This window comes from Indicator indicator, chromosome 12 (genome assembly GCF_027791375.1).
Source record: "Indicator indicator isolate 239-I01 chromosome 12, UM_Iind_1.1, whole genome shotgun sequence".
Classification (NCBI taxonomy): Eukaryota; Metazoa; Chordata; class Aves; order Piciformes; family Indicatoridae; genus Indicator; species Indicator indicator.
The window spans coordinates 4,110,289-4,251,224 of NC_072021.1; the positions used below are offsets into that span (position 1 = coordinate 4,110,289).

The 140,936-nt window shown below is 48.0% G+C and overlaps 4 protein-coding genes across 4 annotated transcripts; 3 read left to right on the forward strand and 1 right to left on the reverse strand.

Moving 5' to 3' along the window:
- Positions 1-15,594: 15,594 nt before the first annotated feature.
- PTDSS1 (phosphatidylserine synthase 1) lies at positions 15,595-50,989 on the reverse strand. Its single transcript, XM_054385399.1, has 13 exons — positions 50,811-50,989; positions 41,511-41,602; positions 39,943-39,987; positions 36,548-36,672; positions 32,180-32,338; positions 27,865-28,016; positions 25,769-25,910; positions 24,269-24,381; positions 21,463-21,528; positions 20,196-20,295; positions 17,662-17,730; positions 17,098-17,167; positions 15,595-15,790 (listed from the first exon to the last, which is right to left on the reverse strand). The coding sequence occupies exons 1-13, from the start codon at positions 50,987-50,989 to the stop codon at positions 15,681-15,683; spliced, it is 1,422 nt and encodes a 473-aa protein (XP_054241374.1). The 3' UTR covers positions 15,595-15,680.
- Positions 50,990-51,937: 948 nt separating this feature from the next.
- MTERF3 (mitochondrial transcription termination factor 3) lies at positions 51,938-68,609 on the forward strand. Its single transcript, XM_054385466.1, has 7 exons — positions 51,938-52,268; positions 54,626-54,778; positions 56,269-56,458; positions 59,846-59,993; positions 61,730-61,801; positions 65,008-65,169; positions 68,397-68,609. The coding sequence occupies exons 1-7, from the start codon at positions 51,938-51,940 to the stop codon at positions 68,589-68,591; spliced, it is 1,251 nt and encodes a 416-aa protein (XP_054241441.1). The 3' UTR covers positions 68,592-68,609.
- A 1,667-nt stretch (positions 68,610-70,276) lies between these two features.
- LOC128970171 (cytochrome b-c1 complex subunit 7) lies at positions 70,277-77,024 on the forward strand. The gene is made up of 5 exons (XM_054385265.1): positions 70,277-70,362; positions 70,404-70,630; positions 72,422-72,493; positions 73,588-73,754; positions 76,800-77,024. The coding sequence occupies exons 1-5, from the start codon at positions 70,277-70,279 to the stop codon at positions 76,875-76,877; spliced, it is 630 nt and encodes a 209-aa protein (XP_054241240.1). The 3' UTR covers positions 76,878-77,024.
- Positions 77,025-121,415: 44,391 nt separating this feature from the next.
- Positions 121,416-131,995, forward strand: GDF6 (growth differentiation factor 6). The gene is made up of 2 exons (XM_054385508.1): positions 121,416-121,737; positions 131,133-131,995. The coding sequence occupies exons 1-2, from the start codon at positions 121,416-121,418 to the stop codon at positions 131,993-131,995; spliced, it is 1,185 nt and encodes a 394-aa protein (XP_054241483.1).
- The last annotated feature ends 8,941 nt before the right edge of the window (positions 131,996-140,936 follow it).

Sequence of the window (140,936 nt, forward strand, 5' to 3'; positions counted from 1 at the left end):
AGCACCTGCAGGTGGCTTAACAAAAAGGACCTGAAGTGCCCTGTGTTAGCATGGATGCTGGCCAGCAAATTACCTTTTTACTGCTTTTCATAGGATCACAGAATGGCTCAGATTGGAAGGGAGCTCAGAGCTCATCTACTCCAACCTCCCCACCATGGGCAGGGACACCTCTCAACTAGACTCAGCTGCTCAAGGCCTCATTCAACACCCCCAGGGAGGAGGCAGCCACAGCCTCCCTGGGCAGCCTGTTCCAGAGTCTCACCACCCTCATACTGAAGAACCTCTTCCTAAGAAGTCTTTTCTCTCTCTTTGGTCCCTGCTTATCCACTGCCTTTCCTTATGCAACAGCCAAAGGTTTTCTAAACCAAGCTCCAAGCCCTAAGACCTCACCCTGGGTAAATTAGGTGAAGCACCCAAGCAAGCAAGCAGCTAACTGGAGCTAATTCTATCTGCCAGCAGCCTTGCTTGTAAGCATCTTACAGGTGAACACTTTAATTCCTTAATGTGCTCTATTGTTCTCCAATTAGATATGAAAAAAAAAACAAACCACCCAAACCATTGATCCAATCCTGATTTTATTTTTACCCAGTGGAGTCGGAAGGGAAGTGGTTTTGTAAGGGGATTACACATGGGGTAATCCTCCTCAGCTACTGTCAAGTTCTCTGCTTCCTAGGGAGATGGGCTGACCCCCTTCTAACAGCTGACTCCCAAAGACAGAAGCTGAGTTCCACCTTGGGAGAGTTCATAGAAGCACAGCATTAGCATGTGGGGCAAGCTGTGGATGTAGTCTATCTATCAGCAAGGCCTTTGACACTATCCCCCACAGCAAACTCCTGGCCAAATTGGCAGCCTGTGGCTTGGACAGCAGCACTCTGCCCTGGGTTAGGAACTGGAGGGCTGTGCCCAGAGAGTGGTGGTGAATGATGCCACTGCCAGCTGGGTGAAGAGCCTCCTGAAGTTCAATAAGGACAAGTGCAGAGTCCTGCGTCTGGGGAGGAACACCACCAGGCACCAGCACAGACTAGGGGTTGGTCTGCTGGAGAGCAGCTCCATGGAGAGAGACCTTGGAGTGCTGGTGGGCAGCAAGTTCTGCATGGGACAGGAAAGTGCCCTTGTGACCAAGAGGGCCAAGGGCATCCTGGGGTGCAGCAAGAAAAGTGTGTCCAGCAGGGCTAGGGAGGCTCTCTTCCCCTTCTACTCTGCCCTGGTGAGACCACACCTGGAATACTGTGTCGAGTTCTGGGCTCCCCAATTGAAGAGAGACAGGGATCTGCTGGAGAGAGTCTAATGGAAAGCTATGAGGATGACTGGGGGACTTGAACATCTCTGCTGTGAAGAAAGGCTGAGAGCCCTGGGGCTGTTCAGTCTGAAGAGAAGGCTGAGAGGGGACTTTATCAGTGTCTATAAATATCTGAGGGGTGGGTGTTAGGATGAAGGGCAGGGCCTTTAACACCATCCCCCATAGCAAACTCCTGGCCAAGCTGTCAGCCTGTGGCTTGGACAGCAGCACTGTGTGCTGGGTTAGGAACTGGCTGGAGGGCTGGGCCCAGAGAGTGGTGGTGAATGGTGCCACATCCAGCTGGCAGCCAGGCACTAGTGGTGCCCCCCAGGGATCAGTGCTGGGCCCCATCCTGTTCAACATCTTTATTGATGGTCTGGATGAGGAGATAGAGTCCACCATTAGTAAGTCTGCAGATGACACCAAGCTGGGAGCAGGAGTTGATCTGTTGGAGTGTAGGAGGGCTCTGCAGAGGGACCTTGCCAGGCTGGACAGATGGGCAGAGTCCAACAGGATGGCATTCAACAAGTCCCAGTGCCAGGTGCTGCACTTTGGCCACAACAACCCCATGCAGCACTACAGGGTGGGGACAGAGTGGCTGGAGAGCAGCCAGGTGGAAAGGGACCTGGGGGTGCTGGGTGACAGCAGCTGAACAGGAGCCAGCAGTGTGCCCAGGTGGCCAGGAGAGCCAATGGCATCCTGGCCTGCATCAGCAATAGTGTGGCCAGCAGGAGCAGGGAAGTCATCCTGCACTGTGCTCAGCACTGGTTAGACCACACCTTGAGTGCTGTGTCCAGTTCTGGGCTCCTCAATTCAGGAAAGATGTTGAGATGCTGGAACATGTCCAGAGTAGGGCAACAAAGCTGGGGAGGGGTCTGGAGCAGAGCCCTGTGAGGAGAGGCTGAGGGAGCTGGGGGTGTTTAGCCTGGAGAAGAGGAGGCTCATTGCTGTCTACAACTACCTGAAGGGAGGTTGTAGCCAGGTGGGGGTTGGTCTCTTCTCCCAGGCAACCAGCACCAGAACAAGAGGACACAGTCTCAAGCTGTGCCAGGGGAGGTTTAGGCTGGAGGTGAGGAGAAAGTTCTTCCCAGAAAGAGGAATTGGCCATGGAATGAGCTGCCCAGGAAGATGGTGGAGTCACCACCCCTGCAGGTGTTCAAAAAAGGATTGGACATGGCACTTGGAGCCATGGTTTAGTTGTCGTGAGGTGCAAGGTGATAGGTTGGACTTGATGATCTCTCAGGTCTTTTCCAACTTTGTTGATTCTGTGATTCTATGAATTGCTATGATTGAAAAAGACCTTTAGGGCCATCAAGTCCAACCATTTGTTAACATTACCAGGGCTACTACATAGCAGCAAGTTGAGAGAAGAAATGGTTTGTCTCTTATCTTGTCCCATGCTGGATATCTCTCATCATTCTTCTAGGAAAGCAGCCTCCAGTGTAGCAGGTCCTGTGAAAAGGCAGGGGAAGGACACCTTGGTTTCAGCAGAGGTCCTTTCATTTTGTTCTTGACACTGCAATGGAGCAAGTGTGTCAGAGATTTGTGGAACGGGTTGGGTTGGAAGGGATCTTGAAGACTGGAACCATCTAGTTCCAACCTCCCTGCTGTGAGCACCTCCCACCAGCCCAGGTTGCTCACAGCCACATCCAGCCTGGCCTTGAACACCTCCAGGGAGGGGCATCCACAGCCTCCCTGAGCAACCTGTTCTAGAGTCTCACCACCCTCACTGGAAAGGATTTTTCCCTAATCTCCAGTCTCAATCTGCCCTCCTCAAGCTTCAATCCATTCCCTCTCATCCTGTCACTCCCAGCCCTTACAAAGAGTCCCTTTCCAGCTTTCCTGTAGCCTCCTTCAGGCACTGGAAGGCTGCTCTAAGGTCTCCCTGCAGCTGCCTTGTCTCCAGGCTGAACAGCCTCAACTCTCACAGCTTGTCCTCATATGGGAGGCTTTCCAGTTCTGGTACCCTCAGCATGAGAAGGACATCAAGCTGCTGGAGCAGGTCCAGAGGAGGCCACCAAGATGACCTGAGGAATGCAGCCTGTGCCCCTCTGCTATGGGGACAGGCTGAAAGAATTGGGGCTGTGCAGCCTGGAGAGGAGAAGGCTCTGGGCAGACCTTAGAGCTGCATTTCAGGATCTGAAGGGGACCTACAGGAAGGCTGGGGAGGGACTGTTCAGAAGGGTCTGTGGGGACAGGATGAGAGGCAAGGGTTTGAAACTGGAGCAGGGCAGATTCAGGTTGGACATCAGGAGGAAGTTCTGCACAGTGAGAGTGGTGAAATACTGAACAGGCTGCCCAGGGAGGTGGTTGAGGCTCCATCCCTGGACACACTCAAGATCAGACTGGATGTGTCCCTGTGCAGCCTGCTCTAGTTGGAGGTGTCCCTGCTGAGTGCAGGGGGTTGGATAAGATGCCCTCTGAGGGTCCTCTCCAGCCCAATGCAAGCTGTCAGTCTGTGTTTCATCCCTAGGCAAGTCAGATAATGAGTGGTAAGAAGAATAGCAGAGAGCCATTATTTTGGTTCAAAAGCATAGAATCACAGAATTGTCAGGGTTGGAAGGGACCTCAAGGATCATCCAGGTCCAACCCCCTGCCATGGGCAGGGACACCTCACACTACAGCAGGTTGCTCACAGCCACATCCAGCCTGGCTGCAAAAACCTCCAGGCATGAGGCTTCCACTACCTCAAATGGTGCTCAGCATGCCTTGGAGATCCAAAGATCTTCTCCTTTGTCCTACATGGGTTGACATACCTTTAGCAAACCCTCATTTGGAATCAGCAGCTGAGGTCTTGGCCATGGGATCTCATTGGAAGAGCCAGGGAGATGGAAGTGAGCCAGGGAGATGGAAGTGAGCCAGCAAAGCCAAATGAAGACTAGAATAGATGGATGGAAAAGGGGCTGTCACTTTGCTCCTGTCCCTTGTCTAACAGGGGGCATGTCTTCATTTTCAGGGATGACATTCTTGGACTTACTACAGAAGCCCCTTTTTAGCAATTCCCAAGATAATTTGCTGGTAACAGCACGGGAACTGAAGGGCTGGGATCTTACTCTTCTCTTTGTCTTCAGCTTCCTGAGGAAAGGCAGACAAGTCACTTACCCTTTGTCCTCATTTCTAATCTTCAACCTGAACATGCTGGCCATGCCCCCACCAAGTTTGCAACGTCCTAGGCATTGTTTCCAAGGAATTCCTTCAGCATGGAAGTGGGGTGAGAAGAAAAATCTACAGCGTGAAAGATCATTACTGGTAATCGTGTTACCACCCCTGGGAGAAGCATCAGGAGTGAATGCAGAGAGTGTGCTGTGAAGCCTGAAGTCAACAAGTGGAACACTTCACCCTGAGAGATATTTTGGGATGTTTAGAGAACACCAGGAAATTGCAGTTCAGCTCTATCTGCTTTCTCCACCCCAACCTCTCTCCTGCCCTTCCAAACGCATTTGAAATGTGGGCAGAGAGAATGTGCAGGTTTGGAACTGGGATCCAAAGAAGGCAAAGTCAGCAAAAAGGCAGAAATGAGAATGTTTTATGAGCTGTAAGCATCATTTAGAATCAGCTACAGCTTTTACAGCACACACAGAAAGGGAAAAAAAAAACCCAAACAAATCTAAATGTCTCAGCTAATTTAATAAAAGTTCTTGGGTGTCTCTGAGCCTATTTGTCACATAACCATATTTATTGAATGGAAATCTGAGTCCTTTGGTGAAAGAAAAGGCCTTGGGGGTGCTGGGGGATGAGAAGCTCACCAGGAGCCAGCAGTGAGCACTTGCAGCCCAGAGAGCCAAGCAGAGCCTGGGCTGCAGCAAGAGAAGTGTGGCCAGCAGGGCCAGGGAGGGGATTCTCCCCCTCTGCTCCACTCTGGGGAGACCACACCTGGAGCTCTGTGTCCAGTTCTGGAGCCCCTGGTACAGGAAAGATCTGGAGGTGCTGGAAGGTGTCCAGAGAAGGGCCAGGAGGATGAGCAGAGGGCTGGAGCTGCTCTGCTCTGGAGACAGCCTGAGAGAGTTGGGGTTGTTCAGTCTGGAGAAGAGAAGGCTCTGAGGAGACCTTCTGGTGGCCTTCCAGGATCTGAAGGGGGCTCCAAGAAAGCTGGGGAGGGACTTTGGAGGGTGTCAGGGAGTGATAGGACTGGGGGGAATGAAGCAAAACTAGAAATGGGGAGATTCAGATTGGATGTTAGGAAGAAATTCTTCCCCATGAGGGTAGTGAGACACTGGCAGAGGTTGCCCAGGGAGGTGGTGGAAGCCTCATCCCTGGAGGTTTTTGCAGCCAGGCTGGATGTGGCTGTGAGCAACCTGCTGTAGTGTGAGGTGTCCCTGGCCATGGCAGGGGGGTTGGAAGTGGATGAGCCTTGAGGTCCCTTCCAACCCTGACAATTCTATGATTCTATGAAAATCCTCTTAGTCATAAACCTCACCAGGGCACCCAAGTTGTACCAATTGCTATCATTTCTATCTCCTCACTCTAAGATGTTCCTACTGGCTTAGGAAAAAAACACTTAACTTGTGTGTGGTCATCTGAGAGACAAAATCAAAATCTTCATTCCTTGTAGATCTAACTTGGATCCATTCCCCCCAGTCCTATCACTCCCTGACACCCTCAAAAGTCCCTCCCCAGCTTTCTTGGAGCCCCCTGCAGATACTGGAAGGCCACAAGAAGGTCTCCTCAGAGCCTTCTCTTCTCCAGACTGCACAACCCCAACTCTCTCAGGCTGTCTCCAGAGCAGAGCAGCTCCAGCCCTCTGCTCATCCTCCTGGCCCTTCTCTGGACACCTTCCAGCACCTCCAGATCTTTCCTGTACCAGGGGCTCCAGAACTGGACACAGAGCTCCAGGTGTGGTCTCTCCAGAGTGGAGCAGAGGGGGAGAATCCCCTCCCTGGCCCTGCTGGCCACACTTCTCTTGCTGCAGCCCAGGCTCTGCTTGGCTCTCTGGGCTGCAAGTGCTCACTGCTGGCTCCTCTTGAGCTTCTCATCCCCCAGCACCCCCAAGGCCTTTTCTTCAGGGCTGCTCTCCAGCCAGTCCCTGCCCAGCCTATAGCAGTGCCTGGGATTGCCCAGATGCAGGACTTGGTCTTGCACTGGGTCTTGTGGAACTTCCAAATCTTTAGGGAAAAAAATTGCTCAGATGCTCTTAATGGAAGAATTTGAACTGTCTGCAGATGGTGGGAAGTGTGGAATGTTTGCAGAACTATCCTGAGCCAGCCCAGACTCTGAGGCACACAAAGACATAATAAACCACACACACAGTGCCAGCCCCTTCCCAAGAGGGCAGCAGGGACGAGGGACAGGCTCAGCTGAGCCAAGCAGATCAAATATAAATATCAACTCCAGCACAGGAGGTTCCACCTCACCATGAGCAGGAACTTCTTCACTGTGAGGGTCCCAGAGGCCTGGAGCAGGCTGCCCAGAGAGGTTGTGGAGTCTCCTTCTCTGGAGACTTTCAAGCCCCATCTGGATGTGTTCCTGTGTGACCTGTGTTGGATTCTATGGTCCTGCTCTGGCAGGGGGGTTGGACTGGATGATCTTTGAAGGTCCCTTCCAACCCCTAACATCCTATTATGTTGGGGTCATAATAGGATCATTGCTACAGCCTGAATCTCAGCTGAGCAGGCAGCACTGTGGCTTGGTCCAGCTGTGTTCCTGGGAGCAAAACCCAAGCAACCTTCCCCACCCTGATGGCCTGCACAAAGGGTAGTGGGAACAGAAGGAGAGGCTGCCCAGGGAGGCTGTGGTTGCCTCCTCCCTGCAGGTGTTCAGGACCAGGATGAATGAGGCTTTGAGCAGCTGAGTCTAGCTGAGAGGTGTCCCTGCCCATGGTGGGGAGGTTGGGACAGATGAGCTCTGAGGTCCCTTCCAACCTGAGCCATTCTGTGATTTCTATGAAAGGCAGAATAATCCTGCCCAGAGCTTCATCCCAAAGATCCTCTGGAGAGAAAAGTTCCCTTCAGCCAGGGAAGGGTAGTTAGACAACAAATTAGTAGTCTGTGTTTGGTAGAAACCAAAACAGAAGTCTCTTGCTCTCTCTGTCCAAAGACTACAGAGCTACCATTTAGCATGTTAATTAAAAGCCTCCTCACAACCAGCCAGATGATTTTATTTTGCTTTGGTTGCTGTGCAGCTCGTTTGACAACACAGGGCACATTGCAGGGCTGTGTGCACAGCACGTGGAATTACAGCCAACAGGAGGCATGGAGCCCTTAGAATGAAGCCAGGGAGAGAATAAAGCCAGCAGCCCCAAACGAGAAGCAACACGTGAAAAATCCAGGTCGTGTCCTGCCTCTTTGTGTTACAGCAGCACCTAGGGGCTGCAGCTGAGATCAGTGCCTGCTGGCCTGGACCTTCCAGAGGTGCATACAGACTGCAGCCTTTCCTCACAGAATCACACAATGTTAGCGACTGGAAGGGACTTTGAAAGCTCATCCAGGCCAACCCCCCTGCCAGAGCAGCATCACCCAGGGCAGGTCACACAGGAACACATCCAGCTGGGTTCTGAATGTCGCCAGAGAAGGAGACTCCACAACCTCTCTGGGCAGCCTGCTCCAGGGCTCTGCCACCCTCACAGGGACAAAGTTTTCCCTTCTGTTCCTGTGGCACCTCCTCTGCTCCAGCTTGCCCCCAGTGCCCCTTGTGCTGTCCTTGGACATCCCTGAGCAGAGCCTGGCTCCATCCTCCCCACACTGCCCTGCACATCTTTATCCCCAGCAATGAGGGCAGCCCTCAGGCTCCTCTGCTCCAAGCTCCAGGCCCCAGCTCCCTCAGCCTGGCCTCACAGGGAGATGTTCCACTGCCTGCAGCAGCTTTGTGGCTCTGCAAGCAGTTCCTTGAGTTCCTTCTTGAACTGAGGGGCCCAGAACTGGACACAATATTCCAGATGTGGCCTCACCAGGGCAGAGTAGAGGAGCAGGAGATCCTCTCTGGATCTCCTAACCACAGCCCTTCTGATCCCCCCCAGGATGCCCTTGGCCTTCTTGGCCACCAGAGCACATTGCTGGCTCATGGTCACCCTCCCATCCACCAGGACCCCCAGGGCCTTTTCCCCTTCACTGCTCTCCAACAGCTCAGTCCCCAACTTATAGTTCCCTATGGGGTTGTTCTTTCCCAGGTGCCAGACTCTCCCCTTGCCCTTGGTGAATTTCCTTCCATTTCTCCCTGCCCAGCTCTCAGCCTGTCCAGGTCAGGCTGAATGGCAGCACAACCCTCCTGTGTCAGACACTGCTCCCAGTTTGGTGCCAGCAGCAACCTTGCTGCCAGTGCTCTCTGTGCCCTCATCCAGGTCATTGATGAATATATTGAACAGTCCTGGTCCCAGCACTGACCCGTGGGGGACTCCTCTAGGCACAGGTCTCCAACATGCCAGTGCACAGCAGTCTTTGTCACAGAGACTCAGGCAGGGCTGTGACAAGCAAGCTGATCTGGTAGGTTGCTGTGTGTGCATCCACACCAGAGACACAAACACGAGGGTCTTATGCACATTGTAAGCCAGAACTCCAGCAAGACTGAACTGGGTGGGGGGAGGACACAGCAGTTGTAGAAAATACTTTGGACCCCAGCCATAAGAATGCTGCTGCTGCTGTAAATTCCCCTACTCTAAAAAAAAAAAAACCACCACCCAATAAGCCATGCAGTTATTTCATGATCATCTGGAAACTGAGAGCCATGAAAACCAGAAAAATTAAAGCCATGTGTCTGCTGAGTGCAGTCTGGCACTCAGGTTGTTGTTGGTTATAGGAATTCAATGTTTACCATTTGCATTCTTTCCCAGACTTGCCTTTTTATTTTTCTCCTTCCCCTCTCTGATTTGAAGTCAAAACTCACTTGGTCTCACCCTCATATAATTTAGACTGCTGAGGGCAGGGCTGCTTCTTTGAGAGAGAAGCAAATTCCAGCATGAGAAACTAATTCTGGTCTTTTAATCAGAGAATCATAGAATGGTCTGGGTTGGAAGGGACCTCCAAAGGGCATCCAGTCCAACCTCCCCCTGCAGTCAGCAGGGACATCCTCCACTAGATCAGGTTGCCCACAGCCCTGTTGAACCGCACCTTGAATAGCTCCATGGATGGGGCCTCAACCACCTCCCTGGGCAACCTGTTCCAGTGTTCAGGGGGTTGGAGCAGCTCTGCTACAAGGACAGGCTGAGGGAGCTGGGGTTGTTCAGCCTGGAGAAGAGAAGGCTCCAAGGAGACCTAAGAGCAACCTGCCAGTACCTGAAGGGGGCCAGAGGAAGGCTGCAGAGGGACTGTTTGCAAAGGCCTGCAGGGACAGGATGAGGGACAATGGCTTCAAACTAGAGCAGAGCAGATTGAGATTGGATGTTAGGAACAAGTTCTGCACCACGAGGGTGTGGAACACTGCAACAGGTTGCTGAGGGAGGTGGTTGAGGCCCCATCCCTGGAGATATTCAAGGTGAGGCTCAACAGGGCTCTGGGCAACCTGAGCTAGTGGAGGATGTCCCTGCTGAGTGCAGGGGGCTGGAGCACCTCTGCAGGGAGGATAGGCTGAGGGAGTTGACCTTAGAGCTGCCTTCCAATAGCTGAAGGGATCCTCCAGGAAGGCTGCAGAGGGACTTTTCCTGAGGGTGTCTAGAGACAGGACAAGGGGGAATGGTTTGAAGCTGAGGGAGAGCAGGGTTAGACTGGAGCTGAGGAAGAAGTTCTTCATTCTGAGGGTGGTGAGACTCTGGAACAGGCTGCCCAGGGAGGTTGTGGCTGCCTCCTCCCTGGGGGTGTTCAAGGCCAGGCTGGATGAGGCCTTGAGCAGCTGAATTTCACTGAGGGGTATCTCTGCCCACGGTGGGGAGGTTGGAGAAGATGATCTCTGAGGTCCTTTCCAACCTAAGCCATTCTATGATTCTTCTTTGAAGGTCTGTCATGAGACCAGCCTGCAGCTCGGCTCTCCCATCCAACAGCAAAGCCAAGCCCAAAAGAACAATTACCATTAAGCCTTATCCTGTACACTACAAAATCAGATGGTTATTTATTTATTTATTTTCCCCTGTTGTAGATTGTTGGTTTTTGTTCAACCAAGTAGTTTTGGTGCATGTCCTTTTCCTTCAAAGAAGGTGATTTGGCAGTGCTGGCTTAATGGTTGGACTTGATGACCTTAAAGGTCTCTTCCAACCAAAATGATTAGGGAGAAGGCCAGGTAGGGCCTTCAAGGAGGGGAGATTTAGAGTGGAGATTAGGAAGAAATTCTTTCCAGTGAGGGTGGTGAGACACTGGACCAGGTTGTCTAGGGAGGTCGTGGCTTCCCCCTCCCTGGAGGTGTTCAAGGCCAGGTTGGATGAGGTCTTGAGCAAGTTGCTTCTAATGGAAGGTGTCCCTGCCCATGGCAGGGGGCTTGGAACTAGATGATCTTTGAGGTCCCTTCCAACCCAAACCATTCTGTGATTCTGTGACACCACTGCTCATATTATCAGATCTGCTGTTCTAAAATGACAGGGGACATGAGGCAAAACCTCAGTGTGTGCTGCAGGATTACAGCTCTTAAAGGCAGCATGCAATCATCTCCTGTGCCTTGCAGGTCCAGACCAACACACACATTGGTGACACAGGTTGATTTACTGAGTCATTGCAAAATACAGGACTTTGCAACCAATACACAGCAACTCCATTCCAAACCCATCAAATACATGGTCACATCTGTGTCCTCTTGTGATAACAGAGTAAAAAATATCCAAGTTTTAACAGCTGGAACATCCAATTATGATCTTCACAGAAGAGTAACAAAAGCCCAGGTCGAAATCACACCCCAAAGACTTCATTAGATGCAGTAACTTTAATACTGGAATCCAGCTCTGAAGGCTAGCTCTGCTTCACTCTGTACCTGCATTTGAAAACTTTCCATTTTTCTTTAATCCACTACTTGGAGTTCTTGCCACTACCCTCTGCTTACATCATGCTGTCCCAAATGAGCCTCCCTTCAACGACTGCCATCGGAGGTGGACAGCCTCCAGAGGGCCGATTCAGATCTCTCCATAGCAGCAGGGGAGATCACCAGAAGACAGAGAAAGACCACCAGAAGCTGGAAAGCAGGAATGAAGCTCTGACAGAACAAGCAGTTAGAAGCAGGACAGTGCATCCCTGCTCCAGCAGTGGGGCTCCTCCAAGGAGCTTTGCAGCTGGAAGCTGTGTGATGTGTCAGTGTAGCTGTTTTACACACACACAGAGCTCAGCAACAGCAAATGGTAACACTGAGACCACCAATTTTACAGCAGGGATCAAAAGCACCTTCCCAGAGCCTGCCAGAGCAAAGCTCATGCCCAAAGGGATGGGCTGAAGAGACACTTGTCAGGCAGTGGAGCACTTCAGAGAGCACATCAGAATTCCAGCCAGCTGCTGACAGAGGACACAAAGTGCCACCTTCCAAGCAGCACTTGAGTAGTTTACTGAAGTTTCCCTTCTCCCTGGGTAGTCCTCTTTTAAAGTAGTAAAAAGGAAAGGAAAGGGGGGGGGAAGGTAAGAGGGGTAAAAAAAGAAAAAGAAAAAGGGGGGAAGGGAAGGAAAGGGGGCAAAAAGGGAAAAGGGAGAAAAAGGGGAAAAGGGGAGAAAAAGGGGGAAAGGGGAGAAAAAGGGGGAAAGGGGAGAAAAATGGAAAATGGGGAGAAAAAGGGGGAAAGGGGAGAAAAATGGGAAATGGGGAGAAAAGGGGGGAAAGGGGACAAAAATGGGAACAGGGGAGAAAAGGGGGGAAAGGGGACAAAAAGGAAAGAAAAACAACAAGAAACTAAAACCAAACCAATAAACCCACAAACCCCAAACTCTCCCCAAAACAACTCCCAACCAAACACAAAAGGTTAAAGCCTTCCTGGGCTGTACTTCTACAGGTGTTGTAAACCAGCTGTTGTAGCAGGACCCAGAAGCCAGCCCTCCCTGTTAGCCACTCCAGTGTGTTTAGGGAGTGTTTAGGGAGCAGTCCAGCAGCAAGAGCAGCACTTCCAGAAGGTGTGCTTGTCCCCCAGGCAAGCAGATGTTGTCCTTCAGCATCTGCTTACAGCTGCAAGCTGTGGATATGTGCTTGGCACATGTGCACCTTGCAAGCACAAAACAGGCTCTCACTTGGGGAAACCACAGGACTGGGAACACCTAAGCCATCAGACTTCTTCCACTCTCTGCCTTTGGTATTGAATCAACAGGAAATGGACAATGCCATTCTTCAGTCTTACCCAGACTGAGCTATTGGCCAAGGAAAGCAACAAGCAAGGAGTCTCAGGATCCAATCCACAAATACATTCATCAAGATGTAGCACATTACAAGTAAGGAGGCAAAACTTGGGATTGTTGGAGCAGGAATGAAATCCAAAGAGTTGTAGGAAAGCCTGAAAGCCTTCCTAACATTTTTTTTTAATTATTCCTCCTGTAGCATTGAATGCCAGTGTAGCAATGATGATACAGCAGCCCCTGCTGTGTCGCTGCCCAAGCTGTACACTGATTAAAATGGGAGTGGGGGGAAATTAAGGGCATCTGAGGAGCTCAGCAGCAACACTTAGGTGCATTGAAAACATTGATCAGCTGTGGCACAGAGGAATTAAGGGATTACAGGAGATACTTTTCTTTGCTATTCACAGTATCATACACGTGCAGAAAGTCTCTGTTGCATCTTTTGCAGTACTTAGCCTGTGGCAAATCACACTAACATGACTCAGAGGCCAAAGGAAATCCCATTTTCTCATGGAGACTAAATGTCTCATGGGTGTTACTTACCCTCACTTATCTGCCCCTGTGAACCCCAGGAATCTCCAAATCTAATTGGCACAAGATTTTGGGAATTTAATACAGGAACTGATTATTCTTGATTGTTTATCTCTTGACTTAATCATCACACTGGCACAGGTTGCCCAGGGAGGTGGTGGAAGCCTCATGCCTGGAGGTTTTTGCAGCCAGGCTGGATGTGGCTGTGAGCAACCTGCTGTAGTGTGAGGTGTCCCTGGCCATGGCAGGGGGGTTGGAACTGGATGATCCTTGAGGTCCCTTCCAACCCTGACAATTCTATGATTCAATGATTCACTGCTGAAGAATTCCCTACTTTGCTAGGTGTCAGAATAAATAAACTTAACCCCACACAAAACAACAAAAACCCAACAAAGCAAACAAACAAACAAAATACAAAAGAAAAGAAAACAAAACAAAGCAAAACTAAACCATAAACCTGCAAGAAAGAGTGACTTTGGGTGTCTGACTGCATGATTGGATATGATGTATCCAGCTCTGCAGTCCTCAGCACAGGAAGGACATGGACCCGCTGGAGCAGGTCCAGAGGAGGCCCATGAAAATGATCAGGGGGTTGGAGCACCTCTATTGTGAGGACAGGCTGAGGGAGCTGGGGGTGTTCAGCCTGGAGAAGAGAAGGCTCCAGGGAGACCTAATAAGGACCTCCCAGTACCTGAGGGGGGCTACAAGAAGGCTGCAGAGGGACTGTTTGCAAAGGCCTGCAGGGACAGGAGGAGGGCAATGGTTTCAAATGAGATCAGAGCAGATTGAGATTGGATGTGAGGAACAGGTTCTGCACCATGAGGGTGGTGGAACACTGCAACAGGTTGCTCAGGAAGGCAGCTGAGGCCCCAGCCGTAGAGATATTCAAGATCAGGCTCAACATGGCTCTGAGCAACCTGCTCTAGCGGAGGATGTCCCTGCTGACTGCAGGGAGCTGGACTGGATGACCTTTGGAAGTCCCTTCCAACCCAGACCATACAATGATACACCAAAGCACTGCATTACAGTAGTATCACACTGCCCCTCAGACACCAAAACCTACAGCAAGCCTTCACAAATCATTATGTTTATGACAGTAGTCAATAGCTCAGCTTCAGCAAAAACCTGCCTTACCAGCAGGCTATGTAGGGGATCAGAGCCTTCAAAGCAGTGTCTGCTACCAGTCTGAAGACACTGGGATCTCTGGTTCCAGCTGGGGTCAAGGCAAATTAGAAGGAAGGGACATTGCTGAAAAGATCACCTATTTGCACAGGAAGATGCAGAACATACTGCAGTGAAGGAGGAAAACCAACTGAATGGCATTGGTCCAGGTTCTTCCAGCTTCTTAGGGAATTAGTCCAGGGTGAAAGAATTGGGGCTGTTCAGCCTGGAGAGGAGAAGGCTCCAGGGAGACCTTAGAGCTACATGTCAATAACTGCAGGAGACCTACAGGAAGGCTGGGGAGGGACTGTTCAGAAGGGTCTGTGGGCAATAGTTTAAAACTGGAGCAGGGGAGATTTAGTTTGGACATCAGGAGGAAGTTCTGCACAGTGAGAACGATTCTATGACTCTAAAATACTGGAACAAGCTGCCCAGGGATATGGTTGAGGCCCCATCCCTGGAAACATTCAAGATCAGACTGGATGTGGCCCTGGGCCTGCTCTAGTTGGAGGTGTCCCTGCTGGACAAGATAGCCTCTGAGGATCCCTTCCAACGCAGTGCAATCTGTGAATCTGTACAAACCTGGCCTTGTTTCTTTGCTGCTTCAACCCCAGTCAGCAGGGCTAAGGAGCCTTTACACCAAAGCAACCATCTGGAAACAGTGGGGAAATTTTAAACATTTACTAAATGTTGTAGAAAAAGGCTGAGGAAGAAGGGCAGAGCTGCTTTTAGTCAAAGGATTGCATGCTTGTTCTTAAAGACAACACAGTAAACCACAACAAACCCAACCCAACCAGCTGTGCCAACTGATTATCAGTTTGCTAACTTTTGTCTTTAAGTCCTCAGCTAAGATCTTCAAAATGCACTTGCACCACCTGGGCACAAAACAGGGCGTAGCTGCTATGACAAAATTGGGTTTCTTTCCAGCATCTCTTCATTAGCTTTAGGTGCCACAGGCTGAAGAAATTAGATTTACATCAGTGAATGGCAAGTGCCTTCCAGTACCTGAAGGGATCCTGCAGGAAGGCTGCAGAGGGACTTTTCCTGAGGGTGTCTAGAGACAGGACAAGGGGGAATGGTTTGAAGCTGAGGGAGAGCAGGGTGAGACTGGAGCTGAGGAAGAAGTTCTTCAGTCTAAGGGTGGTGAGACTCTGGAACAGGCTGCCCAGGGAGGCTGTGGATACCTCTTCCCTGGAGGTGTTGAAGGCCAGGCTGGATGAGGCCTTGAGCAGCTGAGTCTAGCTGAGAGGTGTCCCTGCCCATGGTGGGGAGGTTGGAGTAGATGAGCTCTGAGGTCCTTTCCAACCTGAGCCATTCTGTGATTCTATGAAGTGTCAGCAGGCAGTGATTTGCACCACACTGGTTGCTCCATCCTTCTCCTTCTTTTCTTCAACACCATCTCTTTTTTTATTTTTTCTTTTTCTTTTTCTTTTTTTTTTTCTTTTCCAACTTTTAATTTAAAAATCAATCTTCCACTTGGAAATTCAGAACCAGGCCTGACTTTCTTTAAGAATCACCTCTGGTCACACTGTAAGGTATCCTCAGAGACATTCTTATTTCTTGCCAATTCCATTGGTGACTTTTGATTTGGAGTGTCTGTTCCTCCTCCTAGATGAATGGCTTTCACTGTTGGCTGAATGTTTTGGAGGACTGTTGTCAGCACCTGCTGAGAAAGGAATATATTTTTGGACATAGAAATATATATATTTCACATTGTCAAGCTCTTGCCTAAAAGACTCTAAGAGCTCCTGGAGCTCTCACCTTTCATGGTGATTTCAGGATTATTTCAGGAAGACACAAGCTGGTTGATACTTTTACTCCATCTAGTGGCCTATGTCTTTAAAAAAAAAAATCAACCAGTTCTTACTAAATCTGTAAAATGCTTCCTCCAAACAAGGAGAATATGACAGTGAAACATCCTCCTTTTTAAATGACTTCAAGTATTAAACTCCCAAGTTTCTCTTAACACCTGGTACCACTATCAAAAAGGAAAAGCTATGGAAGTGAGGTCACAAACCCCTGGGAGAGTGCACTTCTTGGTTTTAATCTTTCAAATCTCAAAAAGCAAAAGGGACTGAAACAAAAATTCAAGTGGAAAGCCTGAGAAATGATGAAGCAGGTAATTAATGAAGTCATAGAAATATTTGCTTGGCCAGATTTCTCCAGTATATAAAAATGGGAAAAAAACCAAAATAAAACAAAAAGAAAAACATTTTGAGTGTGAGCAGCTTTTCTCCAAAGATACATAAAAATCTATTTATTTACTAACCTGAGAATAAAATAATATCAGCATTCAGAAAAATAATCTATGGGATATAAAGGTGGTCAGCTGCAGGTGCTTTTCAAGCATATGGACTAAAAATAAGGCCTATTTTTAATGATACAGACACCTGGAGTGTAAATTCTGATAGAGAGAGCTTCCAAGTGTGACTCCTGACACCTGTTCAATAAGATCACACTAAAAGAGTGAATGGAGAGGGCAGGTAACTGAACTGTCCTCTGGAAAAAGAAGACAGAGAAGGAAGCTGCCTCTGCTTAGGACAGAAAATGCTGTTTATGACCACCAGCAAGTGTCAGTAAGAGCATAAGCCCCAGGGCACATTCTTGACTGTTTCTTACCAAGCACAATTCACACTCACATGTTTCCAATCAAACATGCAAGGTTCAGAGACAAAACCTGTCCAGAAGAGTTATGAAAGGTTTAATGCCCTAAATCTACAAAGAATGGTCTGGAATAAAGACAGACAAAAAATCAGTGTCTTCATTAAAAAGTAAATGCATTTCCCAGACTTGGAAGGCAAAAGGCTTAAACCTTTCAGAACTCTGCAGATGATTTATCTGGATATCTCCTGCAGGGATGTTTAAGTAACTCCAGTTGTGTCCAAGGTGAGTTTCTCAAGCCTCACTCATTTCCTAGTGCTGAGGCTTAATGCTACCACTTCAAGGGTATAGGTGCAAAAGTGCCAATACCTCTGCTGAATTTAGAATGAAGCCAGGAAGCATCTGGACTGTATGGGCTGTCTTCACTTTCTGATAAGGTCTGCAAAAGCAAGAAGGACACATGTCACTGGGGTGCTGCTTCTTGGGAGCAGCACCTCCCCTGCTGCCAATCAGAAGTCCTCATAAAACACACAAGCCAGTCCTCAGGACATTTGCCTTCCTGGTTAGAAAGTGCAACACGCATACAGTAAGCACTCAGAACCTGCCACCTGATCAGCTGTTGTGTAACCAAGTAGTCTTAATATTCCCCTAGCATCCCACCTGTACCATGGGAACATTAGCTAACCACTCAGCCCTGAATGCTCTGCTAGAATTACAGCCTCATTCTGAGCAACTAAGAGGGCAGCACTCTTTACAAACCACCCTGTAACTTGGGATCTGTCCAAGGCCTGCTGAATTCACAGTTCTTTCTATTGACTTCAGTTAGACTCTAGACCCTCCCCCTCCCACCCCCATTTATACAGGCAACTAGTCAAGAATTCTAATCTCTAGGAGCAGTGCAGTTTTAACTCTGGAATAAAACAAATCCAGCACCTTTTCTCGGTGGCCATAGTGTTCTGCATACCAAACCATCCCATATAAGCACAGGAAAGTGGTGAAGGCCTAAAGAGGGGAGGAGAAGAAAAAGAAAATTAATCACAGGATGTTAAGGGCTGGAAGGGACCCCAGAAGATCATCCAGTCCAACCCCCCTGCCAGAGCAGCATCACCCAGGGCAGGTCACACAGGAACACATCCAGCTGGGTTCTGAAAGTCTCCAGAGCAGGAGATTCCACAACCTCTCTGGGTAGCCTGTTCCAGTGTTCCATAATCTGTAAAGGTTTTTCCCAATTCCTTGCTGGGTTAAGGTCTCAGCATCCCTGGAGAATCTGCATTCAGAGACTTTCACACTCTGTTTCCCTGCATCTTTGGTCAAGATGAGTGAGACTCCTGCTTCAATTCCAAGTGCCACCATGGGCATGCAGACCAATCCTCCATGGGAGCAAGAGGATACACACAGATCACCTCCATACATGCAGCACACACTGTCAGCATGATTTTTGTCCTCAGACAAAGACAGCTGCCAGGCACCTGAAGGTGTATTACCAGAAACAACCAGTCTGGGAGAAAAATGAATTCTCCTTCTCTCTACCCCATGCTACAGCCTGGGTTCCATGTTTGGTTGGGTGGTGCTCTGCTCAGGGAAGCAATTCACTACTTTTCCCTATTGAAGTTTCAGGAATCAAATCATTGCACTAAATAAGAGGACAATAAATTCTGTGCTCTCAGCTAGAAGGGAAGAAGCATTTACTGCCAGCCCATTAATAAATGCCTTATTTTTCACTGTCTGGCATGGGGGTTTGTCCTGAAGGGTCAAACCCCCAAACATGCCCTAGCACAGACAATGCTAAGCACCTGTGAATGTGCTAACCTGGACAGTTCCAGGGGTCCAGATGGCCAAGGCAAATGTCTGGCATGTGTGATTAACATTGTAAGCACCCCTGAGTGTGCAAACCTGGACGCTTCCTGGGGTCCAGATAAACATGGACCACCTCTGATTAACTTTGTGACACAGCTGTGCACTGTGTGTGCCCCAGGCCATGTTTGGATATGCCCCAGGCCATGTTTGGATATGCCCCATCCCATAGGTCCAGTTATCAGGGTTCTGTGTTACCAAAGGGCATTAATTGTCTTGGGACAGTACTTAAACCAGCCAAGAAGTCAGGCAACTTGCCTTGTGCTCCCCCAGACAGTAACAAGAGCCAAATGCTGCTGGAGTAGCAGCTGAGGGTTGCTTACCACAAAGAGACAAGAGCCAAATGCTGCCTGAGTAGCAGCTGAAGGGTTTGTCCTAACAGGCAACAACTACACCCAGGCCTTGCACCTGGACCAAGGCAGAAAGGGGAAAAGGTCCAAGAGAATTGAACCCCAGAAGAGGCTGCAGTCCAGCAACTGGGCACAACAAGAGAGAGGCCTCCTAGCCCTCTCTGAGCCAAGGACTGCTCCAACTAGAGCCACAGCATCTGGGAAGATATCAGACAGAGGAGCAAGTGGTGAGTCCCCAATCTGCCACAGAATCCCATTGGTGGGAAAGCCACAGATGACAGCACCTGTGTGTCCAGTCTGAATTGCTGTATTGGAAAGGCTGGATCTGTGCTTAAATCCTTGGACTGACTTTAGGTGTGCAGTGTAAAAGCCTAGATCTGTGCTTAAATCATTGGACTGACTTTAGGTGTGCAGTGTAAAAACCTAGATCTGTGCTTAAATCATTGGACTGACTTTAGGTGTGCAGTGTAAAAGCCTAGATCTGTGCTTAAATCATTGGACTGACTTTAGGTGTGCAGTGTAAAAGCCTAGATCTGTGCTTAAATCATTGGACTGACTTTAGGTGTGCAGTGTAAAACCCACAACCGAATAATTGAACCTGTGAATACTTCTTTTTGTCAGTAAGTTACGGCGGTGTTTGAAGATACCACAGCCCAAGATATGAATTATAAAATATATAAAATTATAAAAATATCCATTTTTATTACTGAGTTCCAAGCCTGGCAAAACAAACCTCCATTTACTGTCACAAAAATGAACATTTGATGTGGCATTTGCAGTGACCTCACTGAAGTGTAGGACCCTGCAGGCCAAGTGAGGCTGATCTGCCTGCTGAAGCAGGGCTGTTTGTGTGGTTGTAAGGCTTCAGTGTGAAACAACATGCACTGCTTGTTTGTTCTACTCATTAACACCTCTGCCTTTCAGGGAGCACTACAGCAAGCACCAAGGTTAGCCTCAGTGGAACTGACATTCTCTCATGGAGTACCCTACAATTGGTGTTTGCTAAGCACTGGTTAAATGGCTGTGTCCTGCTATGTCAAGATATAAGAAGTTGTTCTAGTCTCTTCCAAGTAATCCAGAGTTTGCTTTTCCTAGGATGTGCACAAAGCTCTTTACCAGCATTTCCCCCCCACAATGAGTCCCTGCTGCCAATGTTCCAGAGAGGAAGCTATTTAGATGCTTTAATCTAAATAGCATCTAAATAGCTATTTAGATATTTAGATGAGAGATCTCTAAAATATCTAAATGAGAGATCTCACTTACCACACAGAGAAGCCAAAATATAACATAGAGGATCTGTGTTTTGGAAAAAAGATCCTGTCCAAACTTTATGCACACAATAGCTTCAAGGAAAGCAATAACCCTGCAGGTAAATGAAAAGAGGAGAGGTTGGTTACAAACACTATGGATTTAACTTACATGTTCACAACCCAGGCCCCATGCTGCCAGATCTACTCCCTAGCTAGCAGACACCTCTCCAACTCCACCACTGACTGGCATTCTTTGGGAAATTTAGTTGTCCTTCTGTGTTTTCAGCATAAACAGCATACAGAGAGTGATCAACCAGCAGTTCCCAATTCCATAAGCCTCTGCTGGGCCAGAGAACAAACAGGAACATGTGCCAATGGCAGAGATTTTCTGCTTACACCTTCAGCCCCCTCCAGATTCCATTTGTATAAGGTTGAACTGCAGGAGGTTCAACAAGTCACAAAGTGTAATGTCCTGCAGCTGGGTCAGGCTAACCCCAGGCACAGATCCAGGCTGGGTGCAGAGTGGGTTGAGAGCAGCTCTGAAGAGAGAGGCTTGGGGGTGTTGGTTGCTGAGCAGCTCCCCAGGAGCCAGCAGTGCCCTCCTGCAGCCCAGCAGGCAGCTGTGTGCTGGGCTGCAGCCAGAGGAGTGTGGGCAGCAGGGCAGGAGAGGGGATTTTGCCCCTTGGCTCTGCTCTGCTGAGACCTCACCTCCAATCTTGCCTCCAGCTCTGGTGTCCCCAGCAGAAGAAGGACACAGAGCTGCTGGAGTGAGTCCAGAGGAGGCCACAAGGATGACCCAAGGGCTGGAGCAGCTCTGCTGTGAGGACAGGCTGAGGGAGCTGTGAAGCACTGTTCAGTGTTATTTCTTCTCCTTTGAAGACAGAATAGTAGTTGTTGCTAACAGGGTTTGTTTCACTGTCTGTCAGAGATTCATAGAATGGTTTGGGCTGGAAGGGACCTTAGAGCTCATCCAGTTCCATCCCCCCTGCCACAGGCAGGGACACCTTCCACTAGCCCAGGCTACTCAAGGCCTCATCCAACCTGGCCTTGAACACCTGCAGGGAGGGGACATCCACAACCTCCCTGGGCAACCTGTTCCAGTGTCTATCCTGAACTTAAAATAAAAATAAAACAAATGCTAAAATGCAAACCTCTCCACACTGTTCTCTATACTGAAAACAACAGCAGGCAAAGACTGGCTTCATGCAAAGCTTGCTCATGTGCTGGACTCATACTTCACACTTGTCCAAGTGCTTCAAGAATGCAGCAAGAACACTTACCCAAACACCCAGCACTGAGTTCCCACTCTCTTGCACTGTGTATCTGTGAGGTATGCATAGTATTGCCTGAGAAGGGAAACAAGAAAACTCTTCAGTCAAGCTGAAAGTCCCCAGAGTGTTTACATTTAGAAAACAAGTTTATGTTACAAATGCATCTCTACTGCAGTGCTGATGGATAAAATCCCATGCAATCACACTGGATGGCTCCCAGATGGTTTCAATTCTAGCAGGACATAGTATCACATAGATTGGAGAGCTTGAGACAACACAGAAAACAACCCTGAGAGCAAAGACTGGGAAAGTACCCAAACTAGTAAGCTAACAAACCCCAGATTTGCCTCCTGTCTCTCCACTGAATCTCTAATTGCTGTAAGCAGAGTGCAACAGCTTCCAAAGAATGTGAGAATCCCCCCACTTCCCCCCCCCCTCAGTCTGTCTTACATTTATTCACAGTGTCAGTTTCTTGAGGTGTGGGTTTGAATCTTGAAAGAAACTGGATATGACTATTCCAAATCCCAGGTAAGTGCTCTAACCACTGGCATGTTTTCCTCTCCAGAACAGAACAGGATTTCTCACTCTTCTGAAAACAGCCTGGAGACTACTCTGCTCTGGTCTTTATGCTCCTAAGTTTTAAAGAGCTTAGAGAGGGGAATTCTAAAGTTCCTTTTCTCAGTTTGTGTCTCTGATTTCCACTGACAAATGTTATGAATCCAACAGTACAAAGATTGTTTAAGAAGGTAGATTTCTAATGGTTGACAAGTGCCATAAAAATACTTGAAAGCTAACTTATGGAGGAGCTTACAGGATTCACAGATTGCATTGGGTTGGAAGGGACCCTCAAAGGGTATCTTGGACAACACCCCTGCAGGCAGGACCTCCAATTAGAGCAGGCTGCACAGGAACACATCCAGTCTGATCTTGAATGTCTCCAGGGACAGGGTCTCAACCACCTCCCTGGGCAGCCTGTTCAGTATTTCACCACTCTCACTGTGTAGAACTTCCTCCTGATGTCCAATCTGAATCTGCCCTGCTCCAGTTTCAAACCCTTGCCTCTCATCCTGTCCCCACAGACCCTTCTGAACAGTCCCTCCCCAGCCTTCCTGTAGGTCTCCTGCAGTTATTGACATGTAGCTCTAAGGTCTCCCTGGAGCCTTCTCCTCTCCAGGCTAAACAGCCCCAATTCTTTCAGCCTGGACTAATTCCCTAAGAAGCTGGAAGTTTGCTTTCATAAAATTGAAGAGTCCTGACTGCTACTTGCCTGTCCCATATCTCTTAGGACTGCAAGCCCCACCAATGCATGATCACTGCAGCCCAGGCTGCCCCCAGTCTTGACATCACTGATGAGGATGTTTAAGGTGATTTAACTAACACCATGAAATCACTGCACATAATTTGAGATGCTAACAGCTGTATTTTAGGAATAAACCAAGATATGGCTGACATTTAACCACCCAAGGTAACACCACTTTAATCATGAATGGGAAATTCCCTGCCTCTAGCTTTAGAGCTGTGTACAGTCTGTCTACAGAATCACAGAACTAACCAGGTTGGAAAAGACCTTCAAGATCATCTACTCCAACCTATCACCCAACACCTTCTTAATCAACTAACCCATGGCACTGAGTGCCTCATCCAGGCTTGTTTTAAGACACTTCCAGAGATGGTGACTCCACCACCTCCCTCGGCAGCTCATTCCCATGGCCAATCTCTCTGGGAAGAATTTCTTCCTCACATCACCCTAAACCTCCCCTGGCACAGCTTGAGGCTGTCCTCTCCTTCTGTCCCGGGTTGCCAGGGAGAAGAGACCAACCCCCACCTGGCTACAACCTCCCTTCAGGTAGTTGTAGACAGCAATGAGGTCTGCCCTGAGCCTCTTCTCCTCCAGGCTAAACACCCTCAGCTCCCTCAGCCTCTCCTCACAGGGCTCTGCTCCAGACCTCTCCCCAGCTTTGCTGCCCTTCTCTGGACACATTCCAGCATCTCAACATCTCTCAACATCTTTCTTAAACTGAGGGGCCCAGAACTGGACACAGCACTCAATGTGTGGTCTAACCAGTGCTGAGTACCTCCAGCTATGTCACAGGAAAAAGTAATAATAATTAAGGGTACTCTGCCTACCAGTTTCATAGAAGCATAGAATGGCTTAGGTTGGAAGGGACCTCAGAGATCATCTGCTCCAATGTCCCTGCTGTGGGCAGCAATGCCTCTCATCTAAGGCCTCATCCAACCTGGCCTTGAACACCCCCAGGGAAGAGGCATTCATAACCTCCCTAGACAACCTATTCCAGAGTGTGCCTGACTAGAAGCAGGTTCACGTTTCTGCACAACTGTTAACACTCCATCTATACTGCTCTGTTGCTCAGAACATGGTAATGCTCTCTCTTACAACATGTCAATATTTCCTGTAGACAATCAAGAATAAGGGAGCTCAGTTAGAAAACCCAACAGCTCTGCTTTTCCTCAGCTACACTTTTGTGAGCATGACTCATCCATCAGCCTGGATACCTTCAGGTGCAGTCCTGGAGGATAACACATGCAGCTAACTCACACAACAGGGAGATGCTATACAGACTGCTTCTGCATCCCTAAGGAAACACAGATGTTTATATGCATTTTACCTTTTTTCATTTACTTGGCTAAAGAACCACCACTATTGAAAAGTGATGATTGATTTGCTTTCCTTAGTGGCTAAAAGCAGAAAGTTCTCAGAATGAACAAAAATTAACAAACCATATGCAGGTCTGCTGTGCCTAGACCTCAAGCTACTTCAAACTGAAGGAAAAAAACACCATGGAAACAAAATTACCTTACTGTGGGTGCTGTAATGATTCCTATGAAGAGAATTCTCCCCCAGCTTAAAGGGTGGCTTGCTTGGAACACAAAGATATGTTTCAGAAAGAATGTGTTCAACTCAGTCAGCTAGGAAAAGGAAAAAAATAATGAATGTTAGTTAAAAGTGTTCAATTTATGTAACTCTTAATGCCTTACTCCAGAAAATGTGCTAAAATTAATACAGAAACTAAAACATGGAAGGAAAGCTTTTTGTGCTCTACTACAGCCCTGCTGGTTAGATTGAAGACTTCAAAGAATCTAAGATTCCTGCTCTAGGACAAGCAAGGCATATGCAAATCAAAAAAATATCCCAGAGACATGAAATTATTTGTTCTCTTTCCAGAATCCCATTAAGGAACCAGATATTAATTCATACTGCAGAGGTCTTCTTCCCAAATATCCCAAATCAAGTATGAATGAGAGGCAAATTTGGTAGAGGAGTAGAAGAGGAGGAAAAAAAACCCAAACCAAAACAGTTTTAGACAAGTCTGCTAGCATTTTCATGAAGTACCAAAGCAGTTGGGATGTATTATGGAGCTTTGCTGCGTCAAGGCCACAATTCTGAGTATCAGTGGGAAAGAAAAACAACAACAACAAAACTATCTCCACTTCCCCCTCCCACCCCCCCCCCCAAAAAAAAAAATCATCCAACAAGCCCCCAAACAAACACAAAAACCCACCCCAAAGAGTCACTAACTAGCAGTTTTCAAAACTCTATTAATTGCAAAGAGCAATCTGTAACATTTCAGGTTTTCCCATGGAGTCTGTAATTCCACTCCTGAACTATCAACAATGCCCTGACCCATTCTGTATTATAGAATCACAGAACTGTTTGGATTGCAAAAGACCTCCAAGATCATCAAGTCCAACCATCAGCCCAACACTACCATGATCACTAACCTATGACCCCAAGTGCCATGGCCACAGGTTTCTTGAACACCTCCATGGATGGTGACTCCACCACTTCCCTGGGCAGCCTGTTGCAATCCCTGACTGCTCTTGCAGAAAAGAAATTTTTCCCAATCTCCAACCTAAACCTTCCCTGGTGTACCTTGAGGCCATTTCCTCCCCTTCTATCACCTGATATCATAGAATCAGTCAGGGTTGGAAGGGACCACAAGGATCATCTGGTTCCAACTCCCCTGCCATGGGGGGTGATACTAGGGAGAAGAGACCAACCCCCACCTCACTGCAACTTCCTCTCAGGGAGCTGTAGAGAGCAATGAGGTCTCCCCTCAGCCTCCTCTTTTCCAGACTAAACACCCCCAGGTCCCTCAGCTGCCCCTCACCAGCCCTATTCTCCTTCTCCAAGCTTTGCTGTCACCACCACAGGTGGCCTGTAGTAACTTCTTAGGTCCTCTAACTGTGCCCTTCAATGACAGCCACCCACTGCACTAGAATATCTCCTAGCTAAACACAGCCAGTAAGTCACTGAGCTGATGGTAGCTTTGATTTCACAGGAATCATTTCTTACCTGCCAAATGATCATGAAAAGGTAGACTCCAGCCACTCTTTGAAATGAAGACTTAGGGTCAAACCAGCGCACATAGGTCCAGCTGGCTGGGGTGAACTGTAAGACAGCTCTTTTGATTTTCCCTGTGGTTGTGTGAATGTCCCTAGGGGACAAGAAAAAAAAAAAAAAAAGACAATGGCTGGAGTAAATATAAGGAATATGCATAGGCAAAAAAAGAAAAAAAACAAACAAAAAAAGCTCTAGGCATGTTATCGATGTTTCAGATTTTTCCCCTCCCCTGAGATCTTCAGACAAGGCAAGGGTGAATGAAGAAATCTAAATCTATGAAGCACTGCAGTCAGGGTGCAAAATTCAACTAACTGCAAAACACATCCAGCATTCTCTCCAGGCAGGAAAATTTGTAACCCCCTAGAATAATCTAAAGGGTCTTTTCTTCCTGCTGCCACTGCTCTTATCCCAGACTCCTGATCCTACAGCTCACTGGCAGCCATCCTTTAAGAATCTGTCAGATTCATTATTTATTCATGGTACAAGGGGCTGGCTCACACAGGTTTGAAGATACTGCCCTTGGGCACACATCACCCCTGCTGTGTTGGTATCTTCCACAGATGTGATGCCACAGTTAAAAGCCAGAAGGCTCTGAAACTCCCTTGTGGAAGGGGATGTGGATGGAGGCTCATCTGAGAGGTGTGTCACTGGTTCTTGCTTTTGATAATATTACTTTGGTTGAGCAACAGCACCCAAGGGACAGGGAATCTTAGAAAAAACTTAGTCTCCTCTTCTGAATGAAGACTAGTAGGGTTAGGAGTCAGTTTTCACCCTGTTACTATTCAGATTTGATATTTCTGATACCTGTGTGGCTAGTAGGATCTTAGGTTGGGAGAACCTCTTGCTCTTTACCATCTGTGCTTATTCAATGAAGAAAGAAAAAGAAAACAAAGGGGCACTAGCAAAAGCTTCTTATTTTATGCAGCTCCTCTTCAAATATATATAAAAAAAAGTCTATTCATTCACTTAAAAGAACATGAGGAAAAATTATCCCACAGAGACAGGACAGACCAGTCCTGCCATAGATATTCTGCTGTTTAAACTTGCAGTGAACCCTCTCACAACATCAACTATAATAATGCTCATTATTCCTACCAAACTGAAAGGCAGGAAAACTGAACTGAGACCAAAGTTTGGATGGTTCTCAGAGCAATTAAACTTGTGAGGAAGAAAAGAAAGCAACACATATTCATGTAGGGTACAACTTTGGAAGTCAAGATTTGAGCTCAGTTTCTATCACTGTAGTTGATCCTCTTTCATCTATACCAGTGGTAATGTGCTGACAACCATGCTTAGAACCATAGAATTGTCAGGGTTGGAAGGGACCTGAAGGATCATCCAGTTCCAACCCCCCTGCCATGGGCAGGGACACCTCACACTAGATCAGGTTGCCCAGAGCCACAGAGGTTGCTTGCCACCAACTGGCAAGCAGGGAAGGCAGGAAAGGGGCAAAAAATCTATGAAGAAACCATAGCCTGGCCAGCTAGAAAATGACACTAGGCCACAAGCTGTCGCCCTTTTAAGCAGCAAACATTACTTCATTGGGCAATTACTCTCATTTATTTTAGAGGGTGACAATGGAGTAAGGTAATTCACAACAGAGGTACCAATCACAACTAGTGCTGACAGTTGCCACTCTGATGCCTCATCTCAAGGTGAGCCCAAATCTAGTTTGTACAATGAGAAAACAATTACAGATTGGTTTGTTCACTGCCTTCTTCAAAGTTTTACCTGGGGGGAAAAAAAATCAGGTGAAAATGCAAATAGCTTTAGTACTTTATATTTCTATTTGGCATCAATGCTTGGAACTTGAGATTGCAAAGGGAAATTGTAAATACATAATGACACTAACAAACATCTGCTGTCCAGGGAGCAGCACTACAAGGTGGGTTTTGAACATTAAAAATAACCTGCCAGCATCCTTAGCACATGCAGACTGCAGGCTCTTTCCACCCCAAGTGCATTGTACACAGGCAAAGGAGAAAGGTTTCTTTTACCCACGTTACAACATCAAACACAACATTTATCAAGCTGTAATTTAGACCTACTTGAAGCTTGCCCAGTGATAGGTCCTCATCTCCAAGAAACGACAAACTACCATGCCCAACCAGATGCCACCCCCGTTACAAAGCAGGATGTCCAAAATTACTTGATCCCACCAGCATTCAGCAAAATTAGGCAGCAGGTGCATGAAGAAGAGCTACAGAATACAGCAAAAAGATTTTGGGTGAGGAACAACACAGAATTCATTCATTTTTTTTAAGCACACATTCAGAAAAAACATCAGAAAAAAAAAACCCTCAGTTTTTTCCCACATGTTTTACTTTCAGACGTGAAGCACAACCACTAAAATGTGATGGGCATCCCTCCATTCACTTCAGAAGACCCTGGTGAGACCCACACAACACATCAGAGCTTTCCTTCCCCCTTCTTCCTGCTGGGACTATGCTGTATGTGAGTATATCATGAAGTTCTTAGTCTCTCAAAGATAATCACATAATCACAGAATGGTAGGGCTCCCAAAGATCATCCAGTCCAATCCCCCTGCCAGAGCAGGATCACCTAGCGCACAGGAACTCATCCAGGTGGGGTCTGAATATCTCCAGAGAGGGAAACTCCACAACCCTGCTGGGCTACAGAGCCCTCAGCTCCCTCAGGCTCTCCTCATAAGGAAGATGTTCCACTCCTCTAATCATCTTTGTGGCTCTGTGCTGGACTCTTTCAAGCAGTTCTCTGAGGTCCTTCCTGAACTGAGTGGCCCAGAACTGGACACAATATTCCAGATGTGGCCTCACCAGGGCAGAGCAGAGGGGCAGGAGAACCTCTCTGGACCTACTGACCACAGCCCTTCTAATCCCCCCCAGGATGCCCTTGGCCGCCTTGGCCACCAGAGCACATTGCTGGCTCATGGTCACCCTCCCATCCACCAGGACCCCCAGGGCCTTTTCCCCTTCACTGCTCTCCAACAGCTCAGTCCCCAGCCTGCTCCATGAGGTTGTTCTTTCCCAGGTGCCAGACTCTCCCCTTGCCCTTGGTGAATTTCCTTCCCTTTCTCCCTGCCCAACTCTCAGCCTGTCCAGGTCTGGCTGAATGGCAGCACAACCTTCTGATGATAGACAGAACATGCACAAAAATGCATGAAACAAGCAAAACCACTGGAGTTCTTGGGGACAAAAAAAAAGGTGTTAAAAAGTAAATGTCATATATTTTTTGTTTTAGTTTTGCTAAATTGTTTTGAGGAAGAAGTTCTTCAGAATGAGGGCAGTGGCACTCTGGGACAGGTTGCCCATGGAGGTTGTGGATGCCCCCTCTCTGGGAGTGTTCAAGGCCAGCCTCGATGAGCCTTGAGCAGCTGAGTCTAGTTGAGAGGTGGGGAGGGAATGGAGTAAATGATCTCTGAGGTCCCTTCCAACCTGAGCCATTCTGTGATCCTAAGATAGTTCTTGCAGGAGCCTATTAAAGCAACTTGGTTTTCTTTGACAAAGCTATGGGAATTTGAAGCTGTAGAGAAGAAAATCTGAATGTCTCCTCAATACTCAAGCTCTGTCATGTTGCTCATTATACTGCCACAGTATCCTGGTTTAAATTAATTTAACTTGAATGTGGCACTAGGCTAGGAATCTCTGTCTGCAATAATCCAACCAAACCCACCAGAACTTGCAGATAAAAAGCAGCAAACTCCAGAGCAGAGCTGCTATCCAGACATTCTCCAAGGTGGTAACTGTTTATTCAGAAGGAGAGCACCAAAGTCTGCCTGCATCCCAACTTCATTCCAACAGCATGGAGCAGGAGCCAAGTGTCCCATTTCAGAACAGGCAGGCAGCTGAAATCCATTAATGCTAACAGGAGATGCATGGCTAAAGCCCTATGTAACTGCCCTGATAACTTCTGGAGGTTTCTAATGACTCTCCTGAATTAACTAATTCATTAAAAATCCATTTGAGTGATGATAACCTCCATACACATTGAACCTTACCCAATAACCCCAGGGAACACTAGACATCCAGGGTGGTGTCAGATTGAAGATGATGGTTGCGTGATGATCAGCTGAGTGATAAGAGTGTGTGTGAAACAAACCCTAATTTGTTCTTTTCCAGAGGGAATAAAAACCAGCACAAAAACTAGCAAAGCTGGTTTTGAGTGGACAGGGACTTGTGAAATCTCCAATCTGAAGCAGTTTGAAAGTATCCTAGAGGGGGGAAAAAAGCATGTCCTTCAATGAGACAGAACAAAAACAGGTTTTGAGAAGGAGCTCCTGGTATCAGGATTTTCCAACCCAGAGAAGTTTAATTTTAGACAACTAAATCCTTATCTGTGTTTCTGAGCTATGAAAATGCTTTGCCAGATGAGCCAACCAAGCTCAAGGCAGCAAGCTCGACAGAAAACTATGATTTTAAAGGCTACATTCAGCTGTTTAGATCTACACCTAGTATTTTAAGTGTGACAGGTTTGACTATGCTGATCCAAAAGATGATAAAATTTGTTTGTTTTTTTCCCCCCTCCTCTCTGAATTGTCCAATTTAAGAATAAAACTAAATGAAACTCCTTGTTTTAGGAACACATATTTAGATTTTAGGTGACTTATATTCTACTAACCAAGCTGTATAGTACATGCAAATGAGAATATTTAGAGTAGCAATTAATCACAGGATCACAGGATGTTAGGGGTTGGAAGGGACCTCTAGAGATCATTGAGTCCAGCCTCCCCTGCCAGAGCAGGACCATAGAATCCAGTACAGGTCACACAGGAACACATCCAGACAGGGCTGGAAAGGCTCCAGAGAAGGAGACTCCACAGTGGGCAGCCTGTTCCAGTGCTCTGTGACCCTCACAGTGAAGAAGTTCCTCCTCATGTTGAGGTGGAACCTCCTGTGCTATAGCTTACATCCATTGCCCCCTGTCCTATCACAGGGCACAAGCTGAGCAGAGGCCTGAATCTTTTAATCAGTCTGAATTAGATCTAACAATAAGGGCCAGCAGTCAGAGCAACACTCATCAAGCTGCTTGACGATGAATCAAGTATCTGTATTTATTTAAATTTTTTTCTCATCCAAAATAGGATTTGAAATCGCCAACAGTCAGATGACTTAAGCAGCTGCTTGGGAGAACTGTGGCAAAGCTAGATAATAAAAATAAGTTAATGGTCCTTCAAAACACAGTGCAAGGGACTACACTGCACGTGAACTTCCTTATTTCCAGGTCTAGTTAAAAAAAAAGGTAATTAAAAGCACATTTTTAGGTCAGTAAACATAAATAAACCAGGCCCATGGTGTGCAGTTGAATAAAGAAGAGCTTTGCACTCTGGCCTCACACCAGAAGACCACTGAATAGTGTCTTGTCATTCCATGTAGCTCCTCACACCTTCCTTGGGGATCCCTCAGCTCTCCCGTTTCAGTGTACGGGATGCACAGTTGTATGCCATGCTCAATACTGTGGTATTTGGGGTAAGTGGATCGTGACAGTAAACCACAGATACAGCCACCCAGCACCTGAATGGGGCCTACAAGAAAACTGCAGAGGGACTGTTTACAAAGGCCTGCAGTGATGGGATGAGGAGCAATGGCTTGAAATGAGAGAAGATACACATTGGATGTTAGGAACATGTTCTGCACCATGAGGGTGCTGGAACACTGCAACAGGCTGCCCAGGGAGGTGGTTGAGGACCCATCCTTGGAGATTTTCAAGCTGAGGCTTGACAGGGCTCTCCCTGCTGACTGCAGGGGGGTTGGACTAGACGGCCTTTGGAGGTCCCCTCCAACCCAACCCATTCTGTGATTGCCCTGAGTCAGGAAATATTATTCAGTACCCAAAGCAGCATGAGTGTTGATTCCCATTACAGCAGATAAACAAATTAGAGATGTCAGACTTCCTTCCTTCCTCTTCAAGTAGTAGTAACTCATTTATGTAGCTGAACCCCAGCTTGCTGTTACAGTATCACAGCATATTAGAGGTTGGAAAGGGACCTCCAGAGATCACCCAGTCCAACCCCCCTGCCAGAGCAGCATCACCCAGGGGGAATCTGCACAGGAATGCATTCAGATGGGGTTTGAACATGTCCAGAGAAGGAGACTCCACAACCTCTCTGGGCAGCCCATTCCAGGGCTCTGTCACCCTCACTGTACAGAAGTTTCTCCTCATCTTGAGGTGAAATCTTCTGTGTTCAAGTTTGAACCTGTTGTTCCTTGTCTTATTCCTGTGCACCACCCAAAAGAGCCTGGTCCCTCCAGTGTCTGGTTTATGAAGCTAAACATGTAAATCTATACTGAGAACTAGTCAGTCACCATCCTAGTAACATCCACAATTCTCCCAAGCACCATTCCAGTCTTCCACCTTGCTTACAAGAAAGATAAATGGGTGTCCTACCTCAGTGAGCTCCCAGGTGATGCTAATAGTCCAGCACAGCCCATAGCTGCGGATCAGCAGAGCCTTCATAGCCCAGCCCCAGAAATGTCCAAAAGCAAAGATATCAAAATGGCTGAGGATTCTCTCCCAGGTGATAACATGACAGTTTACAGCATACTCCTGTTAATGAAAAAGATAGCAATTAAACCAACAAAAAACCCTCTCAATCAATAGGTAACTTCAGAAAGACTAGAATGAAGAAAGGGCCTTCAGCATGCCTGAAATTATAAGGATGTTCAAATAAGGATTAAAGGATGTTCAAATAAGCATTGTTCCACTTTCCTAGCCTTCTAAACTATGCAGGAAGACTTCCAGTATTAAGACTCAGTGTTAATCACAGCACAGCTCTAATTTAAAGGCAGCTAGAACAGACCTTGGTGCCTGAAGAAGCCTTTTTTTGCTTATATGACAGAGGAACAGCAGGAGCAATGAAATCAATAATAATTCCAAATCAATTATAGTTAAAATTAACAATAACTAAAAGCAATAATAATTTAAAATCAGTATTAAGAATGAATATTAAGAATCAACAATAATCACAACCAATAGGAAAAATAAATGAGAAAAAATCAACAAGAAAAAACCCAAGAAAAAATCAGCAAGAAAAAAACAGCAAGAAAAAAATCAACAAGAAAAAAATCAGCAAGAAAAAAATCAGCAAGAAAAAATCAGCAAGAAAAAAAAAAGGAAAAAAAAAAACCAAGAAAAACACCCCAATGATAAAAGTCAATAACATTAAAAATCAATTATAAAAATGACAAAATAACAAAACCCAATAAAAATCAATTAGTCAATAATAAAAATCAAGGAGAAAAAAATCAACGAGAAAAAACCAACGAGACAAAAATTAACAATAATAACAAAAGTCAATAATAAAAATCAATAATAAAAATCAATACTAATGAAAAATCAATAATAAAATCAATAATATAAATCAATAATAAAAATCAGTCCTAATGAAAAATCAATAATAAAATCAATAATAAAAATCAATAATAATAAAAATCAATACTAATGAAAAATCAATAATAAAAAAAATAATAATCAATACTAATGAAAAAATAATAATAAACATAAATTAAAATCAATGCTAATGAAAAATCAATAATAATAAAAATCAATACTAATAAAAAACAATACTAATAAAAATCAATATTAAAGAAAAAAACAATAATAATACAAAGAATTAATAGTTAAAAATAAAATCAGTAATAATAAACCCAGCAAACAACACTGGAGAAAACAGTTCTTTGCTTTTCTTTGGGGTCTTGATCTGAAACCCTTCCCTGTTTTCATGCTGTCTGCTGTTCTCATGCTGGCTGGTGATCAAATTCAGCTCCTCTGTGGCTAACCCTCCCCAGCTGGATATGTTACTCATCTCTGCGTTCATTTAAGAATCATTTCTGGCTTATTTTCCTCACAGAAGCAATTTCCCAGATCATGTTCATATTGAGAAAGTACAGTTGCAGGGCTGCATTTAAAAAAATCAAGATCAACAAGGCAAAGGGAACTGTTTTGTCACAGATGAGTGGCAGATTCCTTGAGAACAGTTCCAGTCATCAGTAATAAAGGAAATCTCTCCTCTCATCATGTTGTGCAGCAAGTGCTAGCAGTCACTGGCCAGCAACAACAACCGAATCTCATCCGTATGCTATCAGGAGGCTGCATCTGTGGGGTTCTGTCTTCCCACTGGGCACAAACTGGAGTATTCCCAACTGGAAACACATAGAGTTTTAAAAAAAAACCTCTGCTCTCCAACCCTCCCAAACAGACATTGCCATCTGCAGGTGACAACACAGCACTGCTCAGGGCTGCTCCATTAAGAAAAATCTTAGAATGACTTAGGGTGGAAAGGACCTCAGAGCTCATCTACTCCAACCCCCCGGCATGGACAGGGACACTTCTCAGCTAGACTCAGCTGCTCAAGGTCTCATCCAGCCTGGCCTTAAACACCCCCAGGCAGCCACAACCTCCCTAGACAACCTATTCCAGAGTCTCACCACCCTCACACTGAACAACTTCCTCAGCTCCAGTCTCACCCTGCTCTCCCTCAGCTTCAAACCATTCCCCCTTGGCCTGTCTCTACACACCCTCAGGAAAAGTCCCTCTGCAGCTTTCCTGGAGGATCCCTTCAGCTATTGGAAGGCAGCTCTAAGGTCCCCCTGGAGTCTTCTCTTTTCCAGGCTGAACACCCCCAGCTCCCTCAGCCTATCCTCATAGCAGAGGTGCTCCAGCCCTTGGATCACCTTTGTAGCCTCCTCTGGACTCACTCCAACAGCTCTGAGCAAAATAGTCTCTTTTGGGCCAGAACTGCTGCTAATCCTGCAAAACCAAACCATGACCAAGACGAAAAGAAGAAGACTGAGAAAGATTGAAATTTTGATCTCCATGAAGGGAAGAATGCCCAATTCCACACACACTTCTATCAGCAGGCACTGAAATTGTAAGCAACCCTTACTGCTGGTGTTTCCTGAAGCTAAAACATGGTAATGCTTCTCACACACTGCTGGTCATCCAGAGAAAGGTGCACCACGCATCCTAAGGATGGCAAAGCTGCAGCTCCAGTGCACATACCCAAAGAGGTCTGAAACTGGACCATTTGCCAGCATGAGAAGCATGCAATGCACAATGGAAGGTACAGGCTCCTACGTACACCACAATGTCTGGAACTCTATGATGAGTGAACTCTATGATGAGGTCATTCCCAAAGTAAGCTTTTCAAGGTTTGCTTTCATTTTCACTGTGGCTTTTCCCCTCTGTCTCATCTTTCCAGCTGCAGCTGTGCCAGTCACAGTGGAATGTATTGAACTTTCTTTTACACTTTGCCAGCCCTGTGCAAGAGACCAAGCTGCAGCCTTCGTTATACCTGCACTTTAACAATTTACTCCAAGTGACAGTATCAGGGTTTTAAGTTTCCACTGACTGCTAACAGTCAGGGAATCTGCTGCACTGCAGCTCTGTGCCAGCTGTAATGCTAGTCCTCCCCTGACTTTATTTACTTCTCACTTAAATGACAGGAAGGCCTGGTGAATCTGACTTAGCAAAAAGGCTCTTCCTCATCTCAGCTCCCTTTAGTTGCTCAGCAACACCACTAACCCCCATGCTCATACTCCATTTAGCAATGTGTCCTCCCACCACCCTAACAGCAGGCTGCCCACAGCCTCTTACAGAGCAGAAAGCCTCAGCCCTGCTCTGAATGCAGGGGCTGTGAGCATGTCTTGCTGATTCAGCTGAGGTCCAACACTTGAAGCACCCAGAATTTTCCAGGTATGGAGCCTGTATGCAGCCCTCACCATCAATCAACTGATGTAAGGTTACTGCACTGTAAAGATTCCATTCCCCCTTAGGTGCTCCAGGGCAGGAGTTTGCAGGCACTGCCAATCAGGTGCTGTAGTTTGCCAAAGGCAGTGTAGTTCCTTACTGGAGGCAGGAGTCTGATAACAGCACCAGTTCTACAACAGGTAAGCCCAGCGTGCAGCTGTGCAAACCCAAGGATAAGGAAGCCCTGGCCAGGAGGTGGTCAGTAATTTCATGGGATAGTGAATAGGTCAAGACTTCCAGCTTTTACTTCTCCATGCAGTAACTCTCTTCTGCTTGGTGCTCAACTGCTCACACCCTCATCTGCCTGCCTCCCAACACACCTCACACACTCCTCCCAGGCCTCCATTTGCTACCTCAACACCCTGTGCTAGTGTCCTCACCTGGAGGTCAATGTTCTTTCTATTGAAACTCTTTGCATGCTGCTCAACAGGCAGAAGAACAAACCTGGTTTTCCATACAACTCCAAGGCATTTCCCAGTGGTAACCTCACCAATACTTAGTTGGGTGCCTGGAAGGCAGCAAAGCCCTGCAGTTGCTGGATTTCCACATATTCAGTAACATGTCAGCCATGTACCAAGCTGAGAGCAACAAGGCAAAATACAAAATTCTTTGACTGGTGCATTGTGCCATCAAAAAAGAACCCCACCTGATCTGGGGGACACACCATAAAAGCCTCATTTAGATGCTACCTAGCTAAGTCTACTTTCAGTATCCAGGATCGTATCCTGCTATTTAAAACAACCCAAAGCCACCCCACTGCAAGCATCTCCCAGTCCTGACTGCCCACTCATTTGGAGCCCTGCATTAGGAGGACTACAGACAAGATTGTTTTTCCCAACTGATTTCAGTATAAAGAACCAGCAGCAGACACAAAAGGCTTGCTGCCTGTCAAACATAGGAAAGTAACCTGCACTGCTCGCGCCAGCAAATTCATATCTATCCCTCCCCACCCATGTCAAACAGATCTAATGCAGCCAAAATGTCCAATAAAGTACCATGGATACATACCATAATATCTGCTTCCCTTGTTGCATACCGAAGGTTAGGATCCAGCCAGTACATCACTGCTTTGACCTGCTCAAAGTTAAGGAAGAGCACGAACACCAGGAACAGAAAATAGAGCACACTGAGTCCTGCAAAAAGACTCAGCTTTAGAATCAGGTTCAGCCATAAAACTCCTTGGGACAGAGAGTCCAAAAAGCTGCTTTCAAACTGCTGCTCTACACAACCCCAGCTTGCACAAATGAGTTTTCTACATGCAGTGGCTCCATGCAAAAAAGCTCAGGAGCTCATGGTAATACCTGAGCGCTCAGCACTTCAGGTCTCCTCCTGTTTCAAACAAAATCAGTCTGATCAGCTTAGACATGAGCAGTACAAGGTTGTGATCAGAAAGCTCTGTAGTAAGAGATACATTAGGAGCCCAGGGCTGGATTAGCTCTGCCCCTTTGATTTATGCTTTCTCAGATTCACTAATGCAGGTCTCTAAGTCTAGATGCAGATTTCAACAAAGATCACACCTGGCAATTTTGAGCTCTGCTGGCAATAAAGAGCAGTTATAAACTAAGGCATGTTTGAGTCACTTCTGTGAGCTGGAAAATTTGCTATTTGAAGCTTTTGAAGATAAAGATCACTATGGTATGTTTTCACACCATCATAAATTACACCTCTCTACTGCATTTGGAACTGTTGCCTCTCTTCCCAATGTCTGAGTATGGATTTTTTGTTGTTGTTGTTGCTTAAAAAGAACTTTTAAGAAGTTTATAGTCCTAGGTGCACTTCTGTAGGTTGATGAAGCTGCTATTGGGAGCATATCTTTACACTACTCACAAGTTCACAGATCTCTAATACCACATTTGGAAGAGGCACACAAACACTAGTTCCATAATCTAGCATTCAAACTTACTTGTGTCCTGCAGCAATTGTCATGGAAAGGAGAAAGATTAATGTGAAAAAAACCTTGGTATCTGCCAACCAAAATAAACTACAGCAACTCTAAAAGGACATTTTCAACTGAAATCAAAACTCACATGTTCTTAATCCCTGATATATGCTAGAGAACAAGCGCTGTTCAAGGACACACAGGGGCAGAAAGTGCACCTACTGTCCTCTGCAGCACAGCCAGGGCAAGCAGATGCTACACTACTACAAAAAATGGGAAAGGATGCATCCTGAAATGCTGAGAACACTCTGCCCTTGCCTTTCATCTACTGACAGTCTGAGACCTCAAGCGTGGCTAAATAAACTATGCCAGAAGAAACAGAATTATACAGGGGAAAATGTCCTGGTGAGACTGCAGAGGGAAAATTGTGCCCAGCTTTAGGCCCCCCACTTCAAGAAGGACCTCAGGGAACTGCTTGAAAGAGTCCAGCACAGAGCCACAAAGCTGCTGTAGGCAGAGGAACATCTCCCTGTGAGGACAGGCTGAGGGAACTGGGGCTTGGAGCTTGGAGCAGAGGAGCCTGAGGGCTGCCCTCATTGCTGGGGATAAAGATGTGCAGTGTGGGGAGGATGGAGCCAGGCTCTGCTCAGGGATGTCCAAGGACAGCACAAGGGGCACTGGGGGCAAGCTGGAGCAGAGAAAGTGCCACAGAATAGAAGGGAAAACTTTTTCCCTGTGAGGGTGGCAGAGCCCTGGAGCAGGCTGCCCAGAGAGGTTGTGGAGTCTCCTTCTCTGAAGACATTCAAAACCCAGCTGGATGTGTTCCTGTGTGACCTGCCCTGGGTGACTCTGCTCTGGCAGGGGATTTGGACTGGATGGTCTCTGGAGGTCCCTTCCAACCCCCAACATTCTGTGATTCTGTTGCTTTTGATTTGACATGCAGCCTTTTCCCAAAAGTACAGGTGTCAGGGTCTGGCAGTATCAATATTGGGAATGACCTTTTTTTCATTACCATTTGCTGTAATCTGACATGAACAGCAGGCCCTGTGCTTCCTGGACTTCACAAGGAGCTGGATTCTTTAACCAGTGCTATCTAACCAGCAGTATCCCCTCAATGTCAACAGATGAGTAACCAGCTACTTTGGAAAGCTATTTATTTTTAGCTACATAAGGTGGCAAGAGACAGAAACAGTCACCTTAAAAAGAAGCAGATCAGCTTATAAACGTGTCCAATTCTTGGCAAATGTGCTTGAAGTCTGGGATATGCTCTGTGAACCCTGAATTACTTCAAAATAAAATTCCTTATGTTTTTGCCATGTCATTTAGAAGTTCAAGGAGCAGGATTTCACTCAGCAATATTTCTGTTTCTCTAGTTAATAGAATTATTTTCCAAACCATGAATGCAACTAACACTTGAAGGTGTTTTTGCTGAAATTGTGAGCTAAAAATATGAAAATACACAGGTTGAAAATATTAATGAATGTATGCTAGGCTATACCAACCCAAAATTTAATTGACATATCAAGTAATAGCATATTTTGCCAATACTGAAAAGCACCCCCCTACCAAATGTGATTTAGTTAGAAGTCAGACAGCATATGCAGTAGCTATAAAAACCCAAATCTTTTTCAGGTAGGAAAAGATGGCAGTATGGAGGCTGGAAGATTAGGAAGCACAAATACAAAACAGGATTAAAATAGAATATCAAATTGAATGATCCTTTTCTGGTGAGTTAATCACAGAATGCTAGGGGCTGGAAGGGACTTCCAGATATCATCCAGTCCCAACCACCCTGCAAAGCAGATTCACTTAGAGAAGGTCACACACAAATGCACCCAGGTGGGTTTTGAAGATCTCTAGAGGAGACTCCACAACCTCTTTGGGCAGCCTGTTCCAGGGCTCTGGCACCTTCACAGTAAAGAAGTTTTTTCTCATGTTGGGATGGAATTTCCTGTGGTTGAGTTCACATCCATTGCCCCTTGTCCTATCGCTGGGTATCACTGAAAAGAGTCTGACTCCATCCTCCTGCCAGATACCCTTCAGATATTTGCAGACACTCATAAGGTAGCCCAAAGAGAGATGCTCCTCATAAGGGAGATGCTCCAGTCCCTTAACAATCCTCGCAGCTCTCTACTGAACTCTCTCCAGCAGTTCCCTGTCCCTCTTGAACTGTGGAGACCAGAACTGGGTACAACTTTCCATATATGATCTAACTAGGGCTGAGCAGAGGGAGAGAAGAACCTCCCTTGACCTGCTGGATGCACTCCTAATGCACTCAAATATACCATTTGCCTTCTTGTCCACCAGGGCACACTGACACAGAGCAACTACAATAACATTCCCAAACATAATTAAGAACAGATTATAAGCAACAGCTCAGAAGTGGGAGGGAAGCAACATTAACACAAATTTGATGCACAATTATGTTTCCTGACAATTCCATTCACCTGAAAGCTAAAATAGTTGGTCCTGAAGAAGCACACTGAAAAAAAAAAAAAAAGTCAGGAACCCAACTTCAACTTACCAAAAACCATTCTCCAAATTGCAGGGTGGGGACGTGTAAAAGGTCCTGTGGACAGTAACCAAAAGAGAAAAGCCTGTTAGGAGACAGTCAGTATGAACCACATAATCATTTTGTAGTTGTCTCATCTGCAGATTCAGCATGAGCATGGATTAGTCATCCAAAATACACTTAGTACACATAAGTAATACACTTAAAATTTTAGGCTCTGTTAAAAAAAAAAAAAAAAGAAATCACAGGAGCCTACCAATTAGTAGGATGTCACCAATATTTTCCATTATCCCTATGGAGTTGTTTCCAAGATAGTTACATGCTGTTTGCTCAGCAAAGATTGTATCTCAGGTGTCATCTGAGGATCTCTCCATCTGCTTTCTAGTCTGCAACTCCCACATGCCTTGCTCCCAACGAAGTCAACAAATACAAATTTCAGTGTGATAACAAAGAAACGTGGTGCTTAGCCTTCAGATGACCATGGAATGCCAGCAAACAGGCCTCCTAAAACTTCCAAACTGAGTATCATGTATCAGAAAAGGAGGAAGACACCTATCCTCTTTGCCAGTGTCAATATGACTTGCTTCAGAGCCAGTGATAAACTGACTTTATTAGATTAGAAACCTCTCAGGTAAGGTGAAAAGCAGAGAAGATTAAGTCTAGTGAAACAGGAAAGCCTCTAAACATGACTCATACGTGGAGGTAGCATGAAGTGGCTGAACAATATTTTCAGCACACACTGCTCTTTCACCCCTAGATGCATAAAGCTCATTTTTCTTTGGCATTCAGTTTTTCAGGGAGAGCTTTGTGAAAGGTATGGGGTCATGATTTTTGAAATAAGAGAAAAACACTTTGAACTACACAGCTGTCCTGAGCACAATCAATGTGTTTTTTTTTTCCTGAACACTGCCAATCCTGAGATGGTTTAGATGTGACCCAGGAATTGTGCTCTTGCTGACAGCAATATGTAGAAATTAAACAGACAGTAAACTTAAAAAACAAACCAAACACCAGGAAGACAGAATTAAGTGGCACAGAAGCCACTTAAGTTTTACCTTTTTTGCACTTTCTGCTCCTCACACTATTACCAAAACTTTTGTCCACCTTTCATTTCTACTGAGCAACTGTCATTGCACACTGTAATGTGACTTCCACCATTCCCAATTATCACCACTTGTGGTGATTTACATGTAACATCTCTAAGAATTTGTAGGATGACACTCCTGTTAAAACCCACCGGGGCAGACTCCTTTTCAACATTATTTAAGGCTCTAGCAACATCATTACTTAGCAATCTGAGCTGCAGTTGCACACTTACAAATAAAGGTATTGCTTTTGAAAGCCTGACTTCCTTATTAGATACAGAGGAGCCATAAAGAACTTGCATCTTACTGTTATCTCCACTCAGCATGGTTGCAACCCACTTTTCAACTGTTCCTTAACATACAGGAATTCAAAAGAGTCAGGCAAAAGACATTAAATATTACAAGTGGTACATTAGTAAAAATCAAAATAAATATAGTGGCAATAAAGAGAAATTCACATCTTACAAAAAGTATAAACATTATAAACCTACTCACCATTGGGAAAAGCTAGAACACTGATGATTAGAAAGAAGAAAATCACAGAGAGGATACCCCTCCAAATATTATCCTCTGGGACAGAATCATCCCTGAAGAGACAGACAACATCAAAGTGTTAAAGTGCACTGGAAGGATGAAGCTGAAAGGCTCTGAAGGTACCATATTACTTAAATAAAGTGTACATGGAAATAAGTACAAGAAATAGGCACACAGGTCAAGGCAGCAACTGCTCTGAACTTCTGGGTATCTCTTTCTTATAAGAGAGCTAAAGATAAAACCAACACATGGCAGCCACAAGCATTGTTACAAGTCAATGCAGAAACAATGATTAAAGTTAACAAAAGCTGAAAAAATAATTTCCTCCTTCAGTGTTCACAGAAACATTATCAAAAGTACTTTTACACAGCAAACAGAAACCTAACCAAAAAACTCTGGAAGCCTGGACACAATTCCTAGGTTTCCCTCTGCTGTTTGGATGCTGTTCACAATTCCCTTCACTTCCCTTGGTCTGTTCCCAATGCCAAATGCCTGAGGTGAGTGCAGAGACTGCAACCAGCCTTTGGAAATAACTACACAGCTCAGAATCCACCTATAATAGACACAGCTAAAAGGAAAAACATCAACTTGCTTTTACATCTATTATGCCAAAACTATGAGTAAAATACCAGGTGTTGTTTGTGCTGCTGTTGTATGGCCACAAGAGAGACCCAAGAATTGAGTTGGCAGTGCCAAGGCAAACTTGACTGAGCTCTTTTTCTTTTCGGGCAGGTAGAATCTACTGTACAGCAGTGAGATTAACAACAAAGAACGACAAAAACTTCACACCCATGTCTTCTAGCCAGCAGCCAGCTTTTAGAGTACTCCAGTAACAGAAGTCATAGAATCAGAGAATTGTCAGGGTTGGAAGGGACCTCAAGGATCATCCACTTCCAACCCCCCTGACACAGCCAGGGACACCTCACACTACAGCAGGTTGCTCACAGCCACATCCAGCCTGGCTGCAAAAACCTCCAGGGATGAGGCTTCCACCACCTCCCTGGGCAACCTGTGCCAGTGTCTCACCACCCTCATGGGGAAGAATTTCTTCCTAACATCCAATCTGGATCTACCCATTTCTAGTTTTGTTCCACTCCCTGTAGCCCTATCACTCCCTGACACTCTCCAAAGTCCCTCCCCAGCTTTCTTGGAGCGCCCTTCAGATACTGGAAGGCCACAAGAAGGTCTCCTCAGAGCTTTCTCTTCTCCAGACTGAATCAACCCCAACTCTCTCAGTCTGTCCTCATAGCATAGCAGCTCCAGCCCTCTGCTCATCCTCCTGGCCCTTCTCTGGACACCTTCCAAGCACCTCCAGATCCTTCCTGTAATATAGGCTCCAGAACTGGACAGAGAGCTCCAGGTGTGGTCTCCCCAGAGTGGAGCAGAGGGGGAGAATCCCCTCCCTGGCCCTGCTGGCCACACTTCTCTTGCTGCAGCCCAGGCTCTGCTTGGCTCTCTGGGCTGCAAGTGCTCACTGCTGGCTCCTCTTGAGCTTCTCCTCCCCCAGCACCCCCAAGGCCTTTTCTTCAGGGCTGCTCTCCAGCCAGTCCCTGCCCAGCATGAGATTGCCCCAACCCAGATGGCAGGACCCTGCACTCGGTATAGAAATAGAAACAAACCCCAGACCATCAAATTATGCACAACCAGCATTTCATAATGTATCACCCACTACAACTGAAATTCAAGTGTTACTGTGTGGGTCATTTCCAAGTACTTAGGATCAGTTTATCTATTTAAACATATTCCTTTATTTATTCCCAACTCACAATACCAAAACTTCAAAGAGAGCTAAATCTCTTCCTAGCAAAGCCATTTGTCACATTTCTGAATGGTTCAGTAAGGGTTCTGTGACTGCTTAAATCCACTCCGCAGCAGATATTTGCTGCAGTTATAAAATATTTCTCACTTTGCCAAATGACTTCCTTTTCCCTCAAAATTGAACTTTTAACAGCTCCACAGCAGACTTTCATCAGCATGAGACATTTAAGCACTGTGTTAGTTTAACTGTGTGGCAGGAAAACGAACATTAAACATGAATGGTTTCTCTGCAAGCCTTAGGGACTCCCCACAGCAGTTCCTTTAAACCAGCTCAGTCCAGAATTCCCAGTCATTTTCCAGCAGCCAGGCTTGCACAGGGTGACAATTTACACCAGCTATGAACTCCAAGTTCCAGATCTTAATTCCAGCTCCCTTGGCAATTTCAAGAGCCTCATGCCATCCAGCTCACTTTCCAGACAGAGCCTGAGGCTCTGATGGCTCAGCCAGCAAAGCCAGGCTCCTCTTTTAACACATGCAGATAAAGCACAGACACAGAGAGCTGTCAGAGAGGCCACCAAGGTGGGGGAATCCATTCTGTCAAAAAAAGAAGAAACTACCAGTCACATCACAGTGCTATTCAGCATGGCCAAGAAAGAAGCGCAAGATGATGGGATCACATCAATGGCCAATGTGGACAGAATCACAGAATGGCACGGATTGGGAGGGACCTCCAGAGATCATCCAGTCTGTCCTGGTTTGACACAGGGTGGCTTTAAAAAAAAAAACACAGACTTGAGACCTCCAGGAGGTCCAGAGTGTCCGGCCCAGTGGGTGGACACAGGAAATTATGTTATTTAATTCCCAAAAGTTCTGCATCCCTATAAACCCAAGCAATTTCTGCTTGTTCTGTCCTTTTTTCCCTTCCTCTCTGCTCCTGGGAAGACATGCAGGCTGTTCTCTCCTTGCAGGGGAGTGAGGCTTGGTTTGGTCTTGGCAATGATGCCAACTGGGGTCCAGAGCTGCCAAGCTGAATATTTTGCTGCATTACATGGTTTCAGTAATGGGGCATGCAGAGAAGCATGGTAAGCGGGGAGGGACACACATTTGAGGCCTGGGGGAGTGGGGGAGGGTTTCTTAAAGGGTTGTTGGCTTAAAGAGGTTGTTGTAATCCCAGGTTGAAGTACTGGGCTGAGGCTGAATGCAAATCTGGGTATTTTGTACTTTCTGTACATAGTTGTGAATATCACATTTCACTTCCAATTCTTTTCAATCCCATGTGAGAGCATCTTTATTTTACTTTACTTTGGGGGGCAGAATATTATTTCTGTCCACTCTTAAAACGAAGACATGGTCCAATCCCCCTGCCAGAGCAGGATCACCTAGGGCAGGCCACTCAGGAATGCATCCAGGTGGGTTTTGAAGATCCCTAGAGAAGGAGACTCCATAAACTCTCTGAGCAGCCTGTTCCAGGGTTCTGGCATCCTTGCAGTAAAGAATTGTCTCCTCATGTTGAGGTGGAACCTCCTGTGCTCCAGCTTGTACCCGTTGTCCTATCACTGGGCACCACCAAAACGAGTCCATCAGAATCACACAGAATCAACAAGGTTGGAAAAGACCTCAGAGATCACCAAGTCCAACCTATTACCTAATACCTAACGCCTCCTGACAACTAAACCATGGCTCCAAGTGCCACATCCAATCTGGTTTTGAACACCTTCAAGGACAGTGACTCCACCACCTCCCTGGGCAGCTCATTCCAATGGCAAATTACTCTTTCTGGGAAGAACTTTCTCCTCACCTTGAGCCTAAACTTCCCCTGGCACAGCTTGAGACTGTGTCCTCTTGTTCTGCTGCTGGTTGCCTGGGAGAAGAGACCAACCCCCACCTGGCTACAACCTCCCTTCAGGTAGTTGTAGACAGCAATGAGGTCTGCCCTGAGCCTCCTCTTCTCCAGGCTAAACACCCCCAGCTCCCTCAGCCTTTCCTCACAGGGCTCTGCTCCAGACCCCTCCCCAGCTTTGTTGCCCTACTCTGGACACGTTCAAGTATCTCAATGTCCTTCTTAAATTGAGGAGCCCAGAACTGGACACAGCACTCAAGGTGTGGTCTAACCAGTGCTGAGCACAGGGCAGGATGACTTCCCTGCTCCTGCTGGCCACACTATTGCTGATGCAGGCCAGGATGCCATTGGCCTTCTTGGCCCCCTGGGCACACTGCTGGCTCCTGTTCAGCTGCTGTCACCCAGCACCCCCAGGTCCCTTTCCACCTGGCTGCTCTCCAGCCACTCTGTCCCCACCCTGTAGCTCTGCATGGGGTTGTTGTGGCCAAAGTGCAGCACCTGGCACTGGGTCTTGTTGAATGCCATCCTGTTGGACTCTGCCCATCTGTCCAGCCTGGCAAAGTCCCTCTGCAGAGCCCTCCTACACTCCAACAGATCAACTCCTGCTCCCAGCTTGGTGTCATCTGCAGACTTACTAATGGTGGACTCTATCTCCTCATCCAGATCATCAATAAAGATGTTGAACAGGATGGGGCCCAGCACTGATCCCTGGGGGGCACTACTAGTGCCTGGCTGCCAGCTGGATGTGGCACCATTCACCACCACTCTCTGGGCCCAGCCCTCCAGCCAGTTCCTAACCCAGCACAGAGTGCTGCTGTCCAAGCCACAGGCTGACAGCTTGGCCAGGAGTTTGCTATGGGGGATGGTGTTAAAGGCCCTGCCCTTCATCCTAACACCCACCCCTCAGATATTTATAGACATTGATAAAGTCCCCTCTCAGCCTTCTCTCCAGACTGAACAGCCCCAGGGCTCTCAGCCTTTCTTCACAGCAGAGATGTTCAAGTCCCCCAGTCATCCTCATAGCTTTCCATTAGACTCTCTCCAGCAGATCCCTGTCTCTCTTCAACTGGGGAGCCCAGAACTGGACACAGTATTCCAGGTGTGGTCTCACCAGGGCAGAGTAGAAGGGGAAGAGAGCCTCCCTAGCCCTGCTGGACACACTTTCCTTGCTGCACCCCAGGATGCCCTTGGCCCTCTTGGTCACAAGGGCACTTTCCTGTCCCATGCAGAACTTGCTGCCCACCGGCACTCCAAGGTCTCTCTCCATGGAGCTGCTCTCCAGCAGACCAACCCCTAGTCTGTGCTGGTGCCTGGTGGTGTTCCTCCCCAGATGCAGGACTCTGCACTTGTCCTTATTGAACTTCAGGAGGTTCTTCACCCAGCTCTCAGCCTGTCCAGATCTCATTGGATGGCAGCACAGCCCAGGATTGTGAGTACCACTCAGCTCCAGGAAAGCTGCCCTAGTCACAGTGGCACCCCTGTGACCCAAAACCCACAAAGGTGTTGTATGCAGTGTTAAACTGCATTTCACTGCAAGTGAGAGGCAGAGGTACTTCATTTTGGCTTGCAGATACCTTTCAAAAGGGGCAGACATTCTTGCCAGAAGCAGGCAAAAAAGGTGGGAACAAGAGACTTGCTACTGTGCAAGAGACAGGATAAAGAATTACAGTGTTTGCCTGGAAGAACTATTTTGGGAAATGCCAAAAGAAACAGGGAACCAAAATAACCGTTGGGGGAAAGACACAATCACAGCAATCAGGAAAATGTGTTAAATCATCTCCTCAGCCTTTGGAATTGTGATGCTAACTTCAAAATAGAAGTACTCATGCTTCAAAAAGGAGGTTTCTGCTGCTCACATGGGAGAACAGAAGAAAATTCTCTCCATTTGAATCCCCTTTACCAGCATATTTGTCATTGCTGTGGCTTTTTGAAGAAAGAATTAAAAAAACACCAGAGTACAGCCTTTTTCTCTCTCCTGCTCTTCTCTTTGCTCCAGAGCACTACATTATGCTGGAACATTACCAAAAAATGTAAACTGCTAAGTTATTACATCATGAATTTAAAAAAGAGAGGATATTCAACTTAGGAAAAAAAATAGCTAGGACACTACATTTAGAGTGTGCTTGGGAAAAAGAAGTCTTCCATAAACTCCCCAAAACTAATTTAAATGCATGATAATCCAGTTTAATCAACTTCATTAATTAAGGGATGTGAAAGACATCCTGCATCCTTACAGGTCTTACTCCTGCTTCCATAATCCCTTGCAGCCTCACACCAGAAGCTACTAACCTGTCTCCTTCCTCAGTCCTCTTTCTGCTCTCCACAAAATAGCACCTCCTGATGGGTGCTACCTTGGTTGCCCCAGGCTCAGAGAAGGCCACATACCTTTTCCCAGGGAAAAAAAAGAGGATAGGGAAAGGTAGAACCACTCTACACCACCGCTCCAGGGTGTAGCCTGGAAGCAGAGGAGCCTGTCTGGTTCATTAAGCAGGCAATAGCCAAGGCAGCTGCAGCCACTGTCAAAAGCACTAGAAAGAGAAGCTTTAAAAGAAAGAATACCCTCTACTTCCCCTTTTAACCTGGAGAAGTGAAACACACTCACATTTCTTTGTCTGGATAATGGCTATTATTATTGCTACCTGAAGATTACTGTTATCTGAAGTTCAGCTTCACCCTTATCTGCTTGCTCAAAACCAGTACTGGCTGCTCTCAGTGATCCCAAGGGAGACCCCCACATTATCACTTGGTACATCCAAAGGAAAAACATTTTCTAAGTTTGTCTGAACCACTACAAGGATAATGAATGGACTGGAGCACTGTCTGATGAGGAGAGGCTGAGAGCCCTGGGGCTGTTTAGTCTGGAGAGGACAAGACTGAGAGGGGATCTGATCAATATACACAAATATCTGAGGGCTGGGGGTCAGGAAGGAAGGGACAGGGACAGCCTCTGCTCACTTGTGCCCTGTGAAAGGACAAGGGGGAATGGATATAAACTCCAGCACAGGAGGTTCCACCTCAACATGGGGAAGAACTTCTTTCCTGCAAGGGTCACAGAACACTGGAACAGGCTGCGCCGGGAGGTTGTGGAGTCTCCTTCTCTGGAGACTTTCCAGCCCTGTCTGGATGTGTTCCTGTGTGACCTGCCCCAGATTCTATGGTTCTGCTCTGGCAGGGGGGTGGACTCGAAGATCTCCAGAGGTCCCTTCCAACCCCTAACATCCTGTGATCCTGTGATTATAGAAGAGACAAGAAAGATTTTAAGGTAAGCAGAATTCTTTAGTTCCTGGAAAAAAATATTTTTTTACTTAACAACATCAGGATGAATGCATCAGAGAAAATCCCCTGCTTAATAAATTGACCTGGAGAGCTAAGGAACAACTGACAGCACAGGGGAAGCAAAGAATCACTTGTCACACACCTGACTGGGAAGTCTGAAGAGCCTCGTACCCAAGAGGTGGAAACACAAACACAGTCACTGGAAACCCAGTGCAATAAGCTGATAGAAATAGAAAGACCAGAGCTGGGACAACATAGTGTAAGCACCTGGGGAACTACAGCCTTTCCCCCAGTTTCTAAGAGCACGTGTGGTTTGGGTAGTGTCCCAAATAAAGCAACACAGGCAGCATTCTGGTATCACCCAGGAGATTTAGGAAGCTCTTGTGCTAGTCTGAAATAGCTGAGGGAGACAAGGGGGAAGAAAACAGTATCCAAGTAGCTTCTACAACCTAAAAAGAAGAGAAACTGAGAACAGTTAAAGAGAAGTCAATGAGTATTAAACACAGGAAGTGAGGCAGAGCAGGCAGATAGAAGGAAGAAAATGAAACTGAAGAAGTCAGAGTTAGAAATCTAGCAACCCTCTTGGGAAAATACAAAGAGAGATCCCAGATGTGAAGCAATATTATCTGGGCCTAGACCGCAGTTCTAAAACTGCTGCTTGGCTCATCCTCTGCTTCAAAGAACTCATTCCTTTCCTTCCCCAAAGGTAAGCAATCAACTCCATTAATCCTTCAGAACAATGTCTGGATGAGAATCCTTTAGTTACTCACAGATCTGACCTAAATCACCCCTGTTAGTGAGAAAACCGATCAGGCAAGGGGAGACAAGGAGAGGAGCACTTACAGCAAAGGTCTCCAAGCATTGTACCAAAGCACAGAAACATGTCTCTGATTTAAGAATGGACCCCTGGGACATTCTACTTAAGCCTGAGTAACAAGATCTAAGCTTGAGGACAGTAGATTTAGACTAGACATTGGGAAGAGATTTTTTAGTGTGAGAGTGGTAAGACACTGGAGCAGGTTGTCCAGGGAGCCTCCTCCCTGGAAATGTTCAAGCCCAGGTGGAAGAGGCCTTGAGCAGCCTCCTGTAGCGGGAGGTGTCCCTGCACGTGGCAAAGGGGGATCGGAACTAGAAGATCTTTAAGGTCCCTTCCCACCTAAACCATTCCACGAATCCATGAATCTAAATACTACAAGGGATATGTTCACCAAAAATATCTTCCTTGGGGCCATACACAAGTTGAAACAAGAAAAAGCACACTTCGAACCATTTGCAGCTACACCATTTTACTCTTCCTTATGCTCCTTTCTCAGCTCCACCCAGAACTGACCATTATTCCCATGGCTGATAAAAAACAGACATTTGGATTCTTAGAATAAGATAAAAGATTACACACTCTAGGCCTAAGGACAAATAATTATATTCTTCTGTCAAATGCAGTTTAATCAACAAGGCCCATGAAATCTGTGACTGTGTACATAAGATGTCACAGAAGTGTAAATGAGTCGAAAATATGATGTGCAGCTCAGCCAAAACCTCTCAGCAACCACCTTCTGCCCGAAGCCTGCACAATTTAGCCTAACAGAGGATTATGTTATCAGCTTCACAGCTCCATTCAGTAGGAGGCTATAAATAGTGCACACAGCTTAGAAAAACACTGCACGATACTCTTCAGACTGCACTGCTATTCCCTGTCTTTACAAATAGGGCTCCTAAAAATGACTGTGTCCATTCTTAGCTTTATTTCCATGACTGGCAGTAGGGGCAATTTCCATGAATGACAGCCACAGAGCTGTTCCTGTGGTGGGGAAAGGATGTGGCAAAGCGTATCAGTGCCTAAGCCAACACGTGAATGACCTCAGATCAAGCGTGCTGTATAAAAAATTATGACATAAAAACAATCTCTCCCTTCCACTGAACTCATGGTCAATTATCTGCTTTAGTGATGTCATTGCTCGGTTTCTTGAAGCCATTTTTGGCGACTGCTTGAAACGTACACTTAGGCAAAGACTTTCACAGAGAGCCTCAAAAAAGATCAACAAGTCTCCAGGAAAGGTAGCCGAGGAGGATAACGGCTCTGAGAAAAGAGGTCCTCCTAGAAGAGTGCTCTCCGGGCAGCCAGCGATGCAACAGCCCAGCCCGCAGAGCATGCAGCAAGTCACGGCCCGGCACCAGGTCTCCCGTTAACCCGCCCCCAGCAGGAATCACCGCCCGCCGGCGCCGCGCTGCCCGGCCTCGCTGCCGGGGAACCGGCACCAGCACCCTCCCCGCTCCCCGCCCCGAGATTTCCTTTGCCCCAGGACCGGGTACGCGCGGCCGCGGCGCCGCCGGCAGCTAGGGGCGGGGTCGGGGGAATCCCCACGGCGGCGCCGCCGAGGGCCCCGCACCTGGTGAAGGCGAAGGCCATGAGGCTGAGGATGGTGAAGCTGAGGAGGGTGATGGTGTGCGGCCGGTAGAAGAACTCCAGCGTGATATCCTCCACCTGCTGCTCATTGATCATGCGGAAGTGCAGGCGGTAGTTCACGTCGTCCTTGCTCAGGGTCCGGCTCCCCAAGCACGACGCCATCTCGCCCCCTTCCCCTCGCCCCAGCGCAGATCTGGGTTTCGCGGGGCGGCGCGGACGCGGCGTGGCGCGGCCCGAACCGGCCCGAACAAGCCCGGCCACCAGCTCGGTCGCCAGCCTGGTCGCCAGCCTGGTCGCCCGCCCGCGCCGCCTCCCACCCTAGCGCTGCCGCCGCCGCTGAGGGGACAAGCGCCGCGCCCGCCGCGCGAGGGGCGGAGCGGAGCTCGCCGCGCGAGGGGCGGAGCGGAGCTCGCCCCGCCGGTCTCCGTGCCCACGCAAGTGAGGGAGGAAGAAGGAACGGAGCGGCGGGGTAGAGGTGGAGCGGGAGCCGTACCGCCCCTTTCGGGTAAGCTGTGGGAAGCACTCTTTCCTGCCTGCCCCGCGCCGTTACCGAATGGTCTCGCCCGAGTTGGGGCGGGAGGGCAGGCACGTGGGCTGCGCCGCGCGTGGGGCAGGTGAGGCGGTGGCGGGGCCGCATGGCGGCACTGGGGCCGGCAGGGAAGGGGGCGAAGGGGAGCGGAGCGGAGCGGAGTATGCTCTCAGTACAGGCTGGGCGCAGAGGCTGCCGGCCTGCGGAGGCCTGCAAGTGGTGGTGAGCGCGGCCTAGCCTGGCAGCGTTTCCCCCAGCCCCGCGGCGCGGTGTGGAGTGGAAGATCTCGTCCCTTGAGAAGCATTGAGGTCCCGGACGCGCTCCCAACGGAGCGGCTATCGGACAGGGCAGCGAACTGTGGTGTTCAGAGCTGGCTTCTCTCCTCGGTTACTCTTCCTCCGTTAGTCACGCGTTTAAAGCCCGGGAGCGGCTCCTACACGCTTTGTGGAGGGTAATTTCTGCTTTAGCCTTCAGGGAGTTGCCGCTCAGGCTCCCAGCCCTGCGGGCCGGGTGAGGCAGCGCCTGTGTTCCTCCTCAGCCCCTTCTCTCTCAGCAGGATGCGGCGCTGAGGTGGAACCACGATGGCTTTGCGGGCCCCGCAGGTCTCCCGCTGTTGTTGCCTGCTGCGAGCCGTCCGTGCTGCTGAATTTCCTCGGAGGCTGAGCGGCCGGAGCAGCACCACACAGGCATGCCCCGAGGCCACCCGTCTGGCTCTGCTGCCATCCACGAATGCCATTCTTACGTGGAGATGGCAGGCGTGCAGGCACGTATCTGTAGAAAGCTGTTCTCCGACTGGCAGTGCCAAGGATGGATCCTTTTCTTCTCCCCAAAGTAGCTTGCCTTCACCAATAAAACAGGAAGATGCAAAAGTAGAAACATTGCCTGAGTTGAATGCAGAAATACTGTATGAAGGTAAGAGGCTGTAAGGATGCCGTTAGTCCCAAATTTCCAGATCATGCTTTCAGCACTACCCTTGATTCTCCCTTTTCTGAAACATTTAGCTGAAGTCCCTGACTTTTGCTTGGTTTTGATCTCACTGTTAATACAGAATCCCTATGGTCACTCTAGCATGCAAAGAATGCCTTTAGGTAAAGATGAAATGTTTTGGGTCAAAATGTTACTCAGAAGCTGCTGTTTAAAGACTTGTTAATGTGTAAAGCTCCCTGCAACAGCTGAGCGTTTGACTTTCCGTCATAGTTGTACTGGTACAAAATAAAGGGGTGCGTTTATGGCTTTTGGGGAGGTGGGGTTTGAGCAGGAGTGGGGAAGGCCACCCCTGAAGCAGCTCTTATCACAGCCCCTTTGTATGATGAGGGATGAACAGCAGGAGGCTGCAGTAGTGTGAAACCTGCTTACGCACTGCCCTCATGGGAAATGATTTGTCCAGCTGCCTCCCGAGAAAAGGAGATAGATAGGTACATGGTTGCCTTCATGTTGTTGCCCTGAGGAAATTCCCTCCCCTTTGTCTCCTTTTATATCTTAAAAAAAAAAAAAAAAAGCACTCTCTGAAAATAGTTCTCCTATGCTGAGGAAACTTGTTCTTGATTACTGAGCAGTCTTGTATGTTCAGATTCTGCTATGAGCCCAGCCAACTTGGATGCTATATAGTTTATTTTTGAGGTGGCTCAGAGGTGCAACTGAGATCTGTGTGTTTGTGCAGCTGGTTGTGGAAACAGTGCTGCACCAGATCTGACAGGTCGACCAGCTCATATGTATCTGCACCTGTGGTGCAGTTTATCTACATGCCAGATTTTTATCTGCCAGCAGCCTTATTGTGTATGTGTGTGTCTGGAATATTTTGCCCCAGTTAGCATTGTATGTAATGCAATAAACATAATTGCTGACTGACTTTTTTGGTAACTTGAGGTGTGTTTTCTGTTGGGAGGTCTAAAGAACTTAAAGTAAAAAGAAAAAAAAGAAATAAAGGATATCTATGTTTCAGGAATGGACCTTGCTGTATATTGGTTTGGCCCTCAACAAGTTGAAAGAAAATACTTCACATCCATCTAGATACCTAGAGAGTTCCTCTTGCTATTTAAGGAATAAACATTGCTGAAAACATTTTCCTGTGCTTTTGTTTCTGAGGCTTTGAGAAAAAGAAGAGGCAAGACCTTCAGCAGCTCTTGAGCTAGTCTATGCAACTCTTCCTGGAGTATTAGGATCATCCTACTTACTTTGGAACTTACTTTGGTAGTTCTGGTGTGGCTTTGTTTTCCTGACATGGAAGAGTGTTGCCCCAGTCTCTAGGCAGTCATTGTGTGAAGTTGCAGGGGCATAGAAAACCTCCATCCTGAACAATTCAGAGTTTGTGCTCTTTGTCAGTAATCAGTTTGATAGTTGAGGTGGATGCTAGCAGCCAGCCTGCAAACAGCAGTCCTGATGTAGCTGGTTTGAGCTTCTGAGAGTGGAAAATTTGATCAGTTTAGAGAATATTTTTTTAAGAGACACTGAGCTCTATGACTTCAAACACCTGAGGGAAACAAGCATCATGGTGTTTACTTGGAAACCTTAATGAGTAGGAAATGGAGCTTGGTTTCTTTAGCTGTTGGAGTGGTGGCAGTCAGCAGCCATTCTGTAACGGATAAGGCATGAGAGCTTGGTTTGAGTTGGCTGTGAAGTACCTTGGAAATTAAAACAACTGGGGTTGAGGGATCAGATTCAGAAAAGGCACAAAGCAGTGGGCTTGTCAGGTGGTGAAAAATAATCTTTGCAGTTGTCTTTGATCTAGATATGATCAGGCAAGAATGCATTTGTGAAGACATGAAAGAAGATTCTTTCTCAAGAAGGTGGTGTGATCTGTTACTTGCAGTGATCAAGGCAGAGGACTGAAGGCAGGTGTGCTGGGTGCTACACTAAGGTTGGCCGTGAGCAAGAGTTGATGGGCAGTGACAAGGAAATGGAACAGAGACAGAAACTGAGAGCAGGGTCTGTATTTTCAGGTAATAATCACAGAATGTTAGGATCACAAGGGACCTCAAAAATTCATCCAGCCCAACCCCCCTGCCACAGCGGCATCACCCAGGGCAGGTCACACAGGAACACATCCAGGCAGGTTTTAAATGTTTCCAGAGAGGGAGACTCCATAGCCTCCCTGGGCAGCCTGCTCCAGGGCTCTGTCACCCTCACAGTGAAAAGGTTTTCCTTTACAGGCTGGTGGTCTCACATGGAGTCTTCTGCATTTCAAAATGGGTTTTAAGAGATCAGTATAATGTTTGGTAGGAGTAGCTTTGCTTTTCACAAAATGCATTTGAGTCTTCTCTGTTTGTTAGACTGGGATGACATCCCACCTTCATCTGCTTTGGAGGAGATTTCTGAGGAAGAAGCTGTACAGATCATTGCGGAACCGATTCTGCCCCTTCAGTCTTCCACGCTCCGAGATTATGTTGATCACTCTGAAACCCTGGCAAAACTTGTCCACCTAGGTATGTGTGGGTTTCTTTATCTGGTTTGCCTATGTCTGGAACTTCAGAGACTCTCTGATTTGTGTTCTGATCTTGCTGCTTGCCTTGTGAACTTGAAAATAGGAATGCTGACTAACAGCTAAGAGCAGCAGAATGGTATCCAGGGTAAGCAGAGAAAAGAGAGGGGACTGAGTGACTCACTTGAAGACAAAGCTGGACAGTTTTAGTCCTTTAGAGCTATGGGTGCTGGAAAGAGGCATCTCCCAGAGCTTCTGGAGGTGAGGAGTGCTTTGTGTAACTTGATGAGCCTTTCTTCTTTCGGGCTGGTTAAGGATGCCTGAGTTTACTGGAAAAGAAATAGCAGCTTTTCATCCATGGAGGGAAGGAAGGATTTAATTCACTGTGTGGAACCTTAAAAGTGGGGCACAGTTAACTGATGAAGCAAGAAGGCAGGCATTGAAGAGACCCTTACTTGTCATCAAAAAGCAATTGAACTATGAAGGAATAACTGAGTTTGAAGTTGCTGACCACCTCTTTGTTTCCCAAAAGTGTAAGGAACACTAGGAGGAAGTTGAAGAAATATATTTAAGAGGGGAAGATCTGGCTCCATGTAGTAGGAGATTGCTGTGTGTGAGCCAAAGGCACTTCACTACAGAACTGTCCCGTTCCTTTGTCTAACGGGGTTAGGAATGCTTCTTTTACTCTGCTCTTTTGAGACCCCATATTGAATACTGTGTTCAATTGTGGTGTCCCCATCATAGGAAGGACACACAGCTGCTGGAGTGAATTCAGAGGAGGCTACACACCTCTGCTGTGAGAATAGGCTGAGGGAGCTGGAGGTGTTCAGCCTGGAAAAGAGAAGACTCCAGGGAGCCCTTAGAGCTGCCTTCCAATAGCTGAAGGGATCCTACAGGAAGGCTTCAGAGAGACCTCTCATGAGGGTGTCTGGAGACAGAAAACAGGGGAATGGTTTGAAGTTGAGGGAGAGCAGGTTAGAATGGATCTTAGGAAGAAGTTCTTCAGTATGGGGGTGGTGGCACTCTGGAATAAGTTGCCCAGGGAGGTTGTGGCTACTTTATCCCTGGGAGTATTCAAGGCCAGGTTGGATGAGGCCTTGAGCAGCTGAGAGGTGTCCCTGCCCATGGTGGTGAGGTTGGAGTAGATGATCTCTGAGATCCCTTCCAGTCTAAGCCGTTCCATGATTCTATGCAGCAGGAGTAGGTCTCTACATGTGTTACATGTTTGTGTCCTTGATTCCTCACGTTCATGATTCATTGAAAATATATTCCTTCAAAAAACAAACTCAGCAAAAGTGTCTAGAATGACCACATGTTTTATCTGGAATCTTTCCACAAAACACAAGGTGTTGTGACCTTACTCTGTGGAGCAATTCAAATTTGCTAAATCAGTGCAAAAAAGGAGTGGCCCTATACATTTCAATGTGCCTTTGTGAAGCATAGGAAGTAGGGCCTGTGTTTAATTAAAGCAATTTTTAATTTTCCTTGTTGTAGGAGTTGACTTATCCCAAGTTGAGAAACGCCAGAAGGCAGGTCAGCTCTTGCTGACCTTGGACTTTGAAAAAGATATAAGAAAAATACTTCTGTTTCTTAAGGATGTGGGTGTAGAAGACAATCAGCTGGGACCATTCCTGACCAAAAATCCATACATCCTTGGTGAAGATCTGGAAGCTTTGGAAACTAGGTAAGCCTTACACATAGCAGCAGGGTGTTAAGCCTCTTGGCTTGAAGATCTAGTTTCCCAGTTGGTTTAACTTTGAACCTGTGTTGCTGCTGCTGCCTTTTTCACTTGATCCTCGCCCCATATTCCTCTGCCTTGCCAGCAGTCAGCATTAACAAGTGGTGGTACCATAAGTCAACACCCAAATCCACCTGAAAATTGATCGTTGGCAAATTTAACTGTTCGTCTCTGTCACAGAGAAAGCAGGTTTTCATGCTAGGCCACTTGCTCTGCCTGTGTCATAGAATCAGTGAGGTTAGAAGAGACATCCAAGATCATCCAGTCCAACCTGTCACCCAGCCCTATCCAATCAACCAGACCATGGCACTAAGTGCCTCATCCAGGCTTTTCCTGAACACCTCCAGGGATGGTGACTCCACCACTTCCCTGGGTAGCACATTCCAATAGGCAATCACTCTCTCTGTGAAGAACTTCCTCCTAATATCCAGCCTGTACCTCCCCTGGCACAGCTTGAGACTGTGTCCTCTTGTTCTGGTGCTGGTTGCCTGGGAGAAGAGACCAACCCCCACCTGGCTACAACCTCCCTTCAGGTAGTTGTAGACAGCAATGAGGTCTGCCCTGAGCCTCCTCTTCTCCAGGCTAAACACCCCCAGCTCCCTCAACCTCTCCTCATAGGGTTTGTGTTCCAGGCCCCTCCCCAGCTTCGTTGCCCTTCTCTGGACACATTCCAGTACCTCAACATCTCTCTTGAATTGAGGAGCCCAGAACTGGACACAGCACTCAAGGTGTGGTCTGACCAGGGCTGAGTACAGGGGAAGAATATTCTCCCTTGACCTGCTGGCTACACTATTCCTGATACAGCTTAGATGCCAAAATATTGGTACCAGGGGCTTTAGCTGGGTCTGTGAAACAGTACTGACCTCTTCAGTCATGTTTGGAAACCCCTCTTCCAGATGATGTCTACCCATACCTTGTGAATTCTGCAGTAAGACAAGCAGACCAGCTCTCTTCTGTGTTTACATCTAATGGCAGCAGAAGGTTTTGGTAACTTTTTCTGTTCATCTATCCTCCTGTTCAGAAAGTGGCCTTTCAGAATCAATCTCCACAAAGAACCTGTGTCGTTTTTCAGCAGTAGCTTTGAGTCTAGGTGTCAGAGTTGCTCGTACCCATCTGAAGAGAGTATTTTTGTATTAAAATAAACATTCTAACTCTCCTGTGTAATCAGGTTTGCTTTTCAGGACAGTTCCTGTGGCACTGCCTGGTTAGTTAAGTAAGGGTCTGAACAGAGCAATCCAATTTCTTCTTCATTTTCTGCAGCTTGATTATTTTTATTTTATTTGTTTTGTTTCCCCGCAAGTTTTATCTCTGGCACTGGTGAACGTTTTCTTGCAGGCTTTAAAGTAAGTGTGCAACAGAGGGTGTATGGCAGACTGTGAAGTGAATGTGGTTGAGAAAGCTGTCTTTTGAAAGCTGAGTATCACCTTTGCATAAACACTTTGGTGCAGATGGACATGGTATTGGTTACATCACTCTGGAATGTTTCATTGCTATGGATTCCACGTTGCCAGGAAACAAAACAAAAATTTCAATAGATTTGGCATTTGACTTCAGATAAACACTGTAAAAGTCAAAACATTCCATAATTCATAACAATTCTGACAGTTGCAAATCAGTGTCTGTACTGCAGCTGCACCAGATGCTTTGTTTTATGGTGCTGTTAATGATGACTTAAAACTCTTAACATGCTACACAGAGCTGCTGACCCCTTCAGCAGAACAAGGGCTAACCTCGGTGCCAGCACTGGTTTCTCTCAGACTTTGGTCAGATTGGATGATTGCACTTTTTGAACACACACCACTTGCTAAAGTCAGGTTACTATAATCTTGCCATCCCTCTTTTAAGCTTCTTGCCTTTCCAGGATGTGAAGAAATGCTTCAGGTGTGAAGCTTAATGACTTGTTAACAGAAAACAAGTGGAGGGGTGTCAAGGCAACCAGGAGGTTTTCTTTTCAGTCTGCTCATTTAGCTATGTGTCTAGGATGCTTGGCAGTTGCAGCCTTGAAAAATGGAGTGGAAGAAGTATGGTGTAGCCAAACTACAGCATTGAAAACATAACGTGATCATTTTTGAAGGGCCCATTGTTTATTGTTGTGTTCTGCATTTCTCCCCCTCCAAAGCTCTCCTTGTCTCTTGATGCTCCTGGAGCCAGTTCCATCAGCATCATCTGGAGCCTAGGCTGCTATCTTCTGCTGGGGTACCTGCTCAGTTGGCAGTTGGCCCTCTAAAGATTTGGGGCTTGTGATGACTTCATTTTGGAGGGTTTGTGTAAAAAGAGGGAGGTCGTAGCGACTGGAAGGTATTTTTGTTCCTCCCCACAAGACATGGTTTAACACACTGCCTGCCTTCTCACTGAATATCTGCTTCTGCAGAATGTTCTGCAGTCTATTTAGTATCTTAATTACTGCCATCTAAAAAAAAATCAGTTGTCCCGAGTTCATCTGACAGTAAATACTTCTGTATGAGCTCATCTATAACCAGAGCAAACCTCTTCAAATTGTAGTTTAGGTTTATCATAACTTACGGCACGTGGGCCAATTGCATCTCTTTGTGTGCTGCATTTCCCCTCCATTACCTTTTCTGGGAGCTGTAGTGATAATCTACTCCAAGTAGTACTTGCAATGAGATTTCACTTTCATCAAATTCAGTACAGGTTGGAAAAAGTTTTGAATTGGGAAGGGGAAAAAAAAACTCTGTTAAACATAAAAACTTTAGTCAGCTCTTTCTCCTTTCTGATAACCAGATGTCCTGTAACTTAATCATTGACCAGTGACTGAAAGTAGGGAGCTCTTGTAACAGAAGTAACCAGCTGCTTGAGAAATGTCTTTTTGGGCAGTGTCTCTACAGACAGCATTGTTGTATGGTGTTTCTACTCCAGTGCTATTGGCAGAACAGGGATGTATGAGTTACAGTACTCCCTTCTTTCAGCAGTAGAAGTGGAATTCATTAAAAGAGCAAAAGGCTGTGTGAATCTTCTTGTCCATGCCCTGTGATGATCTATTAATGTGTGTGCAATCTAGGAGACAGGCTGGTAGTTAAGTGTAGGTGAACATAGTTATCTGCTGAAGTACAGCTGGAAGGAATTAAAATCTGTCTTCACTATTGACATTCTGCTCTGAGGTTTATTTTACTTCTCATTAATTGGAAGGGATGGTATTTTGCTTTTCTGATAACTGCAGATTTCCCCCTAATTATTTTTGGCAGGGTTGCATGTTAATGCTAGAACATCTGTCTCTTTATAAGATATCACAGAGGAATTTAAGCAAGTACTGAATAAATGGAGGCAATAAAATTTTCATCACTGGACTTCATTTTGTTTTTCTTCTCTTTCTAGAGTGGCTTACCTAAAATCAAAAAAATTTGGTAAGGCAGAAATTGCTCAGATGGTCTCAAGAGCTCCATATTTGCTCCTGTTTTCAGTGGAAAGACTGGATAACAGACTGGGATTCTTCAAAAATGAACTTGGTCTCAGTGTGAAAAAGGTAAAAACTATACACTGAAGTCTGCAGGTACTTTGTTAGTGACAGCTGTGTGGGCTTGGAACTTGAATACTGTGTTTAGAGTTGCCCACAAACCATCAGTGACATTGATAGAGGAGAATAAGATGCTTGTAACTGTATGTAGAAGTCATACGGACATCTGACATTCAAAGGTCCTGAAGTGCAGTTCTTGGATCACAGGATCCCAGGATGTTAGGGGTTGGAAGGGACCTCTGGAGACCATCTAGTGCACTCCCCTGCCAGAGCAGGAGCATGGAATCCAGCACAGGTCACACAGGAACACATCCAGACAGGGCTGGAAAGTCTCCAGAGAAGGAGACTCCACAACCTCTCTGGGTAGCCTGTTCCAGGGCTCTGGGACCCTCACAGTCAAGAAGTTCTTCCTCATGTTGAGGTGGAACCTTCTGTGCTGTAGTTTCCATCCATTGCCCCTTGTCCTATCCTAGGGTGCAAGAGAGCAGAGCCTGTCCCTGTCCCTTCCTTCCTGACCCCCAGCCCTCAGCTATTGATAGACATTGATCAGATCCCCTCTCAGTCTTCTCTCCACACTAAACAGCCCCAGGGCTCTCAGCCTCTCCTCCCCAGGCAGTGCTCCAGTCCCTTCAGCATCCTTGTAGCCCTCCCTTGGACTCTCTCTAGTAGATCCCTGTCCCTCTTGAATTGGGGAGCCCGGAACTGGATGCAGTATTCCAGGTGGGGCCTCGCTAGGGAACATGATCTGCTGCAGATTATTGTCAAACAAGCATGTGTGTGTCCAGTCTTATTCTCTGAGGTGGGCCAGAGGACTGAATCCATTGCTGAAACAGCAAGCAAGTTTTTTAACTTGAAAAAAATGAAGTGACTCATTTCATCTCTTCAAAATACTCTAACATCCTTCACTCGTTAGTTAACAAATAGTCTAGCCTGTGACTATCATGACTATCATATCCAACTAAATGTCAAATCGTTTGCTCAGCTCCCTGAGAGTAACCTCTGGGTTGTCTCATGAGTGCTTACCAAGTTACATGCTTGGCAGGTATTTATTTGCCATGCTTTGGGATCTTCAGGGCAAGTAGTACTGGGATTTTCCTGCAATAAGCAAGCAGTAATTCCCTGCAGTAGTTGGAGACAGCACCAAGTGTTCCAAGTGGAACGTGGTGTTCTATTAGCTAAACAGTCACAGCTATCACAATGCCTGTTGCTGGCATTTCAGTGCTTGAGGTGGAAAGGGTTTAGTCACTGCCTTGTACTCAGGGCAGATTATAAGTAATTACATGGCTTAGAGGTTGTGGAGTAGTTTCTTGTATTGCCATAAGATCTAACCAGATCCTGAGGCAGACAAATTCCACTGCTGCTGAAAAAGCCTTTTGTAGCCTCTTACCAGGTAGTGCTTTGCTTACTTTTTTTAAAGAAGGTGGGAAGGAACAACTTGAGCACTGAGGCTGGGCACTTGAGCATGCTTTCTATTTTTGGGGTAGACTTTCATTTCCTCCTCCTGTCTGTTTTACAACACTTCCTTATTGTTTTCCAAATGAACACATCTGAATAACTTAATCTACTGCTGCTTCATGGAAACTCACCTTTGGAGCAGAGGTAAAATGAAATGCAAGTGAAAGTGCATCCCTCTTCCAACTGGGAAAACAAAAGTTTATAGGAGATCTCTATCTTTGTTTCACAGATGGGTTCACAAACAAGCTTTCAGAAATAATCTTTCCTTTGTCTGTTTTCCCTAACTGTAGACAAAGGATCTGGTAATTCGTCTTCCAAGGCTACTGACTGGCAAATTAGAGCCTGTAAAAGAAAATCTTGAGGTGAGTAGATATTAAACTGGTGGTGTGTATTCCAGCAGTTGAAGAGTTGTCAGAAGATTAAAGTTCCTTGAGGACAGTCCTGCAGAGAAAGAATCTAATGAAATAATTTTAGTGGAGATCTAAAATAACTGAGGATTTAAAACTATTTCTTTTCCTCTATAGCTTGCAAGCTTACAGTAGAAGCAAGCTTACATGGAGCAGTATCTTAGTCTGTGTTCTACTCTGATGTAGGTTAGAAAGTGACTTGGATTGTCCAGGAGAATCTAGGAGCAAGAAATGTGCAGTTGGTTATCTTCCTCTTAGCAGGTAGCTGGTCTGCCAAAATGTGCATTTGACACCTATTGTCTGATAGCAGATGGTCAGTATTAAGAACTGTTGGGTAAATAACTTCAATCCCCCAGGGATTCCTTTCCCTTTTGAAAATGTCACTATGTATTGGTTTAATTACTGTGCTGTAAAGTTATCTAGGCCAAGCAGCATGATGTAGTGTAACAAGTTGAGAAATCCCATTATCCTATAATGCCTATGTATTAAAATATATAATTTTTAGACAGATTCATTGCTCTGAAGCTATTAAAGACTGGGAATCTTGCAGTCTGAAATGTGTGTGTGGTAAGGGAGGAGACTTGGAAAACAGCAGATTGTTCCAATTAATAGTGCTTTCTTTTTAATGAACATTGTTTCCACAGGCTAGGGGATTCAGTATGTTATAATCAATTTGGGTTTAAGAGCTTCAGTTCTCTTCTATCTACCAAAAAGTGTCTCGTGTGGCAGCCTATTTTTAACATGTTCTACAGAGAGAGGAAGGACTTTTAGATCCTTACTGACAGAATCTACTGATACTTAGAAGTTCCAGCCTTGCAGGAGGTTGGATGCCTCAGAATCAGAACCTGAGTTTAGCCCTGTTGTTGTGGTTTAATGAGTGGACAGATTGCTCTGTTGCTCCAAAAGGGGCAAAAGAATAATGCTCACACAAATGGATTGGAGAGTATTGGAAAGTTTAAATGGAAAGGCTGCTTACAGACTACAGGGCTACAGTCTTGCTCTCAGTTGTGTATCACAATGCAGTAAGCTTCTAGGAGGCTCAGGGGAGACTTTATTGCTCTCTACAACTACCTGAAAGGAGGTTGTAGACAGGTGGGGGTTGGTCTCTTCTCCCAGGCAACCAGCACCAGAACAAGAGGACACAGTTCCAATCTGTGCCAGGGGAAGTTTAGGCTCCACGTGAGGAGAAAGTTCTCACAGAAGGAGTAATTGGATATGGAATGAGCATCCCAGGGGGGTGGTGGAGTCACCATCCCTGGAGGTGTTCAAAAAAAGCTTGGATGTGGCACTTGGAGCCATGGTTTAGTTGTCTGGAGGTGTTAGGTATTAGGTAATAGGTTGGACTTGATGATCTGTGAGGTCTTTTGCAACCTGGTCGATTCTGTGATTCTGAAGTTGTCCCTGCCAACTCGGATCTGTGGAAGGTGCAACACAACTCTTCACACTTGAATGCTGTTTCAGCTGATGATTTCTTCTGATACACAGATATTTATAGAGCAGATACGAATGAACCAGAAGTTGAAATACCTGATTGTAGTTGCCTCTAGAACCAAAAAGAGGAAGGTGATTCTCCCCTTCTACTTCAGTCTTGGGAGACCCCACCTGGAGCTCTGTGTCCAGTTCTGGATACCCTAGTGCAGGAAAGATCTGAAGGTGCTGGAACGTGATCAGAGAAGGGCTACGAGGATGAGCAGAGGGCTGGAGCTGCTCTCCTGTGAGGACAGGCTGTGAGAGAGTTGGGGTTGTTCAGTCTGGGGAAGAGAAGGCTCCCAGGAGACCTTCTTGTGGCCTTCCAGTATCTGAAGGGGGCTCCAAGAAAGCTGGGGAGGGACTTTTGAGGGTGTCAGGGAGTGATAGGACTGAGGGGAATGGATCCAAGGTAGAGGAGGGTAGAATCAGATTGGATATTAAGAAGTTCTTCCCCATGAGGGTGGTGAGACACTGGCACAGGTTGCCCAGGGAGGTGGTAGAAGCCTCATCCCTGGAGGTTTTTGCAGCCAGGCTGGATGTGGCTGTGAGCAATCTGCTGTAGTGTGAGGTTTCCCTGCCCATGGCAGGGGGGTTGGAACTGGATGACCCTTGAGGTCTCTTCCCAACCCTGACAATTCTATGAATTCTCTGTAAGGATCTGGAAATCCTAAGGTACCTTCAAAACCCAGACTTTAAGCCCCTCCCTTTGTATTTGCCAGGCAGTTTTGGCAAAGAGCTGCAGTCTTGGCACGTGGAACTGGAAAAACAGAAAGCACCACTTCTTTTGCCAACTGAAGAAGTACCTGAGTCGGATTTGAAAGTCTGGCTCTGTTGACTGGCAGGCACATCTGCTCCAGGACTGCAAACAAGCTGTTTGTAAATGTCACTGGAGGATAGAAGAAATGGCTGAGTTACCAGACACTCTTGTATGCTGAATTCCTTTCTCAACAACTCTATGAACTGTTTGCCATTCTGCACTTTGGGAGGAGTGCTCATGAGTTTATTGAAAAAATGTGGTTTGTTTTCCTTTTGGGAAACCATAATTAAAGGCAGTCTCTGCAAAAGCCATCTCACTTTGGACATTAGCAGCTGTGAGATAAATTGGATACACTGCATATTCTACTCATCTCTTGCAGGTTCAACAGACTTCAGGTGAAGTCTCCAGGACTGAAATTGTACTCTCTAATAAAATATATATATATATATATATATACAACTTGGCTACATTAGCAAAAGAACTAACACATGAAGAAAAGTAATCACTAGCTAGGGGATTGCTGTGGGCTACAGAGCTCATGAGCTCTGCAATGAAAAAGTCTCTTGACAGCTTAGTACTGAGGCTGATAAAAGACTGTTAGGGGAGAAGTTTTGTGCTTGTAACTGCCATGCAAACTGAGACACATCTTTTTCTGTTCATAGACAAGCTGAAAAAGACATAGCATTCACAGAAGTCATCTTTACTTCAGGGATGCTCTATGAACAAATTACACTTTAAATCCAGAATCTGAAACAATTTGCACTGACTTAAGAACTGGAGTGACAGCTCTGACTGTGGGCTGCATTCCTGTTACTGGAGGAGAAAGGGTAGAAAAATTTGGCACTGGTTGATTTCAGTGGCCTTTTAAAGCAAACTAAGTTTGCTGTGGCTCACTTTGGAAGATAAAATTGTGCTCTATTTTTTTTTTTCCCAGGTTTGTCAGACTGAACTTGGTTTCCAGCGTAAAGAAGTTCAACAGATTGCATTTAAAACCCCCAAGATTTTAACTGCAAGTAAAAAGAGGCTCAGACAGACGTTTGATTACTTGCACAACATCATGGGCATTCCCCACAACATGCTCACTCGTTTCCCTCAGGTGAGCTGTTCGTCTGGGAATAAATTGTAGGTGCTCTCTGCACAGCTGCTTCCTTACCTTGGTGCTGAAGGTGGAGCCTCACTGGATGCAGGGCATGCAGGAGTTCTTCAACTTGTCTGTGAGCTTTACTCTAATTGGAATAACTTTTATTAGCAGTTCAGCCACCATGGAAGATTCTGGTGTGCAGGTCCCCTCTTTCTCCATCTGGCACATGAGACACCACTACCCTCAGTCTTCTATGTTTTCAGCTGAAGTAGTTCACAGAATCACAGAATGTTAGGGGTTAGAAGGGACCTCAGAAGATCATCCAGTCCAACCCCCCTGCCAGAGCAGGCTCACCCAGGGCAGGTCACACAGGAACACATCCAGGCAGGTTTTGAATGTCTCCAGAGGAGACTCCACAACCTCTCTGGGCAGCCTACTCCAGGGCTCCAGTACCCTCAGAGTGATAAGGATTTCCCTTCTGTTCCTGTGGCACCTCCTGTGCTCCAGCTTGCCTCCAGTGCCCCTTGTGCTGTCCTTGGACATCCCTGAGCAGAGCCTGGCTCCATCCTCCCCACACTGCCCTGCACATCTTTATCCCCAGCAATGAGGGCAGCCCTCAGGCTCCTCTGCTCCAAGCCCCAGCTCCCTCAGCCTGTCCTCACAGGGAGATGTTCCACTGCCTGCAGCAGCTTTGTGGCTCTGTGCTGGACTCTCTCAAGCAGTCCCCTGAGTTCTTCCTGAACTAGTTCTGCTCATCTTTTCTGGATTCATGCAAGAGAAATTGCTGCCTGCTTAGAGATTCCTTCACCTAGCTAAAAGGCAGAAGGGAAGACAGATCACGCTGAAAATCTGCTCATCAGACAACATAGATGTACAGACATTACTTTTGTATTTGTCTAATTAAAAAATAACTTTTTTTTAAATTCTAGCATCTGAAAGTATAGTGTAAAGGGAAAAAAAAACTTCTATCCATTAAGCAATGAGATTCTCATTCATCGTGCAGTACCTGAAGGGGGCCCACAAGAAGGAGGGAGAGAGGCTGTTTATAAAAGCCTGTAGAGATAGGACAAAGGACAATGGTTTGAAATGAGAGGAGAGTAGGTTTAGATTGGGTATTAGGAACAAGTTCTGCACCATGTGGAACACTGCGCAAGAGGTTGCCCAGGGAGGTGGTTGGGGACGTTCAAGGTGAGGCTCAACAGAGCTCTGAGCAACCTGATACAGTCCAGTATGTCCCTGCTGACTGCAGAGGGAGCTGGAATAGATGACCTTTGGAGGTCCCTTCCAACCCAAACCATTCTGATTCCTATTGTTGCAGCAATAATTTAAAAAAAAAAAAATCACAAGAGTGAAAATAGATTTTAGTTGCTTGTTGACTACTTTCATTTTTTTCTATCTCTTCATTACTGTTACTTTGTCATGAATTAAAAGTTGAAAGCATGGGTCACTTCCTCCATGGCTGACAGGCAGTCACACTAGCTCCTTGCAAGGAGGAAAGGAAAAAAAAGAAAGTACAAATTAGAACTTTGAAACTACAATGATTTTCTTCCTCAAGCAAGTCTAGCAGTGAAATAAACTGTTTCATGCAACTGGCTGAACACCCAAAATTTTAAGAGGAAATAAAAGTATTCCCTAGGGTCAGCCCACCCCATGTGGCGAAGGAAGCTGAAGGCACTACTTTGGGGGACTAACAGTTTAGTAGGGCCTGTTATGACAGGACAAGAGGTGCTGCTTTTGAACTAAATGAGGGAGATACAGAGTAGAGAGAAGGAGGAATGTTTTTTTTCAGACTGAGGGTGGTGAGACACTGGCCCAGGTTGCCCAGAGAGGTGGTAGATGCCCCATTCCTGGAACCATTCCAGATGAGGTTGTTTGGGGCTCTGAACAACCTGTTCTAGTTGCGGATGTCCCTGCTTGGGACTGCATGGGGGGGTTGGACTGGATGAATTTTAAATGTCCCCTCCAACCCAAAGCAGTCTGTGATTCTGTGCTATTTCATATACCTTTATATAACAAGGATGCTTGCTGTAACTCCAGTGTGTGTGTCACTCCTTGACCTGTAAACAACCACAAATTTTGCTCACTTCCTTCTCAGTTGTCTTACTATGGTGGTTCATCTCATTACTTGACTTTATTTGGAAAGGTAAGTGGAGAGTTTCTTCTATTCCTTGTTCTTGGTGCAGTCACTCTCTCTCTTCCCTGTTCTTCCCTTCCAGCCTCAAACTGTGAGTCTTGGGACATGACTACAGCAGCTCAGTCTGGATATGGGCTGGCCATTAACTTCTGCAGTCACACATGGATACTTGTCTCCATCTCTTCTTTGCTTCTATCCTGATTGACAATGCTGGAAATAAGCTTAAGATCTCTGCTTTCAGTATATCTTAACTGTGCATCTCTAGGCTTCCCCACTTCTCTCCCTGTTTTGATGTTCCACTGTTTTGTTTTTTGTTTTATTTTTTCTTCACCGTTGTTTTCATCTTTGAATAGAATTCTTTGTGACAAACATCATCACAAGTAGGCATCACTGTGCAGCAGAGAAGTGGCCCTGATTTCCCTTGTGCATGTCAGCATACTCTCTTGATGTTCTCCTCCCCCTCTACTCTACCCTGCTGAGGCCACATCTGCAATATTGTGTCCAGTTGTGGGCCCTTGAGTTCAGGAAAGACCTCAGGGAACTGCTTGAATGAATCCAGAGCCACAAAAATGATTGGGGGAGTGGAAGATCTTCCTTATGAGGAGAGCCTGAGGGAGCTGAGGGCTCCGTAGCTTGGAGAGGGGGAGCCTGAGGGCTGACCTCCTTCATGTTGATAAAGATGTGCAGGGTGAGTGCCAAGAGGCTGGAGCCAGGCTCTGCTGGGTGATGCCCAATGCCAGCACAAGGGGCAGTGGTGGAAGTTGAGGCATAGGAAGTTCCATGGAAACAGGAGGAAGAATTTTTTCCCAGGTAGGCTGGGGAGTCTCCCTCTCTGAAGACATTCAAACCCAACCTGGATGTGTTCCTGTATGATCTGGTATGGGTGACCCTGCTCTGGCAGGTTGGTTGGACTGGATGAGCTTTTGAGGTCCATTCCAGCCCCTAACATTCTGTGATCCTGTGTAATTCAAATAATCTGACATCAATGCAAAGATGCAATTTTTTTCCCCCCTAGATCTCCAGTTTTTAATGCTTTTATTTTATAATCACCAGAGTCTGTAATTTAGGCAATGTAAAAGATTCTTCCCTTTCTTTCTTTCTTTCCTAGGTTTTCAACTCCAAGCTATTACGAATCAAGGAGAGACATATGTTTCTTAAATTCTTGGGAAGAGCCCAGTATGACCCAGCACAACCCAGTTACATCTCTCTGGACCAGTTAGTATCCTTACCCGATGAGGTGTTTTGTACAGAGATTGCCAAAGCTTCTATGCAGGACTTTGAAAAATTCTTAAAAACACTTTAATTAATAACACATGTTAAAAGGAATAGAATAAAGTTAGAAAATATAAAACAACTCCCCTTTATGGTTTCTTAATAGTTACTGGTTTAAGAAGTTGTTGCTTAAAACCCATTTATTTTAAGGCTCACAGTAGTATTGTTTTGATTCTCCCCGTCTACACCGCTCTTGTGTGACCTCACCTGGAGCATTGTGTCCCGTTCTGGAGCCCCTAGTACAAGAGAGATCTGGAGGTGCTGGAAGGTGTCCAGAGAAGGGCCAGGAGGATGATCAGAGGGCTGGAGCTGCTCTGCTATGAGGACAGCCTGAGAGAGTTGGGGTTGTTCAGTTTGGAGAAGAGAAGGCTCTGAGGAGACCTTCTTGTGGCCTTCCAGTATCTGAAGGGGGCTCCAAGAAAGCTGGGGAGGGACTTTTGAGGGTATCAGGCAGTGATAGGACTGGGGGAAATGGATCCAAACTAGAGGAGGGGAGATTTAGATTAAGTATTAGGAACAAGTTCTTCCCCATGAGGGTGGTGAAACACTGGAACAGGTTGCCCAGGGAGGTGGTTTGAGCCCCATCCCTGGAGATACTCAAGGTGAGACTCAACAGGGCTCTGGGCAACCTGGTCTAGTTGAGGATGCTGCTGCTGACTGCTGAGGTGGTTGGGCTGGATGAGCTTTGGAGGGCCCTTCCAACCCAGACCATTCTATGATTCTGTAGCTCTGAAGACTGAGTGACAGGCGTGGCTGTCCCAGGGGACCTGTGGGCATCACTGGCAAAGGCAACAGCTTGGGCAATGGCAGCAAAAGATTTTGATTCTTGAGGTGCTGCGAAGAGTCTGTGCTATGCTCAGTCTTCAGAGCAAGCACTGATTAATCTTGGCTTAATTTCTGATCTACCAAGGTCATGTCATTTAAAATCATCATAAGGCAGGGGCTTGAGTTGCCTCTGAGGTGCCTCAGAGAGGACATGGGGTGTAGTGGTGGAACAGGTCGTGTTAGGTTAATGGTTGGACTTGATGATCCTGGAGGTCTTTTCCAGCCTTAATGCTTCTGTGATTCGCAGTGCCCACCTTGGCTCTTTTGCTTCTCTACTGGCCCCTGGCATGTGCGTCACAGCCAGACAGCTGTGATGGTTTGAGCTTTACCCAGAGTCCAAAAGCTCAAATGGAAAGAGATTTAGATTCCCTCCCCCTCTCCCTTTTCCCAGTAAGGTAAAGCAAATTAGGTAGGAGAAAGGAGAGGTAAGATCATGAAAGAAAATGGTCTGGAATTGGTTTGGAAGTAGGAAATGCAATTTTTTAACAAAATACATACACAGCAGTAACAGGGAAGGTTATAAAGGTATGAGGTAAAGGGTAAATAGAAAAATATACAAAACCAGGCCCAGCTGGCATTGGATTCCCTTGATGCAAAGGGATTCAGTTCTTTAGAAAGCGTGGATGCAGCATGGCAAGGAAAAGCCCGGCCACGTGGTCGATGCAGGAAGCAGCAGCAGCAGATGACCTCTCTCGAGTAGGCGAGGCAGGGAAAAAGAGAAAGAGCTAAGCAATGTCTCGCCTTAAATAGGCTTGCTGCACAGGAAAGAGTGGAACTAGACCTTGAACCCAGCGCACCTCTCCTCCTGGGAGGGGGGGAAAAAACCAAATCTCTGCCCACCTGGATCAGGTTTCTTTCGCCCACCTGAGGGCTAGGTTCTTTTCAGCCCCCATGGCGCTGAAGGATGGGTGTAACCTGGGGCAACGGCCTAATGGCCGAAGCATCGAGAGGACGCCAGGGCGGAGACCGATGGAGCCGTCTCCATCCTCGGGCACGCTGGCTGCTAGCCTGCACACAGCCACGAGCAACAGCAGAGCGAGGCGCTGCCACCCAGGGGGACCGCCGGGACAAGCCCCGCCCCCGGGCCAGGGCGCGCCCCCGGGCCAGCCTCTGCCCAGCGCGCGGCAGGGCGCATGCGCCAGCGCTGCGGCGTCATTGGCTCGGCCACCCCCGCTCCCGGCAGGCGGTGGCTCCCCCAGAAGGCAGCGCGGCGCTCCGAGGTCAAGATGGCGGCCAGGGCACCGGGTGAGGAGGCGGTGGGCGGCTGGGGGGGTCGTGCGGGGCCGCGTCCATTCCGTTCGCGGTGCAGGGCTTCTCCTGTCCCGCTCCGTGAGGAGAGGCGGGCCCTGACGGGGAGTAGAAGGCTGATGGGCGGTGTGCGTTCCGTGCCCTTGACGGGGGCAGCGGCCGCAGTGCGTGGCAAAACCAAATCAATTCACTTTCAGGTTTTCTTCCTCTTTCATAAAACTAGCACTAAAATGCAAAAAGATTTTACACGTATATGTATATGTGTGTGCATTGTATGTTGCAAGCCACCTTTAAGAAAAGAGGGAAGGAGTCTCCTTCACAATATCCTATGAGTCCCGTGAGGCTTTTCTTGGTCGTCTTTTCCGCCGTCCGGGCCTCACTCCAGGGAGTCTGGTTCTGGTTCTGAGCTGTTCTGCGAGCACTAGGGCAGAAGGTGCTCTAGAGGAGCCCTTGGTCTGCTCCACAGGGGCCTCGGAGATCGCTGTCCTGCCCCCATCACTGATTCCAGCCTTTGTCTAATGTCATTCCTTCTCTAGTCCGAAGTGCGAGGGAATAAAGCCTGATGATGTGCTAGTGACACACTGCTGGTACACCTAGCACTGAATTTATGGGGTAACTTGATAAAGCAGCTGACTTCAAGCCATGAAAGAGAGCTTGCTGTGGCTGCACTGCCCATCTTGTGCTATTTCTGGATTTTTAGACCCCCTTGATGAATTATTTTAATGGTATTTGGTATTGCATTGTACTTGTTTACATTTCAAAGCACATTTGCTCTCCAGAATCACAGTTCAGGAAAGATGAACATTCTATATCTGGTATGTTTTATTTTTTTTATAATCAATGCTTTTATTTATTTATTTGAGGTGGTTTCAGTGTCGAGTTTCCAGTTGACATTTTAAAAAAGAATCTCTGGAATAGCATTTAAGTAACTAAAGAGGAGAGCAGAAGGTTAACAATGTAATATGGCCTTGAAATGCCATTAGGCCATGGTGAGAGCTGTGGAACCTAGATAAATGATTTGAAAAGCATGATGAGTTTGCTTTATGTAGAATATTGGCTTTTATCTCAGTTAAATGGAGCCTTGAAATCTTTGGTGCTGTCTTTAACAATGAGCTGTTAGCATTGTTCCAAGCTTTGAATATATTGAAACAGAGGTCACATTGTTGTACTTAACTGAACAGGTAGAATAGAGTAATTGTTAAGAGGTACTGAAAAACAGAGCATCCCCATCATGGGCTGGGTGCTAGGAAGTATTTCTTCACAGAGAGGGTTATCAAACATTGGAATGGTCTGCCCAGGGCACTGCTGGAGTCACCATCCCTGGAGGTGTCTAAGCAGCATGTGGGCCTGGTGCTTAGGGATGTGGTTTAGTGTTGACCCTGCAGTGCTGGGTGAAAGCACTGGGTGAAAGCTGGGAGGTCTCTTCCAGCTGGATGTTTTCTGTGATTCTGTATGTTCAAATTCAAACTTGATGTGGTGTTGTGCTCCTGCAAATGAAGGAAACCAGCAAATATTTGTATGGCTGTGTGCAAATGCTGAATTTCATAGTGCTCTGCAACTGCTGATGGTCACAGATTGCATTGGGTTGGAAGGGACCCTCACAGAGCATCTTGTCCAACACCAGGGACACCTCCAACTAGATCAGGCTGCCCAGGGACACATCCAGTCTGATTCTGAATATCTTCAGGGAGAGGGCCTCAACCACATCCCTGGGCAACCTGTTCCAGTACTCTACCCCTCTCATTGTGCAGAGCTTCCTCCTGATGCCCAACCTTCTGTCACTTTCAGTTGCAGGAGGTGGTCGCCTGTTAGACACCTTTCGGAAGTGGTATTACAACGCAGCTGGATTCAACAAACTTGGTGAGTGTTCCGTGGAGGTGTTTGTAAATTCTGCAAATTGAACAACCCTCAGACTGGTTAGCAGTTTGGAAGCAGTCTTTTTGATCAAAATTGGCTACTGCTTCTGTGAGGCTAAAGTTGGCAACAGCTTCAGTCATCATGATTCCTACTTAATAATGAATTGGTGAATTTTCTGTTATTTCTTTGTTTCCTCTTACTTTTGTTGAAATAGCTTTATCATAACCAAGGGTAAGCTGGAGCTGTTGAAAAAGCTTTCATAAAGAAGTGCTAAAAGCTTGGTTATTTATCTTTTCCCATCAAGTCACTTTCACTGGCCAGTATCTTCTAACCCAAAGGCTGCCTTTGAGGCTGGAGAGGTTCCTCTTGATAGCAGTCAGCCTGTCTGTAATATTTATGCTAAGTGTCCAAAGTCCAAAAAATGGATTTAGTTTAGTTTGTACTACCATAACTTCACTTGGTGTCTCTCTGGCCTGCACAGTGGTTAAGTAGATGTAAAAATAGTGATTCTAGGAGGTTGCCTTGGTGGTATTGTCTTCAATTTGCTTGGAGTTGTTAGCAAGTTTGTTTCAGCTATTTAGGTGGCACAACTGTTCCTCATTGACAAGAGAGGCTGAATGTGCAGAGGCTGTGATTCACTGCTGACCACAAGGTGGGCAAACCATTTAAAGGCAGGGGAAGTTAGAAACAAATTGCAAGACAGCTGTAGAGGAATAGAGTCATTGAATGGGTTGGATTGGAAGGGGCCTCCAAAGGTTGTCTAACAGTCAGCAGGGGCATCCACCACCAGATCAGGTTGCTCAGAGTTTTATTGAGCCTGACCTTGGATATCTCCAGGAATGGGGCCTCAGCTACCTCCCTGGGCAACCTGTTGCAGTGTTCCATCACCCTGATGGTAAAGAATTTGAGCCTAACATCTAATCCACCTTCCACTAGACCAGGTTGCTTAAGGCCTCATTCAAGTTCTTTTCTCCTAGGTTGGTTTTGTTTTTTTTTTCATAGTTTCACCTTGGAAATGTTTTGCCTGTGTTACTTAGAAACATCCTAGAGCACAAAGAACATTGACATAGTGATGTTGTAAAATCTTCTTGGCACAGGATTAATGAGAGATGATACTCTGTATGAAGATGATGATGTCAAGGAAGCACTGAGGAGACTTCCAGAGCATCTTTACAACGAAAGAATATTTCGCATAAAGCGAGCGCTCGACTTAAGCCTGAAACATCAGATCCTCCCAAAGGACCAGTGGGTGAAGTATGAAGAGGTATGTGTGGAGTGTTTCCAAGATGGAGGGCTCAAATGAGTCAGAGTCATGGAATCATAGAATGGTTTAGGTTGGAAGAGACCTCTGAAGGTCATCTGATCCAACCCCCTCTGCAGTCAGCAGGGACATCCTCAACTAGATCAGGTTTTCCAGAGCCCTGTCAGGCTTCACCTTGAACATCTTCAGGGATGGGGCTTCAGCTACATCCCTGGGCACCCTTGTGGTGCAGAACTTGTTTCTAACATCCAGTCTAAATCTACTCTAGTTTGAAGCCATTGCCCCTCACCTTATCACTACAGGCCTTTGTAAACAGTCTCTCTACAGCCTTTTTGTAGGCCCCCTTCAGGTGCTGGAAGGCAGCTTTCTCTTCTCCAGGCTGAACAACACCAGCTCCCTCAGCCTGTCCTCAGGAGAGGTGCCTCAGCCCCCTGATCATTTCTGTGGGCCTCCTCTGGACCTGATCCTGCAGGGCAAGAGAGGGAATTCTGCCCCTCTACTCTGCTGAGACCTCACCTTCAATCCTGCATCCAGTTCTGGTGTCCCCAGCAGAAGACAGACACAGAGCTCTTGGAGAGAGTCCAGAGAAGGACCACAGAAATAATGCAAGGGCTGCAGCACCTCTGCTATGAGGATAGGCTAAGGGAGCTGGGGGTGTTCAGCCTGGAGAAAAGAGAACTCTGGGGCCACCTTAGAGCTGCCTTCCAGTGGATGAAGGGATCCTGCAGGGAGGCTGCAGAGGGACTTTTCATAAGGGTGTCTAGAGACAGGACAAGGGGGAGCTATTCTAGGATTCTATCAGATGAAGAAAAGCACTCTAACTAGCTTGGAAATTATTATGAAAAGGTCTCTTGCTTTTCTGTTGAATTCCTTCATGTTAGAGACAGTCTCAAGCCAAAGCTTTTATTTGTGAAGGAAGAACAATTTCAGCTGGAACCCTGCATTAAAGCAAGTGTCACCTTGTGATACGACAAACTGCACTTTCTTTTTCAGATGTAACTACAAATACTGTCTTTGTGTAATGGATTGATCCACAGACTTACTGTTAGTCTCAGCTTTCTCCAAATTACCAGAGAAGGGGGAGTCTAGCCACTAAACTATACACTATACTATCCTTTTGACTACAGGATAGTATAAGGGTGTTCTGTGTCTCTATCTAAGCAGAGGCTGTTTATTGTGATCCAGTTGCTCATATTTAGGTAACACCTACATTGAAAAACTGCTTGTTTTACATAGAATGGTCCAGGCCAGAAGGGGCCTCCAAAGCTCATCCAGTCCAACCTCCCTGCAGTCAGCAGGGACATCCCCAACTAGATCAGGCTGCCCAGGGCCTCGTTGAGCCTCACCTTGAATATCTCCAAGGAAGAAGCCTCAACCACCTCCCTGGGCAACCTGTTCCAGTGTTCCACCACCCTCGTAGTGAAGAACTTCTTCCTGATGTCCAATATAAATCTGCCCTTCTCTGGTTTGAAGCCATTGCCCCTTCTCCCTTTCCCTGCAGGCCTTTGCAAACAGTCTCTCCCCATCCTTGTGGTAACCCCCTTCAGGTACTGGCAGGTTGCTATTAGGTCTCCCTGGAGCCTTCTCTTCTCCAGGCTGAACACCCCCAGCTCCCTCAGCCTGTCCTCATAGCAGAGCTGCTCCAACCCCCTGATCATTTTCATGTCCCTCCTCTGGACCCTCTCCATCAGGTCCATGTCCTTCCTGTGCTGAGGGCTCCAGACCTGCACACAGCACTGCAGGTGAGGTCTCCCCAGAGCAGAGCAAAGTGTCAGAATCACCTCTCTGGCTCTGCTGGCAATGCTGCTTTGGATGCAGCCCAGGCTGCCATTGGCCTTCTGTGCTGCAAGCTCACACTGCCTGCTCCTGTCCAGCTTCTCATCATCCATCAGCATCCCAAATTCCTTTTCCTCAGGGCTGCTTTCTACACCTCATCCCCCAGTCTGTATTGACAGTGAGGATTGTTCCTTAAGCAGCAATTTGGTTTGCAGGTGTTAAACACAGTCAAGGTATTCCATCAAGTCCAAGTTTGCAGTGCTGGTTAGAAGTTCAAAATTAACTTTCTTCAGATTATTATGTTTGGGCGTTGGACTAATTAAAGTGGATTTGGTGCATTTGTGTGTCTGCCCAAAGAACATTGTTGCTGAAGGTATAGCTGGAAGCATCCCTTTGCTTGTTGATGTTGGCAGGGCATTAGAAGTTAGTGGTTGCTGCAGTAAAGAAATAGTCTTGGCAGGCTTGGCAGGTATAGCTTACCTTTTCAGAGTAAGTAATGTTGGGGTTGGTTTTGGTATTTCTTTTTTTTTAGGTTTTGGATTTTTTTTGTTTGGGTTTTCGGTTTCTTTTGGCTTTGGGTTTTGTCTTTCTGTTTGTTGGTTTGGGTTTTTTTGTGGTTGTTTTGGTTTGGGGGTTTTTGATGGTGGTGGTGGGGTTTTGGTTGGAGGTGGGTTGTTTTTTGGTTTTGGTGGGGTTTTGGGGGGCTTTTTTGTTTTGTTTTAGTTCTTGTTAGGCAGGAATTTATTAAAATCTGAGGAGGAATGAGACATGAGTAACCTGTGGGAATGGTTTGAGATAAATCTGGACCTCCCTAGAAGTGAAATGTTTCCTCTCCTTTTTCTCCCTACAAGTGAAACGTTTCCTCTCCTTTTTCTCCCTACAAGTGAAACGTTTCCTCTCCTTTTTCTCCCTACAAGTGAAACGTTTCCTCTCCTTTTTCTCCCTACAAGTGAAACGTTTCCTCTCCTTTTTCTCCCTACAAGTGAAACGTTTCCTCTCCTTTTTCTCCCTGCAAGTGAAACGTTTCCTCTCCTTTTTCTCCCTGCAAGTGAAACGTTTCCTCTCCTTTTTCTCCCTGCAAGTGAAACGTTTCCTCTCCTTTTTCTCCCTACAAGTGAAACGTTTCCTCTCCTTTTTCTCCCTACAAGTGAAACGTTTCCTCTCCTTTTTCTCCCTACAAGTGAAACGTTTCCTCTCCTTTTTCTCCCTACAAGTGAAATGTATTCCCTCCTTTTTCTCCCTGTAAGTGCAATGTATTCTCTTCTTTTTCAGGATAAGCATTATCTTGAGCCATACCTAAAAGAAGTAATCCGTGAAAGGCTCGAAAGAGAAGCATGGAACAAGAAGTAACTGTTGAACTACTTTGTGCAGATACCTACCTGCATGGTTCTGTGATCTTTAAACGTTGGGTTATGGAAGTCTATAGGGAAGCAAATGTGAGGCTGAGGAGGCTTGTTCGTTGAATCTGTTCATCAACTACAATAAACATGTCAAAGTATAAAATCTACTTGGCAGAGTTTCCTGTAGATGTTAAGAAGCTGATGGTCAGGTCTCTCCTGTGAGCACACACATTACAGACAAGCTTCATTCCATCCAGGTTTTGGATTCTTACTCTTTTTACAGTCCAGCTGTTTTCTGCAGCTGTTGGGTTAGGTAAGAAATGTGGAAGGCTATTGGTACTAGATGCTCTGTTAAATTAAACAGAGGCTGGTCATTGACAGCAACTCTGAAGAAAGAGCCTTGGGGGTGTTGGTGGCTGAGCAGCTCCCCAGGAGCCAGCAGTGCCCTCCTGCAGCCCAGCAGGCAGCTGTGTGCTGGGCTGCAGCCAGAGGAGTGTGGGCAGCAGGGCAGGAGAGGGGATTCTGCCCCTTGGCTCTGCTCTCACCTTGAATACTATGTCCAGTTCTGGTGTCCCCAGCAGAAGGACAGAGCTGTTGGAGGGAGGCTAGAGGAGGCCACAAAGATGATCCAAGGCTGCTATGAGGAGAGGCTGAGAGAGCTGAGATTGTTCGGCCTGGGGAAGAAAAGACTCCAGGGAGACCTCAGAGCTGCCTTCCAACAGCTGAAGGGATCCTGCAGGAGGGCTGCAGAGGGATTTTTCCTGAGGGTGTCTAGAGACAGGACAAGGGGGAATGGGTTGAAGCTGAGGGAGAGCAGGGTTAGACTGGAGCTTACAAAGAAGTTCTTCAGTGTGAGGGTGGTGAGACTCTGGAATAGCTTGCCCAGGGAGGCTGTGCCTGCCACCTCCCTGGAGGTGTTCAAGGCCAGGTTGGATGAGGCCTTGAGCAACCAAATGTAGTTGAGGGGTGTCCCTGCTCATGGTGGTGAGGTTGGAGTAGATGATCTGTGAGTTCTCTCTCAGCTTAAGCCATGCTATGCAGGACTGCAGCCATGAGCTTACAGTGTGGAAAAATGGCCTCCTTTTAAGGAAAAGATAACAGTAAAGGGAATCAAACTGCAGAGGTGAAAAGATAATGCAGTGATGGCTTGGAGAACTGAGGGTTTTATCTGCTGCTGTCATGAGGTTCTTCTGTAACACTAAGCAAGACACTTGCTAAATGCTTAACATATGGTGTTGGGGGCTGTGCCTGCAGAAATGTCTTGGTTCAGTAGACCTGCTCTGAAAATATGAGGTGAAAGTGTCAGTATCCATCCTTACACACAATAGATACTACAGGTGGTGGTACCAGGAGCAAGTCTCACAGGGGTTCTCAGAGGTTTGAAAAAGACCTCAGGATCCTTGGTAAGCAGAGAAATGCTTATAAAGAAGCTGATAGGTTTGTGGTCTGTGCAGAGTGCAGAAGGCAAGGTTGAGCTGTGTGCTGGAGAGGATTGAAAAGAATGCCTAAAAGAGAGAGCAGTTCCTACTGGGAAAACTTTGAGCCTGCAGTTTTCAAGTCCTAGCAAAATGCACAAGGCAACAACAGAGCAGCTTGACTTTGAAACCTTCATCTCCATGCATTTAGCTTTCTGGAGATAAAAATCTATCCAGATTCCATAAATTACTGAGGCCTTTTTGTAGTTTTGAGTTCACAGCATCTGCACATCTAGATGGAGAGAGCCTGAGCTGACATTGCTGATCCTGAAGCTCGGTGACAGGTTTGGCTTGAACTAATTTTCATCACTTTCAAGCAATCCTGGGCTTCCCTTGAAGTCCTTTTATTAAATACATAGCAAAATACTGCATTTTGAGTGCTGCAGCTCTTGTTTGTTATGGCAGGCTGAAATCTTTACATTTTTGAATTGGTTGACCCAGAAACAGATTTTGGGGGGTTTTGGTTTTGGGTGGGTTTTTTGCAACACTGTAACAAGAAACAGATGCTTGTGTTGCATCCAACTTCCATCCAAAGGAGGGCAGATCTAAATCTCATCAGAGTTTTCATGAAACATCAGGCTTGTCATGATAATGGAACTGGTTTAATATGCATGTGGTAAATATATTCCTACTTGAAGCATTTTCTTTCCAGATAGCAAAGGGTCGAAGATTATCTTCAGGATTTCCTCTCTCCACTTGCAGTCAGTTTGCTTGGACTGGAGCTTTGGCCAGGGGAAGGGCTGGAGAGGCAACTTGAGCCACTGCTGCTCCAGTGTGAGAGCAGGGCTGGAACATGGGTGTCTCACCCACTGTGCAGCTGACCTGAATGTCTTCAGTGACTTCAGTTCTCCTCTTTGAGCTGGTCTGAGGCCCCAAAGATTAAGATCTTGAGAAATCTGTGGGTAACAATTTGGGTTAGCATCTAAGTACATTTGAAGAACTGGGCCTGATCCCAAAACACCTTCCTCAAACTCCTCTGCAGACCATGTAGAGCTGCAAAATTCCTTCAGTGCAGTTTTGTAAATCCATCAGTGTCAAATAGTTCCTGGCTCCCTCAGGACTTAGTGCTGGTGATCACAGAATGTTAGGGGCTGGAAAGGGTCTCCAGAGATCATCCAGTCCAACTCCCCCACCAGAGCAGGATCACCCAGGGCAGGTCACACAGGAACACGTCCAAGTGTTTGGAATATCTCCATAAGGAGACTCCACAACTCCCCTGGGCAGGCTGCTCCAGTCTTCTGTTACCCTCACAGAGAAAAATGTTTCCTCCTGTTTCCATGGAACTTCCTATGCCTCAACTTCCACCACTGCCCCTTGTGCTGGCATTGAGCATCACCCAGCAGAGCCTGGCTCCAGCCTCTGGGCACTCCCCCTGCACATCTTTATCACCAGCAATGAGGTCATCCTCAGGATCCTCCTCTCCAAGCTCCAGAGCCCTCAGCTCCCTCAGGCTCTCCTCATAAGGAAGATGTTCCACTGCCTTCATCATCTTTGTGGCTCTGTGCTGGACTCTTTCAAGAAGTTCCCTGAGGTCCTTCTTGACCTGAGGAGCCCAGAACTGGACACAATATTCCAGATGTGACCTCAGCAGGGCAGAGCAGAGGGGCAGGAGAACCTCTCTGGACCTACTGACCACAGCCCTTCTGATCCCCCCCCCAGGATGCCCTTGGCCTTCTTGGCCACCAGAGCACATTGCTGGCTCATGGTCACCCTCCCATCCACCAGGGCCTTTTCCCCTTCACTGCTCTCCAGCAGCTCAGTCCCCAACCTCTCCTGATCCCTGAAGTTGTTCTTTCCCAGGTGCCAGACTCTCCCCTTGCCCTTGGTGAATTTCCTTCCATTTCTCCCTGCCCAGCTCTCAGCCTGTCCAGGTCAGGCTGAATGGCAGCACAACCCTCCTGTGTCAGACACTGCTCCCAGTTTGGTGCCAGCAGCAACCTTGCTGCCAGTGCTCTCTGTGCCCTCCTCCAGGTCATTGATGAATATATTGAACAGTCCTGGTCCCAGCACTGACCCCTGAGGGACTCCACTAGACACAGGCCTCCAACTGGACTCTGTCCTATTGACCACAACTCTGCTTTCTTTCCTTTAACCACTTCCCATCCACCTCACTCCATGACCATCCAGACTACACTGCCTCAGTTTAGTTGCAAGGATGCTGGGACTAGGTGAGAGTCTGATCTGCTGTCCCAGGGTGCCAGAAATCCTGTGGACTTCTGCTTGCCTGGCAAGGTGAGTGCTCTCATGGTGTGTCTGAAAAAGGAGGGCAGGCTGGCATCTGGCTCCAGGAGATAAGCCAAGGGTTTGAGTGAGATGTACAGGGTGGATTAAGGACTGAGAGAGACCCAAGGTTAGGAAATCATGTGCAGGAGACTGGAAGAAGTATAGGGAAAATAAGGTGGCCTCCATCCCCTTTGCCTGCTTTTGGGCTACATGGTGAGGATGAAGTGAGCTCAGGGCATTTATCTGATGGCCACTGGGAAAGGGAGAAAGCATGGGGTTGAACACAGCCTGGGAAGTGGAAGCACTCAGTAGAGTGGTGAGGAGAGAGGTATGTGCTGGTTTGGTGAAGGCCAAGGTGCACTTCAGGTTGCTGTAGATGGGGATGCCTGTGTGTCCTGCATTTGGGAACCCCAAGTTCATTGTGCTCACTGAGGTTTAAGTTTTCTCTAAAGAACATGTAAGTATCATTCTTTACAGAATCACAGAATCAGCCACATTGGAAGAGACCTCCAAGATCGTCAAGTCCCACCAATCACCCAACCCTATCTAATCAACCAGACCATGGCACTGAGTGCCTCATCCAGGCTCTTCTTAAACACCTCCAGGGATGTCGACCCCACCACCTCCCTGGGCAGCACATTCCAACAGCCAATCTCTCTGTCTGGGAAGAACTTCTAAGACCAAGCCTAAACTTCCCCCTGCACAGCTTGAGACTGTGTCCTCTTGTTCTGGTGCTGGTTGCCTGGGAGAAGAGACCAACCCCCACCTGGCTACAACCTCCCTTCAGGTAGTTGTAGACAGCAATGAGGTCTGCCCTGAGCCTCCTCTTCTCCAGGCTAAACACCCCCAGCTCCCTCAGCCTCTCCTCACAGGGCTGTGCTCCAGACCCCTCCCCAGCTTTGTTGCCCTACTCTGGACATGTTCCAGCATCTCAACATCTTTCTTGAATTGAGGAGTCCAGAACTGGACACAGTACTCAAGGTGTGGCCTAACCAGTGCTGTGTACAGGGGTACAATGACCTCCCTGCTCCTGCTGGCCACACTATTCCTGATGCAGGCCAGGATGCCATTGGCCTTCTTGGCCCCCTGGGCACACTGCTGGCTCCTGTTCAGCTGCTGTCACCCAGTCCCCCCAGGTCCCTCTCAGCCAGGGTGCTCTCCAGACACTCTGGATCCATTGAACTGGGTCATGAGTGGAGGCCAGGCTATCCTTGTGCCGCCTCCAGAATGCCTGAACATAACCTCAGTGTACATCTGCTCTGGCCTAACCTCATCTATTTCTTTCCACATTAACTAGAATGGCTTCAAGAGGATGCTTCTCTGGAGACTTTCAAGACCCATCTGGATGCATTCCTGTGTGACCTGTGCCAGATTCTATGGTCCTGCTCTGGCAGGGGGGTTGGACTTGATGATCTTTGAAGGTCCCTTCCAACCCATAACATCCAGTGATGGTACAGGGGACAGGTCTGAGTTCCCTGCAGTGAAAGAGGAGCTCTGGATCTCTCTTTTCCAGACCTCAGCAAGTGCTGAACCCTCCGTTGCTGGTTGATGAGAGCTGTGCTGCTCCGGTTCCTGCCCCGGGGAGGGATCTGGGGCTTGAAACCCGGTCAGGTACCTCAGCACAGCTGGGCTGAGCACTCCTCAATGCCTAAAGCCCCCTGGCCTTTGTGGATCTGGTTCTTTGTGTCTAAATCTTCTGGCTTGCACAGGGAGAGGCTGGAGAGCAAGACCTGGAGCTCGGTGCTGCTGCAGTCAGTATTACACCACCTAAGCCCTTTGCTGAAGCCTCATACTCCCGCTGCAGCCCAGCAGATTGAAATGATTGTTTGTAAGCAGCAAAGCTCAGAGTCCAAAGCTCAGATTCTCTTCAAGGCACTTCAGAGGGTTGGGTTTTGGCTGGGTTTTTTTGTTGTTGTTGGTTTGGTTTGAGTTTTGTTTTTTTTTTTTTTTTTGTCTGCAAGTTGAGTTCCCTGGAGGAGTATTAGCTTTAAAAAGATCCTATTCTGAAACGGCCATAAAGGCAGCTTCAATAGGTTGGGTTTAGTTCAATTAACTCAGAATTCTCAACCTCCTAAACATGTCTCAGCTGCAGTCTCTCTCAGCCTGAAGAAGGAAATCCTCCAGCAGTGTGCTAGCTGGCCTCCGGTGCTGCTCAGCACCCAGCCTGCTTGCTGGAGCTCAGGAGGCTGTCATGGCAGAGTGGAGGTGGCTCTGATAAAAAGCAAAACTGTGTTCCCCTGCCAGGTGAGCTTTGGCTTGGAGCTGCTCTCAGCGTTGCAAAAAGCCCCTGTACCAGAGGAGGGGTGAGTGAGATCAGCAGTTCAGAGCTTTCAGGAGGCAGTCAGCCCTGCCTCAGAGTGTTTAGGCTTGTGGCAAGGCAACTTCAGGACCTGGGTCTGCACTGGCAGCAGCCAGAGATGTTTTGTTTCTCTAAAAACAGAGGTAAGAGAATAAAAGAAGTTCCAGGCACAGAGCAGCACAGCACTTTCCTGTTCAGAAGCCCAGCTGCCTTACTGAGAGGCTGCTATTCCCAGCCTAGGACTGCTGAGGTAATTGCAACAGATCAGATGCTAAGATCTGGAGTTTAATGTTTTCACAGGGTAGCCCAGGTTCACCTGGCTTACCCCAAAGAGCATCGTTATCCACTCCAGCTGCTGCCTGGGGCTTGGGAACAACTTCTGCTGGCAGCAGCATTTTCTGCTGGGCAGGAGGTTCCACCTCAACATGAGGAGGAACTTCTTCACTGTAAGGGACACTGTGTCGGTGTGAGCTGAAATTCCCCCCCCCCTCCCCCACCAACAAGTAACCAGGCTAGCCCAGTCTGGAAGCAAATGAAGGCTGTATTTACAAGCAGAGTCTAAAATCTACAATGAAATGCAGTGAATATGTACAAATATACAAAATTCACAACATTCACAAATATATACAATCAACAGAAAAAGCACAATCGATCTCCCTTTGCTTCCCCCAAGGGGACCCTCCCAAAGGGGCCTCTCCTCTCTCCCAGGAGCTTCCCCCCCAGACCCCCCTGGACAGAGAAGCAGAGTTAGTTAAGCAGAAAGTTGTTAACTTAGCTGCCAAGGTCAGTGTGTTATCTTCAGCCAGAAGAGAAGAAGAAACAGCAGCCAGACAGCCCAGCAACTGCCCCCACTGCCGAACGCAGAATGTGCAGAGTGCCTACTTTGTTTTGGGTAATAGTTCTTAAACATTTCTATCTGTCCAATGGAAGTGTTTAGAACAATCAGTATTTTGCTTTCTTACACCCAATAGTGACTTATTTACACTCTTTCACTTTCTCTGTTCTGAACTTTGCAAGGAAAAATTAAAAAGACAGTTTCAAACCATCACAGTCAACAGAGCACTGGAACAGGCTGTGCAGAGAGGTTGTGGAGTCTCCTTCTCTGGAGAATTTCAAGCCCCATCTGGATGTGTTCCTGTGTGACCTGTGCTGGATTCTCTGGTCCTGCTCTGGCAGGGGGGTTGGACTCGATGATCTCCAGAGGTCCCTTCTAACCCCTAACATCCTGGGATCCTGTGAACTCCTAGGTTTGCAGCCATTCCCCAGAGCTGGTTCTTGGTACTTAGGGTAGAGAATGCCTGGCTTTGCACAGCCTTCTTCCTTTCTGATTGCAAGGCTCTTGCTGTTTCTCATGGAAAGGAGGGGTGTAGCCACCTCCACCCCTGGAGCTTTGGGAGATTTCCTTCATGATTTTTTTTTTATGCTTACCTTTTCACATGAATATCAACCCCAGTGGTGAGACTGGACACCTCCAAACCAACCTTGATACTTTCTAGTGCTTCAACTTCAAAAAGCACATGAGGAGGTGTGCTCTGAAAGGAGACTTCTCCTCCAGCTGCTTCCAGGCAGTACCTTCAAAACACATCAGACACAATAAAGCACGTGTTGACATAAGTGAGCTTCGGGAAAAAAAATACATTAAAAAAAAACAACCCTGGGATTATTTTTAAGGAGTGTAAACACACGTGGGGAGAGTTATCAGCCTTCACCCAGCAAAACAATTACATCACTGCAGCCTGGACTGGGATCTGCCTTAAGATCTCCCAGATGTTGCTGTCAGCCCAGTTGCTGGTCGGTTGCTCAGGGTAATTATAAACCATCAGGTGGAGGAGGAGAGGTTGATTCTCAAAATAAACCCCCACATCCCTAAAGCAAAGCCTTTGGGGGAGTTCAAGAGAAGATTCACTCTTCATAGCTGACAGCCAGAGCCACACAGCCTCTGCTTGTGCCTGCTTTAGCCAGGCTGGTGTCATGGACATGGCTCAGAGCCTGTCTGATGCCTGAGCTCTGGCATTCTGCATGGAGGGGATGAGCCCTTCAGCAAAGAAGGGGTTGCAGTGAGGGGATCCTGGGGTTGCAGTGGGGGGATCCTAGGGCTGCTCAGAAATCATGTTAGCAGCATGTTGGTGAAAGACCTGCCACCTACACCACTAGCAGAAGCCCCTCTGGTCCTGAGGCAGGAGATGCCACCTCTGACACTCAGAAGGGGAGGGGGATCTGGGGGAAAGCTTCAGCCTTGCTGGCTCAGGGAGGGAAACAAATTGCCTGGCCCCAGGGCTGGTCCCCTGCTCCAACCTGGGCTGTGCAGCTGGAGGACAGAACCCCAAATGAGGTGTTGGTGCTGTGCTGCAGGACAACAAGAGTTCCAGATTTTGTAGGCTGCAAGAAGACAGGGAGCAGTTCCCTGACTCTGTAGCTGGGTGGCTCAAACACTGGTAAGCCCCAGCTCACAGTCCAGCTGGGCTCCAGCCATGCCACCTCCCTGGACTCTTTGCACCCTCCCTGAGGAGGAGTAGCTGGGGTGTCCATCCAGCTCTCCACAGCCCGGGGCCCTTAGCAGAGCTCCCAGCTCACATTCCCCAGCTCACAGCACTCCATCAGGCAGTGAGCAGCTCTGTGTGAGAACTGGAGGCAGTGCAACGCTGCTCTGCTGACATGGCATCTGGCAGAGGACAAAGAGGGTGGGAGGGCAGCTGCCCTGCCTTGTGGCATGCTCAAGGAGCTGGGTGACAGCAGCAACCCCCTCGAGGTGCCATGGCAGAAGGAGTGCAGGCACCCAGCCCGTGGCTCTGGCTTCTGTCAGCAGCACAGGGCTGCTTGACCAGCACTACCCAGCGTGGAGAGAGGTGAGCAGCGGTAGGGTGTCTGCACCCAGTGTCCTCTAGGAGCTGCCCAGAGCTGGAGACAGATGTGGCTTCATCAGCACACAAGGGTGGCAAGCCAGCAGCACAGCAGCTATGCAAAAAACAAAGAGTCACAGAATGGCTCAGGTTGGAAGGGACCTCAGAGCTCATCTACTCCAACCTCCCCACCATGCCCAGGGACACCTCTCAGCTAGATTCAGGTGCTCAAGACCCTTGAACACCCCCAGGGAGGAGGCAGCCACAGCCTCCCTGGGCAGCCTGTTCCAGAGTCTCACCACCCTCACACTGAAGAACTTCTTCCTCAGCTCCAGTCTCACCCTGCTCTCCCTCAGCTTCAAACCATTCCCCCTTGTCCTGTCTCTAGACACCCTCAGGAAAAGTCCCTCTGCAGCCTTCCTGGAGGATCCCTTCAGCTATTGGAAGGCAGCTCTAAGGTCCCCCCAGAGTCTTCTCCAGGCTCAACACCCCCAGCTCCCTCAGCCTGTCCTCACAGCAGAGAATGGTAATACATAATAAGAAATAACAGTAAATAATAATCATAGAATCACAGAGTCAGCGAGGTTGGAAGAGACCTCCAAGATCATCCAGTCCAACCTATCACCCAGCCCTATCCAGTCAACCAGAACATGGCACTAAGTGCCTCATCCAGGCTTCTCTTGAACATCTCCAGGGATGGTGACTCCACCACCTCCCTGGGCAGCACATTCCAATGGGCAATCACTCTCTCTGTGAAGAACTTCCTCCTAACATCCAGCCTGTACCTCCCCTGGCACAACTTGTGACTGTGTCCTCTTGTTCTGCTGCTGCTTGCCTGGGAGATAATAAATAATTATTACTACTAATAAAGAATAGTTGTTAATAAAAATGAAAGGCTGGTAGTGCCAGTGCCCTGTGAAAAGGAGCAGTTTCCTCCTGGACACGATGGCAGCAGTGGAAAGAATCACAGAACTGTCAGGGTTGGAAGGCACCTCAAGGATCATCCAGTTCCAACCCCCCTGCCATGGGCAGGGACACCTCACACTGCAGCAGGTTGCTCACAGCCACATCCAGCCTGGCTGCAAAAACCTCCAGGGGTGAGGCTTCCACCACCTCCCTGGGCAACCTGTGCCAGTCTCTCACCACCCTCATGGGGAACAACTTCTTCCTAATGTCTAATCTAAATCTCCCCTCCTCTAGCTTAGGTCCATGTTACCCATCCCTTGCCTCAACCACCAAGGCCAGCTCACCCCAACAGGAGGTGGGGGGCTGCTCTGTAATAGTCCCAGCCCCACCAGGGGGTTCTGGCATTGTCTTCTTCTCCTTTTTTTTTTTTTTTTAATTTCATTTTTCAGGATGACAACACTTTAGAGCTTTATGACCAACAGGAGACTTTACTACTAAGTCATATACTGATGTAATGAAACCTAATCTATGCTGTGTAATGAGTTATGAGATGTTATTTGGTTTCAGGGTTTTATTACTTCAATCAGCTATGACCATATTTCCTTTTATATGATTGCTCACTCTTTAAACATACCAGATGACTGTATGAAGAACACCTAATAAAGCCTGGAGATGTTAAAATATAAAGGGTTTAATTTGGGGTTTTGGGTTGTTTTTTTGGGGGGGGCATAAATTTGGGTTAATTCTACCAGTGGTGGATTTTGTGCTGGAAGTGATGCAGTCCTTGTTAGCAGCACTTGGTAACATTGTCTTGGGAAGGAGCTGAGGGACCCCTACTTCACTATAAAGCATTGATGGTTGCCAGTGCTCACCTTTGATCAATATGCATAGAAGTGGAAAGGTTTTTAGAACAGAATGAAAGACAGAAACATTCACCTGTGCACTCTCCATGGGACAGCAATGTGCCCTTGTGGCCAAGAGAGCCAATGGGATCCTGGGGTGCAGCAAGGAAAGTGTGGCCAGCAGGGCTAGGGAGGTTCTGCTGCCCCTCTGCTCTGCCCTGCTGAGACCACAGCTGCAATCCTGTGTCCAGTTTGGGGCTCCCCAGGTCAAGAGAGACAGAGACCTGCTGGAGAGAGTCCAAGGGAGAGCCAGGAGGATGCTTAGGGGACTTGAGCATCTCCCCTGTGAAGAGAGACTGAGAGCCCTGGGGCTGTTTAGTGTGGAGAAGAGAAGGCTGAGAGGGATCTGATCAATGTAGCCTGATGGATCATAGAATCATAGAATTGTTAGGGCTGGAAGGAACCTCAAGGATCATCCAGTTCCAACCCCCCTGCCATGGCCAGGGACACCTCACACTACAGCAGGTTGCTCACAGCCACATCCAGCCTGGCTGCAAAAACCTCCAGGCATGAGGCTTCCACCACCTCCCTGGGCAACCTGTGCCAGTGTCTCACCACCCTCATGGGGAAGAATTTCTTCCTAACATCCAATCTGAATCTCCCCATTTCTAGTTTTGCTCCATCCTCCCCCCAGTCCTGTCACTATCTGATACCCTCAAAAGTCCCTCCCCAGCTTTCTTGGAGCCTCCTTCAGATATTGGAAGGCTACAAGAAGGTCTCCTCAGAGCCTTCTCTTCTCCAGACTGCACAACCCCACCTCTCTCAGTCTGTCTCCAGAGCAGAGCAGCTCCAGCCCTCTGATCATCCTCCTGGCCCTTCTCTGGACACATTCCAGCACTTCCAGCTCCTTCCTGTACTAGTGGCTCCAGAACTGGACACAGCAGGAGATGTCCCCATCTCCTCCAGAGCAGGGAGTTCTCTCCTGGCCCAGGTATTTCTGCCCAGGCCATGTGCTGGTCATGCCTTGAGGATGAGGCACCATCAGAGAGCTCCAGCAGTGGACTCATGCAGCAGGTCTCCTCTGCCTGCAAACTGTTGCTACAGGGGCTCAAAAGCAACAACCCACAAACAGTTTGATGTGAGACCATGAAAACAGACTTTGTAGCAGGGTGTGTGGTGCTGCTGTGCTGCTACAAGGGCAGGGTGCTGGTGCCTGGGCTCACTTCTGCTGCCCAGCAGTGAGGGAAACCAGCCTGTGGTGTGCCAGGATGGGAGCCTGAGCTGCTGCTCTCCTGGGAGAGTCCAGAGCTGTGGGGAAAGGAGCCTGGTAAAGCTGAGGGTGCTGTAGAGGTTTGCCTGGCCAGCTTCAAAGCAGGGAAAACTGCCCCTTAGTTACAATTCAATTTAGAATTTGCAGCAAGCAGAAATATTTTCATCATGCTTCATCTGCTGTGACTGTGGCTACCTCCTGTACCATGGCCCAGGGATGAGCTGTTTGTAGTGATGATTCCTGCTGCTGGCAGAAGGATGCCAGAGGCCGAGGTCTGCCCAAAATCCCTTTCTCATCTCCATCCCAACCTCCCAGCCCTGTTCCTAGCCAGGCTCTGTCTTGTTTCAGCTGTGGTTGCTGCCATCTGTAAAGTTCCCCTTGTGGTCCTGCAAGGCAAGGTGTCATCTCCAGGCAGTTCTTTATCAATTCTTTTATTACTATTATTTTTTTCCATGCATCCAGATGCTGCACTTCTGGTGTTTATTCAGTTACTGACAGAGACAGATGCTAACAGAAGGGGAAAAAACACTTTCTAAATGTCCCATTTTTGCATCTTCCATTCTACTAACACATCCCTAATTGGATAAATTTGAGGAGAAGAATTACAGCAAGTAATGAAATAAAAAGGCTTTAGTATTCACAAATGCAGGAGAATAATTCAGCCAAAGAGGATCATACATCAAATAAATGGCCAGGCATACTTAAAATGTGCCTTTGTACAGCAACAAGGCACAATTTAATCCCATTAAGAAAATGTTGGCAGTGGCTCGGTGTTTGAGAACATGCCACTGAACTGTCCTGCTGTAACCTTGGTTGTAGGAAAAGTTGAGACAAAGCAGCATGCTCAGCTTGCCACAGCTGTGCCCTTTAGATCCTTAACGATGCTGTGAATTACTGAAATGTGCCCTTGTGGCCAGGAGAGCCAATGGCATCCTGGGGTGCAGCAAGAAAAGTGTGGCCAGCAGGGCTAGGGAGGTTCTGCTGCCCCTCTGCTCTGCCCTGCTGAGACCACTCCTGCAATCCTGTGTCCAGTTTGGGGCTACCCAGGTCAAGAGAGACAGAGACCTGCTGGAGAGAGTTCAAGGGAGAGCCAGGAGGATGCTTAGGGGAGTTGAGCATCTCCCCTGTGAAGAGAGACTGAGAGCCCTGGGGCTGTTTAGTGTGGAGAAGAGAAGGCTGAGAGGGATCTGATCAATGTCTATCAATAGCTGAGGGGTGGGGGTCAAGGGGAGGGGGCCAGGCTCTTTTGGGTGGTGCAGAGGAATAAGACAAGAAACGAGAGGTTCAAACTTGAACATAGAAGACTTCAGCTCAACATGAGGAGAAACTTCTTTGCAGTGAAGGTGCCAGAGCCCTGGAGCAGGCTGCCCAGGGGGGTTGTGGAGTCTCCTTCTCTGCACACATTCAAAACCCACCTGGTTGCATTCCTGTGTTACCTGCCCTGGGTGATGCTGCTCTGGCAGGGGGGTTGGACTGGATGATCTCTGGAGGTCCCTTCCATCCTCTAATGTACTCTGATACTGTGGTCTTAACTATCCTCTCATATTTAGCAGTGTAACTTCATTGTGCCCATCCTGGTTTCTACCAGACTTCAGGAAGGGAGAATCAGGTCTTCAGCATCAAGAATCAAATATATCCATGTCCTACCCATGCACCTTTTGGTGATCCTCCTAAGTTTTCCACATTTATGCATTGCATTGGGATAGTGTCACAGGAGTGGAATTGTATAGCTGTGAAACAAGATCAGAATCAACCCCACCTGGATGCATTCCTGTGCAGACTCCCCTGGGTGACCCTGCTCTGGCCAGGGGGTTGGACTGGATGCTCTCTGGAGGTCCCTTCCAACCTCCAGTGTACTGTGGTACAGTTTAGCTGTAGGAACTGTCTTACAGGCAGGAGCTGAGTGATAACACTCTTGCTGGAGGTGCCCTGTCTGCTGCTTCGTGTACACAGTTTATTTGCATCTCCACAAAGCACAGGTCCTTGAAAGAGTCCAAATCTTTATCCCATAGCTCTTACTTAAAGGATAAAAAGATAGGTAGGTTGGTTTCTCACAAGCAAAAAAAAAAAAATGAAGAAAAAATTAGAGGTTTGGATTTTTTTTCCCTCAGGTTCTATTTTTCAGCTGGGTTACTCTGCCTTTACTTTGTCCCCAGGGTTTTCAGTGCTACCTGGAGCACTTTTTCTCTGGGTACTTTGTATGTGGCACTCAGCTGCCAAAATAATTGATTTATTTCTAATTAAGAAGGATTTGGTAGGTACTGTAGAAAAGATAGTATGGGCAGCCTGCTCTAGTTGGAAGTCTTCCAGTATCTGAAGGGGGCTCCAAGAAAGCTGGGGAGGGACTTTTAAGGGTGTCAGGGAGTGATAGGACTGGGGGGAATGGAGCAAAGCTAGAGGAGAGGAGATTCAGATTGGATGTTAGGAAGAAATTCTTCCCCATGAGGGTGGTGAGAGACTGGCACAGGTTGCCCAGGGAGGTGGTGGAAGCCTCATGCCTGGAGGTTTTTGCAGCCAGGCTGGATGTGGCTGTGAGCAACCTGCTGTAGTGTGAGGTGTCCCTGCCCATGGCAGGGGGGTTGGAAGTGGATGATCCTTGAGGTGCCTTCCAACCCTGACAATTCTGTGATTCTGTGTGATTCTGTCCCTGCTGACTGCAGGAAGGGGTTGGACAAGATGCCCTTTGAGGGTCACTTCCAACTTGATGCAGTCTGTGGATCTGTGAAGCAATTCTCATTACACCCTTGGAGTTTTAGCTGTAGATCTTATTTTTAAAAACCCTGTGGGTATTTCAAAGCATTAGATTGTCAAGTCAAAACCCCATCTCATTCAGTGTGCCCCAAGACTGGCAGTAACCTGAGGGGTGGGGGGTCAGCTGAATGCAGAGGTCTCCCCACTTCTCTGCAGCTCAGTGAGGCATTGGTGCTGCTCCTCCCTGTGTGCACACAGCTCCCTTCCCACCAGCTAGCCTGGCACTTCCCTGCTGCAGAAAGCAGGGGAAGAGAGCAGGTGCTGTGAGTGTCACTGAAACAGTCCTGTGTCACAACTCAGAACCATCAACGCTCACTGCTGCCTCCTGGTTCTCTGTGAAGGTCTTGCCCTTCAAATATCAGCTGTGTGGCTTTTCTCCACTGTTGCTTGCAGTACCTTCTTGTTGCATGGAGTGAATTACTTCACAGAGCTTTTGTTGCTGTTTTTTTTTTTTTTTTTTTTTGTTTGTTTGTTTGTTTTGTCTCTTTGTACTAGAAGAGCTTCTAGAAAAATTCAAGCTGACAGTTCATCCAGTGAGGCCTGAGGAAGTACATCTGAATAGTGCATGTGTTTTCCAGGGGAAGGTCAGAGCACACACATACATCACAGGCTACCATGGGGAATAAGAGGGTAGCTATAGATAGACAGAGCACACACCAAAACATGACTGCTCATTTCTAGCTCTTAATCCATTCTCTGGCATTTGCTTCCAAACCAAAGGGGGAAAAATTAAAAAAGAAAGCTGTCCCCTTTCTGTGTGATTGCAGAAGGAGTCTTCACTCCACAGAATCATAGAGCTGTTGTTAGGGTTGGAAGGTTTAGAATCTGCAGAATGCAAACAGTGTGGTTTAGGGACATGGTTTAGTGGTGACCTTGCAGTGCTGGGTCAAAGATTGGACTAGAAGATCATGAAGGTTTCTTCCAACCAAAGATATTCTGTGATTTTTGTGAGAGATAAGGGATGGGCCCATTTTTTCCTGCAGGATTTGCAGTGCTAAGGAGCTGGCATGGATGTTCCAAGGGGCTCCTGTGCCAGCAGTCCCACCATCACAGCTGGCAAGGCCACATCTGGAATACTGTGTCCAGTTCTGGGACCCTCAGTTCAGGAAGGACCTCAGGGAACTACTTGAAAGAGTCCAGCACAGAGCCACAAAGATGCTGAAGGCAGTGGAACATCTTCCTCATGAGGAGAGCCTGAGGGAGCTGAGGGCTCTGTAGTTGGAGAGGAGGAGCCTGAGGGTGACCTCATTGCTGTTGATAAAGATGTGCAGGGGGAGTGCCCAGAGGCTGGAGCCAGGCTCTGCTGGGTGATGCCCAATGCCAGCACAAGAGGCAGTGGTGGAAGTTGAGGCATAGGAAGTTCCAAGGAAACAGGAGGAAGAATTTTTTCCCTGTGAGGGTGACAGAGTCCTGGAGCAGGCTGGCCAGGGGGTTTTGGAGTCTCCTTCTCCAGAGATATTCAAGATCTGCCTGGATGTGTTCCTGTGTGACCTGCCCTCGGTGACTCTGCTCTGGCAGGGGGATTGGACTGGATGACCTCTGGAGGTCCCTTCCAGCCCCTAACATTCTGTGATTCTGTGATTCCAGGGGGCTGTGCTCCTGTGCCAGCAGCCCCACCATCACAGCTGGCATGAGGTGACCATGCTTCTTCTAGTGGGTCTCCTCCAAGGAGCAGAAGAACTTGGTGGGTCAATAGACACTAGGTGGGCTCAGGATCAGTTCTGGCTTCTAAGTGGCTCTCTGCTGCCAACAGCCTTGCACCAATACTTTAAGGGAAGCCTGCTGAGAGTGGAAGCAATATGACAAAAACTAGGTGGGTAAGAGGGATTAAAACATGCAGAGCTGTGCAGAATTTGTGAGGCTCAATTACACGAGTCAGGAACTAGTAAAGTGTTTGAAGACCTGGAAAGAAATCCAATTTGTCATATCAGAAGTCTCCTTCCTGAAAGGAGTCTGTGGAAGCAGAGGCAAGTCTACCATATGGAGAGCAGATGTCTCAAGGGAGCTGAAAAGAAGCTATTTTGCTAGTCTTAAAGAGCCCCAGGAGGTGATAACAAGTACCTCTTTAGCAGAAGCAATTATTTGTCACTGAAGAGGCAATTTTCCCTGTTTCCTGGAACATGAATCTGTGTGTGCTCGAATAAGCCTGGAGTGTTGCTCTGAAGAGGCACTGATCCACTGCTTGAGGCAGAAGCTGTAGCAGCAAGCAGTGACTGCACATCTTGTCCCACCACCTGCTTTTTAAAAGCACATTTTTATCACAGGCTGCATCACTCCAAACCCAACCAAAAACAGATAATAGGAACTAGGTAGACAGTGAAACTCCTGATGTACAGCTGGTGTGATGTACAGAGCAGGATGGTTGCCTTTATTTGCAGACTTTCAGTGTTTTAACTAGGAGCTGTGTTGTGGAGGTTGGCTGAGCTTGTAAGCTCAGCACTGTGGTGGTGTTTGGTGCCTGTGAGAACTGCCTCTAAGTACCAACCCTGGTTAAAGAGCAGTCGTGAGGCTGCTGATTTCAGGTGCCTCAGGAGATGTGTTAAGGAAGGAGCTCACTGGGCGAGGAACCACACAAAAGGTTAGCAGTGGGAAGGGACCACCAGAGGTCATCCAGAGATCAGTGGTGAGAGCCTGGAATGGGTTGTCCAGGGAGGTGGTTGAGGATGCATCCCTGGAGGTGTTTAAGGCCAGGCTGGATGAGGCTCTGGCCAGCCTGCTGTAGTGTGAGGTGTCCCTGCCCATGGCAGGGGGGTTGGAACTCGATGAGCCTTGTGGTCCCTTCCAACCCTGACTGATTCTGTGATTCTATGATCCAGTCCCACATCCCCAGCCAGAGTAGGATCACCTAGGCCAGGTCACACAGGAATTCATCCAGGTGGGTTTTGAAAGGCTCCAGAGAAGGAGATTCCACAACCTCTCTGGGCAGCCTGCTCCAGGGCTCCATCACCCTCACCACACTGAAGTGTCTCCTCGTGTTGAGGTGGAACCCCCTGTGTTCCAGCTTGTACCCATTGTTCCTTGTCCTATTACTAAGGAAGTTATTCCTTACCCTATCACTGAGGAAGCTCAAGGACAGCTTGAAATTACATGGTGCTCTGCAATGGCTTACTCTATAAGCAGAGGTGAAGCTGTGGCTGATGCCACCACACTTGTGTAACTCCTGTCACAGGTAGATGTTTGGATTTTGCTCCTGCCGGAGCTGCTCTGCCTCCCAAACAGCAGACCAAGAGCTATTGACACAGCTCCCTCAGCTCCTACAAAACTCCTGCAGGGGAAGATAAAGCAAGCCCAGGAAGGTAGGGCTGTGCTGTTTGCTCCTTGGTGCTGAGGTGAGAGGAGCTGTAACAGACCATCTCTGACAGATACTCTTGTAACTTGTTCTTACAGACCTCCAGGGACTGTGCTCACAAGTCTGGTTTGCTCCAGACCTTATCTTTGGTTACAGCTGGGAAGTTTGTCCTGATACCTAATGTAAATCTCCCTTGCTCCCAGTTCTATTACTTCTTGTCCCGCTCTCAGGGAACATCAAGACAAAAGATTTTCATCCTCTTTACAGTAATCTTTGTTATCCTGCTCCCTCCAGACCCATCCATCTCCTCTTCACTAGACTAAACAACCCCAAGCTCTTTCAACCTCTCCTCACAGATCAGGTTTTATAAACTTCTTAACACCCCTGTTGGTCTCTCAGGGCTTTCTGTTTCATTTAAGCCTTTCTCAAAAGGTGAAGCTCAGTGCTGGACGCAGCACTTGAGCTCAGAAGTTCCTAGCACCAGGAAGTCCCCAGCCAGCTCTTGACTTTCCTTTCCCTATGGATACACTTGTGAGTGTCACTGGTCACCCAGTCTGTGCTTGTCTCTTCTGCCAGCTGGTTGGTCAACCCCTTTGGACCCAAGGAGTTCTTTCTGACCTCCTTGCACTCTGTAGGTGTCTCTCTTCGGTTCCATTTGTTGATTCTGGAAAACCTCTCTGATTTTTCATAGCTATTTTGAATTTTATTCCGGGGCCCCAGGGTGCTCACAACCCTGCTGGCTCAGTGTGATGGGCCAATTGTATAAGCACACTTTATTACATTATCTGGGTTACCAACGAAAATATCAAACAGAAACAGGCCCTGGCTGACCCCAGTCAAAATGAATTTGCACTTTGATGGCAAGCTGGGAGAGGTCCAGCATGCTTTTCAACCACTTATGGACCCACTGGCTAATGACTTCATCTGGCCTTTATTTCCCTTGCTGGCCTTTGTTTCCCTTATTGGTCCCTTCCCCCTCGTGGGGGACAGGTTGGGATGCCCCCACTCTAGTCAAGGTAGGAATTACTGCTCCCTGCCTGCTACCAAGAGAGAGGAAACTTCCCTTGCAAGAGAGCTCCGTCAGCTATATAAGGGCAATAATGACAGACTGAGAGAGTTTGGGTTGTTCAGTCTGGTGAAGAAAAGGCTCCTAGGGGACCTTATTGTGGCCTTCCAGTATCTGAAAGAAAGCTGGGGAGGGACTTTTTAGGGTACTGATAGGACTGGGGGGAATGGATCCAAGCTAGAGGAGGGGAGATTTAGATTAAACCTTAGGAAGAAGTTCTTCACTATAGGGGTAATGAGACACTGGCACAGGTTGCCCAGGGAGGTGGTGGAAGCCTCATCCCTGGAGGTTTTTGCAGCCAGGCTGAATGTGGCTGTGAGAAACCTGCTGTAGTGTGAGGTGGGGGAGTTGGAACTGGCTGATCCTTGAGGTCCCTTCCAACTCTAACAATCCTATGATTCTATGATTCTGCTGATCAATGCTGGAGTCTGCAATGATCATAATCTGTAATGCTGCTACCAAACAGCCAAAGTAGCAGCTAAGAAGAGAAGGAGGACAACCAAAGCAGCACCCTGCACAAGCAACAGCCTGTCCCAAGCTCCTTCCCTCACCCTGTATCCACACCTGGGTTCATCCATAGCCTCGTCCAAGCCAAACCCCAACATCTCTGTTAGCCAGTAGTGACAGTAGCCCTGGGAAGGCTGAGGGATGCAGGTTGTCATCTCAAAGTAAAATGAGTCCCTCTCGTATCGCCCCCCTGCTCTGGGGGAGTTGAATGTAGTTGCAGACCCCTTATAACTAGGTGCCACTGGGTGCCTAATGAAGGCACCAACCCCACTGCTGTGTAGCAATGAGATTCCAGAAATGCAGGGAGCAGAGAATCTCAGAAGTCCTCCCAGGAGCCCTTTATTGTAGCGTGTGATAGTTTTAGGCTCTGCCTAGAAAATTTTCCACATACCTTGAACAGAAGGTAGTAGAATGTAAATAAATCACTGTTGGATGTAAAAAGGAAAATAATGGTAAGGTCTCAACAATCCCAGTGGACAGATAACAAATATAAAAGTCAGTTTTGTACACTAACTTTCTCTTTTTTTTTTTTTTTTTTTTTTGTTTCCTCACTCTGGCAGATACTAACTTCTGGCTTCTGCTGGCTTTGCTGACCTTGAATGAGTTCTTGTTGTGGTTAAGTAACTAACAGCAGCTCTCTGCTCTTCCTCTTGTCCTGTGGACAGAGGGGTAGGGAAGGGTGCAGGGAGAGGAAAGGCTATTAGTAGCCCCCTGGTCTGTCCAGGAGGTTCTTGTGTTGTTTATAAATTGTAAATACCTGTAAATATTGTGTGTTTTGTACCTATTTATTGCATTTTGTATTTAGAGTGTAGTGTTGCTGGTAAATACAGCTTCAGTTGCTTTCCAAATGAGCTGCTCTGGCAATTTTATGTTGGGGGAAATTTTCAACCCACCACAGTAGCATTGTAGAATCCCCAGCATTACAGAGTCTCAGAGTCCCACTTACAGAGGAAGTCCTGGAAGCCCCTTACAGATGAAGCAGGTAACAGAAGCAGAAGTCCTGAGCATACCCCTAGCAGCATCCCTACACCAAAGCCCTATCCAGAAGCAGCTAACTAACAAAACCAGAGCTCCCTAGCAGCCCTAAACGAAGCCATTCCTAACCTAAATCCCTAACCCAAGGTAACTCTTGCTCAGAGTGGCTTTTTTTAACACTCTTTGCTATCAATCCCTTAACCAGTAAAACCCAACCACATACCTAAGCTACAATCTTTTCCCAACAGGAGGTGCCAGCATGCCAACGAGGTGGCTTCTGCAGCATGTTCCAATCACAGGGTGCCAAGGTGAGGATGTTGTTCTTGGCACCCATGGAATGTGCAGCTAAGGAATTGGTCAGCTAAGGAATCCTGCACTCTGCACCCATCCAGCAGCTGCCCCCAGAGCAGTGGCTGCAACACTCTGGATCCAAGACAGGATCAATGTTTCCATGCAGCCCTCGCAGACAGTCAGAAAGTGGAGTGACATAGTTTCATCCAGGCCAAGAAGAAAGGCAGCTGCCACAGGGAACAAAACTTTGGGGAAACCTCCTTCAGTGGAGAATCCCCCAGAGGGAGGCAGGTTGTCTTGCTGGGAGAACATAGAAGACTTTTGCTGTGCTCCTCAGGCATAACCTTGAAGGACATGCTCCAGAAACAACAGGACTTCCATGGCTGGACCGCTGGAAAATTCCTCCACTCCCAAAGACCTAAACATGGTAGTCTGGGGGTAACAGTGCCACAGGGCTGCTCTTCATGTGTGAGCACAATAGCTGAAGAGAATGATGTGGACAGGAACAGGTTGCTGAGGGAGGTGGTTGAGGCCCCAGCCCTGGAGATAGTCAAGGTGAGGCTCGATGTGGCTCTGGGCAACCTGATCTAGTTGAGGATGTCCCTGCTGACTGCAGAGGAGCTTGGACTGGATGACCTCTGGAGGTCCCTTCCAACCCAGACCATTCTATGACTCTATGGCAGTGGAAAAGACATAATTTTTAATACCTATTCTGGTTGCCTGGGGCTGAGTGTGCACTGGGTGCCACTGGCAGCCTTCTGCAGCTGTGGATCTGGGGCAGAGCCTCTTGTGCTGGTAGCTCTGGGCTATGTATGTTGCACCTTTATGTTCAGTTTGATACTGGCTTTAGCCTGCTGGCCCCCTGCCAGCACAGCTGCAGAATAGTTGGGGAAATTTGACATAATATGCTTGGGAAGTCTTGTAGAAAGCAAATTTCACCTACTGCAGTGGAGGTGGATAGGCTTAAGGGGCTTGGCCTTTTTTGTCCTGAAAGGCTCATCCTCACTTAAAATCAGAAGTAAGGTGGAGTTTGACACTAAAATATTCCAGCTTGCACGCACAGGAGCACGGGAACTGGTTAGAAAATTCACTGAACTCATGACCCAAATTAAAACCTGTAGAAACAAAACACTACATTAAGCAGGATCCAGTCCATGTTGCCAACACCCCTGAAGACAATGCTCTCAACCCAGATTTTGGTGAACACCTTCAAAAAGCATGGAGATGAGTGTCCTAGCTCCTGCTCAGTGCCACAACCCCTGGTCGTGGGGCTTTGGGCAGGCAGCCTTCCCCTGCCTTCAACCCATGAAATCCTGGCACAAAAACCTCCACTGACACCAAGTGCCTTGACTGCTACATCCTCCAACTGCAAGAAGGTTTCCTGAGGCCTAGAGGATGATGCTGGCAAGGGCACAAATGATTAAAGCTAGAGACAGAGGGAACTTTTATCTGTTTCCTATCAGCGAGGGTTTAGGTTGTCAAGAATACCTTAATTCAGCATTTTGCTGCAGCAGGGTGGTCACTGGGCTTTGGCCCCCAGCCCAGCCAAACAGAAGGGAGCTTTTTCATCAGTTAAAATCCAGGAAGGGAATAATGACCTCAGAGGTTTGTATTTATCATTGGATTTGGCCCACTGACATGCCTAAAGGAAGGCAATGGCTTGAAACCCTTTTCCCAAAGCCAAGACATAAAAGTATGCAGTAAAAATTAATTTTATCCTGATTTTAGCTTTTTTTTTTTTTTTTAACCAGATACACATATTTCTGTCATGCTTGCATGAATTCTGCCTCCCTACTTCCCTCAGAATGGTCAATGCAGCTCTTCACACTCCAAGAAGTTTGTGCTGGCCTGAAGATGTCTCTGTCTTGGCAATGACTCAGGGGCTATGTGCAGTTCTGTGGGATTCAGCAGCAACAAGTGGGAAAGGCTTGAGATTGCTGCCACTCACCCTTCATCAACCCTTTCATGCTCCTGGCACTCACTGTGAGCATTGCTGGCTGCAGGTATTGAAAAAGAATGAACACTACAGTTAGATTTTAAACAGGAACACATCCAGGTGGGTTTGGGATGTCTCCAGAGGAGACTCCACAACCTCTCTGGGCAGCCTGCTCCAGGGCTCTGCCACCCTCACAGGGAAAAATTTTCCCTTCTGTTCCCATGGAACCTCCTCTGCTCCAGCTTGCTCCCAGTGCCCCTTGTGCTGTCCTTGGACATCCCTGAGCAGAGCCTGGCTCCATCCTCCCCACACTGCCCTGCACATCTTTATCAAGAGGACTGAGGTGGTGGTAGGAGGTTTGGAGGAAGGGCGTTCAGAGAGTCCAAAAGCACCACAGCAGGCAGCACCACTGTACCTCTGTGCTGGCTGCCTGAGTTACCAGCTGAAGGTGATCTCTCCAGGTTCACTCCAAGCAGCACTTCTTGCTGCTAAATCCAGAGGGGAATTTGCTTTCAGGTGAAAGCCAATTCCCCTCTGGTTCTGTCAGCAAAAGAAATCACATGCTTAAAGACAAATGAGATGGGTACTTGATTTCATTCTTCTTTCTCACAGCATCCATGATTGCTGCAAATTCTTTCTTTCCTGTGCATGATCTTTTTCTTCTTCTTTTTTCTTTTTTTTCTTTATTTTTTATTTTTCTTCTTTTTATTTTCCTTTTTTCTTCTTTTTCTTCATCTTTTTATTTTCATTTTTTCTTCTTCTTTGTCTTTTTCTCTTTTCTCCTTTTCATTTTTCTTCTTCTTTTTCTTCATCTTTTTCTTTTCCTTTTCTTCTTATTCTTTTTCATCTTGTCTTTTTCTTCTTTTTCTTTTTTGTCTTCCATTTTCTTCATCTTTTTCTTTTTTCTTTGTCTTCTTCTTTTTTTATTTATTTTTTCTTTTTCCTTTTCTTTTGCTTTCTTTTTTTCTTTTTCTTTGTCTTTTTCTTTTTTTCTCTTTTCTTTTGCTTTCTCCTTTTTCTTTTTCTCTTTTTCTTTTTCGTTCTATTTTTATTTTTATTTGTCTTTTTTTCATTTCCTTTTTCTTCTTCTTTTTCTTTTCTTTTTCTTCCTCTTTTTCTTTTTCTCTTTTTCTTTTTTGTTCTATTTTTATTTTTATTTGTCTTTTTTTTCATTTCCTTTTTCTTCTTCTTTTTCTTTTCCTTTTTCTTCCTCTTTTTCTTTTCCTTTTTCTTCCTCTTTTTCTTTTCCTTTTTCTTCATTTTTTCTTTTCCTTTTTCTTCATTTTTTCTTTTCCTTTTTCTTTGCTTTTTCTTTTTTCCTTTTTCTTCTTCTTTTTCTTCATCTTTGTCTTTTTTTCTTTTCCTTATTCTTCCTCTTTTCCTTTTCCTTCATATTTTTCTTTTCCTTTTTCTTCTTCTTTTTCTTTTTCTTTTTCTTTTTTCTTTTTTTTCTCTTTTTCTTCTTTTCCTTTTCCTTCATATTTTTCTTTTCCTTCATATTTTTCTTTTCCTTTTTCTTCTTCTTTTTCTTCATCTTTTTTCTTTTTCTTTTTCTTTTTCTTCTTTTCCTTTTTCTTCATATTTTTCTTCCCCCCCCCTGTTTATTTGCCCTGATTCAGAGCTAACAGCTGGTTTCACCTAAGAGAACCAGCTCACAGACACACTTCACAATACAAAGCACATTCATGATAAGACACCTGATAAATCCCTTTGCATTCTGTATCTTTCCTGTAAAGCTGGGGAGTGGGGAGAGGAGAAGGAGAAAAGACCTGCTTTAGGATGATGTCATAGCTGTGGGCACATCTGCCCCCAATTAAATGACCATCTAAAGGGCTTATTTCCCAAACATATTTCTCCTTTTTTGGCTTGGAAGGAGACATAAAGCAGTGTGTGCCTTCGGTTCATATTTGAGGAGCCTCCCAAAATTTGGGGTTACCCTTCAGAGTATGCCAGCAAGATTTACTAGTGCTGGGTCTCTCAGGTGATGATGCTGCACAAGTTGCACGAGAAATGAATCTTTCTTGGTTCCTTGATTAAGTTGTGGCTCGTAATAAATCTTCTGGAAACATCATGCCTCTCTTGCTAAAAGCATGAGGGACCTTAGCAAAGCCCTCTAATAAGGTGTGAGGAAAGGGACCTCACCTGTATGAAAAAAAAAAACAAAACACAACCCTTGCAAAAGTGACGCTGCTTGAATTTTCAAACACCCATTCTGCAGCTTTCACAGCAAACTCTGCAGGTGTGCCAGAATCTGCAGACAAAAATGCGAGAGGCATAGAAAACTTTAAGCACATCAAGGATAAAAGACTTGCAAGCAGCTTGTGTTGTCTGCTGCAACAGGAAATAAAAAATGAAACAGAAAGGAGAGGAGAAAATGTAGAAAACCCTCATTTGTAAAGTACCTTCTATGTGATCTGGTGGATGAGAAGCTCAAGAGGAGCCAGCAGTGAGCACTTGCAGCCCAGAGAGCCAAGCAGAGCCTGGGCTGCAGCAAGAGAAGTGTGGCCAGCAGGGCCAGGGAGGGGATTCTCCCCCTCTGCTCCACTCTGGGGAGACCACACCTGGAGCTCTGTGTCCAGTTCTGGAGCCCCTGGTACAGGAAAGATCTGGAGGTGCTGGAAGGTGTCCAGAGAAGGGCCAGGAGGATGAGCAGAGGGCTGGAGCTGCTCTGCTCTGGAGACAGCCTGAGAGAGTTGGGGTTGTTCAGTCTGGAGAGTAGAAGGCTCCAAGAAGATCTTCTTGTGGCCTTCCAGTATCTGCAGGGGGCTGCAAGAAAGCTGGGGAGGGACTTTTGAGGGTGTCAGGGAGTGATAGGACTGAGGGGGAATGGAGCAAAACTAGAAATGGGGAGATTCAGATTGGATGTTAGGAAGAAATTCTTCCCCATGAGGGTGGTGAGACACTGGCACAGGTTGCCCAGGGAGGTGGTGGAAGCCTCATGCCTGGAGGTTTTTGCAGCCAGGCTGGATGTGGCTGTGAGCAACCTGCTGTAGTGTGAGGTGTCCCTGGCCATGGCAGGGGGGTTGGAACTGGATGATCCTTGAGGTCCCTTCCAACACTGACAATTCTGTGATTCTATGATTCCATGACCTTTCCCTGGGAAGGCACTTGGACTGTATGGCTTCCAGTCAATAAAGAAGGACTAGGCAAAACTCCCATCCTCTTGCTGCCTGCTGGCATGAACTGAAGGTGTCCCCAATGTGATCATGATGTCCAAGACCCATATGCCACGGGAGCTGTCCCTTTTGACTTTGGCAGCATCTCCTGAGGAGGTCCCATGGGCCCAGTGGCCCTGACAAAGCTGTGCATGGGTGTGCCATGTGCTGCACCTGAGGGAAAGACCCTGGTAGCACCTGGACAACCAGGACAGCTCAGGCTGCCTGGGTGCTGAACACAATGACACTGGCATTGTTTTACAGGATCTCCAGTAAGAGCCAGGAACCTTATTATTTGTCTGTGGTGGTCACTTAGAAATGGAGCAAAAAGGCCAAAAAATCTCTCTCTCAAAGCACCTGCAAACAGCACCCAAGCACAGCAAAGCCTTCCAGCCTGTCTAGAAACCACAGCCCTGGCTCTGTGCTTATGGAGAAGCCCCCACAGCTGGTGAGCTGTGCCAGGTGACACTAGCTGAGCATCCTGGCTTTGCCTAAGACAGGGTTAACTGGCAAAAGATATTGGGAGGGACCATGGCCAGGGCAGCAGAACCAAAACAGCCAATGGGATATTTGATAACCCCTCTACTCTGCCCTGCTGAGACCACACCTGGAATACTGTGCTCAGTTTTGGCCTCCCCAGTTCAAGAAAGACAGAGACCTGCTGGAGAGAGTCCAATAGAGGCTATGAGGATGACTGGGGGACTGGAGTATCTCCCCTATGAGGAAAGACTGAGAGCCCTGGGGCTGTTTGGTCTCAAGAAGAGATCTGATCAATGTCTATAACTATCTGAGGGGTGGGTGTCAGGATGAAGGTGATGGTCTCTTCTTGGTGAAGCTCAGTGATAGGACAAGGACAAAAGGTATGAGCTGGAACACAGGAGGTTCCACCTCAACATGAGGAGAAAATACTTTACTGTGAGGGTGGCAGAGCCCTGGAGCAGGCTCCCCAGGGAGGTTGTGGAGTCTCCTTCTCTGGAGATTTTCCAGCCCTGTCTGGATGTGTTCCTGTGTGACCTGCCCTGGGTGATGCTGCTCTGGCAGGGGGATGATCTCTGGAGGTCCCTTCCAACCCCTAACATCCTGTGATCCTGGCCTCATGTCCAGTAGAGAAGAGAGGCAGGGAGCTGGCTATGGAGGAGCAGTGTTGTGGGTGGGGAGCAGTTCTGTTGTGCATCACTGGGTTTGTGTGGTACCTCAGTAGGAGCATCCCTGCTGTTTCTTCTATCTCTGTGTTGTTCTGCTCAACTCTCCTTATCTCAGCCCAGAAGGGGTTTGCGTTTTTGCCCTGCTTCTCCTCCCCATCCCACCAGAGGGGAGAGAGCAAGCAGCCACATGGTGCTCAGCCTCCAGCTGGGCTTCAACCAGGACCATGAGGAACTGTTGCTGTATTTTCACCTGGCCCATGAAGATTTATGTACTAATTCCCTGCAAAGCATTACAATGAAGAAGAAGGAACAAAAAAGAAAATCTCCTAGCTGGGTCCACAAGTGCTGTTCCATAAGTTAGTTATCTCAGCCTTGCTGGGTCAGACCTTACTGAGAGGATGATATATCCAAGGGCTGTCATGTAAATCATTTCCTTTTGAACACTTATATCTAATCAACTTCAGGCCTTTGTTTTGGACACATTGTATGTTTCATAAGCTGAAGAACTCTCTCTGATGAAATCCTTCCCTCCTGACCCCAAAATCCATCTGAACAAAATTGTCCCATCAGGAGTTCAGATAATTGCTTGGCCTTTTCCTGTCAGTCATAAACCAGACTGATCCAACTTTTTTGGACACTGCCCCACAATTTAATGTGCTTTTCAAACATGTCCTGAGCAGCAGAACAGAACAGGAGTGGTTGCTTTTAGAAGTGTGAGGTGCTTTCCATGCTTCAGCAAAGAAATCAGACACTCTCTTTGCTGGTGCCATATGGATTATTGTGTGATAAAAATTTACCAGCAGGTAGTTCTGCAATTATTGTACTTACAGCTCCATTAGTCTTAAATCTTATTTATATGCTGTGGGCTTTTTTCTTTCACTGGAAGGAACTCCCAGGCTCTCCCTTTTCTCGTGCCAAAGCTTACAAAGCTCTGAGTAGTCCAGGCACAATGTAAAGACTTGACCTTTCTCATGCCCAGGGCACATTTAAGAGCCCTTCTTCTCCCACCCACAAACTCCTTCGGGATCCACAGCCACGCAGCAGAGGTGGCTGATGCAGCAGGACACTGGCACTCAGTGAAGGTTGTGCTCACCACTTGTCCACAGCAGCATCCACCATGCAGGGATGAGGCTTACAACCAGGAGAAGCCAAAGTCCTCTTTGGGGGCTGAGCTGGTGCATTGTCCAAGCACTATGGGGGTCGGCAGGATGAGAGGTGCACATGAAAGGCACTGCATGGACTCAGCAACAGCCAGTGGAAAGTTTCCTACTGACACCTGAAGGGGCCATGATATTCTGCCCCCCAGCCACCCTCAACAGCCTGCTGGTGTGCACAGGATTGCTTGGGAAGGTGAGGAAGATTTGCTGGAGGAAGCCCAGCACATTTCTGCTGGTGAAGAGCAAGCAGCCCCCACGCGCTTTGGACGGTGCTAAATCCTGAACAATGAGAAGTATTACAAACATTCAGACATCACAGACAAGGGTTTACAGAGATCACAGTCTGGAGTTGAAAGCCTGGGAATTCCTCAAGGAGAAGGTGTGGTCTGGGGCAGCACATGTGAGCCAAGAGCTTTCCAAGTGCCTCTGCAGCTCTCAACATCTGATGAGAAGATTAAGTTCACGGGCAAAGCACATTGTGAAAATAGAAAGCAGGCTGCTACATTTGTTAGTGAGCTGAAAGTACAGAATGTACATGAATGCTAGAAAAGAAAAATCATTACAAGGCCATTCTACAGCAAGAGGACATTTTTCCAAGGAGCACAAAACAAGGACCTGCAGGGCTTGGGTGCCATGGAGGAATCTCACTTCTGCATTTGAGTCCTGGCTGCAGGAGCAGAGGTGCAGAGCCATATGTGGCACTTCACAGACCATTAGGATGCTAAGCCTGCATATCTCATGGCTCCTGCTGACAGATAGGCTCCATTAGACATCACCATGCCAGTCTGAGGTGTCAGCCTCTTGGTGGTTTGCTGGATGTTATTGCTCCCTTTAAGGGCTGACAAAACTGAACATAACATGACTCGACCTACCACAATTTCACAGTATCACAGTACCACAGTACATCAGGGGTTGGAAGGGACCTCCAGAGATCATCCAGTCCAACCCCCCTGCCAGAGCAGCATCACCCAGGGCAGTCTGCACAGGAATGCATCCAGGTGGGCTTGGAAAGTCTCCAGAGGAGACTCCACAACCTCTCTGGGCAGCCTGCTCCAGGGCTCTGTCACCCTCACTGTAAAGTTTCTCCTCATGTTGAGGTGGAACTTCCTATGTTCAAGTCTGTACCTGTTGTTTCTTGTCTTATTCCTGTGCACCACCCAAAAGAGCTTGGCCCCTTCCGCTTGGCACCCACTTCACACCTTCAGCACAGAGTCATCTGGAAACACAAACGGTGTTTCTGACTCTGGTGAGTGACATATAGGGCAGGGGGCTGGCTTCAGCACAGCCTCAGGAGAGAATGTTCTCGTGGGTTTCAGGTCTGTACAGTTACAGAACTGCTCCTGAAGCTCATGCTGGCTCTGTCATTTTGCAGCATACCTCTGTGAGCCTGTAGTCTTAGGCAGAGCTCTTGCAGGGTTTATAAGATTAGCAGTGTACCTTAGTGAGCCAGTAGTCTTAGGCAGAGCTCTTGCATGGTTTATAAGCTCAACAGTGTACTTTTGTGAGCCTGTAGTCTTAGGCAGAGCTCTTGCAGGGTTTATAAGCTCAACAGTGTACTTTTGTGAGCCTGTAGTCTTAGGCAGAGCTCTTGCAGGGTTTATAAGTTCTCCTTTGAGAATGTGCAGACAGCATGAAGCCTCAAAAAGTGTGTATTCTCTACAAGAACACCTGCAGCAAAGGTCACAGGAGTCCCCTTGCAATGTTGTACACATTGGATTGACAACACCCACGGAGCAGCACACACTGAGCTGCTTTCCCCCAGATTTCTCACTATTGCAGAATTTAGAACAAGTGTAGGGAAATAACTGTCAGTTTTTTCACAGCCCTGCATTTCTCCTCTTCACTGTTGTCAGAAAAGCCCTTACGTTATCATTCCCCTGTGCTATGAAAGGGATTTCCAGGCTGGGTGCCCTCTGTTTCAACCTTTACCTTCGTGTTTCTTCACCTCGAATGCTCCCTGTGGCTGCCGCACGTCTCTACTGTCACCCCTGTTTGATCCTTCCAAGCATCGTACGGGAAAAAAAATCAGCTTGCGAGCTGCTGCTTTCAGCCCAGCGATGAGCATATCCAGAATAAAACTGAAACCGAATAAACGGGTACCGAAATGAGGGCAGAGGTTTCGGTGAGCTCAGGGCACTCCCGCGGTACGCCCCACCCTAGCAAACGAACAAAAGTAAGAGAATCGTCCTCGGGAAGCCCTGTGGGACCGTCACAGCGGCATCCGGGAGACACTCACGGTAGCACACCATGAGTGTGCGTGCCTGTGTGTCGCAGCAGGACTCCCCGCCGGGCACACACACGGCGGAGCGGGGGATTCTCCTAGGTCCCTCCCGCTGTCCCGGTGCTGGATCTGGCCGGCGCGGTGGGGCGGCGCGGCTGGCTCTGGCCGCCAGGTGGCGCTGCCGTCTCGGGCAGGGCTTGGTCCGGCCGTGCCGCCGCCAGCCCCGCAGCTGAGAGAGGGGACACGGCCCCAGGAGCGGCGGGATAGCGAGAAGAAGCCGGCCCCGGGAGCGGCGGAGTGGGAAGAGGGGACCCAGCACCGGGAGCGGCGGGGTGGGGAGAGGGGACCCAGCACCGGGAGCGGCGGGACGGGACGTCCCTGCCCTCCTCCAGAGTCGTCCCCGCCGGGTTCGGGGCACGGCGGGCTCTCCCGTAAGCGGGAGAAGGTCAAGAAAGAGGAGAGGAGAGGAAAGCCGTTACACCGTTACCCCTCCTCAGCCTGGGCACCCTTCGGGGCAAGAGACTGTCTTGGCCTCACGGGGGAACAGTGCTCGGAGCCACGGACCGCCTCCTACACGGCAGGTTCTGCGTCCCCCCAGTGTGTCTGGGGCGCTGGTGGTTTGCATCGGCTGTGAATAGGATCCTTGCACTCAGAGCGATGGTATCCAGCAGGTTTATCCCCGTCCTGCCCGGGTTTTTCACTTGAGTTCTCTTAGCTCGTTTTGAGTGGTGCACGGAAAGGCTCGGTGGTTTTCCTAAGGGCCCTCCGAGGTGTCAATTTCTCTTGCAATAGAATAAAAAGAGCCTTCTCACTGCACAGTGCCTCATACTAAGCTTCTAAAATACATCACCTAGTTCAACCTGCTGTGGTTTGGTCCTACTATGAACGGATCCTCTCTAGAGAAGCGTGTTCTTGGCTCTTTCTTCTGATCATTTATTCTGTGCTGGTGGCTCCGAGCTCCCCTTTCTACCCAAGGCACTGACAGCTGCTTCACAATATCATTTAACAACAGTTCACTTGAGTTCAGAGACATTTGGTACTGAAGCAAGCACACAATTCAGAAGTCTGGCACAGTCCAGACGTGTCCCACCAAATTCAGAGCCCAGACCTCCATCCCAGCTCTCAGTAGTCACTAAATCCAGCCAGCATTTCCTTGCCCACCAGTTGTTTTCTCCACAGCTCTCTGCTACAGGCACTGCCAGGTCTCCCTGTGATGTGCTCTACTCCCTTCCCAGCCACCTGGGCAAAGGGCAGCTGATGACATTTTCCTGTCACCACCTGCTGATGTTTATTTTGGCCCTCCTGCAGGTGTTGCCAAATGACTTTTGTGAGAGAAACATGGAAAACTAGACCTAGGGCAGTGCATTGAAAGAACCTGGAGGCTGGGGAGGAAAACTCTCAAGGTGCTCTTTTTGGAGCTTCAGTGTTCTGTCCTGCCTTGCTCTGAGCCCCAGTGTGAGTGTACAGCTCCAGGTATCTCAGGAGAGGCAAGGACCATCAGCAGTTCTCAAAACTGGGGCTTGGGAGTTTATTCAGAACCCAACCTCTGCTCTGCAAAACCTGTGACTTCAGAGGCAGGTGTGGTTTGGATGGGCTGAAAACCCAGAGAGAGCAGCAGATTTTCTTCAGGCATGTGGATGCTGTTGTAGGCCCCATGAGACACTGGCAAATAAGAAACTGAGTTATTTTAATAAACAAACACTTGCAGGTAACCATTGGAAAGTGAAGTCAGATTTGGAGTTGCTTTGTATTTTAACAGACATGGAAATAACAACAAACTAAGGAAATGTGCTTGCTTGTAAGAGAGCAAAACCACACAAGTCAGACTGAGAGACATCAAACTTACTCCTAATAATATCCCACTACTCCCTGAATGAATAAAGCATTCCTCAATGGAGCTATCAAGGAACATGATTCCAGTAAGTTATATACAATTCTGGACTTTATTTCAAAATGCATGCAATTTTGTTGTTGTTGTTGTTTGAGAGTAAGCCCATTCCATTTTTTTTTGGCCAGCACTCTCCTTTTCTATAGCTCTGATAAAGCTCAGGCTATGAAGTATTCCTTCAGCTACCTCAACACAAGTGTTGGCATCACCAGGAAGGAATAAGACCAAGGGAAAGGCCAGGCTGTGACCACATGGGAAGAAAGGGAAGATGCCCAGCCAAACAGTAGAGTGCTTCCATTGACTTTACCCTGGAACTTTGACATCTTGCTGAAGAACTACTGTGGGATTTCAGGCACAAGTGAGTCTTGATGAATTTTGAGGCAAAAAACCTGATATTGATTAATTATTTGGTAAGTCCTGAAAACAGTATACATGCTGGGAATGACTCCATACAACATATGTTTCTCTGGTTTCCATTCCTTGTCATGCTGCTGGTGAGGGGGAAGATTGAACATCTCCTTCTGTGGAAGCTCTGCCTTGGGAAAAGGATGGTGTCATAGAATCACAGAATTGTCAGGGTTGGAAGGGACCTCAAGGATCATCCACTTCCAACCCCCCTGCCATGGCCAGGGACACCTCACACTACAGCAGGTTGCTCACAGCCACATCCAGCCTGGCTGCAAAAACCTCCAGGGATGAGGCTTCCACCACCTCCCTGGGCAACCTGTGCCAGTGTCTCACCACCCTCATGGGGAAGAATTTCTTCCTAACATCCAAGCTGAATCTCCCCATTTCTAGTTTTGTTCCATTCCCCCCAGTCCTATCACTCCCTTACACCCTCAAAAGTCCCTCCCCAGCTTTCTTGGAGCCCCCTGCAGATACTGGAAGGCCACAAGAAGGTCTCCTCAGAGCCTTCTCTTCTCCAGACTGAACAACCCCAACTCTCTCAGTCTGTCTCCAGAGCAGAGCAGCTCCAGCCCTCTGATCATCCTCCTGGCCTTTCTCTGGACACCTTCCAGCACCTCCAGATCTTTCCTGTACCAGGGGCTCCAGAACTGGACACAGAGCTCCAGGTGTGGTCTCCCCAGAGTGGAGCAGAGGGGGAGAATCCCCTCCCTGGCCTTGCTGGCCACACTTCTCTTGCTGCAGCCCAGGCTCTGCTTGGCTCTCTGGGCTGCAAGTGCTCACTGCTGGCTCCTGCTGAGCTTCTCCTCCCCCAGCACCCCCAAGGCCTTTTCTTCAGGGCTGCTCTCCAGCCAGTCCCTGCCCAGCCTATATCAGTGCTTGGGATTGCCCCAACCCAGAGAAGTAAAGATCATTTCTGATATTAAGCAAAGAAAAGCTGAGGTGGATACAGAGCTTGCTCGAGTAAAAGGAGGCTTTCCTTTTTTTTTTTTTTCTTTCCTGTTTCTTTTTTTCTGAAGTATATCCACAAAAAAAGTGAAATGGAAAATCCCCAATGATTGCATCCAGCTGTTCAGGTTTTATGATACCGAGATCCCTAGTTGTCACAACCACTTCATGCACTTTAATATGCAGTCACATTCTTTTCAGTTTCATTTTCTTCCCCAGCTTCAGTTAATAAAACACCTTTCAGTCATCAGGCTGCTCTTAGCAGTTGTAGAGTGCCTGGTCTTCTTCTTTTATAAAGAGGAGAGATGTGTGCAGCTTTAAGAAGTAATTCATACACACACCAGGCTGTTACCTGTGGGATATGTTGGCATGTGAGGAAGTTAAACTGCAGCCATCGTTCCCATTGACATCAGTGAGAGCAACCTTTGTGCCTTTCCTCACGTGAGGGAGACAGGAGCTGAACAGAAGCAGCCCTTTTCCAATCCCTGGGGACCAGCCTTGCCATAAAAAGGTCAAACCTCTGCCCCAGCCAAGACTCCTCTTGCCTGTGGATGGCTTTGGGCTCAGGCCCAAAATGAATAAATCTCTCTGGAGCTTGGAAATTCAGAGGCAAAGCAGCACCTTCTGAAGTATTGCTCGTGGATGCTCTGTTCCATCTGCACTGAACACAGGGGTTGAAGTTCTTTAGAATAAGAGTGGTGAAATACTGGAACAGGCTGCCCAGGGATGTGGTTGAGGCCCCATGCCTGGAGACATTCAAGCTCTGACTGGATGTGTCCCTGTGCAGCCTGCTCTAGTTGGAGGTGTCCCTGCTGAGTGCAGGGGGGGTTGGAAAAGATGACTTTTGAGGGTCCCTTCCAACCCAATGCAATCTGTGAATCTAGTTTCCTACACTGTTTGTACAGTTTCAGCTTGGCTTTCCTAAAAGAGTTTTTCACTGCTCTATTGGCATAGATAAAATACCCAGGATAAAGTCAGTGCCCACTTGCAACCCAGAGAGCCAAGCAGAGCCTGGGCTGCAGCAAGAGAAGTGTGGCCAGCAGGGCCAGGGAGGGGATTCTCCCCCTCTGCTCCACTCTGGGGAGACCACACCTGGAGCTCTGTGTCCAGTTCTGGAGCCCCTAGTACAGGAAAGATCTGGAGGTGCTGGAAGGTGTCCAGAGAAGGGCCATGAGGATGAGCAGAGGGCTGGAGCTGCTCTGCTCTGGAGACAGACTGAGAGAGTTGGGGTTGTGCAGTCTGGAGAAGAGAAGGCTCTGAGGAGACCTTCTTGTGGCCTTCCAGGATCTGCAGGGGGCTGCAAGAAAGCTGTGGAGGGACTTTTGAGGGTGTCAGGGAGGGATAGGACTAAGGGGAATGGAACAAAGCTAGAAACGAGTAGATTCAGCTTGGATATTAGGAAGAAATTCTTCCCCATGAGGGTGGTGAGACTCTGGCACAGGTTGCCCAGGGAGGTGGTGGAAGCCTCACCCCTGGAGGTTTTTGCAGCCAGGCTGGATGTGGCTGTGAGCAACTTGATGTAGTGTGAGGTGTCCCTGCCCATGGCAGGGGGGTTGGAACTGGATGATCCTTGAGGTCCCTTCCAACTCTAACAATTCTATGAATCTATGATCTTCTGCTTTTTAATGCAGTAATATTTTAAGTCTGATCACTCCCCATTTCCTACTGCCATGATGGTGTTTGCCCATACCAGTAGTAGCAGGAGAGAGAGGAGCATGATTCCCTGTGCCAGGGCATCAGTGGAGAGGTGCAATGCTGTGACATCCACTTCATCTTTAGAGCTCTGGCTTGGTACCACTGCTCCTGTGTAAAGAACCCCCACACATCCTACATTAAGAAAGAATAAGTGCACACAGTGGTAGGTCAAGGATCAGACCAGCTGATTTAATGAATCCCAGAGCAAGTATTTCAAATAAAGGAATCCAGAATTATGATGAAGTTGCCATGAAACCAAAATATGCCACAGTGCTCTGGCTGGTCAATGCTTCCTTTTTCAGCCTCAGCATTCTTTTGCCTTTGTGGTGCTGCAAATTGTTTGGGGGAATCTATTTAATGCTGCAGTTTTCTGTTAAAAGGTAACCACGCTGCTGTACCAAATAGAAAGCAGTCAGAGAGACTGAAAAATAAACTGGTTTGGCTTGCCAAGAGGTAGCACTGATAAACATTTTGGTTAGCCAATGTATTTTGTGGACAATGTTTAAGGAAACATTAGCTGCTCACATGCTTAGCTTGAAGAAGCTTTATCCTCCCTGTGCCAGTATTTATAGTCATTGTTTAATAGGAAGCCTCTAATAATAACATCTTACTGCTTGTTTAATCATCTTTTACTCAGTGAAACAACTGAGTTAATTTGGGACCAAGAAAGGCTGTGGACACCGAGGCTGGCTGGGGTCAGGGCACCACTCTGTGTGCCAGGGGAGCTCTCTGTAGGAGCTGGCTCGATGTGGGGCTGTGTCCTAGCACTGCCCCTCAGAGAAAGACTTCAGCTCTTTCCTCAGGGAAAGTCAAAAGCTTAAGGCTTCTCTTTGCTGTGCCTCTCCCTCACATTGTACCAGGGATCATAGAATCACAGAATTGGGGACACCTTCAGTTTGTACCAGCAGGCAACAAGAGGATGGGAGTTTTGCCTGGTCCTTCTTTATTGACTGGAAGCCATACAGTCCAAGTCCCTTCCCAGGGAAAGGTCATGGAATCACAGAATCATAGAATTGTTAGGGTTGGAAGGGACCTCAAGGATCATCCAGTTCCAACCCCCCTGCCATGGCCAGGGACACCTCACACTACAGCAGGTTGCTCACAGCCACATCCAGCCTGGCTGCAAAAACCTCCAGGGATGAGGCTTCTACCACCTCCCTGGGCAACCTGTGCCAGTGTCTCACCACCCTCATGGGGAAGAATTTCTTCCTAAAATCCAATCTGAATTTACCCATTTCTAGTTTTATTCCCCCTAGTCTTATCACTACCTGACACCCTAAGGAAAAGTGATAGGAAAACTGGCTTTTAAAAATGACAGAATTTACAAATGCAAAGTGGAAATGCAAAGGGAAAGGAACTCTTGCAGCATGTGGGGGTGTTTTCTGAGATGGAGTTGAATTTGCACTGAGGATGTCCATAGTAGAGAAGATCCAGTCAACAGTTAGCCTGATATAAAACCACTGCCAGCCTGCCTTTCCCTCTCCTTCCTCAATCCCTTCCTCTTTCCCTTTATGCATTTCCTCCCTTCTCAGTAAATTCACTAACACACAGAATAGGGGAGAAAAAGTAGAATTAAAATGACAGCTGTCACCATCACGTAGCTGTGCTTCTCCATCCCCTGCCACCATCTTCAGATCAGGGAATGTCCCCAGCCTGGGGACTGCTGCAGCTTGGTTCCTTCTTACACCAAAGCACTGATAAGAATCAACATGAATTTTGTACTTCTCAGGAGTTGGTTTCCCTTGCCAGAGGTTTCTCACTTGGCAGCCCCTGCTTTGGATCTATTTGGAGTAATTTGGGTCTATATGCTACTCCTAAAGGGGTTTCTTTAGGGCAGACAGCTGCAGATCCTTGCCCAGAAAACAATATCCAGTGGGCTCAGCAGAGCTGCCACAGGTGGACTGCTTTGAATGAGTAAATATGAGGGAAAAATAAATTCCGCCCCCCAAGAAAAAATGTAAATAGCATTGGGAAGCAGCCCCTATCCTGAAGAGTTTGCAGCTCAAACAAGGAATGAGACAGAAACAGCAGCAAGGAGAGGTAGAGTGGAACTCCTGAGGTAGTGTGAATGTGGCTGAGATCAGTACCCACATCTTTGGAGTCTCTGGAAAACTGCTTGCCTGCATCCCAATGTGAGTAACACAACAGTAAGTGAAATGCCTTAGAGTCATCTCAGGTCCTGTGAGAAAAGCCAGCTGCCACACAGTGCTGAAGTGACAAGAGGCAAGTGGCAGAAATGAGAGGAGTGAGAAAGGAATTGTAAAATAACAGGATGCAAATAAATTCCCTTGTGCTGTTAGGCCGAACTGTGATGATGCAGCACTTTGTGCAGAGTCCTTCAACTCTTTACCAAAGGAATTCACTGTGTGCCCCTGGCCCTCTCCAGGCAGCACGTTTGTGGCAGTGATCATTTGTGACAGTGAACATCACTCCACAGCACCAGCCTAAGCAAAACCAAAGCTAGAAGTCTGAGCTTGAGGTGACACACACCCCCCCAAACACCCCAGAACCTGCAGTTAAATCTAACTGCAAGCATCCTCATGTAGAATGTAAAAGGGAAGAAATGTCTGCAAATTATCCCACATGGGTTTCTCCCTAAAATCAGAAGTTGCTACGAGCATAAAAGCTCCTGCACTCCCTGCACTGAAGCAAAGAACAGTCCTAGAGATATGGCCACTAAGCATTAAAGACAATAAACAGCATCATTTAGCCCACAACTGAAGGGCTGGATCCTGCTGGGGCTGAGGTCCTACAGAAATTAGGGATTGTGGCTATTCTGCCCCGAAGAAGAAACGCCAAGTGTCCTCCGGGGCTGGGTTAGCAGCCTAGTGGAAAGTCCACCTCAAAGAAAACAATAAATTAAACTGCCAGCAAACTCCCCAGAAGAGAGAAGGCAGCATGGAAGCAACAGCCTTTCGCTTTTAGCCCCCCAAGAGCTGAAAATGGGGTGGGAAGCGCTTCTCGTCCTGCCACCGGCTGCGTGATTAGACCAGACCGAAACCGTCCAAGTTAGTAGTGTGGCTGAGCAGATTAGCAATGGACAGGGTTCAGTTTCGATAGCTGGAGCTCTGAGACAGTAATAGAGATTACGACAGGTTAATGGGGACTGTGACATTCCCTATCCACGTAAATAAACACCGAATTGGAGCCCCTCTGTTTTCCCTGAGCACCAGTAAATAAAAGCATAACAGAGACCTCATGTAAAGTAACCATATGCTTATAATTACACAAACATTGTAGATCCCCTGTGTGAAGTTTCGCATCTTTATGGCTTCTATTTTAATGTTTACAAAGTTAGCAGTGATTTTTTTCAATACCAAATCTATCTGAAACAGGAAAGACAATTTCCTACCTCCTCAGAATTTTCCACCCCGGCACAAATGAAAGCAGAACCGCTCCTGCAAACCCTCTTCCCTTTTCTCCTGCTCTATCCACTGCAGTTTGGTTCCCTGATGGTCAGGATATGTTTTGAATGCAGGAGTGGCTTCCCTCTTCATGCCCATACAGTAAGTGTTTAACTGTGAGCGAGAGGCAATCTGGTTCTAATCTAAGACAGTGACAAAAATGCAGAGAGCTTGCAGAGGAGCGACGTTGCCACTGGTTCGTGGCGAAATAAAACACTGTGAAAAGCAGCCGTGGTGCACGGGGTTAGCCCTGACGCTTCTCCCGACTTTTCCTGTGAAAAGACTAACTGCCGAAAGCAGGAGCAAAAGAGGGAGAAAGGGGAAAGCTCATCCCTGTGCCGTGAGGCTGCACAAGTTTCCGTCGAGCCAGAGTGCGGGAGACTCGCTTGGAAGAGCCCACGGGCCATGGGGCGCTGAGAGAGGCTCAGATTCCTCACGGGATGCTTGGAAAGTGAAAGAGCTTTCCTTGAAGGGACAATGCAGGAGACGATTCAGACTTTCCTGAAGCAATCCTGTGTATATGGGTGTGCTCTTTCACCTCCTGTTAGTTCACACACCATAGTTTTGACAGTTAAAATTCTCGCTCTGGTTAAACTTTTGAGGTTTGTGTTAACAGTTAGGAGATTGTGGAGGCTTGAACAAATATGCTGGGAAAATACCCCAACAACTATGGTTTGTTGTACTAAACAACAACAACAAAATATTTGTCTAATCTGATGATCCAGAATGCAAGCAGCAGAGAAAGAAACTTGGTGCCCTGACCCCAAGGATGCTCTCAGCTGAGAGCAGGACAGTCCTGTGTGGAGGCAGGCAGGGAGAGGAGCTGGTGCATAAACCACAAGGGAATGTCCACCAGGGAAAGGGGTAGCAACTTCTGGGCCAAAATCTACCTTCTGGGGGGAAAAAAAAATCCTGCTAGTATGGAGCACTGAAACCCAATCTTTTCAGGAGTGCTGCAGCAAGGAAAAAGAGATGCTAAAAATATGGAGGCTAAAACCAGTGAGAGTTTAATGCCTCAGATCTGGGACCTCTGAAAAACAAGCCCCATTTTCAAAGCAAGGCTTGCAGAGGCTGATGTTTTGCTGAGAACCAGCACATGTGGGCATTGCAGAAAACGTTGTGCTAACTGCTCTGGCAGTAGGAAATCCTACCCCGTAATTATGTGGTGTGACCACGATCTTTTTGGAGGTTTTTTTTTTGTGTGGTGAAGGAGGAAGAAGCCCATATATTTGAGTGGTTGCCTTTTCTACTCATCCCAATAGAGAATAATTTGGATTCACAGAAATGAAAATACTGCAAGGCTTCGTTCATGGTAAAAATAAGACACAAGCTAGGCACTGAAAACAAAACAAAACAAGCTGTTAAGAGGGACTATCTACAAACTGATCAGCTTCTCATGCACCTTCTGAAAGGCCACAAACCAGAGGTGAAAGGAGTGATGCTTAAACCTCAGCTTGACCACTTGTTCAGGAATGAAAGACCTGCATGGATGTGTTCCTGTATGATCTGCCCTGGGTGATCTTGCTCTGGCAGCTGGGTTGGACTGGATGAGCTTTCGAGGTCCCTTCCAGCCCCTAACATTCTGTGATTCTGTGGTTCTGTAACCTCTAACACCAACCATCAACATGCTGCTCATTTTATGGCTATAACAAGATATATTTCCATTAAACTTACAGGGTGAAAAAAATTACAGATGATTTTGTCTGTCTCCTGGCCTTCAAATGTGCCTCTTACGATTTTTCTTTTCCCCAGAACAGCAAATTCACAGAATCACAGAACATTCAGGTTGGGAAAGACCCTCAGGATCACCAAGTCCAACTGAGAACCCTGCTCTACAAGGTTGAACCATGTCCCCAGGCACCACATCCAAACCACCTTCAAACACATCCAGGGTTGGTGACTCAACCACCACCCTCAGCAGCTCATTCCAGTGCCTGGCCACTCTTTCCATGAAAAAAATTTTCCTACTGTCCAGTCTAAACCTACCCAGTCACAGCCTGAGGCGATTCCCTCTTGTTCTATCACTAATTACCTGTGAGAAGAGACTAGCACCAGCCTCTCTAGTTTGTCCTTTCAGGTAGTTATAGGCAGCAATGAGGTTTCCCCTCTGCCTCCTCTTTTTCAAACTGAATTGAAAAAAAAAAATCAAACACTAAATTAAAAATAAATAAATAAATTTGAAAAATTGAAATGTGTGAGAGCTGTGTGGGTTAGTGCAAGGAAATTAAAGGAAGTGGTTTTCAAATTGCTTTATTTTGGAGAAACATACTGAAACAAACAAATATATAAATAAATAAATCAAGTTATAAAATATTTATAATGCAATTATAAACCGAAATCTGGCCAACTTTTATTGTTGAGAAAACCAGAAAGGAAATAATTTTTTAAAGTGCTATTCTTCTTCTTTTTTCTTTTTTTTTTTCTTCCTTTTTTTTTTTCTGGTGGCTGCTATTATTTGACTCTTCTTATTGTTGCTGCTGTTGTTACACCCTTTGCTGAGCTCCGGGGCCAGGATTCCAAGGGTTTCGCAGGCGCTGCTTCACTCCCGTGCTGCCTGCCAGGCTCCTGCTCCTGCCTGTGGTTCCCAGGTCCAGTTCCAGGTGGTTTTCTCACTGCCAATCCACAAAACTTCTCAAGAATGTTTTGATGCATTCAGATCCCTCTCAGTGATCTGACTGTCCAGCTGCTTAAGGCGCCACAATTGCTACATCTTCTTGGTTCCCTACGTTCTATCGCTCCCTTAAGTGACTGTCCTGGCAATTTACTGTATTGAACAATGGCTTTGTCTTCCAAAATGGCAAGGGGACACTGGGAGCAATGGGGCCTGACACTGAGAGGAACAGGCAGGAGAGCAGCACTACCTACTCCACAGCTGTTAGTACTGACAGTGTACACTATCATCTGGTGAGCAGCACTGTCTCGGGGGGATAACACAGCAGGGTGTGCACCTGCCCCAGCCTCTGCGCTGCCTGAAAGGTTGCTGGAGCCGGGGGAAAGACCCTCGTTGGCTGCAGAGGGCTTTCAGCCAGGCCCTCGATTAAAGAAGCAAGGGTGTAAAGCAGCCATCCCAGTCAGCTTTAGAGAATGTGTTAAAATGTGCAAAAGCAGCAGGTAGAAATGAAGTCAGGCTGATGGAAGTTGCTTTTGAGACCACCCGACCCTTGCGGCTTTGCATTAGTATGAAACCGCCTTCCCTTGGGAGAGGAGGAGGCCAAGGGAGGAAAAAGCTGAGAACAAAGAGGGAAGAGGAGAGACAGATCGAGAGACAAAGGCAGGAAGGGAACAGACACTCCGGGAGCAGCAAGGGGACCCTGGAAACCAGCGGGGTGGGAGTGGGAAAGGGCAGCCATGCAGCAGCAGCACTGGGAACCACAAGGAGGGGATGTGGGAAGTGGAAACAATATCAGAAGAGGAAAATAGGACAATGAAATGCAGCAGGAGAGAAAAGAAAGAGCCTGAGGGACTAGGGTTGGGCAGAAGTTGGCGGAGAAGAAACTGGAGCTGGGCAGCTGATTGGAGATAGCGGGCGGGAGCGTGGAATAAGTGAAGAGGGCACAAAAGAACCAGAAGGAAACAAAAAAGTGATGATAAGGCTCCGGAAGGAACTGGGTCATGGCAAGAAAAAGTAGCCAAAATGCTAAGCACAGAGCAGAAAGTATGGGAGCAGTAAAGAAGAGCAGAACTAACAAAAGTGAGGCATCAGAAATGTGAAGCCAACGGGCCAGGAGAAGGAGGGGGGAAGGTCCCAAAGCAGAAAACAGATGATGAAAAGAGAGAGGAATGCTCAGGAGGGTGTCTGTGAAGCCAGCGGCTAGGCAGGAGGAGTAAAAGCACAGTTAATAAAAGAGGGTGAAGAAACCAGGCCAGAGAGATGTGGGAATTGGTTTTGCAGAACACTTGCCTCATTTCTGCACTGTCACTGATACTCTTTTGTGGCCCTGCTTCCTCACAGCTCATCTGCCAGCACCTCACAGTGCATCTGCCCTGCTAAAGAGAAGCCAAGGCAATGACAGGCCTCACTCTCTAATACCAGCTATATGGCATGTCCCACATCCAAATGGCTGTCTAGGGACAGCCCCTGGCACGCGCCATAACTTGCAACAGGCCTGGGCACTGGCTGGCAAAGTGATAACTGGCATGGGCCAAAACCACACTGTGGAGCTCGTGAAGCCATGCATGGAAGACTGCAGGACAACACTTCTCTAGTGGATGTGCAGCCTGGGGTGCTTGGAACCTGAGTTCTTCACTTGCTTTGAATGTCCTCCATCACTCTTCTCATCTCTCCTAGCATCTCTCCCCAAGAGCTGGGGATTATGGTGGGACTGAGCTCCCTACAAGAAAACTAGGACCTAACAGGATGGATGTCTGCTTCCTGTGCCCTGGCTGGGTCTGCCTGCCTTACTGAAGTGTATTGCACTGGGAACAGTGGCAGAAGCCCAGGCAGGAGTTGCCCTCTCTTGGTGGAAAATGAGAAGGGGTGTAAAAAGGACCAGAAAGTCCAGTATACAACCACATGGCCCATAAAGAGCAGCTGTTGATGGAGAAGTACAGAGATGTCAGATTCAGTGTGGGATAAAAGCCACACTGCCTTTAGCTGCCATGGACTGCTAAATACACATGATTCTCAGGCTGCAGCATCTCTTGGTGGAATGAAAGGAAAATCTGCAAGTGGCAGACCTAGAGCAGGAAAGAGAGGTAGGAATAAGTGGAAAATGGGAGAGCAGGAGACAAGATGAGGGAAGCTCAGCATGGGGGAAAATGAAAGCAGTGTGGGGAAAGGAAGGAGACTGGCTTTTGGCTGCCAGTGGCTGCAGTGTCATGGTTCAGACAGAAGGATGGGAAGGAGGTGAGAAAAAAGCAATGAGGGAACAGGACAGATAAGGTAACACAAGCTGTTTACTGTGCTTTGTCCATGGCTGTGAACCCTACATAGGTGGTGGGATGAAACCATTTGGAGAGCTGACACCAGTCTTACACTGAAGGATGCACCTCTGAAAAGTCAGCCAAAAAGGGATGGCTGAATCCTGCTTCTGCATGACCAGGACAAGGAGGATCTGTGCCCCACTTTGAGGAGGCTTTCCTGACCACCCCAGCCTGCCCGGTTTATCTTGCCAGTGATGCCCAGCACTGCGTTTTCCGAGACTCCAGCCTGGCACCATACTCCTTTTGGGCTGGTCTACTCTTGGTAGCTGTACAGACTTTGAGAGAAGAATGGTCTGTGGTTCTTCATTCCTGTGCTTTCCTTTCCCCCTCTGATGGTGGCAGGGCCTGCCTCAGGGCTGCTCACTAGCTGGGTGCCAGCTCATGCCAAAGTGAGAACCTGCTTTTGACCATGTTCTTCTTCTGGAAAGAGCGCTGCTCTGTGCCAGGCTCTTGGACACAGGGCCGTGGGAACAGGAAGAGCCCCGGGCACGGTCATTAGCATCCCATGAGCCTGCCCACACATGAAACCACAGCATGTGAGAGGCACCTGAATGCACCAAAGGGCTGGTAGGTTAATGAGAACCACCAGAGGTGGCTTGATGAGAAGTGGTACCCAAAGGCTGCCAGGAAGAACCACAGCGTCTCTCTCTGGCCATCGTGTCCACGTCCCGCGTGGCGTCGACAGCGAGGAGGGAGCCAAGGGTCCCCGGAGCACCCGACGGCGGGACCGCCCCGCGGGGGCGGGCTGGGTGCCCCCACGGGGCGGTCCGCGGCGGGGCGGTACCCACGGGGCGGGGCGGGCTACTCCGGGCCGAGCCCGCCCGGGTGCAGTCCCCGCTCCGCGCCACGCCGCCGCGCAGTCCCCGCGCCGCTCCGTGGGCCGCCGGAGCCGCACGTCGGGCCGCCCTCCTCTCCCTCCTCACCGCCGCCTCTCGCTATGAATGCACGCCGGGCCCTGCTCTCCGCCGCCTTGCTCGCCAGCCTCCTCTGGGATTTACCTTGCTGCCTCCCGGCTTCCCTACCCGCCGCCTCCTCCAAGGGCGGACGGGGCCGCAGGCTGCCGCGGTCCCCACGGGAGAACCGCCCGCGGCAAGGGGGACACCCCGTGGGCCGGGCGCTCCCACGAGCGGAACCCCACGAGTACATGCTGTCTCTGTTCAGGACTTACTCTATCGCGGAGAAACTGGGCATCAACGCCAGCTTTTTTCAGTCGTCCAAATCCGCCAACACCATCACTAGCTTTGTAGACAGGGGACGAGGTAAGTTCTACCCCACCCGACCCGCGCCCCTCACTGGCCTCCGGGTCGGCGGGCGCCCCTTCCAGCGGCTGCCGTTCCCCGGGGCCCGGCGCTGGAAGATGGGGACACGCTGGGCCGGTCACCGGTGGTCTTTCAGTATTCGGTATTGCAGAAAAGTGGATCTCTCGGTAAATTGCGGATCGCGTTGTTTTATCTGAGAGCGAAGTGCCCCGCGGCGCTACGCCCGGACCGCAGCTGCCTGCGGGAAACACGCGCGTTCGCCCCCGAACCGTCATGGGGTGGTGGGAAACACGCCCCAGGAGCACTTTGGGTGTAAACGCAACCTTAAACAACAACAACAACAACAAAAATCCAAACGCAATCCTCTCTTCTGGTTTGTTTCCGTCAGCCGGAGAAAGGATCGCCCTTATCGCGGCGGCTCCAAGGCAAATAGAAAGTTCAAACTGACCGAGGGCAAACATTTGCTGCCTGCAGCTGCTCTTGGTGGGTCCTTTATCTGGGTTACCTGGAAGAGCACCAGCACCGTTTGAAAGCGCTGTGGCTGGGACGCGGCTCGAAGCCTAGGTGACTCCTGGCCCCGGGGCTCATCGGGGGGCGGCTGAGACCCGCCGTCTGATTTCGGGGACGCAACCCGAGTCCTTTAAGCCTAGTGTGTGCGGGGCTGGTCTTCACCCATCCCGGGTCAGGTCGGCAGCAGGAGCCGCTTCCCCGGGCCTTCGGCTGCCCCGTGGTGGGAGTGAGGAGGAGGGAGAGGACGGGCGGGAAACAGGGTTCGGGGGCAACTGAATCGCAAGCCTTGCCTGCCTCTCCTCGGGCATCACCGTGCCGCGGGGCTCCCAGTACCTCCCCACGAGCTGCAACCCCGGCCAGGACCCTACATTGCTTTTCTCTCGTTTGCTTTATTGCTCGCAGCCGAGGCAGCTGGTGGAGGTTTCTCGGAGACGCAGAGGAAAGTTTCCGTTCCCTCAAAATGCCCTTTTTGGTTTGATTTTTTGTTACCCTGGTTTGTGAGTCATTAAGGATAGACTAATTAACAGGTTCTTAATGAAGGTTGTGTATTCTTTCCTCCTCTCCTCCCCATCCCGGTTTGAAGACCCTCCCCTCCGTCCGCGCCCCCGGGGGACCCTGCTCGTATACCTGCCAGCGGCTGGCAGCCGCGTCCTGGGAGCTGGGGAATCACACCGGAGCCCCCAGCGTCCCAGCCGTTCGACCACTAGGAAAACACACAGGAGCTTCTGCCTTCCCAGACCAAATCGAACCCCAAACCAACCACCTCCGCCGCCCCCGCCGAGCCGGCAGCCTCTCCTCCCCCGGGGTAGCCGTGGCTCAGCCTCTTTCCCCATCGTGACGGCCCCCGTCTCAGGGGGTCCTCCCCCGCGGAAGGAGCTCGGCTCGGTGTGGCTCTTCCCCTCCCGCCCCGGTACCCGTCGCGCCCCTCTGGGCTCGGGAGGGTGCGTGGAAGGGCCTTCAGCGGGCGCATCCCCGGGCAAGAAGCACCCGGTCGTTTCTGAGGGTAGAGGGGACGCAGGGTTTTGCTTTCCGCCTTCGCTTTAAGGGGGCTGTTTTCTTCGTCGCTGTTAAAAGCGGGGGTGGGGGGGGGGTGGGGGGTGGGGGGGGGTGGGAAGTACTCGCTTTCTAGAAATACGGTTTCGAAAGTTCAGTCGCCAGAAACGAGCTGGCCGCTTCCCCGACGGAGAGGAAGAGGGGTGCGAATTCTGCGAGCCGCGGGGATACAGAGCCGCGTTCAAGATCATCTTATTCTTGATAACCAGAAGAAAGACAGTTAATTTAACAAATTTAGCTCATCTCGCTGCATGGGAGATTCTCCTCCGGGGGAAGTGATTTGCTAACAGAAGTCCTGGTTTGATTAAGGAAAAGCCTCACTTTTCCCCATTGATTTTGATTTGATGTGTCACAGGCTGTGACCTTCTGCTGGACCTTCTGAGGGTTGCTTAGCATCAAGCCACTGATTGGAGTATTTCAACTCAGTGATCTAATTGAGTGTTCATGTCATAACATATCAAATATTGTCTAGTCTCCCATAATGAAGCTGACCAGCCAATGGCACATCACCAAAAAACTTCAAGAGAGCTTCCGTTCCTCTGAAGTGGTAGCTATTTTACTGCCCACCTCCCCGTGGGCTCCTAGCCCAGTTAATTGGCGAGCTGGAGTTGTGTTGATGATGAACAGTCTTTGCTCAGGGAAAGCAGGGAAAGGGAGGGTGGAGGGGAGTTTCTGTCAATTCATTTGCAGACAATATAGCCGCCTAAATTGACCCAATTAAATGGGCTGCTCTTTACCTAAGCGGCATCTCCGGGGAAGACAACGGTGGCCGCCCCTCCTGCCCACAAGGCATCCTTCATCGCCGTATTTCGAGAAGACAGCAGCACAGGGAGGAGCGCGAAGCAGCTTTTACTCCTGCCAAGAACTCCTCTTCCTGCACGGCATGAGCTGCTGTCCTGCGTGTCCGTGAAAGCGTTCCACGGGAAAGGCAGCTCGGCTGCCGGCTTCTGCCCGCAGCAGCCCCGGGCCTCCGTCCGCAGCCAGCCCGCTCCGCTGCCCTCGGCAGCTGACTGGGGCAGAGCGCTTCGGTGCTATCACCTCTCCTCTTCTCCTCTTGTTTCTTTCCTTCCCTCTTGAAGCTAATAAGATCGCTTTCAGGTTAGCTCGAAGCTACAGTACTGCGTTACATGTATATAATTATTTCCCCCCCCCCCCGCCCCCCATCGGTAGAAAAAGAGCGCAGAAAGGGGGGAAAAAGTTTGCGATTTCCCCTTCTCCACCCCCTCCCGCCCCCCACTCTCTCCCCCTTGTTACGGTCGCAAGATCAGACAGGACTTAGCTGAATGTAGGAAAATTACTGTTGGCACATGAAGTAACTCATTAAAACGCAGATGGTGCTCTCGCTGGCCTCAGGACCCCCAGCATTGGAGCTCCACAGTAAGGCAGGACAATTAGGAGCTGCAAGGACTCCACCAGGCAGGGGGAGGGAAAAAATTTAAAAAAGAAAAAAGAAAAGAGAGAGCGGGAGGGAGCAGGAGAAAGGAGCTATAAACAAGGAAATTCAAACTAGCAAGAAACGTGGCATGGCCCGGAACAAACTAAAAAGAAAACAAAAATAGCTGAGGTGAGAGGGAGCTCGATTTTTTAAGGATCCTCCCGTGGGAAGGGAATGCTACAGGGACATGCTGCTGTGGTCTCGCTTCGCCTTTCACTTCTGTATCCACAGGGCTGCCGGCAGCCGCCGTGCCATGGCCGGGCTCTCGCTTACGGAATGTGGAGCTACGCGCCTAAGGGATGGGGAAACTGAAATGAGTCGAGACCGTCTCCTTCTTCCCTCCCCGTTTTCTTTGTGCAGTTTCGTGTTCCAGTTGAGAGGCAGCTGATTCGGATGGGCAGGGGTCCCACTGTGGTTATTTTGCTCTTTGCCATAAGGGTCGTGAGAGGGTGAGGAACAGGGGCAGGACGAAAGGAGGATCCCGTGCGCAGAAACTGGAAATGGCCTGGCTGCGCCTGTGGCAGAAGAAAAGAGCGTAAATCCTACTTGAAGTTCATCTAGTGCAACATGTTTATGCAAAACAGCGGGTTTCTGGGTGGACCGAAAGCTGCGATATAGTGTAATCCGTGCAGCGCCTTTGCCCAGGCAGTGTTGTCGTTGGCAGAGGGAAAATGAAATATAAGCAGGGAAGTATTTTAATGGGCAAGGAGGGAATTCACAACTGTTAATTATTTGGTGACCTTGTATTCGATTTGCTTGAGCCCCTTATAAAAGCACTAATGCAGACCAGACGGCCGGAGTGAGGCAGAGAGCAGCCGCTCCTCATCCCTGCCGTGCGCCCGGGGAAGGAACGGGGCGGCACGGCGGAGGGGGCTCCGCGCCCGCGGAGCCGACTGTGCGGGGGGCGGCGGCGGCCGGGAAGCAAGCTCTGCCTCCGTTCTGCCCGCGCCTGCTGCGGGACATGCGGGGGTTTGTTGCTCCCCCTCAACCCCGCGCTGCGGGAGCTGCGGGAGGGAGCGAAGAGGGGCTGGGGCACGGGCGGAGCGAGCAGCGGTGCGTCCCCTCGGGGCCCGCGGCCGCGTGTTTCTCACCGTTGAAAAACGGGGGAGGGGATTCTTACTTATTTAGTTTTGTTTTCTTTAGCGAAGGCGCGGGGGTTTGAGCAGAGGGAGGGTGGCCGGAAAGAGCGGCCCCGCGGCTGCTCGGCGGGGCGGTGCGCGACTGCGGATCCGCTCCGCTAACGGGAAGCAGCACTTAAAGCGTACTAAGCCGTTCTGGTGGCTCATTTCGGACCCGATCCTGAATTTTTATTTTCAAATTTTAGATCCAGAAGCCCCCTCGTGGGCCTCGCTAAGCGGCCACATTTGATTATTTTTCTTATTTGTTGGTTTTAGGGGGTAGGGAGGGTGGGAGGGGAAGTGGGAAGGGTGGGTTTGAGGACCATAGGACGGAGTGTTGCGCCCGGGAGCTGTTCAGTTCCCGCCTCCCGCGGGGCGATGCCATGCCGCAGCCCGGGCTGGCCCCAACCCGGGGATCGAGCGGGCCGCGGAGAAGCCACTCGGCGCAGCCCAGGGCTAGCCCGGCGGTGGGCACGGCAGGGGAGTGTTTCGCCATCGTCCTCTTCCTCCTTGCTTCGTAGTCTTGTAGAAGAAAAGCAGCCGATGGGAGAAATGTTCCTTTCCCTGCGAGTTCGGGGTAGGCTGGAACTGAGGTTGGGAGTCCTGCCGTGCCTGAAGTCTGGTTTACGAGCGAAAGGGGACGTTACAGTCCTTGCTAGTTGTGGCCAGATCTCTATGTTGCGTTACTATATCCCGACGCTCCCACATATACCGCTCAGAAATACCCTTCAAAGCGTCCCCTCGCTCCGTGTTTTAGTTCCGAGCGCTGGGAATATTTATTCCCATTTCTCAAAAAGTGTAATGTTGGAAGAACAGCTTGCTCCTCGATCTAAGTATTTCGGATAGCGAAACCGCCGCAAACGGGGAAAGGGAAGGGGAACTGGTTAATGGCTGTTACAGCAGGTAGAACCCCCCCGACGAAAGCCCCTCTCCGCCTCGGCGCATCTCCTGCGGCAGTTCTGATGGATGAGGGGCCCGGAGCCCCGCGGAATGTCCCACGAGTGTGGCTGTGGTCTCGAGGGCCGAGCGGCGCTCGTGGGAATCTGAGAGGCAGCGGCAGAAGGCGGCAAGCGGCCGCAGGCAGCGGCGAGCTGGAGGACGGGGAGAGGGCAGGCAGCCTTCCCAGAGCAGGTACGGCAAGGCGGGGATCAAAGGTCTATCGCAGCCAGGTGAATTCCCGCTCCGGGGGTTATGTGTGGGAAGGAAACAACAACCAACCAAAAAAACTCCAAACCAACCAACAACCGAAAATCAACCCCGAAACAGTCCTTTATCATCTCGCTGGGGTTCTTGCTGGATTGAGAACTCGTCCGAAGAAGGTGTGGTCTTTCCCGGTTACTCGAGAGTGAAGCGAACGAAACATTTAAAACTAATCAGCTGGTGTAATAAAAAACCATGGCAAGGCAGGCGCTGGGAGACGTGGAATTGAAACCCGGAGAAATGCCACACATGGAGTCAGCTCCTTGTTTCCACAGCTCGGGTTATGCTCCCGAGCTGAAAAAAAAAATACCTGTCAGCCTTGCGACTCTGCAGACAACCTGTGGGCAGCCCCTCGCAATTAGGGGGGTTGTATGTTTTAATTTCCAGATTATTGTTGAACGAGCGCCTGCAAAGGGTCTTTAAACTGCAAATGTGCTTTTGGTTTGCGAGTTTAAATACGGCTTGAAAGAGAATTCGGGAATGGGAAAATTTTTCTTGAATGTGGTTTGGGTATAATTTGCAGTGATGTAAAGTTAAGATCTGAACCCTGATGAATTGGCCGGGAGCCCAGTACCTGATCTGCCATGAAAAGGGAAACTCTGTGTAGCCTTCGTTAACCCCCGGCTCGCCTCAAAGCCCAGGTTGCTGGGCGAGAAAGCGAACCCGGGAGGCGAGAAAGGGGAGGGAGTTAAAGGAAGTGTCTCAACCTAGTTACTCATTTAACCTCGAAGGTGATAAAGCCTCCGCCACCTCAAAGCGGAGGGAAGCCGGGAGGCGGAGGCCGGGGGCTCGGCCCAATTTAGCCCGTCCCGCGGGAGCACGGGGCACGGCGGCTGTGACGGCGCTTTGAGAAGGGCACAGCTCTCGCCTCCTTACAGGCTGAAACAGGCTTAAATTAAAGATAGATCTACTCTATTTTTCTCATCCTCCTTCCCGCTCCCAATATTTTACCTTCGCTCGAAAAAAGAACCCAAAACCAAACAAAACAAACCAACCAACCAACCAAACAAACAAACAAACAAAAAAAAAAAAAAAAAGAACAAAACGGGAAGTCGAAATAAAACTAATACTGCGTAACTAACATTCATCTAAGTTCAAGTTACAAATGCAGACACACCTCTCTGGTGCATTTCCTGCAGTGTGGATTTTCCCATCCACATTCAGTGTGGATGTGGGATGACTTTGATACTCTCTCCAACTATTTCGGTACCGGGAATTACGGGAATGACAGCCTCAGCTGGCCTGACAAAAAGGCAAATCTGAAGCTGGCTGTTAGAATCCCCCGCAGCTGACCCCAGCCGCTCCTCGCTTTTAAAGGAAAACTTAAGAGGACAAGACCCAGCCCTTGTGCGCTCCTCACACGGAGGGAGAGGGGCAGCCAGGGTGTCCCCACGCCTTCCCCTGCCCCTCTTTGTGTGCTGGGAAGGCAGCAGCTTCGCTGGAACAAAGGGTCCCCAAAACAGACCCCTCTCTCCCTGGGCTGCGGCCGTTCCGGAGGTACCACTTAACCTCCCCGCCCTCCGCAGCTTTTCCCACCCTCCGGACTGCGCTGGGAGCGAGCCAGTACTGGTTTAGGATTATGTATTCATCTGGAATTATTAGGTTACAAGAGTGAATAAAAAGCGTTTATCTGATCGGATTCAGAGCTGCTTATTTGAAACAACCAGCAGCCCTGCCCCTTTCGGGGAGAGGAGCAGGAGCCGGCAGCTGCGTGAAGCAGCGGGAGTTCTCCAGCGGAGTCGGTGCTGCCTAAACCCGGATCGCAGCCCCCTTTGCCCGGGGGCAAATTTCTCTGCCGTTCATCCGTGTCCCCAGCGTGCCATGCCACCGAGCCAGCCGGAGTCGCCCTGCAACGCTTTCAACCCCTGTCAAGCTGAAGCTTCAAAGCATGCTGCGGGGTGCGCCTAAAGCGCGCTCCCCGAGCAAGCCTCTGACATCCGCAGGACCGGAGCTGGCTGCCCCCCCGCATGGTAGGGCGTCTGATTTCAGCAGCGAAGACCCGCGGAAAATTCAGCCGCTCCCGTCTAATACACCCGTGAATGTCACCCCGAAGGGACAGATTCCCCGCGCCGCAGCCGCCTGCTTGTCACCTCTGTGGCTCTCCATCCCTCGGGAAAGGGCTGCCCTCTTTTTCCCCGAAAGCCGGGCAGTGCTACCCTTCTCCTGAAGCCCGTCCCCTAGACGAGGACACTATCCCGGAGCAGGGGAGGTGGAGTCGGCTCTGAAGGGACAGCGGGGCTGGAGGGAGCCCTCCCCCGCACCTCTGCCCCAGGTGCGGCCAGAGAGTGCCAAACAGGGCGAGCATCTGCCCTTGAAACCAAGCAAGACACCCCCACCCCCACTTCCCCAGGCAGAGAGCGGAGATGTGCCCAGGCCTGGGTCTGCCCACACACTAAAGTCGAGGGCAGGGGCAGGCGCCGATGTGGTTTCCGCAACAGTCGCTGGAGCCATTGAAGGGACAGGAGACCCGTTTGTGACCTGCTGGACTCAAGGGCACCTGACGGCTGCTGGGCTCAGGGAAAGCCAAAGACGAGCAAGGGGACCCGCGCGTTCTTCTCCGAAGGATGCACAATCCCTTCTGTTTGAAGGTCCCAGTCTTGCCCGACCCCCCCTTGAATGTCCCCAGAACTTTCCCTAGCTGCCAGACCCTCCTCTCGCCAGCCAGGCACACCTCAGCCCCCAGCCACAAGCGTGTGCAGGGAAGAAAACATCCCCGAACCACTAGCCAAATCCTTCCCCGTCGTTAAAGTGCTGCCGAGACTGCCCAGCGCCTGCAGGAAATTCCCGCTGGATTTCAAAATTTCTATTCAGCGGATCGATAGAGCCGCTGTTGGCGTCACCTGAGACTGTGACGACATTTTTCATTCTGTGATTTTCTGAGGACTCTCCCTTGGCGCCCCCGAGAGGGATGTGCAACCCCCTGCCCAGTAGCGGGGCAGGTGTCCCCGGCGGGCACCCAGTTCCACGGCTCCCTACGGAGCAGGAGGGATGCGCTCGGCTGTCTGCAAGCTCCGCCGTGAGTTCCCCTGTGCCAGGGTGGACTTCTGTGCCCCGGGGTGGTCTACTTTGTCCACGCTTCATGTCTCCTCCTGGAGTCTGGGGGAACACGCCGCAGCGCAGGGCGACTTTGGGGTATGCTTAACAGCGCTTAACTGCACGTCAGTCTGCATTGATTTCTGTATGGCTGTGGCGGCATTTGAAGGTTTGGGGTTGCATAAATCATCCTGCTGTCCTTCCTGCCCCCCAGGAGGTTCCCCCATACCTCTCAGGTAGAGCCGAATTGGTGAAACACGCCGATGACCTTTGATATCAATAAATAACAGGGGATGTATATTCCTTTAGTCTTCGTTTTCATCCCTGGAGCGGGCTGAACTTGGAAAAGCGGCGAGGGGCTGCTGAACAGAGGCTCCAGTGACATTTTTACTATTTAAATCCACACAAGCTTTACTAGCTTCTGGGGAAACCCTGGAGCTTGGGGAATTTTTGTATTTGCTGGGTTGTAAACATTTTATTGGAAAGCAGCTCAGGGGAATCTGGTTTGCTTTCTGCGCTGCACTTCGTACACCAATGTGTCAAAAAAGAAGTCCAGGTTTTTCTCTTGGAGGAGAACACATATGTGTAGATGTCTACATGTGTGCATAACGTACATGAGCACACCAACGCTGCCAGTCCCACGCTGAAGGCAGTGTTCATGGGCAGAAGTGAGTGGCGCAGGACTTGCCTCTGGTGCGGGAGAGCAGTCTTTTTTCTGGTGTGCGTTCTTCTGTACATTTTTCTTATTTCTTCCTTTTTTTCTTTTCCTTTTCCTATTTTCCTTTTCCCTTTCCTTCTCCTTTTCTCTCCTTTCGCCCCCCCCCCCCGCTTCCCTTTCCTCTTCCCCTTCTCCCCGCCCTCTCCCGGGCCCAGCTCAGTCCCGGCTCCCGGTGGAGCCCCTGGTCCCAGCCCGGGGACGGCCCCGGCTGGGGGCGGGGGTGAGGCGGGGGCAGGAGCGGCCCTGCCCGCCCTTCCCCTCCCCGGGGGGACCTCTCGGCAGATCTCCTTGTGCGAGACTGACCGTGATTATTTTTTTTATCTGGCAGACGATCTCCCGCCCGCTCCCCTGAGGCGGCAGCAGTACGTGTTCGATGTCTCGACCCTCTCGGAGACGGAGGAGCTGGTGGGGGCCGAGCTGCGGCTGTTCCGCCGTGCCCCCCGCGGCCGCCCGCCGCCCGCCGTCCCTCTGCACATGCAACTCTTCCCCTGCCTCTCGCAGCGGCCGCTGGACTCTCGCGCCCTGGACCTGCGGGCGGCCCCCACCGCCGGCTGGGAGGTCTTCGACGTGCGGCAGAGCCTGCGGGAGCCACGGCCCTGGAAGCGCCTGTGCCTGGAGCTGCGCGCCTCGGCGGGCCGCGGTCCGCCGCGCTGGCTGGACCTCCGGGGCCTGGGCTTCGGGCGCCGGGCGAGGCCGCCGCAGGAGCGGGCGCTGCTGGTGGTCTTTACCCGCGCCCGGCGGCGGAGCCTGCTCGGGGAGCTGCGCGCAGAGCTGGGCGCGCCGCCGCCGCCCGCTGCCCACCACCCACCGGCCCGGCGCCAGCGGCGCACCGCCTTCGCCAGCCGGCACGGCAAGCGGCACGGAAAGAAGTCCCGCCTGCGCTGCAGCAAGAAGCCGCTGCACGTCAACTTCAAGGAGCTGGGCTGGGACGACTGGATTATCGCCCCTCTGGAGTACGAGGCCCACCACTGCGAAGGGGTCTGCGACTTTCCGCTGCGCTCCCACCTGGAGCCCACGAACCACGCCATCATCCAGACCCTCATGAACTCCATGGACCCCGGCTCCACGCCGCCCAGCTGCTGCGTCCCCACCAAATTGACTCCAATCAGCATCCTCTACATCGACGCGGGCAACAACGTGGTGTACAAGCAGTACGAGGACATGGTGGTGGAGTCCTGCGGCTGCAGGTAGCGGGCGGAACGCCCCTCGGCGGCAGCCGGGGCTGCGTCTGGCGGAGATGCCGGCGGCGAGCGGGGCGGCCCCGCGCCCGCCCGGAGCTTGTCTGGGGCAGCGGGGAGCGGCGGACGGCGTGTGGCGGCGGCCCTGGCGCCTCCGCTCCGTGACGCTGCCTGTGGCGGGGAAGAGCGAGCGAGTAGGGGCTCCGCCGGTTCCCTTCCCTTTTTCCCTGCCCGCTCCGGGGTTTACCTGGCGATCTGTCCTCCGCCCTCCGAAGATGAGGGCGATTTACCGAGTACAAAAAAGGCCGGTGCGGGGTGGGGGAGAGCGAGCAAACGGATCCCTCTGTTTGAAGTTGCTCTGAAGAGGGCTGTTGCATTTCTGCTCTCTTCCACATTCCTGCGAGATTACCAGCCAGAAATAGTTTACGGCCCCCCCCACCTTCCCAAAGAAAAAAAAAAAAGAGGAAAAAAATAATGAAAGAGAAAAGAAAAAAAAAAAGATAATTGCTCAAGATTATAATTACCAGCTAGGTTTTATTTTAAGACAACAATGAAAAACTGTGAAGAGCGAAGTGTTGCAGAAAGCACAACCTGGGTAGATTGAAAAGGAAACTTGTTGGGATTTCAGGAACAGTGCAAGGATGCCATTGCGAGGTCTCTAGGTAGCTCCAGCCCGGCAACCCTCTCAACCTGCAGCAGTATTATACACGAACGATGTGCTGAAAAAGGCGTTTCATGTAAGATTCCTGTTTCTTTCCCACCTTCGGTCTCAGCTGTGGCTTCACCTGAGGAAAATGCACTTCGAAGCATGCCTTGCCCTTTTTTTTTTTAGTGTAACGATTATGTTCATAGTTTCAAGGCTTCCCCCTCCCCTCATTTCTAGAATTGTTGGCTTATCTGGTTTTGCAGAGCTACAAACTGATGGGGAAAAAAAAAGAAAAAAAAAAGGAGGGAAAAAAAAAGAAAAGAGAATAATAATATAAAATGCTAATAAAAAGACTCGCCCAGGAGCAATAATTTAAAATGCACATTTTGCTTTGGATGCACTGTTGTTCATATCAAAGTTGTAAATATTTGTTTATTTAAACAGACTGAAAAGTGCAAAAATGGAGATGAACAACCTGCATTTCTTGTGGTTTTTTTTTTAATGTACAAAACATTATATGCACTCGAAATGTTATAATTTCTAATATTTTTTAAAGTTTATATTTGAGTTGTACAGAATTAAGCATTAATCAAATATTTCCTCTTTACTTAACATTATCGTTTCCTTAAGATCTTATTCCAAGATTTAAATTCTGTGCTAATAATGGAGAAAAGAAAGGGGGTTTTGTTTGGTTGGTTGGTTTGGTTTTTTTTTTTTTTTTTGTTTGGTGTTTTTTTTTTTTTTTTTTTTACTGTCTACCTCACTATAATGCAAGTATTTACAACTCTAAAAGTTATCTGAGGTAAATTAATATCCAGAACATTTTTACCATACACCTTTACTGGACGATACTACAACTTTTACTGTATTATTAAACATGTTTTCTTTCCAACAACAACAAAAAAAGTCAGCTTGCTTTTATATGTTCTGTTATTTGTAATTCTTGAGTCCTCAAGTAAACATTGGCTCCAGCTCTAAAAATGCTGCAGAGTTGTTGAGTTGAAGCAAGTGCCACTTTTAAGACATACCTAAAGCCATTCCTCCTAGCTGGAGACTTTTTGTACCCCCTTCACAAGATCTTTAGTTTGGTCTTTGGTCTATGCTGGTGGTGAAGTGCTGTGGGATGTTGCTCTGCCTTTTATGCAATGATTACTGTAAGTGGGAGAATGCATTAAGGGGGAAAGATTCAGGCAACCCTTTGTAAAATCTCATCTGTACTGGGCACATTTATATACACTGTATGATGATGATGATGATGATGATGACGAGCAAAAGACAATGAATGTTTTATAAATGATATTTATTTTGATGCAACGGGTAATATATTTATTAAATATTTCCTGGCTATCTCTTAGATAATGAAGAACTATTCACTGAGTAGCTGTTTCAGTAAGAGAAGAGTTCTCCTCCTCTCTCACAGCGATGGGTGGAGGTGGTGGTGCAGGCAGTGTGGGGGCTGTCAGCTTACTCTGTCGGGGGGAAAAAGAAGCAAAAAAGTGCCTCATCTTCTATGCAGGAGGGCTGAAAGAGCTGCTCACCTTGTGGAATGTGTTTGAAAACAAGGTGCTTTTCATGGAAAGTGGAATTTTTTGACCATATCACAAGATCTGATCGCACACGGTTTTTCTCTGGCCAACTTTCACACCCTTGGAACAAAGGAGTGCACAATTGGACCAAAGTGTTTGAATAGCAGCAGCTAAGAGACCTGTAGAAGAGCCCAGCCTTAGAGCTGGTGCAGCTGCCAGAGGAATATTTCATTTTAGTGCTTAATAGTGCTTCATGGTCATAGAATTATAGAATCATAGAATTGTCAGGGTTGGAAGGGACCTCAAGGTTCCAAACCCCTTGCCACGGGCAGGGACAACTCACACTCCATCAAGTTGCTCACAGCCACATCCAGCCTGGCTGCAAAACCTCCAGGGATGAGGCTTCCACCACCTCCCTGGGCAACCTCTGCCAGTGTCTCACCACCCTCATGGGGAAGAATTTCTTCCTAACATCCAATCTGAATCTGCCCATTTCTAGTTTTGCTCCATTCCCCCCAGTTCTGTCATTACCTGGCACTCTCAAAAGTCCCTCCCCAGCTTTCTTGGAGCTCCCTTCAGATACTGGAAGGCCACAAGAAGGTCTCCTCAGAGCCTTCTCTTCTCCAGACTTAACAACCCCAACTCTCAGTCTGTCCTCATAGCAGAACAGCTCCAGCCCTCTGATCATCCTCCTGGCCCTTCTCTGGACACCTTCCAGCACCTCCAGATCCTTCATGTAAGAGAGGCTCCAGAACTAGACACAGTGCTCCAGGTGGGGTATCACCAGAGCAGAGCAGATTAATAGTCAATTCAGAAATAGCAGCTTTGAAAAGAGCTTCTGTTTGAAAGCTGGGCATCAGAGGTGATGCCCAATGACAGCACAAGGGGCACTGGTGGATGTTGAGATGTAGGAAGTTCCATGGAAACATGAGGAAAATTTTTTTCACTGTGAGGGTGACAGAGCCCTGGAACAGGCTGCCCAGGGGGGTTGTGGAGTGTCCCTCTCTGGAGATATTCAAAACCCACCTTAGATGTGTTCTTGTGTGATCTGGCATAGGCGATCCTGCTCTGACAGGGGGGTTGGACTGGATGATCTCTGGAGGCCCTTTCCAATCCCTGACATTGTGTGATTCTGTGATTCTGTTTGCAGCTCTGATCAGTGTGAACTTCAGTTGCTACTCCAACACCACCAATTCATTCTAGTCCAGATCAAGCTCCCTGTCTCCCTGTGAAAGAGAGCAATGGGCAAATGATGCCCAACTGGCTGCAATATGCTCTCTGATGAAAGGTCATCAAGATACTTAGGACACCAGCCACTGGAAATCAAAGCTATGTTTTAAAAAGTTCCCACGTAACCAGGGCTGAATGCATCATCTCTTAATTTGGCTGTCTAGTGAGCAAATATCAATTGTCCCCTGCACAGATAAGGCTTTGGCTAAAACCATACGTGGAGGTTTGCAATGCAATTTCCTGTCCATGTAAACCCCAGGATTGCTTCTGTTGCAAGCTTGTACATTGCAGACTTGATGACAAACTGTACTGTCACTGAGCTGTCCTTTCTGCTCCACCTCCACATGTGGCTTTGCCTAATGAAGCATTAGGCAAAGTTCAACTGTGGGAGGCCAAAAAATTCTCTCCTTAAAGGAAGTCCTCAAAGAGGCAACAGAGAACATTTTGCTGCCTTGGATGTACAGAGTAGAGCAGTTTATACTTTCTCCTGCATTAGCTGAATTTTTGGTGACATCTTTAATGGCCAGAAAGAGTTTGAAAGCCCTTTGTCCCAAATGTCTGGTCTGTGTTTGTTAACTTCCAAGGGAAGTGAGGGGACTTGAAGAGAAAAAAAAAAAGGCAGAAATGATCAGGGTCTGGAAACAAACCTTTTGGATCTTACTTATTGAAAGCAAGGCAGCAGTGGCCTTTCTGAGCATGTGCTCTGGGTGCTGTAGCTAATACATTGTCTGAGCCCATTCTGGCAAGTTTGCTGTTCCTGAGGATGGGATCTGTGCACCTTTTCTAAGAACTGGAAAGATGCAGCAGAGCTGATCAGTGGTCTCTCCTTCCTTGTACCTCTCTTCCTCTCTCCTACCCTTCTCCCTGAAGAGCTAACCAGTGAACTGAAAAAAAAGAAGCCACAACAATAATTATTTCTTTTCTGCTTTGACCACAAATACTTCAAGCCTTTTGTTACAGAGAAATCCAAATATAGACATTCAGCGGATGCGCATCTCAGACCTCTTTGTCCTGCCAAAGGAACATGAATTCTCTTTTCCATTTCTCAACTCCCCACGCTCAAAATCATATTTAAAAAAGGGGAAATGATTTCTTTTATTATGCTGCTGGCCAGAAGAGGGAGCAGAATCTATGAAGTTGTGGGAATAGGCTCCAGCCAAAGTCAGTCTGGGTGATGATGTGATTCGTACCAGCAGATGTGCGTTGCACTGTGTTGCTCAGATGCAAACCACTGGCTCATCTTTGAAGTCTAGATATGCAGTGGGACAATTACAGTCTGAATATGTGAATGAAAACAGTAACACAGGGCTTAAACCATTACTTTGTCATTGCAACTGATTTTTGGACCTCTTACATCGATTTATGGGAGGGGTGTATTTGTGGAAATGGTTTTCGTGGGCAAATGCTGGAAGCATCCCATGCAGAGTAGATCCAATCTTCATTATCTCTACATAGATAAGAGGTTGGTCTGTTCATCAAAATGTGCAAAATAAGCATGCTTTTTTTTAACACTTCAATACAGACTGGGGGATGAAGTGTTAGAAAGCAGCCCCAAGGGAAAGGACTTGGGGGTGCTGATGGATAAGAAGCTAGACATGAGCAGGCAGTGTGAGCTTGAAGCAGAGAAGGCCAATCACAGCCTGGGCTGCATCCAAAGCAGCACTGCCAGCAGATCCAGAGAGGTGATTCTGCTTCTTTGCTCTGCACTGGTGAGACCTCACCTGGAGTGCTTTGTACAGGTCTGGAGCCCTCAGCACAGGAAGGACATGGACCTGACGGAGAGGGTCCAGAGGAGGGCCACGAAAATGATCAGGGGTTGGAGCAGCTCTGCTATGAGGACAGGCTGAGGGAGCTGGGGATGTTCAGCCTGGAGAAGAGAAGACTCCAGGGAGACCTAATAGCAGCCTGCCAGTACCTGAAGGGGCTACAAGAAGGATGGAGAGAGACTGTTTGCAAAGGCCTGCAGGGACAGGACAAGGGGCAATGGCTTCAAACTAGAGAAGAGCAGATTTAGATTGGATATCAGGAAGTTCTTGACTATGAGGGTGGTGGAACACTGGAACAAGTTGCCCTGAGAGGTGGTTGAGGCTCCTTCCTTAGAAATATTCAAGCTGAGGCTCAACGAGACCTCTAGTTGGGGATGCTGACTGCAGGGAGGTTGGACTGGATGAGCTTTGGAGGTCCCTTCTAGCCTGGACCATTCTGTGATTCTATGATTCTGTGAATGTTTAACCTCAAATGTTAGCTGAGGGACAGAGTTGATCACATTGTACGAAACATTTTACTTCATAATCTCTTAACTTTGCCCTTCAGAAGCACATCTGAAGCTCTGAGGAAGTCAAGTGACTGAAGTTCACCCTTATCAAGCATTCAGAGGCTGGACAGCAGATTTCCACAGCAGGGAATTTGTTCTCTCACATAGCAGCCATGTGCTGTAAAGGAGCATACACCCCTAGAGTGAAGTCCTCTTGTCAGCATTCAGCTCTGTTATACAAGCAGATTTCCAAATATTTGCTCTTGTTCCTTTGCAATGTTAGACCCATTGTAAACTGAGGATGTTCCAGCTGTTCATAATTGTGAGGGAGGAGAGTCAATGGATTATCCCTTCTACACTCAACATCTGCCTATTCCTTGCTGACCACAGCCTTGAAAAGTACCACTGTCTTAGTTAATATACATTACTGTTTGGTGTATTGTACTGCTGGGAATTAGGAAGGGTTCTCCCAAGGTTTTTAACTGGAGCTAATTTTGCACAGCATCAGCTTGATGCAAAGTATGAGACCCCTACATTTGCCCATGTGCTAGCATTTTGACAAAAGCATTCATTTATGCTCTGAACACTGTCAATCCCCTCTCTTGGAACTCAGAAGTCTGAAATTGGACTGGGGACTTTCATCCCATAAGACCATTTTCCCCCTAACAACTCCATGTTTCTTCTCTTCTCTTCTCTTCTCTTCTCTTCTCTTCTCTTCTCTTCTCTTCTCTTCTCTTCTCTTCTCTTCTCTTCTCTTCTCTTCTCTTCTCTTCTCTTCTCTTCTCTTCTCTTCTCTTCTCTTCTCTTCTCTTCTCTTCTCTTCTTCTCTTCTCCTTTTCTCTTCTCTCTTTTCTCTTTTCTCTTTTCTTTTCTTTTCTTTTCTTTTCTTTTCTTTTCTTTTCTTTTCTTTTCTTTTCTTTTCTTTTCTTTTCTTTTCTTTTCTTTTCTTTTCTTTTCTTTTCTTTTCTTTTCTTTTCTTTTCTTTTCTTTTCTTTTCTTTTCTTTTCTTTTTTCTTTTCTTTTCTTTTCTTTTCTTTTCTTTTCTTTTCTTTTCCTTTTCTTTTCTTTTCTTTTCCTTTTCTTTTCTTTTCTTTTCTTTTCTTTTCTTTTCTTTTCTTTTCTTTTCTTTTCTTTTCTTTTCATTTTTTCTTTTCTTTTCTTTTCTTTTCTTTTCTTTTCTTTTCTTTTCTTTTCTTTTCTTTTCTTTTTTCTTTTCTTTTCTTTTCATTTCTTTTCATTTCTTTTCTTTTCTTTTCTTGTCTTTTCTTTCCTTTTCTTTTCTTTTCTTTTCTTTTCTTTCCTTTTCTTTCCTTTCCTTTCCTTTCCTTTCCTTTCCTTTCCTTTCCTTTCCTTTCCTTTCCTTTCCTTTCCTTTCCTTTCCTTTCCTTTCCTTTCCTTTCCTTTCCTTTCCTTTCCTTTCCTTTCCTTTCCTTTCCTTTCCTTTCCTTTCCTTTCCTTTCCTTTCCTTTCCTTTCCTTTCCTGTCCTTTCCTTTCCTTTCCTTTCCTTTCCTTTCCTTTCCTTTCCTTTCCTTTCCTTTCCTTTCCTTTCCTTTCCTTTCCTTTCCTTTCCTTTCCTCTCCTTTCCTTTCCTTTCCTTTCCTCTCCTTTCCTCTCCTTTCCTCTCCTTTCCTCTCCTTTCCTCTCCTTTCCTTTTTCTTTCTTTTCCTTTTCCTTTCTTTTCCTTTCTTTTCCTTTCTTTTCCTTTCTTTTCCTTTCTTTTCCTTTCTTTTCCTTTCTTTTCCTCTTTTCCTCTCTTCTCTTCTCTTCTCTTCTCTTCTCTTCTCTTCTCTTCTCTTCTCTTCTCTTCTCTTCTCTTCTCTTCTCTTCTCTTCTCTTCTCTTCTCTTCTCTTCTCTTCTCTTCTCTTCTCTTCTCTTCTCTTCTCTTCTCTTCTCTCTTTTCAAGACCCTCAGGAGAATCTTCATCCTATGGAATTTTGCTTAATCTGTGAAAAAAAAAAACAAAGAAACAAACATTGTTTTTTTTTTTGAGAACATGAGAATTTTATTACTAGAGAAGAATGGCTCCTAGGACAGCAGTTTTTGAGTAGGTGGGCAGGAAAGACTTCAGGTGAATGAGAAAATCAGAGGTCTGGTTCGCAACTCATTTCTACGGTGGAAGTGGGAAATGGCAGGAAGGCCACAGAATAAAAAGGGATAACATAAGGGCAGGCTGCCAAACATCTGAGATGTCTTTACACTAATGCTAAAAGTATGGAAAATAAACAGGAAGGACTAGAAGTCTTGGGACACAACAAAGGCTGCAGTTTAATCAGCGTCACACAGGCTCAGTGGAATAAGCTGCAGTGCTTCGATAGGAGCAGAGAGAGTTATAACTTGTGTAGGAAGGACAGGCAGGAAAAAAAATGGGAAGAGTATTATCTGCTATATTAGGAATGTGTAGAAGGCCAGAAAGAGGGGAGAAACAGAGCTGTTGGAGATAAAAATAGAGGTGAACTGTAAAGCTCCACTAAAGATTTACTTGATGAGGAGGAGGAGTCAGTGTCACATTTTTTGAGCAACTTTTGAGAGTCCCGAGGATATGAGGCAGTGGTAATTGAGGACTTTAGATAACCTTTTTTTTTTTTTTTTTTTTCTGTAAGAAATGAAAAAACCCAACCAAACAAAACAGAAGAACAGCACAGGCAGTTCCTCAGGATTTTGGAATGTGTTGGGATGACCTTTTCGTTTCAAAGAGTGGAGACAGTTACAGGAGACATGGTCAGATAAGCTATGATAGGTATGACTAATAAAGAGAAACTTGCTAGAAGGCAATTGGAGCTCATCTGCCTGTGGAAAAGGAGGCTTGAGAGGAGGAGAGCAAGAGCAAATGACTCTTGGAAGGCAGATGAAGAGAGACTGAGATCCCTGGGGCTGTTTAGTCTGAAGAAGAGAAGGCTGAGAGGGATCTGATCAATGTCTATCAATAGCTGAGGGGTGGGGGTCAAGTGGAGGGGGCCAGGCTCTGTTGGGTGGTGCACAGGAATAAGACAAGGAACAACAGGTTCAAACTTGAACATAGAAGATTTCACCTCAGCATGAGGAGAAACTTCTTTCCAGTGAGGGTGACAGAACACTGGAATAGGCTGCCCAGAGAGGTTGTGGAGTCTCCTTCTCTGGAGACTTTCCAAACTCACCTGGATGCATTCCTGTGCAGACTCCCCTGGGTGATGCTGCTCTGGCAGAGGGGTTGGACTGGATGATCTCTGGAGGTCCCTTCCAACCTCCAATATACTGTGACACTGTGATGTCCTCATGTTGAGGAATTGGTAGGGAAAGTTCTACAGGGAGGGGTTAAA

What these genes read in the sequence shown, in the direction of transcription:
- PTDSS1 (XM_054385399.1), bottom strand. Translation starts at nt 50,989, where the DNA reads ATGGCGTCGTGCTTGGGGAGCCGGACCCTGAGCAAGGACGACGTGAAC. An exon ending in TTTTCATGATCATTTGGCAG is followed by an intron (nt 24,382 to 25,768) that starts GTAAGAAATGAT and finishes TCCTTTTCCTAG; the next exon opens with CTGACTGAGTTGAACACATT. An exon ending in ATTACAGCACCCACAGTAAG is followed by an intron (nt 21,529 to 24,268) that starts GTAATTTTGTTT and finishes TTCCCTTCTCAG; the next exon opens with GCAATACTATGCATACCTCA.
- MTERF3 (XM_054385466.1), top strand. Translation starts at nt 51,938, where the DNA reads ATGGCTTTGCGGGCCCCGCAGGTCTCCCGCTGTTGTTGCCTGCTGCGA. An exon ending in GGCAAAACTTGTCCACCTAG is followed by an intron (nt 54,779 to 56,268) that starts GTATGTGTGGGT and finishes TCCTTGTTGTAG; the next exon opens with GAGTTGACTTATCCCAAGTT. An exon ending in CTGGAAGCTTTGGAAACTAG is followed by an intron (nt 56,459 to 59,845) that starts GTAAGCCTTACA and finishes TTCTCTTTCTAG; the next exon opens with AGTGGCTTACCTAAAATCAA.
- LOC128970171 (XM_054385265.1), top strand. Translation starts at nt 70,277, where the DNA reads ATGGCGCTGAAGGATGGGTGTAACCTGGGGCAACGGCCTAATGGCCGA. An exon ending in GATGGCGGCCAGGGCACCGG is followed by an intron (nt 70,631 to 72,421) that starts GTGAGGAGGCGG and finishes TGTCACTTTCAG; the next exon opens with TTGCAGGAGGTGGTCGCCTG. An exon ending in AGTGGGTGAAGTATGAAGAG is followed by an intron (nt 73,755 to 76,799) that starts GTATGTGTGGAG and finishes CTTCTTTTTCAG; the next exon opens with GATAAGCATTATCTTGAGCC.
- GDF6 (XM_054385508.1), top strand. Translation starts at nt 121,416, where the DNA reads ATGAATGCACGCCGGGCCCTGCTCTCCGCCGCCTTGCTCGCCAGCCTC. An exon ending in CTTTGTAGACAGGGGACGAG is followed by an intron (nt 121,738 to 131,132) that starts GTAAGTTCTACC and finishes TTTATCTGGCAG; the next exon opens with ACGATCTCCCGCCCGCTCCC.